At 42.6% G+C, this 144,179-nt stretch overlaps 2 protein-coding genes and 2 long non-coding RNA genes across 8 annotated transcripts in view; 2 read left to right on the forward strand and 2 right to left on the reverse strand.

Annotated features, from left to right (window-relative positions):
- Positions 1-3,443: 3,443 nt before the first annotated feature.
- On the forward strand, positions 3,444-66,054 carry RICTOR (RPTOR independent companion of MTOR complex 2). 2 transcript variants are annotated; one of them, XM_079994670.1, is made up of 39 exons: positions 3,444-3,566; positions 3,774-3,821; positions 13,851-13,948; positions 17,897-17,961; positions 20,236-20,367; positions 21,127-21,190; positions 24,329-24,455; positions 24,851-25,020; positions 25,782-25,849; positions 26,234-26,301; positions 28,198-28,280; positions 29,218-29,305; positions 31,968-32,058; positions 32,164-32,230; positions 32,344-32,424; positions 34,172-34,272; positions 37,305-37,467; positions 37,810-37,911; positions 38,003-38,049; positions 39,399-39,534; positions 40,944-40,991; positions 41,552-41,754; positions 42,794-42,920; positions 43,478-43,642; positions 44,120-44,196; positions 44,301-44,379; positions 45,826-45,935; positions 46,525-46,612; positions 48,506-48,598; positions 50,109-50,215; positions 50,892-51,121; positions 52,905-53,934; positions 55,333-55,513; positions 56,352-56,436; positions 56,667-56,906; positions 57,207-57,365; positions 57,923-58,046; positions 59,728-59,866; positions 59,964-66,054. In XM_079994670.1, the coding sequence occupies exons 1-39, from the start codon at positions 3,518-3,520 to the stop codon at positions 60,030-60,032; spliced, it is 5,202 nt and encodes a 1,733-aa protein (XP_079850796.1). In that variant the 5' UTR covers positions 3,444-3,517; the 3' UTR covers positions 60,033-66,054. The 2 variants fall into 2 exon arrangements, with proteins under 2 accessions (XP_079850796.1, XP_079850797.1); XM_079994671.1 differs by having other exon boundaries at positions 41,555-41,754.
- A 2,705-nt stretch (positions 66,055-68,759) lies between these two features.
- Positions 68,760-120,659, reverse strand: LOC307226204 (oncostatin-M-specific receptor subunit beta-like). 3 transcript variants are annotated; one of them, XM_079994770.1, is made up of 20 exons: positions 120,264-120,659; positions 115,396-115,513; positions 113,707-113,768; positions 105,765-105,843; positions 104,527-104,732; positions 100,905-101,064; positions 97,397-97,651; positions 96,419-96,551; positions 93,654-93,802; positions 88,335-88,474; positions 85,294-85,459; positions 84,169-84,245; positions 82,291-82,513; positions 80,919-81,104; positions 78,691-78,792; positions 76,711-76,872; positions 74,827-74,994; positions 73,772-73,856; positions 71,759-71,807; positions 68,760-70,402 (listed from the first exon to the last, which is right to left on the reverse strand). In XM_079994770.1, exons 4-20 carry the CDS (start codon positions 105,832-105,834, stop codon positions 69,968-69,970), a joined length of 2,766 nt encoding a protein of 921 aa, XP_079850896.1. In that variant the 5' UTR covers positions 105,835-105,843; positions 113,707-113,768; positions 115,396-115,513; positions 120,264-120,659; the 3' UTR covers positions 68,760-69,967. The 3 variants fall into 3 exon arrangements, with proteins under 3 accessions (XP_079850896.1, XP_079850895.1, XP_079850897.1); XM_079994769.1 differs by lacking the exon at positions 113,707-113,768 and having other exon boundaries at positions 120,264-120,658; XM_079994771.1 differs by lacking the exons at positions 113,707-113,768; positions 115,396-115,513.
- LOC307226448 lies at positions 101,078-104,482 on the reverse strand. 2 transcript variants are annotated; one of them, XR_013843431.1, is made up of 3 exons: positions 103,504-104,482; positions 102,368-103,274; positions 101,078-101,797 (listed from the first exon to the last, which is right to left on the reverse strand). It is a non-coding gene; the product is annotated as an uncharacterized lncRNA (long non-coding RNA). The 2 variants fall into 2 exon arrangements; XR_013843432.1 differs by having other exon boundaries at positions 102,368-103,269; positions 103,498-104,482.
- An 8,726-nt stretch (positions 120,660-129,385) lies between the features above and the next one.
- Positions 129,386-144,179, forward strand: part of LOC307226412 — a 31,668-nt gene continuing 16,874 nt past the window's right edge. Inside the window, exons 1-2 of the long non-coding RNA XR_013843387.1 lie at positions 129,386-129,611; positions 133,143-133,372. This is a non-coding gene — a long non-coding RNA (uncharacterized lncRNA). The remainder of the gene's footprint in view (positions 129,612-133,142; positions 133,373-144,179) is intronic.

Raw genomic sequence — 144,179 nt, forward strand, 5'->3', positions numbered from 1 at the left:
CAAGGAACAATTACTGCCCTACTAGGGTGGTTCATAGGGACATGAGTGGCACTGTGGTCTAAACCACAGAGCCTAGGACTTGCTGATCAGAAGGTCAGCGGTTCGAATTCCCATGACGGGGTGAGCTCCCATTCCTCGGTCCCTGCTCCTGCCAACCTAGCAGTTTGAAAGCATGTCAAAGTGCAAGTAGATAGATAGGTACCGCTCCGGCAGGAAGGTAAATGGCATGTCCGTGCGCTGCTCTGGTTTACCAGAAGCAGCTTAGTTATGCTGGCCACATGACCCGGAAGCTGTCTGCGGACAAATGCTGGCTCCCTCGGCCAATAAAGCGAGATGAGCGCCGCAACCCCCGAGTTCTCCACGACGACTTAACAGTCAGGGGTCCCTTTACCTTTAGGGTGATTCATAAAAAACTTTTTTTTGAAAATGCCTGCTCCAAAGGTCATATCTTACTGCACTAGGGATTATATAGCTACATATGAAATTTCATGCATATCAGTTAATATCTTGACCCTCCACAAAAATAGCTGTTTACTTGGCCGTTTTCCTATGTCGTGAAGGCTGAAATTTCAACAAAGCATGTGCCTTTGCTCGACTCTTTTCAGGCACCTGCTAAAAGCATTCTTCTTTATGCAAGCATACCTAGATGCTTAGGAAGTTGAAGTAATTTTAATCTTAATATTTTAGCTTTTGTATGTTTTAAAGTAGGATTGTTAATTTTTATTTTTACTGCTGTGGTGTGTTTTGGTAAACCACTTTGCAGGTTTTTAAAATAAATTTTATTAAATAAATAAACAATAAATATAAATAAAATAACACAAGCCAAAACACAATCATCCTGTAGATTTAAGTATCTGTCCATAGTCACCTATTTGTTATCAGAGGCTGAGAATCCACATTCCTTTATAAGAAAATATGAAATAATGTAAAAAAAAAATTCCAGGCCAAAAAAAAAATGTGGTGGGGGTGGGGTGACAAGAAATTTTCTGCACTGGCTACCACCTGACCTTCCTACACCTCTGTGTTTTTTTTTTAATTTCTCTTTATTAATTTTCATACACACGTATACACACATATGCACAGAAAATAAATTCTTCACGGAAGAAAAACAAAAATAAGAACAACATAACTTAATTATAAGAAAATGGAAGAAAACCAGAGACAAACATGTAAGTTATTGACTTCCCTCCACCTCAGTTTTGGGTTATGTAATACATTTTTCCCCACAGTTTATCTTTAAAACTTTTGTATGTCGAAGGGTTATATTAAGCCTACTGTGATCTTTGGGTTTTTTAAATCTACTTCAACATAGGTTATGAATTTATTCCATTCTTTAATAAACTTTGTTTCTTTCTGGTCTCTGATTTTTTGTGTTAATTTTGCCAACACCTTCCTGACTCACTTATCCTTTGGCTGAGAGAGGGTCATATGTATATCATTCCTGCATATATGTTGGACAGTGGCCATTTAGATCTTCAAGCCTGTTGTAGGAATCATCTCTTCAAATAAATAGCACAAAATACAGAGATGCAGCGAAGTATTATTCCCTCAACATGAAGTCACTGTCCGCAGCCAAACACCGTCTGTTTACAGCAGGGATGTGGAATCCATGGGCTAAATGTGGCCCTTGACATTTCTCTTTCTGGCCCTTGACATTTCTCTTTCTGGCCCTCAGAACTGTCCCCAGGCCATACCCCACACTGCCCTAAAGCAGGGAAGGCATTAGAGGCACCACACCCACTTAAATATTTTTTGTAAAGGCCTTTCACAGCAAAGAGCTGTTGTTTTCCTTTTATCATTTCTGCCATGGTGAAATTTATTTGCGTCATTCCTTAATTTGACATAGCCGCCCAGAAATATTCCCTGGGTGGCTTAGCAGAAGCAAAACAATGTTTAACAGAAGTATAGTATTAAATCCAACATTTTTGTTCCTGGATAAAAATGTGCGGCTCTGCCTGTTTTTTGATGCCAAGTGTACAGTGGGACCGTGGAAGAGCATTCTTTGTAGGGGATATGACATGCCCACAACCTGTACTTTCCTGAAACAACTGAAAGGCATTCTTCTCCCCTTTTGTCTTGATGAGCTTTCTCAAGTGGGTTTTAGGTGTTCATTTTTGTACCAAACAGCTCTGCCCTAGGGGTTCATTGTGTATCGCTTTTAAACCATTTTCCAGCACCGCTTATAAAGCTGATTTTAACGTACAGCCGCAAATAGCCTCAAGAAATTAATTTATTTATACCCCACCCTTTCCCCTGACAGGGACTCAAGGTGGCTTACAGTTAAAAACATAAAGTGCTGTTTAGACATGTTTAGAGGGCAGTTCATAAACAACTAACAAGAGCAGACATTTAATATGAGTTTTGTTGGGGGAGGTAGGCTGTATGTGAGAACCTTCTAACCCCTGGAACTAGTGAGTGTTAAAATAGAAGCCAGGCAAGCTTCCCATGTCAGGGTGATTGCCTGGGTCATTAAGCAAAATAAGAAACGGGGTTAGTAGTTAGAAGGGTAAGGTCATACCCAACAACATTTCTGAGTTGAAAATAGGGACATCCTACCATGCCCTCCAATATTTATCTGATGAAAATAGGGGCATCCTAAGGAAAAGTGGGATATTCCAGGATCAAATCAGAAACCAGGACAGCTTCCGTAAATGCAGGACTGTCCCTGGAGAAAATGGGGACACCTGGAGGGCCTGCAAAGCCAGAGTTCAAGGTTTTGTTGCAGTGATGTGACCTAGAAGGAAAGCAGCAAACTGTAGGAAAAGTCAGACCATCAATTTGGGAGCAATGTTTGATTTCTGTTTGAATCCAAGACTGCAGCTATTGGGGGGGGGGGGAGAGGCCACTTTTGGAAGGCGTTGATGCTGTGAACCCCTCCAGCGCAGCCTCGGGTTGTGTAAATCAGGGTTTCCCAAAGTTGGGTCTCCAGCTGTTTTTGGGACTACAACTCCCATCATCCCTAGCCGGCAGAACCAGTCGTCAGGAATGATGGGAATTGTAGTCCCACCCCCCCACCCAAAAAAAGCAGGCGCCCCCAACTTTGGGAAACCCTGGTGTAAATAAACCAGGCATCCAAAAGACACCAGAGTCTCCGCTGCGCCTCATTCCCCAAAGGAAACGGGGATCTGGGGGCGGGAAGCTCCAGGACCAACTGGAATCCCGCAGCAAATAGGTTTTCATAAGGAGTAAGTCGAGGGGTACACAGCCGCCTGCCCCGAGGAGAATACAAAGGCGGCGGCACCCCCTGGCTCCTCCTCGCGGCCCACCCCCCCCCGCCTCAACCACGGCCTCACGGGCTGCCTGGCACCGGGAGTGTGCCGCCCGCCCTTCCCTTCCCTTCCCACGGCGCCCGCTCCTCGAGCGAGAGCGCGCGGCTGCTGACTACTCGTGAGGGAGGGCGGACGGGCCCGGCCTCCCGCGCGCGGGCAGTAACTAGGCAAGCCGAGCAAGGCGGCTTCCTCCGCTCTCTCGCGAGATCGGGCGAGGTTTCCGGTGTTGTGACTGCGGGGCCGTAAACATGGCGGTGAGTCTCCGCGCCCGCTCGCTGAGGCACCTCCGCATTCGAGGTGAGGAGGAACCCCCGGGGGGTGGGGGGTGGGGGGCTCGGCCTGCGCTTCGGCGGGGCGGTGGGTGGGTCGGTGCCCGGCTCCTGCCTCCCCCTCCCCGGTCTCAGCATCCCGCTCCCTCCGGCCGCCGGGCTCAGCCTCTGCTCTCCTCCTCCCATCAATGACCGAATCTCGTTTTCTTTTCTCCCCCTCTCCCCCACCGCCCAGGCCGGAACGACAGCGGCGAGGAAAACGTCCCCCTCGATCTCAGCCGAGGTAATGGAGCGGGAGGGGGTGGGGGGAAGCGGGGGGGGGGTGGGCACCCTGGTGGCGAGCGCCTCCCACCATCCCGCCCCCCACAAACTCCACATTCTGGGGGGTGTTTTCAGAATGGGAGCGAATGGAGTCTGGGGCTCAGCGGGGAGAGGGGAGCCCTTTCCTGACATCAGGGTGGGGGGGGCCCTGAGCTAAGGGGGGGGGGATATGTCTTCCTCCCAACAGCCGGTCCCCAGCAGGAGGGAGCCGGGAGAATACTTGCTCCAGGATGCGAACATTCCTCCCATGGCCAAGGCAATGCACATTTATTTAGGGGATTAAGCCCCATGGAGCTCAGGTGGGGGGTGTTAGATTGGGAATGAAACCCCTTTCTGTTCTGTGGGTCTTCCTGGCAAGCATGGGCCGCAAGGGCTAAATTATTAGATCTTGTTTTCATTTAAGATCATAGTAATAAACAGGATGGTAGGCTGCTAGCTGAAGCATGGTTGTGGAGCATCTTATGCAAGGTTGGTCTTGAAGACTGTCAGGGTCCCTTCCATGATCCTCTGATTCTTCCTCCTTGAAATGGGACTTTCCTCTTTTTTAAAAATGTGTATTACAGGCTTAAGTGCTGCACTTCTCTTTCTAACTAGAGAGGGTGAGAGTGACTGTGAGAAAGCAGCTCCCGTTGTCTCACTGTGTTTCTCGCTTTCACCCTCGTTTTTTATCACTTTGGCCAGGAGGAGGAGAGGTGTTCTGTTTCTGTTAGCAGAAATAATTTGACTTTGTGTTCAAATCGTGAGAGTGGAAAAGAGAATTTGAGGAAATAGTGAAAAGCAAGTAGTTGGCTTTGGAAAACCACAGGGCCCACCGGGCAAGCACTGGAATCCCACCCTTCATGTGTTACGGGAAGAAGAGAAATCTTAAGTCACAAGGGGAGATGGCGAAGTCTCACTCTGGTGAGCTGTTTCCTGACACATGGGGGAAGGGGAGGGGGGGGCAGGAAAACAACAAGCAGCTGATGGATTATTGGCAGGTATGTTGCTCTCTCCACCCCCTAGACTTGTTTTGTACAGCTTGCTGTGCTGCAGGTTCATTATTTCCCGTCTGCTGGCTGCAGATGGGGCTGTTAGCAGCGTTTGAGCTTTTCAGAGCTTGGGCATTGATGTAGCCAGCAGTATGTAAATTCCAGTGGTCTTTCCAAATCCAGTTCTCTCCTACATTCTGCTTGCAAATTGATTCTGTGTTGTCAGTGATCTGCTTGGAAATAGTCCACCACTAGCCAGAGTTTGTAGATACTTAGGGTTGAACTCATGACTGCCTGTCCCTATAGGCAAGCTGACTTCTATTATACTTGGATATAGATCTTAAGACAAGGTGGCAGTTAGAATTCTTATCACAGTGAAATTTTTGAAAAACAATTTGGATGCTTTGTATATTTCCCATAGGTTTTTTTTTTTTTACTTCAATTACAGGCATATACAGAATAAAACTCTACAGAGGTGTAGCATAATATGCTGCGTATATTAACTGTTAGTGCACTGTGTAAAGAGAAAACAAATACCAACAAACTTTTCATTGCTGCATTTTAACAAAAATATGTTAAAATATTAAGTTTATGTTTTTGATGAAACAGTGAGTAGATATATTTGAAAGTATTAAGAGTGCTGCATGTTATGGATTCCAGATAATTTGTACTGCAAAATAGAAACTTTGTAGTAATGACACCATATATAAGTAGACTGGGTATGGTACTTATAGAAGTATGTAATTGGTGCTTTTCCACATGAAAATATGGTAGCATTGAAATAACTGACAAAATAGTGTGTGGTAAACATCAGGCCGAAAGCACATTTTGAAATCTATAGTGTTTCAGTGTCATATTCAAGGCCCACTGGAGGCCAGAAGTCCCCCAGTAGGAAGATACCACACTATTCATTTGGTTCATGTGTTTTCTCTATCTGAATGTAACTAGAATAACGTGAGACTGGAGTCCAGTACCGCCGTGGTAATATCTGAATTAGCACTAGAGTGAATTGGAAAATAGGTGTTGAAGAATTGTAAGAGTTAAAATTCAGTGTTGAAATTCAAAAGAATATTGTTTTTAAAAAGCTTGTTCTTACATTGCAGTTTGGTGTTTGCCCAATAAGCATATTTTTTTTTAAAAAAACAACACTGTTTTGTGCTATGCTGGTTACTATGTGCCCATTTTCTACATTACTGGGAAAATGCATATTTACATATTTATTTATGAAGGTCCTAAGATGCAAGTAGCATCTAGGGCAGTCTTTGAGCTTTCACTTCAATATTGTTTTTGTGTTACTTTGGTTTGTTGCATTAGGAAATTCAGCCCATGGCATCGGCATGTTGTAGTTGCCAGTTCCGGGGACACTAAGAATTCCTTTTTTATCAATGGCTTTTTGTTTTGCTTGTGCCCATGCAGGCCTGCTTCCTCCCATATTATGTTAGATCTCCTCTTGCCACAAACAGATAGGTACATCAGTTTAACTGTATGTGATATAGAACTGTAGAAATTCACATATTTCTGTTATCTTGTCTATTTCTTCAAACTCATTTGAGAAGATTAACCTGAATATGCATCCCCTGGGAAATAGATGAATTTATTAAGCATCCTGTGATGCCATACCATTTCTAAAGTCAACCTATGGCTAGTTAGCATTAATGTTGTCCCTTGATATTTGAAAGTGAACTCTGCTACTACCTGTGTTTATACAGTCAGCTCAGTGATCCTTGGATAACAGCCCCTAAACTCATTCCCAACCTCTGATCTGTTTTTACTTTCAAGAGGAGAATGAGAGGTTGAAGTAAGCTAAAAATGATTCAGTGGCACGTGGCAGGATGAAAAGCTTTCGGCTTGTCTCTTCTCCTTAATCTCTGGATAAGTAATCCATGTAAACAATAGCCGACTTGTAGCTCTCGTAGATGGATAGAACTGAGTTACGACACTCACGCTGTGGAAATGGTGGTAGCACACCCACAAGTGACCTGAGCCTTTTGCTATGCTTCTATGGTTTTGTTGCTCAAAAGGAGAAAAAACATCTTTATTCTGGAGTCATTTATTGACTTTATTCTGGGTGGGCTCCCCTTTCAGTAACTTCTTTAGATGAGACTCCAAAACAGGAAAGAGGATGCGAGTTACTTACACATTTTCTTTCTACTATTGCATGCCATGTGAAAAGTCATCTCCAATTTCCTGCATAACTTTGATGCGCATAGCTGAATGCAAGTTATGACCAATGCAGTGTGGTCTCCCAAGTCCCCAAGCAATCAGTGTTTATTGAGCCCCTGGTCAGCTGACATGCCTGACTGGTGGGCTACAATTGTCTTGGTGGATCAAACGTTTTCCAGCCCTGCTTCAAAGAAACACAATAACTTTTGAATGACTGAGAAATAGTCAAGGGCAGGCATAGGCAAACTCGGCCCTCCAACTGTTTTGGGTCTGCAACTCCCATCATCCCTAGCTAACAGGACCAGTGATCAGGGATGATGGGAATTGTAGTCCCAAAACAACTGGAGGGCCGAGTTTGCCTATGCCTGGTCAAGGGGAAAGGAGCTGAAAGTTTGGGATAACCACCTCTGAATACTGAATGTGTAAGCAAGCTCCAAACTGCCCATTTTTATTCAACATCCCAAAAGCTTAAACAGTTTTTAGAAGAATTGAGGATCCCTGCTCTTAAGCAAAAAACATCACAGTTTAAATGGATAATTGTATCAATGCTGAAATAACATGTTTTTTAATTAGACAAACATGCTGAACCAAAATACCTATTTGTATACAACAGATGATAAATAACATAGATGAACCTGGTAATATATATATAAAAAGATACCAAAGGTTTCAACACATTTCAACCTCAAAATGTCATTAGTGGGAAATTGTACAATTTAAAAATAAATCTCTACATGCAGGATATTATAGAACCCAAACATTTTGATTAGATATGGATACTTATTTCAAAAGTAGGAAATCTGTGGCCCATGAGATGTTGTTGGACTCCAACTCTCATCAGCTCCAGCCCGCATGGCCAGCTGTTAGGGATGGTTACAGATATGGAGTGCCACAGGTCCCCCACCATTAATTTAGTTTATTAAATCACATGTTATTGTATACTTTTTAATTTAACGTCTTGGATTGGTTTAGTTTGGTTTATGGTTAACACTAGATCATATTTTTGTTTTGTTGAATTTATCAAGCAACATCCTTGATGTGAATATGGATGATTGTTACTGAAATATGTAGGATTTCACAATTTGTGTATATAAATTTGATCACTTGGATATCTGTCACATCAGAACATTAGTAGGTACCTTGTCCAAATATAATCATGAATATATACAGTCTGGCATCATAGGTTAAAATCCTGTTAGTTGCAGTGTGGGCTGAATGCCTCTTAAGCCTCTCAAAGTTCAGAACTTTCATGATGGATTACATTAAGAGTATGCTATGTTGCAAATGAACTATTGTTTTATGTTGTGAAATATTCTGTTAGAAACAAAAATCCAAAGGAACTGTGGGAAAGATTCTACAAATGTGGTTGCCTTCAGAGTCTTGGAATCTCTTTCTGACAACAGACTGAAATATCTCTCTTCCTTCCAGTTCTTTGTGCCTCACAGAAAACTGGGGTGAATAGGGATGTGTATCTTACTTTATGTGGTCCGCTACATTGGAATCCTGTGTGCATGTTGGGAAACCTGGAGAATGTTCTCAGCAAGCCAGAATATGTGAACTGATGACTAGAGTGATATAATTTTGAATATCTGAGACTATTTCAAGTGTTATTGATCTCAGTTTCATATTTAGTAGCATTGGTTCTCAAATTCTTTATTAGAGAAGACATATGATGTGGAAGACTTCCCCTTTTCCATTCCTTTCTACTCCTTTCACCTGAAGCAAACAACATGTCAGCTTTGCTGGGTCTTTGGCCAGCATTTGAAAATAAGTGTTTTCCATTATACAGTTCACATTTTTTAACACTGATATGAAGATTACTCTTGTTGAGGGCAGAGAATTTAAATGCTACCAAAGAAAATAATCTTCATATTTGTAGACAGTCCTTCCTATGAAAAGCTCATTGGGGTAGTCTAATTTCATCTGTACAACAGTCCTCTGAGGTAAGCTAGGTGGGTAAAAGGTAATATTATGTCTGATTTGGTATTTGAACCAAAGTTCTATTCCAAGTTGACTACTCTGCTCAAAGAGTAATCTTTGAATATAATGTGTTACAATGGAATACATGCACACACACGAGTTGGATGTGGACCAGTAAATTGAAGCTGAATCCTGAGATGTGTTCTGAGTTATTGAGTCTAGGAAGTGGGAAGACTTCATGTTCTGGCTGTGTTTGCACTGGGAGGAAGGAGCAGGTCTGTAGCGTTAGGGTTTTCTTGGATCCAAAGCTGTCACTGGAGGCTCAAGGAGGCTTGGTACCTAGCAGTGTTTATTTCCAGCTTTGGCTGGTTCGCCAGCTGTGGCTTATTTTGAAGAGAGATGCCTTGGCCATTGTACTCCACATTCTGGTAACTTCCAGACTGGTCTATGACTACCCTTGAGGACTATTGGGAAACTTCAACTGGTCCAAAGTGCAGCAGCCAGATCACTGGCCAGGGTTCTATTTTGAATTCTTATGACCTCCATTTTAAAATACCTGCACTGGTTGCCAGCTTGTTTCTGGGCCCAGTTCATGATTCTCACATTAGTGTTTAAAGACCTAAGCTATTTAGGCCCAAGTATCTGAAAGACTTCCCAGAAGAGCTGAAAATGGTTCTCCACTTCTGGCTTAGAACTTTTGGCTCCATTGCATGCCATAAATATCTACGCCATTGGGTTACAACACTTAATAGCTAAGCTGGTAAGTGTGCAATTGCCTATTTTGTGAGGGAGTTGTCTGTTGGAAGAGGCAACACCAATTCTCTTCACATGCCCTCAGTATACACACCAGAGTAGTTTGAGAAGTTTGAAAGGAGTCTACACCCCCCTAGCAATTGATTAGCATCTCCAAGACCCGCCGCTCTTTCTCTTAGATGTTAGAAGCTTGAATTCCATACTTAACCAAATGAATGATGTAAAATAATAAATGGAATACAGTGGTACCTTGGGTTACATATGCTTCAGGTTACATACTCCGCAAACCCAGAAATAGTGCTTCAGGTTAAGAACTTTGCTTCAGGATAAGAACAGAAATTGGGCTCCGGCGGCGCAGCGGCAGCAGGAGGTCCCATTAGCTAAAGTGGTGCTTCAGGTTAAGAACGGACCTCCAGAATGAATTAAGTACTTAACCCGAGGTACCACTGTATAGACTTATTATTTATAAACATCCATTGTTAATTACTAGATACGTGCTACTTATAAATGTCCAAGTAATTTTGAATACCACCAGAAGGAGTTTGCAGATAAGTGCTACTCTGACTCCCTACTTGATTTTATAAAGCTTCACCTTTCTTTAAAATTTAGGCATATTTAACTTGAAAGCTTATTTAAAATTCAATGGTGGTTTCCCTAATTGATACAGTAGTGGTTTTGCTCCATACCAAATATTTTTCAAGCTCCTTTTCTCACCACTTCTCAACCTTTAATGCTTTCACACAGTATAAATGGCCTGTTCTGGTTTTCTTCTAAGTTGTGTAACTTTTGTGGCATAGCAGGACTAATAATGAGATTAAGCAGGCATACAAATATTTAATACTGTGTAACTCTTACTTTGGCTGTTATTGAAAGATTCTGGATTTTCAGACCTTGTGGAGAAAATTTTGAAAATATAACTGCATTCTTTTTTGTGTAACTTTTGAAATACAACCAGTGCGTGTTTCAGGATTCTTTGCAATCTGAAATATATTATATATTTTAAAAAGCAGGATGTGAATTACAAGGAAGAGTGAATAGCAGTTTACAGCTGTAGACCATGATTAATCACAGGAGTATTTGCTCACATAAGTGTGTTGAAGTGGCCAGTCCTGGCTCAGCACAGACTGAAACCAGGAATCCAGGTCCATTTCATAACAGGCTTTAAAAATCAAATATATGCATTCTTTCTCTTCTGTATACATCATCATATACATATTGATACATGTTACACACATGCACTGTACCACTGTCTGGAAGATGTTGGAATACAAGAGAGTAGCAACCTATAATTGGAATTTATTAATGAAAGAAGAAGAGGGCATTGTGGGATGGAAAAATAGCGATAGTGTTTGATAGGAATCTGGGGAGGTTGTACTACTGCAGCAAAATAAAAAAGTTTATTCTGCATGTGAAAGCTCTTTTATTAAATACAAATATATTTGTGTTTAATATCTTTAATAGTTCTAGTTTATGAGAAAATGGCTTCAAGAACCACAAGTTCTGCACTTGTTGCAAAATGTAACTGAAAAGCATGTATAGTGCCATGGTTATTTAAAAAAATGTGTATAGAGGATATCATTGGAACAGCCTTTCTTAGCCTTGAGTCCCCAGATGTTGTTGGACTACAACTCCCATCTTCCCTGACCTCAGGCTTAAGAGCTCCACTCTCCATCCTGCTGCAGTCATGAGGAGGAGATTAGTAGTTTTCACTTCCTTTTTCAACTAACTGCTCTTTAGGACATAAAACTGTGGTTAGTCTACTCTTCACTGTGGTTTAGGGCAGTGGTAGGGAACCTTCTGAGTTTTTTTGGACTCCAAGTCCCATCAGCTTCCTAAAGAAGTGATAAATAGCCATATTACCTGCCCATCAGCTCTCAGATGCCACAACAGTTCTCCTTGGCAAATGGTTCTCCAGGGTCTTCAGATAAAGTCTTTCCTTTTGCTTAACCCTTTTGACTGGAAATAACAGTCTTGGGGCCTTCTGCGTGGAAAGTATGTGCTCTGTCCTTTCTAGTTATGAGTCTTTGATAATGAAAGGGAGTAACGTACAAGCATTAACATTCTCGTACGAATTTGATTTGCCCCATCTCTTCAGGTTAGAATCGGAAAATAATGCTTTTCTTTTACATGCAAGCTGGAATTTGTTTTTCTCCAGGATGTGCTCATGGTGGGATATGAATTTGCTGGGATTGGTTTTTCTTTTTTTCTTTTTCTGCAAAAGCTGTGGGGGCAGACTTCATTACTGAGGTATGCCAGACCTCACCATAACATGCCACATACACTTTGAAAGGTTTTCCCCAGTGATTTTTGTGTCAAGAGTGTTTATTACTTACCCAGAGAAGGAGAACATCCTTAGTTTTTGCTTGACATTCTCATTTGACCAAGTTAGAATGTTTTTTCTTTTCTTTTCAGGAACCTTATTGAGGAAGTATCTTGTTTTTTTAATTCATGAAATCAAACATTCTAGAGAAATCTTTGAGACACTATGATTTGGTACTTGAGATGCAATACGAAATCACTTGTACAGCTCAAAGCTTTGAAAGCTAGGGTAGCTGTCACCAATATTATGCTGAAAGCGCAAAACAAAGGAATAGGAATCAGTCAAATTACATTTTCAGCGATGCTAAATTATAGGGAAGCAGTTTGTTCCCATCTATTATATACCCTTGAAATTAAAGGTTATAACAGACTGTTAGTGGTACTTATATGCCAACACTATTCTCTTTAATCTTGTGCTTGTGGTTTGTACTACTTGATCTTGAAACTGGATGAAATGTTCTCAAGAATGGTCCCCCCTGGTAATCCTGAGCTTCTCAAATGGGATATGTGACAATCTATTCCTTCTCCACAGTATGATTTCCTCCACCACCATATTCTGGTATGCTGTTGAAGAAATTTCAACTACAGTAGTGGCATTTGATGGCCTTTTGTGATGGGATGATGAGCTGCTTGTGCGTAAAAGCTTAGTCCCTCAGGGTTTGCTCAGCTTAGCAAAACTCTGTCTTTAGCGGAGCCCTTAAGCATGGCTCCCTCAGTCGCTGGCAGAATCCGACAGTGGGCGTTTGCGGAATCTCTTCCAACATAAAAGCTCCTTAACGGAAACGCGTCTTCTGGACTCTTGGCGTGACAGTTTCCGGCGAGGTGTGGGTGTCCCTATAGGAGGTCCTGAAACCTCCTCACTGTTATCGCTGGAAGTGTCCCAGAGCCCTTCTTCCGACTCCCTTTCCCTCGGAGCTCCTTCTCTCCCCCTGCTGGTTCCTTCCTCTGCTGTTAAGTCTCTCCTAACCTCCTTGAGCCCTTCCACCACCTGCTCTGATGGCAGTTCCCTGACACCTTTGCTACAACACTTCCTGAAGGTGATATCCAACTTTAGGCATATTCATAGCAGAACTACTAAAACCAGTTGACACAAGTCCGTTGATCTTAATGAGTCTGAGCTGAGTATGACAAAGGTTGGATATCACCCTGAATACTTCCACTAAAATACGTGCTGCTTCATAGTAATTGATTCCAGGGGTAGTTGAAAAGAAAAGAAAAGTAGCTAGTTAGAATTTAGTTTAGAATTTTAATTTGACCCCTTTGTGTAAAAACAGTGTAAACTCATAAAATAAAGAATAGCTCCCCTAAAGTTGGATAAACTCCCTAATCCAAAACTGGCGCCAAACATTCACAAAGGTGCATGTTGAGATATGTTAGAAAATAGACCCCAGCATTCTTCACTAAGTAGGTATAATCTTCAGCAGAACCTTAGTTAGGCTGCTTCATGAAATTTTCAACCAAATTGAAAAAAGCTTCATTTGACACTTTCAGTAGTGAAGCCTGTTTAACATATTGGGTAGTCCATGTTTGTTACTTACAATTACATTGCTAGTAAATGCCCAAATGGTGGGTCTTCCAGCTTTGGAGAGCTCTAGCTGGAATTCACCCTTTGGGTATGATCCAGACACTTTATGCAAATTAGGTTTGGGTACGTCCTCAGTTGGGCCAGGAAACAGAGACCTGTATTTTTTGAGAGAGAAATCTCAATTAGCCTTTGCTTCCCTCCTGGTCTTTAAACTATTAGCCTGCTGCTATCAAAATGTTTACAACTTCCTTAGAAGCAGAAATTGATTAAAGAAAGACAGGATAGGTAGTATAGTAGTTGCTTCTCTAATCTGCGCCTACCAATACTTTTTTCTCTCTTGTAGACCCTTCTGATAACCTGAGAGAGATTCTCCAAAATGTGGCCAAATTGCAAGGGGTTTCAAATATGAGAAAGCTAGGCCACTTGAATAACTTTACTAAGGTAAGAATTTTTATAATAGTTAAAGCATTTGTGTGTTTTTTTGTTTTTGTTTTTTTGCATCATGCCAAATCAATTGATTCAGTTGGAAAACTTGTGAGTGAATGATATAGCGATGGAATGATAAAAGTGATGAATGGAAAGTGATTAAAAATCACTGTATCCGTTCATTAATGTTTTGCTGAATATTACTTACTTGGTCATCACCAGCTTTGTGCTACAGGAACTTGCAGTGGGTGGTATTCAGCTACGTTTTACTCTGACAAGGTCCATTGAATTTCAGAGGGTCTGCTCTGATTACAATTTAGTTGAGTAGACTTCTATGCAGTGAAAGATATGGTTGAAGTATCTTTGACAGAAAAAGTATTCGTCATTTTGGATAAGGATGGAAATAGGGAAAGATGTAAGAAAAGCATATTGAAAAATATGTACAGTACATCAGAAGTACATGATCTTAGGAATACTATTTTGGATAGAGAGATTGTATAAATGAACTGCCATTGATATCTATTTTATTTCATTGGTTGTAAACTGCTTTGAGGTTTGTTTTGTTGTTTTACCTGTCAAAGTCCTTTCTTTTCCATCAAACCTTTTAAGTGGACATTTTAATTCTAGTCTGTACCTGCACTGAATTTGAGTTGCATATATATATGATCGTACCTTGGATCTCAAACACCTTGGCTCCCGAACGATCAAAACCCGGAAATCAGTGTTCCGGTTTGCGAACTATTTTTGGAAGCCGAATGTCCAACGGGGCTTCTGTGGCTTCTGATTGGCTGCAGGAGCTTCCTGCAGCCAATCAGAAGCCACGCTTTGGTTTCCGAATGTTTTGGAAGTCAAATGGACTTCCAGAACGGATTCCATTTGATTTCCAAGGTACGACTGTATTGTATATGCCTTGTTAATGCTTTGAGATGTTTCATGGGAAGAGATTCATAAATGGAATTAAATAAAGTAATGTGCACCACATTAAGACCAGAAATATTGGCACTCAAGTGTAATTGTGCTAGCTGCATTTTTGGAAATTACGTTTAAATAGTGGAAAGGGAAAAGTTTGAAGTTTTATCCTTTTAAACAGTAATCTCCTCAGACACTTTCACTGAATGCAGGCCACTAGCTTTTTAGAGTTTCTGCGTGATGCAGTGGTTTGACATATATCCCAATAACTAAATCTTCTATTTAGGGGAAAGACAGAGGGAACTAGTGATATGATCGCTAAACCATGTGAGTGTCACACACTTGTGTCTCTCACTTGTCATGATTTCACTGGATCAAGTAACAGGCATAGCTGACTGCTGACCAACAGAACTTAAATAATATTTGTAGAATTGCTTTAGCTCATTTTGACAACATACCTAGCAAGCAGTTGAATACCTAAAAATAAAATAAAAAAGTGTTTGGTCCCTTTCTCCCAAAATGATCACGGGATGGGGGGAAATGGACGTAATGGCAGAAAGCTGGAGGTCATTTCCATGCTATGAAGGGTCATGAGGAGATGGGGAGCTTCCCTAATTCTTCATGCAGTTTGGGGGAGTCATTTTGTGTACTTTTGTGCTGGTGGGGATACATTAATTCCTTATTGTTTATTGTATTCTAGTTATGGATGGCCAGGCAATTTACATTAAAAGCAGAGTTGTTTTCCCCAAAAAATGCCCGTTGTCAGAAAAAGGAAACCACAACAAGCCACCTTCATCAGGAAGGTTTTTTTCAGTTTCTTTGTGGCTGTGTTTTAGTTTTTTATTTGCAAAAAAATAATAATAATCTGTGCACATGCTGAGTCCTTCAAGAAACCTGTTACCTTGTCTGTGGGTGGCCCTGTTTTGCTATTCTGCTGTTTGGCAGGGGATCAGGAACTGTGCAGTTAGAAGGAATGATAACTTTTCTCCTTTTTCTTTTCACGGTGGCAGCAGCAGTAACGCCTGATAGTTCTAACTGTAAGCCACTGTTTATGTGATGACTCAGCCCTGTAGCTTGAACCATGGCTAGGTGCTATCATGGAAATTTTCACACTTGAAATATGTAGCTTCAATATTAGTGTGGCGAAATGGTAGAGTGTTGGACTAGCACTTGGGAGAGCAGGGTTCGGATCCCCACTCAGCCCTGAAGCTCACTGGGTGACCTTGGGCCAGTCACCATCTCTGAGCCTCATCTACCTCCTAGGGTTGTTGTGAGGATGAAATGGGGAGAGGGAGAACCATATGCACTACCTTGAGCTCACTGGAATATAAAGGTGGAATATAAATGTAATAAAATAGAAAAAAATATACAGTGGTACCTCAGGTTACATATGCTTCAGGTTACATACGCTTCAGGTTACACACTCCGCTAACCCAGAAATAGTGCTTCAGATTAAGAACTTTGCTTCAGGATAAGAACAGAAATCGTGCTCTGGCGGTGCAGCGGCAGCAGGAGGCCCCATTAACTAAAGTGGTGCTTCAGGTTAAGAACAGTTTCAGGTTAAGTACAGACCTCTGGAACGAATTAAGTACTTAACCCGAGGTACCACTGTATCTCTACACTAAAGCTAATATTTTTGGTATTTCCAACAACTACTCAGAATGCGTTGTACATGCTAAGTATTGTCAATAAGTAACAGTGAGTTCACCATATAGGTTTTTAAGATACCATACTGCCTTTTTGGTTATTTACTGGTTGTAAACTATAGAGATGGGGAACCTCATGCCTGGGGGTGGAAGGTGGCATTCCTGGCCTCTGTTTGACCCTTGGGATTCTCCTCAGTCTTATGCCCCCATCCCCTTGCCAGATGCCTCACCTTCAAGGAGTGCATTTCCCTGGCAGGAATGTGTCATTGAACTGTGATAATGCCTCTGGCTTGCCTTGATGGAGGGGTGTCTATAGAAACCTCTGACTTTTATGTGACAGGAATGTAGATTACCATAGAAAGGTAAGACTTAACATCTGTTATTCTGCCCATGTTTTTTCCTCTGACCTGCCCACCATTGGCACTACACTGGTACCTCTGGTTGCAAACAGGATCCGTTCTGGAGCCCCGTTCGCAACATGAGCAGAACGCAACCCGTGTCTGCGCGGGTCGCGATTCGCCACTTCTGTGCGTGCATTTTGTGCATCTGCACGAGCGATGAAACCCGGAAGTAACCCTTTCTGGTACTTCTGGGTCACCACAGGATGCAACCTGAAAAGACGTAACCTGAACCGAACGCAACAAGAGGTATTACTGTATAGAATTCAACCCTCAGGCTGAAGACACCCCCCCACCACCACCCACTGTTGTAAACCAACATCCCGCTTCCCCTTTTCCAAGTGTTTATAGTAGGATGACACATTCCGGCCCCCCATGAAAAAATGATTTTTTAAAAAGTGCTTGCAAGTTAAAGTTTGTTTAATGGTATATAACCCAACCCTTATTTTTGCAGAGCTGACAAAATGCTTTTCACTTGGATTTCACTTTTCTAGTTTCTATCCCTTTAAGACATTCTGCCTCTTACCTGGAAACCTTTCTGTTAGAAGGTGACCTGCTTATCTGTGTTTTTAACAGCTGAATCATATAAAGCAATCTTTATCCCCTTGCCAGCATATATTTATAGATGTATAAACTAACGTGGCAGCAGTGAATTTGCACTTTTGCAAATGTCGAGAGTAGCAGAGGTTGACTCCATGCACTTCAAAATGAATAGTGCCGCAGAATTAGATTGGACAAAGATGTGAAACTATTGTCATGAAACTAATTTCAGTCATTTGAATTACCAGTATATTTTATTTAAAGTACTTATTTGTTTTTTTAAAAATAAAGGTTTCCTAAAATGCAATAAGATCATAACACATCTTTCTCTTTCGGCAATACCTTGAAAAGAATTGCTTAGTTTGGTTATAACACCAGAAAGAGATTTGAGTAGCTGTGGATAAAAGTGTGTTTGACTTGTTACAGAACTCCTTACCCTGCCAGTTGACATACACATTTCTTACTTGCAGCTTCTTTGTAATGCTGGTCATACTGAAGAAAAGCTAGGTTTTACTTATGAAAACATCATCATATGGTAAGTCTCTCTCTTTTTATTTTGGAGCATTATTTGGACCATTCATGAATGATAAGCTAGTGTTTCTGTGACTGTTGTTTCAATTGTAAGCTAAACAGCATTTTGGGTGCCAATGTGTTGAGGTCATGATACAGATTGTTCTGAGTATGTGGCAGGTGCTCTATCCATTGCAGAGTTCTTGATTCTGATAATGCATTAGAAGCTGAAGACCAGAAACATCTCAGCCATGATCAGTTCTTGTGTTGGAGAAAGGAGGTACTAGTCTAGGCTCTGTGCCCCTTTTGTCATTTCTTGTCCCTTAACTTCTACCCAGTAGCATTTTTTCTACGCAGTCTTTGGTCATAGGGATGACCTGTAGAAATGCTTAGTGTGAGCCTGGTAGCTTGTCTCAGATGGCACAGGCTGCTGTTTGCCAGGTTTTCTATTGAGTCCAGCGCGTAGAAAATCTGTGAGCAATTTATCAACTGAAAAGTCTGATTTTACAAAGTTAGCTAAAGACCTGCAGGATTTCATAAAACTATTGCATTGAAATTGTGTTAAAGTAATATGCTTAATATTTTATAAGCACAAATATGAAAGGTGTTTTTTTGTAGTGGTAGGGGAAAATGTCTGTAAAAATCTCTTACCCAGTGAAGAATCTTGATATTCACAATACTATGTTGTTCTCTGTTAAGTTTGTGTATCAGAAAATATTATTTATTTTACTATTAGCATGGGCAGCAGTCCACATCTCATTTACTGCTAAATTCAGTAGAACTTGATCAGAATAACTCTGCTCCATTAAAATCAGTGAGAATTTAGCACTTGTTGTCTATAGCAGTTAAGTGGTATACAGTTGTACCTTGGTTCTCGAATGCCTTGTGACTCAAATGTTTTGGCTCCCGAACACTGCAAACCTGGAAGTAAGTGTTCTAGTTTGCGAACTTTTTTGGGAAGCCAAACATCCAACGCAGCTTCTGATTGAGTGCAGGAAGCTCCTGCAGCCAATTAGAAGCCACACCTTGGTTTTTGAACGTTTTTGGAAGTCAAATGGACTTCCGGAATGGATGCCATTCAAGAACCAAGGTATGACTGTATTGTAAACAAATATAGTGATGTATTACTTTCATGGGCAATGAAACCACCCAAAAGGTTATGGATCACTTCTGTGTGATCAACTTCCTGTTACCAATCACTACTTCAAATCTGAGTGCAGAATTTTTTTTTTTATTTTTTTTTGGGGGGGTTGTAGACTTGAAGTGTAATCTGATATTTAAAACAAGATGTGACATTGCAGCACCTTGTGATAATTCTTGCGATAATTCCTAATATTTTAGCAATTATTTAATTTCTACTTTAGGTAAGGAAGTGGCTAGTGGACTGGATCCAGATCCTACCCTACCTTTAATTATAATTTTTAAAAAGTGCAAATGAATCCAGACAAGAGAAACTAGACCTCCTATCTAATTATTGGTATTAAAGAATCATTACATAAACAGATTGCTAGAGCTATTATCTGTCTTTGAACTTCTCAACTAAAAATCCAGTTAATGTGTGCCAGCCGTAGAAAGAATGGATTCCACAGTCAAAGGGCCTAAGGCAGATAATTCCCTGAAATAGCTACAGAGGTAAGCAAAAACAGTCTGTCACTAAGCAGTGTGATCAGAATAGCTTCCCTAACCCTGAAAGTGGTGAACAATTGGCCTCTGTTTGTGCAAGCGGGACCATCCAGCTGAGCTTTTGAGACGCATAAGCTCTTTAGCACTGATTTTTTTTTAACCAAAGAACCAAAGCACTGATTTTTTTTTAACCAAAGAACAGGAAGTATTGGGCCACACACATTCCACACACCCTAGCCCAAATAATGACATCACAGGCTGAGATGGTAAGTATTGTTTAATATTCTCTCCACTGTTGGTTGGATTTTACAAATTGGCATTGGTGGGAGCGTCCGGCCAGCTTTGAAGTGGAAACCAAATTACTTATTACTAAGCTGTTGAAAACTTGGTGTTCACAATTGTGTAACTATTTAAAATGAGGACATGCTCTTCATGGAAACAGGCAGTCTTAACTTACTTTCATTATTAATATTGTTTTCAGCAAGGAGAAGAAAATGCGAAGCAGTGGAGAGTTTTGCTTACATCTTGGGTGTTAAAATGTCTAACATGAATAGCTGCGTACTTAAGCATGGATCTGTTCCTGTCTCGCAGAAAGGAAGAGGGAGTCTGTTTTTAGCAAAAGGGACACACTTAATTATTTAAAGCCTGAGTGATTTTCTTATCATTTGCATCATAGTTTGCGATTAGCTTTACTGAATGAAGCAAAAGAGGTGCGAGCGGCAGGGCTGCGAGCCCTTCGATACCTTATCCGAGACTCCAGTATTCTGCAGAAGGTGTTAAAATTAAAAGTGGATTACTTGATAGCCAGGTAATAATAAATTGATACTGTATTTGAAATCTTTTTCCTGATTTGGATAATGAATCACCGTTTATATGACTCTTTGAACCTTTTCGTTTGAGCAGATCGCAACCTGTTACATTTAATAGATGCCTGCTTTGAGTGACGTGAAACAATAAGAGTTGTATGCAGCAGCGTCATTCAGCTGATGGTCAGGCTTTCTTTGATGGAATGAGGAGAGAAGAAATATTTAGCAGTTCCCCGCCCACCCTGCAGCCTCCTGTGTCTCCCTGCATTGTTCTGGAGGGCTCCCCAGCTCTCTGGAACAGTTTTAGGAGGGGCAAGGGGCTTTAAGGTGAAGACGGAACCACTGAAAATTATTTTACTCCCTGTTCACTGATAGAGGCCTCACCACTACCTGAGTGACGCTGCTGGTTACAATCCCAAATGCACAACTTTTCAAAATAAACTTATTTTGAAATTGGAAATGGGAGAAACACGACTAATCTCTAAATATTGATTGCATAGCCTGGTTTTATTGAAAGGCTAAAAATATATTGTTACATTGGGTTTAGCTAGTTGCAAAGAATTGTAAATTGAAGGGCTTTGGTGCAAGTGACTGTCTGGACTGTTTTGCACCAGTCATCTGAAGAACTTGAACCTTGCCGCTATATGTTCTAAAGTAAAAAACAAATATATCTGGGGAATGCACGGCTGTTTTAAAATGCACTACATTCTGCCACCTTGAACCCTAATTAAAGTATTTCCTCCTCATTTTTATGCTTTTAGGTGCATTGACATACAGCAGAGCAATGAAGTAGAAAGGACACAAGCACTTCGTTTAGTCAGGAAGGTATGGTCGGTAACAATAGTATAGTGCAATTTTCCACTGAATAACCCAAAACCAAATTGTGTATGACTGTGGAAGAAGCAGTGTTGGAAACACCGTGTTGCTATAATGTGTGAAATGGCTGGAGTATTGCAACTGTGTTGCAAATAGAGTTGTAAAAGTAGAAACAGAGTGTACAAATGCAACAGCTAGTTAGTATCCATAAGTTCCATGAAGACTGCCTGTGAGTAGGGCAGTTTACTGTCTCTTCTTCCCACTGTTGTATAGCCCAGTATGCTTTCCCATACAGGTAAGCCCTCGCTCTATAAGACGCACCAGACCACAAGTTTTTGGAGGAGGAAAACAAGAAAAAATATATTCTGAATCTCAGAAGCCAGAACAGCAAGTGGGATCGCTGCACAGTTCAAGCAGCAATCCCTCTTGCTGTTCTGGTTTCTGGGATAGCTGCGCAGCCTGTGTTCGCTCCATAAGACGCACACATATTTCCCCTTTTTAGGAGGGAAAAAGTAGTCTTATAGAGCAAAAAATACGGTACATTCAAAACTACTTTTGTCAGTTCGATTTCCTTTTCACACTCAGTTACTGCAGTTATGTATTGAGCTACTAGCAGGTATTTTATCAGATAATAAGTTGTAAATTTGAACCTATAAGCCAAATCACTTAAAAATATTTCATAAGATGGAATTTTATTTCTACTATAGTTTTAGCATGCCAAATGATAAACTAATAAGCAATCTTCCTTTTTCAATTGTGTAATACAGACAAAATTTGTTAGTAAAAGAACCCAAGCTACGATAAAAAAGGCGGACATTCAGGAAAAAAAAGGCGGACATTCAGCCCTTGTATATCAAAGGGGAACGGGTGGAGAGGGTGGCGGAATTCAGGTTTTTGGGAGTGACTATCGATCAGGGCATGACTTGGAGCGCAAATACCACTGCTCTGGTGAAGAAGGCCCAGCAGAGAATTTATTTCCTCAGACTTTTAAAGAAGAACAATCTGAGTGAGAGACTGCTGGTGTCCTTCTACCGAGGCTCCATAGAGAGCATTCTCACATACTGTATTTGTGCCTGGTTCTCCAGTTGTACAGCTAGGAAGAGGAAGGTGCTCCAGAAGGTCATAACCACAGCCCAAAGGATTATTGGTCATCCTCTCCCATCTTTGGAAGAACTGTACGGTTCCCGTTGTCTTAGGAAAGCAAACAACATCCTGCAGGATGCATCTCACCCGGGATACAGTCTGTTTGCACTACTGCCTTCTGGCAGGAGATATAGAAACATCAAGTCAAGGACAAATAGACTGAAAAATAGTTTCTATCCAAGAGCTGTGGCCTTTTTAAATGCTGTAACTCGATAGTGTGACCTGGGAGTTTGATGGGTGTGGGTGTGGGTGTGGCTGGAATGTGGTTTGTTTGGTTGTTGTTGTTGTTTTGCTTTTGTTGTTTTTAAGGGATGGCATCCAATTTCGTTGCACTTGTGCAATGTTGCACTTGTGCAATGACAATAAAGAATCTATCTATCTATCTATCTATCTATAAGTGGTCACTTGTTTGTACTTTCCTGCCACCCATGACGAACATAAGTTTGTTCGCGCCTTCAATGCAAGAACATAAGTTCTTGTATTTGTGAAAGAGATTGCTACTCTATTTCTAGTGTAATGGTATAAAATACAAATTAATTAAATGAAAATTTATCTTGTTGGTGGGAGAAGGGTGTAACTTTTCCTTTGAAGTCTAGTCTGAAGGAGCTTCCTGTTACATGGTATCAGATGATGATTTACAAAGCAAGAGTTTCTCAAAAATATTGTAAATCTTTCATTGTTGAAAGACAACTTGCAAATAAAGCAGATTCCTCCCTCCCATCCTGTCTTAAATAGGAAAGGAAGAAATTTGATGAGTTCCTATAAGTAGACTATATAAAGGGCCACATAGTCCATTGCATCAGAGTAGCTGTTCCAACATTTTCCATAGTAACTGGAAATTTCTTTGCTAGAGCAAAGCCAATATACATGTCTTACAACAGGCATAGGCAAACTCAGCTCTCCAGGTGTTTTGAAACTACAATTCCCATCATCCCTGACCACTGGTCCTATTAGCTATGGATGATGGGAGTTGTAGTCCCAAAACATCTGGAGGGCTGAGTTTGCCTATGCCTGTCTTATAATAACTTTTCCCTAATTTAGAAAGGTGGGAAAACGGTGATTGGAGTATACAGTGCTCAGCCTCTTCCTCTTTTCAGACAGTTATTTTTGTAATGTATATTCTACTCCACCTTCCTCCAAAAGGTTCTTGTTTTTCTTTTGGGGAACTTCCCACATTACTTTTGAAAAGTATTGTAGGGTCCTGAGACCTATGCCGATGTTGTATTTGAGGGGGAGAAACACCGTGTGGTGGTGAATCATGCTTGCCCTGACTCGCATCTCGTACGCTTGCTGATGCACTTGAATGATTCATGCACTTGAATGGGGTTGTATAGGAGGCCACACATGTAGGTCTAATGGGTGCAATCTTGATATTCTGTTTTCGTAGTGTATAAATTACATGGATTAGGCTTTTGCACATTGTGCTGTATGTGTGGAGGCCCTGATGCAAACATGACATCCATTGTGCAGATGTCATGCGGAGGCAGTATGGATCTGCATGATCCCTCCCAAATACAATGGCTGCATAGGGGTATGGAGACCCTGGAATTATTTGCCTTTCTAAGAAAATGCATGAGCCCTGCACTGCTGTTTCGTTTCCAGCTTTGCCCCACAATTTATCTGCTGTGAACACAGAAGGGGCCATTCTTGGTGAACACCATTTAGCCTTGCATTAGAAACAGCTTCTTGAGTGCATATCTGCTACTCCCTAGTTAAATTGAACCAGAAGGCCCTGAAGAGAAATCTGCATGGTCGTGCAGTAGATCCTTTATCTTAGTATGGCTTCTAACCTTTCATAGTACATAGCCATCTTTATGTATTTGTCGAAGAAACTGTTTAAAAAGAATGTGGAAGCAAAAGAGTAGAATACTGAGCCCAAACGTGCAGGTGGGAGAAAGAGTTTGATACGAACATATAGCAGAACCATTAGTGTTGTTCTGTAATCCTACTGTAATGTTGCAGTGACAAACCCATCTCTCCATTTCTTTTTGCATTTCTTTGCAGATGATCACTGTGAATGCGTCATTATTTCCTAGTTCGGTTACCAATTCCTTGATAGCTGTTGGAAACGACGGCCTTCAGGAGAGGGACAGGATGGTTCGAGCATGTATTGCAATTATCTGTGAACTAGGTAAGAAAGTTGAAAAGTGTTATAGTTTTGTTGCATATTTTAATTGTGGACATTTATATTTCAGTGTTTTAATGGGTTTGTTTTATTGTGTGCTTTAAGTATGGTGTATTTTTAATTATTTTGAATTTTAATAATGTTGTACAATTGGTTTCTATCTTTTATAAATGGATTAGAAGCCTATTTTGGCATTAATTGGTAAATAAGTAATTAAGGATTCCCCCCCCCCCCCGAGTATCCAAGAAAATTAATTTACAATGTATTTTGACTTTAAACAAAAATGGTTTTAAGCTGAAATCTGAACATTTTCTTGATATGAAGCTTAACATTAACATAGAAATAAGATTAGATGAGAAATACAGTTAATTGGATCAGTTAGTATCTTTCTCTTCTTTCAGCAATTCAGAATCCAGAAGTAGTTGCACTTCGAGGTGGTCTAAGTACCATTTTGAAAAATGTGATTGACTGCCAGTTAAGCCGTATAAATGAAGCTCTTATAACGACCGTCTTACATCTTCTCAATCATCCAAAGACTCGACAGTATGTGCGTGCAGATGTAGAATTAGAGGTAGGAACTTCCTTTTCTTATACAGTCTTAGTGTATCAACACTTGGGTTGCATTCCAAACCCCACTTAACTGGGATTAAGCCCCACTGAATTCAGTAGGACTTACTGAACAGACATGCTGTGGGTTGTTGCCTCAATCCGGTGATCTGTATTATATCCATATTTTCTTTTTAAACACACCCTTAAGAATAAGCCCTCGATTGGCAGTACTTTCTGCCAGGTCTGTCGACAAGTACAGTGGTACCTCGGGTTACATATGCTTCAGGTTACATGTGCTTCAGGTTACAGACTCCGCTAACCCAGAAATAGTACCTCAGGTTAAGAACTTTGCTTCAGGATAAGAACAGAAATCATGCTCCAGCGGAACGGCAGCAGCAGGAGGCCCCATTAGTTAAAGTGGTGCTCCGGGTTAAGAACAGTTTCAGGTTAAGAACAGACCTGCAGAATGAATTAAGTACTTAACCCGAGGTACCACTGTAAAAGTTGCAAACATGCAAAAAGATGCTGCATATATTCTTTTTCAGAAGGTAAGAAATAATAGGTCGTTCTAATTGGATGTCTTCACTTTACTCTGCTTCATAGATAATTTTGCTGGCTGTATCTTTGTTAAGGTCAGAAGCGAATTCTATTTTCTATATCACTTAAGATAGAACTACTTATGTTGGAATAGATAGTATTTTTTCAACATTTAAACGGTGGATAATAATAAAGAATGTATGGTGATAATGGGAATGACTCCAAACTTTTGTTTCCTTACTGCAGCGGATATTAGCGCCCTACACAGACTTTCACTACAGGCACAATCCAGATACTGCAGAAGGACAGCAGAAGTAAGTACAGTCTCCATTAGCTGCTACTTGATAACACTGATATTCAAGTACTTGGAACTTTCTATCCTGGATGAGGGCTTTTGCAAGCCATTCTCTGACTTTTGAGGGCACACTTTCATGAGTGGCACTATTCCCTGCCCCTCCAGTACTGAGCACTCCATGTACCATTAAGCCATCTGTCCCATGCATGGCAATTTTCATTTTGACAATCCTCAGTAGAGAAAATGGGGGGGGGGACCCATAATTTTCATATTGTATTTTTACCATACCATATCGTATTCTTACCATACAATTGTCACAAATCAGAGATACCAATTTGAGTGTTTAATAAACATTACTCAGTTTAACATGGATATTTATTCTCAATATTGTTTTTTATGGCAGGGAGGACCGAGAAGCACGGCTGTCTGCTAGTAAAATGGGAATTGTTGCAGCATTTCGATCGTGGGCAGGTAAGAACTTGGTTTAACCTTTAGAATGATGGCATACTTGGAGTGTAGAAAAAAGGTATATGTTATTGGGTGTGTGGGTATGTATATGTGTGTGTGTGTGTGTGTGTGTGTACACACACACACACACACACACACACACAATGCATGCGCACACTCTTGTGTGCCTCACATGAAAATGGGTGGTTGACAATATTGGGAGACCTGCTTTTCGGGGACCACATTTGTGAAGAGTGGCCGCAATTGTTCTGAACAACCATTTCAAATAGATGCAACAAGAGGTGAAGTTTGAGAACTGATTGGCAAATTAAAAATGAATGAATTATCTGGTCAGAACGCACGTACCCAAGATTTCTTTTTAAAAATCAAATGTGGTAATTGGAGCTCTTTTAACTGTCAATGATTTAAAAATGTGCATCCTGCCTGAGCTCAATTAAGTTATCAGTGCAGCTTGCAGTGAAATAAACATATTTAGGTCAATTTTAAAATAAAACAGCTGCAATTGCAAAGTTGAATCAACCAATACTGAATTGGGAGAAAAAGTAACAAACACAGCCGATACAATAAAACCACTTCAGCTAACATTTAAAAGGCCTATGAAAATAGATATTCCGGGGGGGGGGGGGGGAGAGAGAGAGAGAGAGATTGAAAAGGCCATTTAGACACTAGACAAGCCTCCCCAAAGAGAACGTTTCATAGATAGGGCACCACGATGGAAAAGTCATCTGCATTGGTAAGCACATGACTAATCCCAGAAGGCTGTGGAGTTTGGAAAAGGGTTTTCATCTGTTTTAGTGCATGAGCCAGTATTTGGGGAAGCAGACAGTATATGCAACTTGCTGCTGAAATTGGCCTTCTTATCACTGGATTGAAAGACAGTCAGTGTATTGCGACTTTTAAAAAAGATTCAGGAGGAGCTAGCATTACTAAACATATACAGAAGAAAAAATACTGCTGAGGAAGAACAAGTATCGGAATCAGTGCTATCTTGTTGATCTTTTAGAACTAAAACATGACAAAGTAGCTGTTAAAATATGAGCAAAATAAATTGTAGCAAGGGCATTAACAGGAAGGTTTTCGCAGCAACACAAAGCCATCAGGGAGGGTTTGTGTGAGATGAATTCTAGGGAGAGAATTCCACAACCCAGAGGTAGCCTTAAAAAAGCCTCTCGTTCCTGACAAACACAACTCTGAAATTGTCTGGACACAGAAGATAACTTCTTTAGAAGTGCTGATGGGAGGCTAAAGCTTTGTCGTTGGCAAAAAGACAAAAACAAAGGGAGATGTGGTGGAGGTTTATAAAGTACTTCACCTCACGGCTGTGCAGTTCATTGCCATAAGATGTGGTTGTGACCATTATCTTAGGTGGCTTTGGAAAAGAGTTAGGTGCATTCATGGAAGTTCTAGGTCTATCAACAACTATTAGCCATGATATCCAAATGTTGTTTCTGTGTTCAGAGGCAGTGAACCCCTGAATACCAGGGGCTGGGAATTGAACATTGTCCTGCTTGGAAGCTATCATCTGGCTGCGCTCTTGAGAACAGGGTGTTTGAGTAGAGAAGCTCCTTATTTGAACCTGCAGGATTCTTAAGTTTCAATAATTATCTAGTATGATTCCCATTTTTTGGTAGCATCACTATGGGCAAGATATTATTTTATTTTATTTTATTTCGTTGCTTCCTGGCAAAGCGAATCTGTTGCTCTGTTTGAGCTATATTATGATGATGACTCCATGATAAAAGAAACACAATTTGTTCATGGTCCTAGAAATCCTGTGAAGTTTATGCTATGTTATTTTTAGACCAACTGTCCGTTGTTCAGCCTGTGGCAGAAGTTTCCCACTGGGTGTTTGCACATGAGTTTGCCATCATGTAATTATGCATTTTATTTTGTTTTTAGGCATTATTAGTTTATGCAAGCCTGGAAATTCCGGGATCCAGTCTCTCATTGGAGTGCTGTGTATACCTAATATGGAAATAAGGGTATGTGTTTGATTTCTACAAGATGGATTCCGAGGGCTTGTATGCTTGCTCTTTTTGTGTAGACAGATGTACAAATTCTGTTTTCTCAGAAATCGCTCTGTGTGTATATATCTGTATTATTGGAGGTTGTGCACACATTGGCCCTCTAACTCCATGGCATGGCTGGAAGTAACTGTGGCTGGAAGTATCACAAAGCTACTAATGTTCCAGTGCAGTCCTCAGAGGCTACAGAACCTCTCTCAAGAATGAGCAGAGTTGGGGAGCTGTAAGTTGAGGAAGACAGTCACTTGGAAATAAGGGCAGGAGAGTTGGGATTAATCCTTCTTGGCTGCCTGAAGCTACAGTGTTGGAGCAGAGAGGGTAGGGTCTCTGACACAAGGAGAGTGACAGATGACTATGGGTCAGATCTCTCTGAAGTGGCATCATCTGACCCAAATAATCATGAAATGAGAGCACGAGATAGGTTCTAGAGCAAGACAATTAACAAACAAAACCAGTTGAGGGTTTTTTATACTGTTGGGATAACAGCTGGAAGCGTAAAGAGTGAATCTATATATACCCCTTAGTCATCTCATATTATTTGTATTGTGTTCACTAGGCATCTGTGACTTGCAACAAGCCTTATTGCTCACTACAAGATATTAAATGCTAAAACTGTATGAATGAGCAATGTTATTTTATTATGGTCATGCTTCCAAAAGGCAGAAGCTTAGGATGTGTCTGTAATGTTAAATTATTTTTGACAAGCTGTTGAATGCAACTCATGCTATGGAAGACTATTTTGCTTATTCCTCCTGTGCCCTCTGTGCCACTATGGGAAGAGGAGTGGACAGCTGTAGGGGAAAATGGTATCAGCAAAAGTCACCCCTCACACCCCAGTGCAAATTCATTAAATTTCTACTGGTTTTTAAAATTCTGTTCCTTTTTATGTTTATAGCGAGGACTGCTTGAAGTTCTTTATGATATATTTCGCCTTCCTCTTCCTATCGTGACAGAAGAATTTATAGAAGCACTTCTCAGTGTAGGTTAGTATTGAACTTGAGTGTTACTCTTCATTCATTGGGAAAGCTTATCAAGTCCATTCCTGTAATGGCTTCTGCACACTAGAGTCCTGCAGCTCATTGCAGGACTTAGTCATGGGTACCTTACTTTAGAATTGCAGTAACCAGAAGCTTCTTCTTCGTCTAAACAGCAGAAATATGTTTGCCACTTAGCAACAAGGATTTTTGTCAAATCTCTGATGGAATACCCTTTCTCAGCACGGGTCTGGCAACACTAAATGCTTAACTTATAGTTGAAGCCTGAGTGGCTTCTGAAACACCCCCATGCTCTTCCAGATAAAAGGCAGTGCTAATCCAGATGATCTCAGTGATGGAGCTGGATTAAATGTGCTCAGGTAGTCCTTAAAAGTATCTGGGATCCAGGTTGTTCAGTCAACACAACCTTAAACAGTTGCACAGGCTGCCATATGCTACAAGTTTTAGCAGAGGTGCTACATGCTGTCAGAGAGCTGCCCCCATCAGCAGTCTAGCTGTTGCTTTCCTCACTTTCTGGAGCTTCTGCACCAGACCCACGAGCAGCCCCACATTGAGCACATTGCAGTAATCCAGCTTCAAGTTTGCCACTGCATTGGCCAGGCTATCCTAATCCATATACAGTGGTACCTCGGGTTACATACGCTTCAGGTTACATATGCTTCAGGTTACAGACTCCGCTAACCCAGAAATAGTGCTTCAGGTTAAGAACTTTGCTTCAGGATGAGAACAGAAATCATGCTCCGGCGGCATGGCAGCAGTAGGAGGCCCCATTAGCTAAAGTGATGCTTCAGGTTAAGAACAGTTTCAGGTTAAGTATGGACCTCCGGAACGAATTAAGTACTTAACCGAGGTAGCACTGTTCAGTTGTAGCTGGCATGCCAGATAAAGCTTATAAAAGACACTCGTAAGCACATATGTCTGATGTCTGATGTCTGATGATAATGGTGTATCCAGGAGTACCCCCAGGCTGGGTACCTGCTCCTTCAGAGGGAGTACCATTCAGAACAGGCAGTTGACCTATCTTATGGAGCAATCCTACTCACTGAGCCTCCATCTTCCCATGTCTCCCAGCCAGTTTATTGTTCCTCAGCCAGTCCACAATTGCATTCAGGCACTGGTTCTGGGCTTAAACAACTACTGCTGATGCAGGTGTTGTGGAGAAATAGAGCCGTGTGTCATCAGCATATTGATGACCTTGTGCTCCAGATCTTCTACTGACAGCTTCATGTAGATGTCATCCATAGCATATTGTGGACTCCCTCTATCGATGAAGATTCCACTTCCAGGTTTAGTTATCAGAAAATTTAAAGTTAAAGAGGGTTTAACTTCCTTGCAAGGTTCCTCATGATTTCTCCCTGCAAGTATGCTTTATCAGCCTGGCCATCTCCTCGACACCAACAGGCTTCTTTTACATTGTGACTGTTCTGTTGTTGCTTTTTGTGCATCTGCAGGTCATGTGTACACATGAACAATTCGGCGGTAGCTGGCAAACGAGGGAAAAAGGGATGCCATAAAGCCAAGCAGCAGCTTGAAGTGCTTGCTGATTAATTCATCTGCTGCTTGGCCTTCATGGCATCCCTTTCCCCCCTCTCCATTAATGATTCCTGCAGTGTGCCCTTGAACATATGAAGTGCAGATGGTGCAAACAGCAGAGAAAAATAAGAGCATAAACAATAGTATAATGAAGTTAAATAAGAGGTGGCAAGGGGCAGTGGTGCAGACAGATGCTAAGCTTTTGGTTTGCAACGAGGCTGAATGTGTCATGCCTCTGTCCCCACTTTTGCTCTGATATGCTCAGGCAGTTCCCACACTTCCCTGCACCACCTTTCCACTCTTATGAAGATGTACTGCTAAGATCTGGGCTTTTTCTGGGTATTTCACTAGACCCCCTTTATTCCTGCCGCCACCACAGATGCTATTTATCTGAATACTTACCCCTAATGTAGCCAAGAATGAGGCATGTGGTGTAATGAAACTAATTTGTTAAACATAAATAAAAAGGTTTCAACATGACTTGCGTACATAAACATACTGCTTCAGTTTTCTTGCATTTACAAGAATGGCTGTTATAAGGTGGTTCCTATACAGTAAGCCTGCAACATGTGTGCATTCAGCATTTCACGCGTGGTAAAATTAAAGGGGAAAAAATGGAAAGGGGGCAGGGCTAGAAGGGATGTAAGAAATCCACATCATTCCTCATATACATGGTCTCTCATCAGGGATGTTGCATTAACAGAGAACCTTTCAGGTTTCTTCCAACTCTCTGGTTCTGAAACCTGAAACATGTAAAGTTTTATTAAGGTGTGGGAAAAGTACATTTTACTTGCCTTTAGAATAGGTCCACCTTGTGTACTTTCATATGTCACTGACTTGTATGTCTTTCTGAGATAAATGTGAGACTATTAGTGCCTACTGTAATTTAAACCTGATACCATTTATTATGTGATTAACTAAATGGTAGCTTATGTGTATTTATGTAGCTATAAAGCACACACACTAGCATAGAAATCAAGAGGAACAAGCGGGAGACAAGGAGAGCAAAATAATAATACCAAATCAAAATGAAAGGTGACTAGGGATTATGGTACTGACATACTTCATTGCTCTTGTTAATTAAACTCAGAATTTTCACTCGATGGCTTTCTTGTAGATCCAAGCAGGTTTCAAGATAGTTGGAGACTTTCTGATGGTTTTGTAGCTGCAGAAGCTAAAGTTATATTACCTCACCGAGCCAGATCAAGGTATTTTGTTATCAAAAGCATTAATGCCATTTCTGCCTGCTTCACTTAGATAATATGAAAGAGAACATGAAGCTGATCTCTATTTTCTTTTGCACATTTATCTAGGCCTGACCTCATGGACAACTACTTGGCGCTGGTTCTCTCTGCTTTCATTAGAAATGGACTCTTAGAAGTACGTTCAGACTTTCATTTAAATGACAATTAATTAACTCTGTTGTAGTAGGTTCTGGGCAAAGCAGAACAGTGAGATGGTTACAATAGAGTTTCACTTCTTACTTACTCCAGGGTCTAGTTGAAGTAATCACAAGCAGCGATGACCATGTATCCGTCAGAGCAACAATCTTACTTGGGGAACTTTTGCATATGGTAAGGAAGACTTTGTTTCATGTACTGATGGTTAAATTCTTTACTTTGGGAATCTTCCAAGGATGGAAGAAAACAAAATAATTTTAAAAGGAATATTTTACTTAAGGAAGAAGGTATCGTTACCCAATACAAAGAATACTCTGGTTCCCTGAAAGTGTGTCCTTGCCCCAGTAAAAGATGCAGTAGGTTATAAAAAGGTCATAGGATCGTAGAATTGTAGAGTTGGAAGGTACCCCGAGGGTCATCTAGTCCAACCCCCTTAAATGCAGGAATATCAACTAGATCATACATGACAGATGGTCACCCAACCTTTGCTTAAAAACCTCCAATGAAGGAGAGTCCACCACTTATCATGGGAGTCTGTTCCACTGTCAACAAGTTCTTACTGTGAGAAAATTATTTCATCTCCTTTCTTTTAACTTGAATCCATTTGTTTGGGTCCTATCCTCCAGAGCAGGAGAAAACAAGCTTTCTCTGTCCTTTAGATATCTGAAGATGGCTATCATATCTCCCCTGAGTCTCCTCTTTAACAGACTAAACGTACCCAACTCCCTCCACTGTTCCTCATAAGGCTTGGTTTTCAGACCCTTGATCATCTTGGTTGCCCTCCTCTGCACACATTTCAGCTTGTCAATATCCTCCTTGTGTTGCCTAGAACTGGACACAGTACTCCAGCTGTGATCTGACCAAGGCAGAATAGAGTGGTTCTGTGACTTTTCTTGATTGGAACACTATACTTCTGTTGTTGCAGCCTAGAATAACATTAGCTTCTTTTGCTGCTGCATCACACCGTTGACCCGTGTGAAGCTTGTAGTCTACTAAAACCCCTAGATCCTTTTCACAAGTACTGCTAGCAATCCAGGTGTTCCCCATCTTAAATTTGTGCAGCTGGATCTTTCAGTTCCTTCCTGCTGCTACGATTCAAAACCCTTCTGCCTTGCTGAGAACTACCAGAAGGACTAGGGACTGTGTAAGCATGTCTCCTGCCCAGTCAAGTTTCCTGTAGACTTGTCTCAGCTATGGAAACTCGGCTAGTTCACTGATGGATCCTCGCTTTCTTCAGTGCATTACTGGCCATCTCTGGATGGCTATTTAATGCTAGCTCAAGAGAGCACAGTCAACTCTCATATTGGTTTACAAGCTCCATGTTCATCATTCATTATTTCTGCAGGTTGTTAATTTTGTACTTTTAGAATTAAGAGCCCCAGCTATAAAAGTCATTCTCCAGAAAAGCAGCTGAGTTAGTCTTTTGCTGCAAAAACAAGACTCTAAAGATTAATATTTTTTATAGCATAAGCTATAATAAATAGCTGACATTCAACTTCATTAGATGCATGAATCCACTGCTTGTTGGCTCCTTTAATGCGGTTTGCTAACTGATAATATCTCAAGGAAGTGGGTTTTCCAAGAGAATTGTTAGAAATCTTGTCTAAGCCTGCAACATAAACAAGCAGTTAGCAAATGCTTTTTCTACAGTTGTCAAATTCAGTTGTTTGGAACAAACTTAGTTGGTCTCTAAGGTGCTACTGGACAATCTTTTTAGTTTTTTAATTTATGTCAAGTTCAGTATTTACTTTAAAAAAATCTGTATTAGCTTAATTGTATCTGAAGTGGAAAGAGAAGGGGAAAGCGATTTCCTTTTGGCGGAGTTCTCTTTGTATACCATTGAAGTTAAATAGGTATTCATTGGGTGGGACCTGGGCTGTATCTGAAAATGAAAATCTGTGATGTTTCTTCTCTCTTTCAGGCAAACACCATTCTTCCTCATTGTCATAGCCATCACTTACACTGCTTACCAACTTTAATGAACATGGCAGCTTCTTTTGACATCGCAAAGGAGAAGAGACAGTAAGCATACATTTTAGTAACCTGCTGAAGTTACCCTAAATTGGCATATCCAATTCAGTATAGCTGCACTTCTTCTTCCGGTTTTCTAAATGGGTGGCTTTAGTGATTTTATATATTTGAAATTAAAAGCCATATTATCCAAAGAATACAGAGCAGTGGGCATGATAGTAAAAGCATTTATCAATGGGTACCATGTCTGAAAGGCTTTCAAGATAATAAAAAAAACCCCAGCAGAAACAGGACGAAGAGCAGGAAGAAACAAAAGCCATGAAAACAAGGACACAAGTTTCTCTTCTTCTTTTGGCTAATAAACTAAGCTATCTAATATGTACATCGTATGTACACAAAGTCCACCTTCCATACAGTGGAGAAATTAAGAATTTTTCTTCACCCTGTATTACAGATAATTAATCTCATTGACCTAGTTTACATGTAATGCAAAGCCAAGCCATTTAGGTTCCTGGAGTGAAGATTGCAGCCAATGACCTCCTCCCCCAGTTTGCTGCTGCTGTGCTACCCAGGGCTAAGCCATGGAACTAAGCCATGGTTTGGTGCTCCAGATGAACCACAAGCTATAATCAGGGGTAGTATTCAATTAATTCAAAGTAGGTGCATTGAAAGTAATGGCATGGTCAGTTTAGGTCCATTCATTTCAGTGGGTCTAAGTAAAAGTTAGTTGGGTACAACCCCAGGGTTTGTCCGTGGTTTACTGCTTGTGGTACAGGGGAGACAGTCCACAAGCCCACATTTGGATGTAATGCTTAGGTTGAGAGGAGCACTGCAGCCATATTCTACACTTTGGGATCCTGCACATTTGTTCATTTGCGCTAAGCCATGGTTTAGCTTTGCATGACGTGCTCTCTGGGCCAGTGATTTGTGCCCAGTGTTACATGCACAGACTTCTGTCGCGGAGCAGATTTGAGGGGACATATAGGTTGCTGAAAAGGAGAGGAAGGGGAAGTTTTGTTCCAAAAGAGCAAGTCCATTCCTTGTGTATGGGCAGTTTTGGATTTGACCCATGGTCTTCCTTACCAAGTGTGTTGACCTAGGCTTGGAAACAAACAAGCAAACTTCCCAGAAAAATCAACAGTTAGCAGGTATCTGAAGAATTCAGGAATTCAGGCTGCAATGCCTGTATCACTAGAGGAGCTCTACCATTGATTTCCAAATTAGGATTTTACCCAAAATTACAGTGGTGCCCCGCAAGATGAACGCCTCGCAAGACGGAAAACCCGCTAGACGAAAGGGTTTTCCGTTTTGGAGGCGCTTCGCAAAACGAATTTCCCTATGGGCTTGCTTCGCAAGACGAAAATGTCTTGCGAGTTCCTGCGGGGTTTTTTCCCTCCCCCCCCCTTTTCCTAAGCCGCTAAGCCGCTTAACAGCTGATCCGCTAAAAGCCGCTAAACCGCTAATCGCGCTAATCCGCTAAGCTGTCAATGGGCTTGCTTCGCAAGACGAAAAAACTGCTATACGAAGAGCCTCACGGAACGGATTAATTTCATCTTGCGAGGCACCACTGTACTAGCTGACAAATTTACTCAGGGATTTTGCTTCCTGTAAAACCTGAATATTTGTCTTGCCAAAACAGCTCTTGATTAAGACAGATTGTGCTTGTTTAAAATGAAAACAATAAGCACGGCTTTCTAGTTTTCTTGTTCTGAAGTTTTTATTTGTTTTCAAGTGTGTTAATATTTCTGTTTGGACTTTATGTGCAAGTCCTCAGAAACTCAGTACAGTTTATAATATGTTCTGTGAAGCAACGTCCTGTACCCGCCAAAATTACAAGCCATTCACAAATTTTATTGGACACCCTACACAAAAACCATTCATGCAATGAGTGATTATGCCAGCAGCACTGGTTCAGTAAATTCGTAAGCCCTTTGGTATCTTTATTTCCTTTTAAATATATATATATAGAGAGAGAGAGAGAGGAAGAATTGTGATTCATAGTGTAAGAGAGATTTTGATATATTCAAGACTATTTAATCTGGTGTTTTTTATCATCTTTACCACTCATTTACATCTTCATAAGTTTTTCCCATTTAAATATATGTACTGAGAAAATACCTATTAGGAATCTATTGCAGTGTTCATGTAATTGATTTAAATGTTTCCCCAGTTGACCCCATTTTTAAAAAAACATTTTCTTCATCAATACAAAAAAGAACTACTGCCACCTGACATGGTTACATAAAATCACCTTAAACCGTGGCCTAATCAATCTGTACCAAATTATAACTGATTTGGAACAATTGTAAAAAGAACAATTGAATGAATAGTTATTCTGACAAGTATCAGGTAACGTCTTGTAAAATACAAATTGCATGAGAAAGCTCATTTTATCATATACCTTGGGGTGTGGGGGTGGAATCCCAAATCTGTATGTAACAGAATGTTCAGAGTGTAATCACTATTTAATCCAGTTAATAATCTGATTTCAACTGTTTTTCCCCATTGAAATAAAGGTTGCATCTTGCTCAGATCAGTAGCAAACCTCTCAGTGGTTTTCATGGTTCTAAGTTATCTCTAGTCAGGTTCCAATTCTAAATTTTCCTCCTTCTTAAAGCCTGTGATCACGAACCAAGAAATGGAGTGATTACGCTTTAATGAATGAGTTGTGGTTTGTTCCAGAATGCCTGTGATAAACTTTTACAGTAACCGTTTAAGTAGTCAAATGGAATGTTTTCCTGTCCTAATTTAAAATTGGGAGTGCTCCTAAAAGGAACAAATTTAGGCTCAGTTTATATCTGCCTCAGATTAGTTTCTGTAAAAGGTCATCTCTGTCCAAGGTTGAGGCTTGGTCATGCAACCAGGAGCATACTGGCTCCTGGATGCCTTCCCACCATTCTTCCTGTAGCTGTGACAGGCAGATGCAAAGTGTGGGGCTGTGTTGTTCAGGCCATTGTTAGACTTTGAAGCCATCTTCTAGTCCCTGGGAAATGCAGTTTAACTATATTTCACATCCTTTCGGATCCTTATTAAAGGCAGTAATCTTATAGAAAATTTTGACTGTCAACTTTCCCCCTTGGTAGACGGGCCAGCGCTGCACTAAATTGTCTAAAACGCTTTCATGAAATGAAGAAACGAGGACCGAAACCTTATAGCCTTCATCTAGATCACATTGTTCAGAAAGCCATGTCAACACATCAGCGAAGGGATCAGTATCGTGTGCAGAAAGACATCTTTATTCTAAAGGTAGCTATTTTACTGCAATGTCTGTGATCCCCCCCTTTTTTTGTAAACAGCAAATAATCTTTATTGATTTAAGCTGAATTTTCACAATAAGAGTTGCTAGGAATTGCGAGTTTAAATGAAAACCTTTCATGGGGGGATAGGGTGGGGAAACTGTTGCACTAGAAATCTGACATGGCTTCTGAGTGCAGAGAGAGAGAAAACGTGGGCATACATTTTGGTGGTGGTCTGTCTACAGTTCAATATATTTGAATAATCTGCAAACTTGTATATTACTTTCTAATGTCGATGCAAGTGTTGCAGCAGTTTGAACTTTGATTTCTCTTCTTCCTTCTGCTATTCAAGGATACTGATGAAGCACTGTTAATTAATCTAAGAGACAGCCAAGTTCTTCATCACAAAGAGAATCTTGAGTGGAATTGGAATCTGATAGGGACCATACTAAAGGTAAGCTGTTAAATGGCTCCCTAATTAACGTCTGAGGATTAAATTGAAATGAAAGGAAGTGGTCTTACAAAACTCTCTATCTATTTTGCAGTGGCCAAATATCAGCGTAAAGTTCAACAAAGATGAACAGTGGAACAGGTATTGATATTTACTAATGGAGGGCAGTTGCATTCTGCCTTGGCAGCTTGCTTTTCCTCCTACAACTGCTTCTGGGTGTTCTTGACACTTGCAAATTGTGGGGCACATTGTCTGTACAGTCGTATCTTGGAAGTCGAACAGAATCCATTCTGGAAGTCTGTTCAGCTTCCGAAACGTTCGGAAACCAAAGCGTGGCTTCTGATTGGCTGCAGGAAGCCGCAGAACCCGTGTCGGATGTTTGGGTTCCAAAAGAAAGTTTGAAAACCGGAACACTCACTTCCGGGTTTCGATTGTTCGGGGGCCAATTTGTTCTGGAGCCAAGGCATTTGAGATCCAAGGTACGACTGTACTTAAGACTAGGACTCTCAGTCTCCTAGGTCTTAGTCCGACACTCTAACCACTACATCACACTGGCTTCTATTTGCTGTGTGTGCTTTTTCAAAGGTGAACTCATTCATTATTTGCTTTATGTTTTTTACCATCACTTGCTAAGAAGTGTGACACATTTCCTGAAAAGGTGCTTGCATTTCTGTCTTTTCCCCAGTTACAGTTTTGAATAACCTGGCCTTTTGTGTGTTATGAATTAGAAAAGGCAATTCACTGAATTGAATTAACTCTCTTGGGGAAAAAGGACAGGGATGCTGATCTTGAGTTTCCCCTGCCTAATTGAGTAAGAGGGATGGTTACAAAGAATATGACCTTTCTCCTGATGGCACCCTATTTATTGACTGTCTCAGCAAGAGTTGCTTCCCTGACACCAGTTTTTTTCTTTTAAGCACCAGGTCAAGACCCTTCTTGTTTTCATAGGTTTTTAAAAATTGTACTGGTGCATTACATCTTTGGACCAAGTTTCCCAGTTACTAGTTTTATATTGGTTTTAGCTTCTGTGCATGAGCTGATTTTAGATTTGGCTACTGGAATTTTTATAATTGTTTTTAAAGTTTTTTTGTGTAAAGTTTTGAATTGTAGCTATATATTTTTAATGTTTCCATATATTGCACATAGAACTTAGTTAAATGGTAGCGTGCAAATAGAATGAACAAATAAATTAATAAATGCATATTGCTTGGGGTTTTTTGTATTAGGAAACTAATCTGCTCTTCCATCAGTAAGCCAGTACAATCACAAGCAATACATAATCTAGCAGCAGGGAGCAGACAGGCTAGTATGGGAAGAGAATGTATTGACTTCACTATGACCCTATAATAGCATTTGCATTTAAGTACAGGTGCTAACATTTGAAAACATAAAGCCTCTTCGCCATCTCGTAGATGAAACAGTGTGGTATACACATTTGCCTGAAGCTTGCAACAAACTTTTCAGCACCTCATATGTCTGTTTAATGTTAGATTTATACGGCGACTGATGTATTTTTACAAGCCCAGCAGCAAATTGTATGCCAACCTGGATCTGGATTACGCAAAGGCCAAACAGCTCACAGTTGTAGGTTGCCAGTTAACTGAGTATCTCCTTGAATCTGAAGAGGTAAGATTCATTTTGTTTAGCTCTAAGTAACAACTAGCAGCTTCTTGTATTGTTGGCATTACCTTTTGGCAGGGATATTACCTTTATTGCATATTCTAAAAAATATTAGAAGATTCATTAGACCACGTTTGCCAGGTCTAAAGGAAGTGCAATTGGAACATTTAATTCAGGCTGGGAAATATGACTATTTGCTGGTCAAAATCTTAGAAGAAGAATGGAGTTTATAAAAATGTATGGCTTATCCCATTGATATATAAAGTTTGGGGGAATGTAACACATTAGTAAGAGCCCTAAACTGTAGCAGTTCATTAATAAAATAAAAATGGCTTGATATCCCTGGAGTCCTTCATAGTCTTTACCCTGCTCCTTAACCTTTCACCGCAGGGCATCACTAGCTAAGCTGTATTAAATGGGTGTCTAGTTACCCTCATCCTGAATGGCCAGTGAATCACTAACTTTAACCAACTCAGTTAACAGAGCAGTAGATCTCTCAGTTTAATGGGAGGAGAGATCTAGCTGGTTACCAAGTCACTTCTCAGCCAGCTCCCAAGCTCTGACTATCTTCGCTGCCTAAACTCTAGAGCAGGCATGTCGAACCGGTCGATCTCCAGTTGTCCCACCCCACCCCCCAAAAAAAAGCTCAACAACTTTCGTCAATCCAATAGGTAGATCACTGCCAGTTTTTTTATAGTGGGGGTAGATTGCAGTCTCTTGGGTGTTGGACATGCCTACTCTAGAGGATGAACAGGTGCCTTTGGTGCCTTAAGTTTATTATTCAGAACACACAAGTATATCCAACAGTGTCGTTCAGCTGATGGTCAGGCTTAACATTAGCAGAGTAGCAGGGGAAGCAATTTCCAACAATTCCTTTTCCACCTGCAGATCCCTGTGCCCCCTAAATCTGCTCTGAAGGGTCTCCCAGTTCTCTGGAGCAGATTTATGAGTGGTGCAAGTGTCTACAGGTTGGAGAGGTAATCGCCAAAAATTGCATCCCTCTTCATTTCACTGAAGGAAGCCTTATCAGCTGAACAACACCTCTGGAAACAAAGCATAGAGGATAAAATTGCAGCCCATTAAATAAACAAAGAACAATGGTGGTTATAGATCCTGAGACGTGCCCTAGCTGCAATAATAGACACCTGATTATGCACTGTAGCAGATCCATTATAAGAGGCAGTAGTGGATTCAGGAATCAAAGTCTCCTCCACATTCCTTTGTCTACAAACCAAAGCAGCATGGACTCTAGGAAACATAATTAGTTAATTGTAGATGAAGACTACTTAATGAAAAATCTAGCTTTCATATTTGTAGAGTTTTGCCTATGAAATTTACACACCAGCCTGATAGGCTTCAGGATATTGGGAGGGGATGATACAGAGGTCAAATCAACATGCCCTTTTGCCCCTCAGGAAGGAAGACAGGAAGGAAAGAAGGAAGGAAGGCAGGTGCAACAAAAGGTAGATACAGACTTAAAATTATCTCAACTTTCTGTAGCCTGATGCCTTGCATTCCTAATTCTCTGTGACACATAAGGGGTAACAACTTAAAGGTGTTCGTCCTAGTCTATTTTCTTCTTTTGTTTTTGTTTGACAAAATTCAGAAGCTGGTGGAAGAGGGAAAGGACCAGAAGGTGTTATGTTCACTTTTGTAAAAAACCTGTTCTTGAGCTGCTTCACTCGTCACCTGCCACTGTTAAGCGCTCACAAAACCTGGGACTGCCTGAGGCTCATTTACTCTTGTGACAGCTATAATCCCCACAGGAATTGACTTTTCAGCTTGTGACAAGATCATCTGAGGGCAGTATCACAGCAGATTCTCCCCACATTTTAAAGTTTACACATGTTGCAGCATTTTCACAATGAAGGGTTTTCTTTTGGTTTTAATTTATCAGGTGCTTTTCGGTTTGATGGTTGCTTTCTTTCTCTTGTGCCCAAAGAAATGTAAATGGGTGTCTTTTTTCAATGAGGCAGGGAAATGCTGCCAAAGGAACTGAAGTTTTTTTCCTTTTTCTTTGAAGCAGGATGGGCATGGTTACCTCGAAGAGTTAGTGAAAGATATTGTACACTGGCTCAATTCTTCTTCTGGACTGAAACCAGAACGCAGCCTCCAGAACAATGGGTTACTTAACACTCTTAGTCAGCACTACTTCTTGTTTTTTGGTACGCTCTCCTGTCAACCCCACGGAGTGAAAATGCTTGAAAAGTGTAACGTGTTTCAGTGGTAAGCATTATCTTCAGTTATAAGAATCTTTTGAACTACTCAGATCCTGGAAGTTTTAAAATGAATTCTTTCACTGTTCTTTAAATTTCTGTATAACTAGACGTGGTTAATTGACCCTAATTTTTACATTTTTTGTAAAAAGAAAAGAAAAAGATAGATTCCCAAAGGAACTAGGTTGCGTATACTGTTAAAAGTTGAATGAGCTCATCCACACCATCTATATTTCATCTACATTATTAAGAATAGTACTAGATTCAAAAGTGTGCAATTAGATTTTATGAAAGTGACAGTACATTTTAAAAAGATAATATGCAAAACATTTTCCCAAGTCTATATTTGTTTATAAAGTTTTTAACTAATCTATAGACCAAGCATGCTATCATTTTTCAGGAAAAAGAAAGCTTTCAATGCTGAAAGCTGGAGAAAACTCTCCAGCTTCCATTCAATAGAAATAATTTATATCCTATTTGACTACATGGGATTTTAGGGTAACTTAGCAGGGGGACGCGGGTGGTGCTGTGGTCTAAACCACAGAGCCTAGGACTGGCCGATCAGAAGGTCAGCGGTTCGAATCCCTGCTACGGGGTGAGCTCCCATTCCTCGGTCCCAGCTCCTGTCAACATAGCAGTTCGAAAGCATGACCAAAAAGTGCAAGTAGATAAATAGGTAACCCTCCAGCGGGAAGGTAAATGGCATTCCCGTGCACTCCTCTGGTTTTGGTGCTCCATTGCGCCAGAAGCGGCTTAGTCATGCTGGCCACATGACCCGGAAAAACTGTCTGCAGACAAATGCCGGCTCCCTCGGCCTGTAAAGCGAGATGAGCGCCACAACCCCAGAGTCATCTGCGACTGGACTTAACTGTCAAGGGTCCTTTACATTTACCTTTTTTAGCAGGGGGAAGAAATATTCCTGGCCTGAAGAACTTAGTTTAAAATTTGATAATCCAGAAAGGCAACCAAAGAAGGGAAAATGGAGGGACTTTTAAAGTTAGTCCAATTCTCATACAGATTTACAATTAAATGTTTCCATCTTTTTCCAGTCTTCTTAATCTTTGCTCCTTGAAGAACCAGGATCACTTACTCAAACTGACTGTTTCTAGTTTGGACTACAGCAGAGATGGATTAGCAAGAGTCATTCTTTCCAAAATCTTAACGGCATCTACAGATGTAAGTGACAACTCCTCTAAATGCCTACATTCTGAGGATTATATTTAAAAGGATGTTTTCACAGGGTGGTGTTACGGATAGAACGTTGGCCTAGGGAGACCTAGGTGTAAATACGTTTTTGATCTCAGCCCTGAGCTTGTGACTTTTGGATCAGTTGCTTTCTCTCAGCCTCAGTATAATCTCAAGGCAGTATATCATTTGCATTTAATTTTGATGGCTTGTTAAATGAATGGCTCTAGGTGTTCTGCATCAATATATGTGAGCTAAATGTAGGGAGAGGTATAGGTGCAGCCACACCACCTTGACCTTCTTGTGTTAAGTGGTAGGGTCTGAACATGCTTAAAAGCCTCCTTCAGACTTTGCCGCTATGAGAATATTTTAAGTGGAACCTGCACTCTCATTGATGTTGATGTGCTTGTGTGTATACCCCTGACCACTTCCCACATTGTGTATATTCAAGCTTGGAGAGAGCATGGATCTGGCTTTCTGTATGCAAAATCTACTTTTCTCTACTGTATTTCCCTTGCCGTTGATTTGCTTGTTTACTTGCTTCGTAGAGCTGTAGGCTATATGCCACAAAACACTTACGAGTACTGCTGAGAGCCAACGTAGAGTTCTTCAGCAACTGGGGAATCGAGTTACTGGTCACCCAGCTCCATGACAAGAATAAAGCCATTTCTTCTGAAGCACTTGATATCCTCGATGAGGCATGTGAAGACAAGGTGAGAATCCTGCCGTCCATTCTTAAAGTTACCGTGAATGAATACTGTTGTGTATCAGTTTATTGAGAAGCACGTCATACTTCTCATGCAGTGGTCTTAGGCCTGGGCGATATATCATCCAGGACCTGTCTGTGATGTCGGCTTCATTCAGCGGTATATCACTGGTGAAACTGCCACTGCTCCTGAGTCCCTCTGCTAGCGACTTCCTCCTGGGGGTATTGCTTGTTCCTCCCTCTGCATCTTTTAACTGCTCAGCTGAGGAGTGTGCGGTTGCTGCTCCCCTCCGAGCAGTTAAAGGATCCCCCAGCCCAGCACTGGCTCCCATCCAAGCAGGGAGAGCACCGGGGATGAGGAGGCCTCCCCATTATTGTATATATTGAAATTTCCTGCTAATTCCTTATTGATGTGAGTGCCAGTGTAACCAAACTGATTTCCTGAGACATAACTGCCCTCCCACTCCCTGGCTCTCTCTTTTAGGCAAATCTTCATGCTCTTATTCAGATGAAACCAGCGTTGTCTCATCTTGGAGACAAGGGCTTGCTTCTGCTCTTAAGGTAAACACTAAATATGTTACTTCATATGAGAACAAACCAAATTAACTTGCATTTTCGTAATCGGTGAACATGTTTATAAATGGTATATGATGGTGCTTTTTCAGGTTCCTGTCAATCCCAAAAGGGTTTTCCTATCTAAACGAACGGGGCTATGTGACAAAACAAATGGAAAAATGGCAGAAGGTACTTTTAAACAAATCCAGATCTCTCTGTGAAATTCATAACTTGTTATGCTGAGACTTTGCTTGGCTAAAGCCAACCCTTTAGACTTCCCTAGAATGAATGTGCTAGCTCCATCCAGTCATGGTCCAGTTGTGTTTCTTCATTCAGAAGGTGAGATAGAGCCACTTGCATTGCTCTCAGGTCTGTGGACCTGATGGGTTTTTAAGGGTTCCTGAATTTAGGCATAGTGCTCAGCTTCATTGCATCTGACAGTCCTGCTTTGGTTGGGCCCATTATGTATAAACTACTGGCATATGAGAACTGAAAAGTTAGGCTTACAGGCCTGATCCAGAACCGATTTTCCCACTGGAATTAGATTCTCTTTGGATAACTTTTGTTCAAACTGTACTTTATACAGCTCTGTATCTAGGAGGAAACAGCTCCCAGGGAGTTTAAGTTAAGAAGTTGCAGGAAGGAGGATTCCAGGTGTATATTTGAAGATAAGCACTTGCGATGCTTTAGAGGAAAAGGACACGGGACAGATTTACAGAGAAAAAGCAGCAGGGAGGAAAGGCTAATCTTTGCCCAGAAAAGAAATGCCCACACCAGTTTGCTCTTACCCAGAGCTCCCTTTGGTTAGAAAATGTGGCTGCTGGAAATGATTCAACATAACATTTAATTTCAGCTTTTTTGAAAAAGGCTATTTGGGCCAAAATTTGAAGAGGAGAATAAATCCTTTGGCAACATATGAAATGACACTTGAATGTATTCACTTACTAAATGGGGTAGCCATCTGCTCCATCATGGAAGAGAACTGTACAGAATTGCTATGGAGAGGAAATTCACAAGCTGGAAAAAAAAATCCCATTTATATCAGACAGGTTATTCTGTAAAAATGAGAGACAGAGAATGTTCTAGGGATAATAGGGTTTCAGCCATTTCCCAGTCTTGCCCATTATTCTAGAACAAAAGGCTTTGCATCATGAATTAATTAATTTATTGCAGTGTGTTTAGACAGCTAAACATCAGAATATCCAAGATCATGAAACAACAAAATATATAAAAGCATAGTAAAACTTCAAACATGTTCAAAATGCTATTAATGGACAAATTAACGATAATACAAAACTAGTAAAGATCAGGTGAAGAAAAATGTTTTTTTGTATATACCAAAAGCCCACAGTTGAAGGAGGAAGGGAATTCCAGAGAACTGGTGCCACAACACTAAAGGCCCTGTTCTATGTAGCCGAGCCACCAGGCATGTAAATAAATATTTTCATTCCAAAATAGCTTTCGCCTTTTAATCAAACGTTTGACTTCAAAAACCTGCAGTGGTTCCCTTGGAATTATGAAAATAAGGAGGTTTTTCTCATTTGGATCACAGTGTCGCATAGTACAGTATTATGAATACAAAAATCTGCTGGAGATTTCTCTCTCTCTCATGAGCTCTGTATCCCATCATCTTAGGAGTACAACTTAAAGTATGTTGATTTGATAGAAGAGCAACTCAATGAAGCACTTACCACATACCGCAAACCTGTTGATGGCGATAATTATGTTCGCCGGAGCAACCAAAGGTAAGATAAGTTGCAAATGATCTTGATTGGTTTGCTAAAGCAATTGCTACATATGAGATGACTGTGTGACTGGTTTTTGAAATAGCCATAAGGAGTAAAAATTGAAATACTTTATTGTCACTTGTACAACATGTATACAGTGAGATTACATGAGCACCCCCCACTCAGCTCTCTTAATCTTAATTCCCCTTGTTTACTGACGCACACCCACCAAACCCGAAAGTCAGTTGCCCTGTTGTTATCTTTTCATTCAGCAGCCTAACAGCCCATGGATAGAAGCTGTTCTTTCCCCTGTTGGTGCAACTAATCATGCTTCTATATCTTCTGCCCGAGGGCAGGAGATCAAGAAAGTGCCGGCCAGGGTGTGAATCATCCCTGAGAATTTTCCTCACTCTCCTGAGGCAACGTTCTTCCGCTATTTCATCCAGCGGATTCACGGGACCGCCCATAATATCTTGTGCTGTATTCATCACCCTCTGTAGGCACTTCCTATCGGTTGATGTCAAACCAGCGTACCACACCATGATACAGTATGAAAGGACACTTTCTATTGTTTACTATGCAAACAGACCATTTTTCTTTCTGGCAGATTACAGCGGCCACATGTCTATCTGCCGGTTCACCTCTATGGACAACTGGTACACCACAAAACAGGCTGCCATTTGTTGGAAGCTCAGGTGAGGAAATTTAATATACAGTGGTGCCCCGCAAAACGAATGCCTCGCAAGACGGAAAACCCGCTAGACGAAAGGGTTTTCCGTTTTGGAGGTGCTTCGCAAAACGAATTTCCTATGGGCTTGCTTCGCAAGACAAAAATGTCTTGCGAGTTCCTGCGGGGTTTTTTCCCTCCCCCCCCTTTTTCTAAGCCGCTAAGCCGCTTATCAGCTGATCCGCTAAGCCGCTTAACAGCTGATCCGCTAAGCCGCTTAACAGCTGATCCCCTAAGCCGCTTATCAGCTGATCCCCTAAGCCGCTTATCAGCTGATCCGCTAAGCCCCTAAGCCGCTAATAGCGCTAATCCGCTAAGCCGCTAATGGGCTTGCTTCGCAAGACGAAAAAACCGCAAGACGAAGAGACTCGCGGAACAGATTCTTTTCGTCTTGCGAGGCACCAATGTACCTGATTCAAAATCAAGGTAACATTAAATACATTGCAGCCTTCTTGGAATTGCACCCCCCCCCAATTTGTTTGGTTGTTACTGGTTTAGGGTTGTGTGGCATATACAACCTCATTGTGAAATTTGGCTTGGTTTTTTTTCTATTTAGACTACAGAAGAGGAATTCCCAGGTCATGCATACATCTATGTTCTATAAAATAAGCTTGCTTTGGCTAGGGATTAAATTTTCTCACTTAGCTGGAGCACATAGAAGACTCTTTTTCATGGATTGAAATAGTGAGTGAGATGTGTAGACTTTGCTTGCAGAACAGAAAGCAAGAGTTGTAGCCAAGGTAGCACTGAGTAAAATGTCCTGCTAGCACAAGGGTTTTCACTTGTGCTGCAGGAGTCCCCCTCCCTGCATACCCCCAAAATTTATGCTAGGGGTTCCCCCAAGGTCATGGCTTCAAGTCCTACATTGGGCAAAAGATTCCTGCATTGTAGGTGGTTGGACTAGATGAACCTCATGGTCCCTTCCAACTCTACAATTCTGTGATCTATGAACCTTCTAAAGCAGATTGGTGGAGGGCAAGGGGGGGGAGGTTTGTTGGGCAAGTGGACTTAGATGCTGCCCCAAGTACTTTTTTGGTAATCCCACGGGAATTGACCCACAGAATCATGAAAGGGACCCTTCTGCAGTGAAACTACTTTGGTCTGCCTGAGGATCCTATTGCCTTTTAGTCTTTCTACATTTTTATGCTATGAATATTGACTTATGGGGTAGGGTGTCAAACACTGGTAGGTGGTGGTATCTTCCTCTACCAACTGTCACCTAGCTGCAGCCATTCCATAAGGCTGCAGCAGAGAGAGAGAAGGGAGGCAGGGCCACAATATCAGCTGTGCTGAGAGATCAGAAACTTTTGGCACCTACTTTCCATGAAATGTTTCCAGCTGGAAGGGAATGCACTTTACAGCACACAACTTGTGCATGGATTTGCTTTTTTTTTCTTCCTTTCTTCATTCTGAGATACTATAGCTAAGGACTAGCTGGTTGGTTCTGAAATGTGCAAGATACTGCTGTTCTTAGCTTATGTGATCCAATTCTGAGTTGTGTCTTCTCAATTTTGAACTGAAAGAAGAAAAGAATACTGGCTTATTTTTATAGAATTTGAATTACATGTTTGCGTTTTTAAATATTTCTTCTTAAAATGAAAAAAAAGAGCCTTATTTAATGACCATAGCTGTTAGCGTTGTTCTGTATTTCTGCCTTTAGTTTTATCATTGGTGCTCTTGTTTAAATGGTTGGTGGTTTTTGAAACATTAGTTTTCAATTTTTTTTATATTTAAAAAATTACTAAACCTATTTGTATTTTGCTATTAGCATTTATGTAAGTTTGAAAAGCAATTCAGCAGATTTGAAAAATGTTAAGCTTCACATTGAAGCTACTTTGTGATTGATCTTTTTATTCTTTAGAGTATTGTTCCTGACCTGAGTTACACTGTTCGTTCCCCCATGCTGGATAAATGGGAAGGGATTAAGCAGCTGAAGGCAGCTCTCTGGGCTCTGGTTAGTAAAAAAATAAAAATCCACCATGGTGTTTTCTGCATTTCTGCAACCAAAATAACAATAATGGTTCCCCCAAATATCTGTTTTTGATTTTTGGATGTTGCAAATTACAGTGGTACCTCAGGTTACAGAAACTTCAGGTTACAGACTCCGCTAAACCAGAAATAGTACCTTGGGTTAAGAACAGAAATTGTGTGGCGGCAGCGGGAGGCCCCATTAGCTAAAGTGGTACCTCGGGTTAAGAACAGTTTCAGGTTAAGAACGGGCCTCAAGAACGAATTACTGTATTTTCTGGAGTATAAGACTACTTTTTAACCCAGGAAAATCTTCTCAAAAGTTGGGGGTCGTCTTATACGCCGGCTACAGCAGCAGCTCCTGCAGCAACTCCCCACCAAAGGGCAAAACAAAAGCAGATTAAATCAGAGGACACCAAGCTCTCTAGATGAAGCAGAAATACGCTTGAAAATTGGCCCCAGAAGCCCCCCCCCAATCACCAGCAACAGAAAGGACCCTAACTGCTCCCAGTAGTAGACCACGTGGTCCAAAATGGCGGCCTCACATTGCCTCAGCAACTAGACACGTGGCTGCTGCCTCAGCCCAAGCAGCCCCCGCAGTAAAAGAAAAGGAAAGGCTCACACCAATGGCAGGGAACCAACAACAGCATTAAGCGCAGCACAGCCGAAGGGGCAAGCGGAGGTAGAAAACGGCTGGGAGGGGGAGGGAAGCCGATTATCAAGCCGCGAGGGCAATGACAAAGGGAGCAGTTCGGACAGGGGAAGCTGAGAGGGGGAGGTGGCCGGGAACAGAGAAACCCGGAAGCTTTTTTGCTACGAGGGCGGCAATGTTGTAAAGTTCTTAACCCGAGGTAAGTTCTTAACCCGAGGTACCACTGTAAATGTCCACAGATACAGCAAATAATTACTAAGCACTTAATACACGTTATTTCCCTGAATAATATAGATTTGTCTTGACTACTAATAGTAGGGCATTCAGAATTTGATAATCAATTTTCAGTGTTTGAAGCCACTAGTCTTTTTCCTTTTAATCCAAAAGAGTTCTCAAATTGTAGAAGGTGAGGTACATGAGGGCATTGCATCTAAAGACAAAAGACTCTGCAATGTGGAAGGGAGCATATCAACCCAACCCTATATTTCTAGCCAAATTAACAATCATATTTGTGTGTGTGTGTGTGTGTGTGTGTGTGTGTGTGAGAGAGAGAGAGAGAGAGAGAGAGAGAGAGAGAAGAATAATATAAAAGATTTAAAGTCATTTCTGTGAAGTTGGGAAAGTAGGTAGACTGTAACAAGGTTCTATTAAATATTTTTTAAAAAAGGCTTGAATTGGAGTGAAAGAGACTCGGCTGTAGGTATAAAGAAATTTATAGCTTATACTGTATACAAAATATTTAAAGTTTGTTCATCAAGTTCTAACCAATACTCCTTTGTTATATGACATAGTATCAGCAATATCAGCCAATAGCAAATTTGATCACAAATTATTTACATTACAGGGTAATATTGGATCTTCAAACTGGGGTCTGAATTTGCTTCAAGAAGAAAATGTCATCCCTGATATATTGGCACTTGCCCAGCATTGTGAAGTCCTATCTATTAGAGGGTAGGTATAACATGGTTTGAAATTGACTTTTAAAGGGTTTATAGGATTTTTATTTTGCCCTGAAGTTTTTAAAATGATTCTATGCCATCTGCTGCTTCATTCTTTAGAAACGGTATATAATTTTAAGATGAAGAAAGGCACAACACCCTTTTTATTTAAAAAAAAATCAGGTGACTTACTATTAAAAGAGCAAGTTGCTACTTACTATTATGTTAATAGATTTTCTGTGTGACATTAGTTTTGCAGCCTTATTTGTGGGTGTGGGTGTTTTGTAGTCATGATTTGTGGAGCACACACAGAAGGTGGGAACAAAACTGATGTCTCCTACTGTATTGAGTGATAATTTTAAGTAATATAGGCATGTAGTGAATGAAATAACACTTATATCTGTTACATGCCTATCCCCTTAGAGAATAAGGCTGCAACCTTATCTAGGAATAAGCCTCCTTGAACTAAGTGAGACTTATTTCTGAGTAGACATGTACAAGATTACAAGATTACACCTCAGAGTTGTAGGCCAACTTACACAAAGGAATTGTATTTTTCATTTCACATGTATATTGACAGCACAAGTAACATTTCCTGAGGGGAGGGAAAAGAAGCTGGAGAATTGTTTTGGTGGCCTGAATGTAAAATACATATTTGTTTGAACTGGATTTCTGTTTTATAAACATAGGACGTGTGTCTATGTGCTTGGCCTGATAGCCAAAACAAAACAAGGTTGTGACATTCTAAAGCATCACAACTGGGATGCAGTGAGACACAGTCGTAGGCAGCCTTGGCCAGTTGTCCCGGATGACATGGAGCAACTCTGCAACGAACTCTCCTCTATTCCCAGCACACTCAGTTTGAACTCTGAATCTACCAGTTCAAGGCACAACAGTGAAAGTGAATCTGCACCGTCAAGTAAGTATGCACAGCAGTGCCAGCACAGCTAGTAAATTCCCTTTGGGGAAAAAAGCAGATCATGGGTCTGGCCAGTGAAATCAATAGAATCGTAGAGCTGGAAGGCACCTCAGGGGTCATCTAGTCCAACCACCTGCAGTGAAGGAATCTCAACTAAAGAATCCATGATAGATGGCCATCCAACCTCTGCTTAAAAAAGCTCCAAGGAAGGAGCGTCCTCAACCTTATGAGAGAGTCTGTTCCACTCTTGAATAGCTCTTGCTGTTAGAAAGTTCTTCCTGATGTTCAGTTGGAATCTCCTTTTGCCTATCCATTTTGAGAAGGCATTAACTTCCTAATCTGAAGGTATTCTGTATAGACATACCTCGGGTTACAGCCACTCCAGATTGCGTTTTTTTCGGGTTGCGGACCGCTGAAACCCGGAAGTACCAGAACGGGTTACTTCCGGGTTTCGGCAGTCGCACATGCGCAGAAGCGCTAAATCGCGCTTTGCACATGTGCAGAAGCACCGAATCCCAACCCACGCGTGTGCAGACGCGGGTTGCGAACATGCATCCCACACGGATCACGTTCGCAACCTGAGCGTCCACTGTGTGCTTAATGGATAAAGACGAGGTTTATAGAACGTGGCTGGGTATCCTTTGATAAATTCAGAAATGGTTGGGCTATATAGGGTGTCCAGAATGTCACTTTGCTGATCAGAGGCACTTTGATTCAGCTGAAAGCTTTCATCAGTGAAAGGAAGGAATTTCCACTTACCCCCCTCCCTGCTATACTGTACAGTCCCCCCAACCCTTTGGGGCAGATTGCAATTGCTGGGGGAAGGAGAATTGGCAAAAACCTCACCCTCTATGTCCTGCTGGCAGAAGCCTCTGCTGGGTCTAAGTGCCTTCTGTCAACAGAGAGACATCACTGGGTAAAGCCCCCTTGGAGATTCTATAAAATCTTTTTTTAGTTTCAGCTTCCAATCATTTTAGATCATGCTTTTATCTGGTGTAAATGAAAAAAATAAAACACTGATTTCCTTTGCATAGAATTAGATCCATTTCTTCTCTAGGGTGATAGTATAAAAGTGAAGATAAAGACTGGACATGAGAAAATTCTTCCTTGAAAGTTAGAAACTCTGATTTAAGATGGAAATGGGCAATGTCAAAATATCTATTAGGATGGTTTGAGTATCACATTATATTTAAAGAGCAGGCTTGGGATATATTGGAGCTAATCAGAAAAGTCAGGTGTGGAGAGTAAATACTATCACCAACTAGATAATGTCAAGTAATGTCTTGATATAAAAGAGGCACATTCATTTTAGAATTGATTTTAGCCTGCGGCTGTTGCTGGACCGCAACTCCCATCATTGTTGCTGATGTTGACTAGGACAGGTGGGAGTTGATGTGAACAAACACTGACCCCTCAACTACAGTATGAATTACATTTCCAAAGCATAGTTTGGCTCCTGAAGACCCCTAAATTCATGTTAAAAGGAGAAACTAAGAGCACTAACATGAAAATTTTGATTGCTCAAGAAGTGATTAAGTGTTGAGTACCATTGTTTTATTTCTTTTTTAAAAAAGGCCAGGTTCTGTTGATCTTACATATAACGTTTAGTGGCACATAAAGGGATACTAAGCACATTTCCCCCTACCTAAAATAGCCTTCAGCCATTACAATTCAGAAATGTACATGCAGTTGGCTTTCATAGACTTTTCAGAGCTAGTTTTAGTTACCAAATATTCATAGACCAAAAATATTTTAACAATGCAAGCTTTTATTTAAATTTCAGGTATGTTTATTTTGGAAGATGACAGGGTTGGCAGCACCTCTACCAGCACGTTTTTCCTAGATATATCTGAAGATGCAGAGCAGAATTTCTACGACCGATCAGGACCCTTGAAAGATAAGGATCGCAATCCCTTCCCTTTCTTCACTTCAAGCAGGCTTGTGAAGAACCGCATTTTAAATTCTCTAACCTTACCTAATAAAAAACATAGGAGTAGCAGCGATCCAAAAGGTGGCAAACTCTCTTCTTCAGAGAGCAAGATGGGTTTGAGGCGAAATCGAACAGTAACTGAGCCTTCCAGCAGCATGGATTTTGCACGAGGTGAGGACTTCACCCCTATGTTCCGGGTGCCTAAAATCCACACTCTGAAACTAGAGACGTCGTTTGTCGGGAGCAGACACAGCGAAGATGCAGATAGCACTCCAAGTATAGGCGAAAATGACCTCAAGCTTCCCAAAAGCCTCGGCCACGAAAACCACCGGGAAAACGCCAGCCGGGAAAGACTGATAGGAGAGGTTTCTACGCAGACTCACTTCAAAAGCCGCAGCTTGAGTTTCAATACGGATACCACCACGAGTGGCATAAGTTCAATGAGTTCGAGCCCTTCGCGGGAGACTGTGGGTGTGGACACTACAAATGTAGACACGGACAGTGGGAGTTTAAGTACTGTGGTGAGTACCAAGACTGTTAAGACAATCCAGTGCTCAACCCCACAGCCTAACCACCTCCCCCTCTCAAAATCAAATTCTGTCTCCCTGGTACCGCCAGGGTCCTCGCACACCCTTCCTCGGAGAGCACAGTCACTTAAAGCTCCTTCGCTCGCCACAATAAAAAGCCTGGCTGACTATAACTTCAGCTACACCAGTTCGCGAGATGCCTTTGGGTATGCAACACTCAAACGCTTGCAGCAGCAAAGGATGCACCCCTCTTTGTCCCATTCGGAAGCCCTGGCGTCTCCAGCAAAGGATGTGCTCTTCACAGACACAATTACTATGAAGTCTGGTAGTCTAGACTCTCGACTGACACCAAACAGGTAAGCACTTCTTCCTCCCTCAAGTTTTCTTCATGGCATAGCTAAGTAACGTTCTCACGATTCCAGCTGTTCAACAAGAGAAGAATTACTGTATTTTTTGCTCCATAAGGCGCACCGGACCATCAGGCGCACCTAGCTAGTTTTTAGAGGGGAAAAGCAAGGAAAAAAATATCCGCTTCTCCCAGAGCTTTTTGGGGCTGCTGGGGGAAGCCCGGGTCCCTCCCAGCCCCAAAGAGCAAAGAAGTCAAGACAGCGAGTGGGATGGATCCGGCCAGGAGAGGCTACGCGCTGCTATGGCAATTTCCCCACCTCCCACAAAAGCCCACAGGAGCCGCGCACCCTTTAAGGAGTGCACGGCTCCTGTAGGCTTTTCTACGAGGAGGGAGAAGGGACTGACTGGCCGCGTCAGTCCCTTCTCCCTTCTGGGGAAAAGCCCGCAAGAGCCGCACGGAGCTTGTGTGTGGCTCTTGGGGTTTTTTCCTGCCTGCCACCCCCCCTGTATTCGCTCCATAAGACGCACACACATTTCCCCTTACTTTTTAGGAGGGAAAAAGTACGTCTTATGGAGCAAAAAAATACAGTAGCCAGGAATTTGGGGTGTGACCCAAACAAGTTTAAATCTACGCAGAGGAGAGCTGCATTCACAGCCGAAGCTTCCTTTAATATGTTTTCCGTAGCTTCCACCGCCTAAGAGGCAAACGGCCGTTCAGTTTCAACTTCAGAGAAAGCTCCAGCAGCATGAGAATTCCATTTTTCAATCAATCATGGCTTTCCACTTCAGGCAAGGGCCTATACCAGTGAATTCCTAGGGCATTCCTAGCACTCTGATCAACTAGGCTTTAGGGAAAATAGCAAACTCAGGGCTGTTGGATCCTATCGTAAAAACTCAAACCCACCCCCCTGACATTAAGAGTCTCATGCTCTACCAACTGATTCACAGTCTCAATTCAGGAAGGGCTGCTGAATCCTATCATACAATCTCAGTTGCATTGAAAAACCAACCCTCCTGCTCAAAGCAATTCACTCTAAAATAATAATTTTAATAACCAGGTGGGGTTTTATATTGGTTCAGAGCAATGGAAAGATTAACTGAACTGTTTTCAAAGTTAGTCTGAATGAGAATGGAATACGAGAGTAGAAAATACAGATGATGCCAGTCTGGAACTGAACACAAATTTACCTCTTAGAAATAGTTTCTGCTGGGAAAGCCATTCATAACAGTATATGTGTTGCTCTCACAGTATGTCTTTCAATTATTAATAAACAGATAATATATAAGAAGGTAAACTGTATACTCACCCAAACTAGCCGTACTTTAAAAATGCTGTCTGTGTTATTACAGAGCAGAGTTGTGATTTTCAGGTTATACTGACTTTGGTTCCCTTGATGCTGTTACAGGTTCATGAGAGCTTTAAGTTATGCATCATCTTTAGATAAAGAGGATTTATTAAGCCCTATTAACCAAAACACACTGCAGCGTTCTTCTTCTGTTCGTTCCATGGTGTCTAATGCTACTTACGGAAGTTCAGATGATTACATTGGGCTTGCTCTCCCCGTTGATATCAATGAAATATTTCAGGTATGTACACTGTGTGTGTCTAAATTTTCATGCAGAACAACATCAGAATAATGAATCTGAGATGACAGATTCCCTCATATGAAATCACTTCATGTTCACGTGAGAGAATTTTTGCATCTTAGAATCATTGTTCTAAGGCAGGCATGTCCAACAGACATGGACATCTGTGGTAGATCACTGGTAGATCACTGGCTCCCCCCAAAGAAGTTCAACAACTTTGGCTCCCCTAAAGAAAGCTCTGCATCCCAAAAATGGGGCTTTTCTCCTCCCTAAAAAAGCTCAACAACTTTGACCTGAACTCCCCAAAAAGGGGGTAGCTCACTGCCAGTTTGTAACTCTGTGAGTAGATTGCAGTCTCTTGGGAGTTGGCCACCTCTGTTCTAATGAATATATCCTCTGGAAGCTACACTTACTCAGAGAAGGGATTAGCTTAACTTACTTGATCAACTCTAGCATGATTTTTTTATTTGAAGCCTAAATTCACATATTTACTGGTTATCCACTTATTTCCAAATCAAACCATTAGTCATCATCCTTAAAGCCCTATAAATGACTTAGGTCCAGGTAATTTTGGGACTGTTCTCTCCCAGATCACCAGATCAGCCTGCCCACTTAATAAGGAGACCTCCCTTTGTGAGGCAGATAATGTGTTTATGATTGGGTTTTACACGTTTCTATGTTTTATGAAAATGGGGAATTTTTTTTAATGTAGGCTGCTCTGAGTAGTGAATTAGCACTCAAATTAAATGTGTGAATGAATGGCTATTTACCAAAAATAGAGGTCTTGTTTACTTTTCTAAAAACTCATCCGTATAATTTTTCACTTCAAATATTTCAGGTAAAGGAAACTCCTTACTTCCAGAAGAAGACCATGCCTTCACTTGACGAACGAGGCGCTAAAGTCTTTCCCCAAGATGCTGGAGGTACCTTTTCCTTTCCACTCTCTTTTGTTCTACAGTGGAGTCTTCACATTTTTTTGAGCCTGTGGGGTACCTTTTGGAATTTTGCCAGTGCCAATTTATTTTTTTGCAGCGCTGACTAATTCTATAGAACGAAATATTTCCCCAAAAGTCAGACAAAGGGTTGAATGGCAAAAGCTGGTCTTCTGCCACACTTATCATTTATATTTCTTTTTCTGTCATTTAATTGGAAGCCTCTCCAGGTGTGCCGAGTGGTTCTTCCGAGGTGGTGAAGAGTCCCTTCCAGATGCTTCGCCAGCAGATCAGTCTTACAGAGATAATGAACACTAGCCGCTCGGATGCTTCTCAGTTCCTTGAAAGTATGGAAGACACGGGGCTCCAAGAGCACACGGAAGAGAATTGCCTTTATTGTGTCTGCACGCACATTTTGGGCTACCAGCAAAACAAAGTGAATTCTTCATATAGTCACACTGGTTAGTACAGCTGGGCCTCTTTCGGTCAGAAGTCTAGCCATTGCTCCTATTCACACACAAGGATATGGAGGCTTGGAGACCTGTTTTGGGCTTCTCATTCATCATGAAATAACTTTCCAGAATGTTTCATAGTCCTGAGACCCAGAAACCTACACTGAAATTTAATGTAGGGTGTCATATTCTGCAGGAGTTAACATGGCTATGGTTCGACAATTATAATTTATATTACATTAAATTATCTCAGCTGAAATGAAGCTATGTATTTTTCTTCTTTGTAAACCACTCCATATGTTTTTTCAGAGTTCTCAGACATTCCTTATTCTGACTGGTGTGGAAAGCCCATGCATAATCACTTGGATGTGGTCCCCCATTCCTCAAAGTTTTCTGGGATTTCGGGATGCAGCGATGCTGTATCTCATGGCTCAACCAGTAGCACCAAGAGTACGGATATTGTGATAGGTAAGTGGTTTTGTCATAAGCATAACAACATGTGACTGTTTTCCTACCTCTGGGAAGAAGTCAAATATTTTCTTTAAGGCACTTGCAGCCTGATTCTGAACATTTTGCATGTGGGTATTGCATGAACATGCTCTTCCTCTAACTCAACTTAGGACTGCAACCTTTATTAGGTTTTTCCTAACATTACAACTGCCAAGTAGTTGAAGGTGATGCGTGTTCTCTTAAGGGCCATTCAGCCAGCGTTTTTCCACCTTCCCCAACATGTGCTCACACCCTACACCTCTGTGCATGGTGTTTTGGGCTGACACAATTCCTTCATGTTGTCCTCTGTTTTCCCCTATCTCCTTTATTGCATGTAGAAATGAAGGTCCAGACCAGGAGGATCTGTGTTTGTTTCTTCTTGCCCCTAGACATTGACTCCATATGAGGCAAGGGAATAACATCTGAACGAGTCCTTGGCCTAATGGGGGCATTATAATGCATGTGTGGCGCTTCTCAGTGAATACGCATGCAACTGCCTGTGATTTTGATTCTGAAAAATGTCCTTCCCCCTCAAGGTGTAAAGTCAATCCCAGATGATACCCCTGTATGCCGCATACTACTGAGAAAGGAAGTCTTGCGATTAGTGATCAACTTGAGCAGTTCAGTAGGAACTAAAGGACATGAAACAGGTCTCTTGACGTAAGTAGCACTCTCTTCTTGCTACAGTTTTAGCTTTCTGCAAATAGTCTGTCAGCTGTGGATGAGGGAGGTAGAGGAAAGGGGGATAGATGTTGTCATGGAATTCTACTCAGTATTGATCCTGAGCCAATTCCAACAGCCTTTACCAAAGGTGTCATGGGCTTTGAAGACACTCAAACTCAGGATGCAAGGGAGAAACATGCTAAGAGGAAGGGGCACACTTGGCAAATTCACACCATGATCAACTCCCGCCCGGAAACCAATGTCCCCACTGTGGAAGGACATGTGGATCCAGAATTGGCCTCCACAGTCACTTACGGATTCATTGTTAAAACCGTGTTTATGGAAGACAATCTTACTCGGCTACGAGTGATCGCCAAAGAAGAAGAAGATAGTTAGCAGAGTAAAAATTTAAACATGTTGCAGGATTCCCAAAAAACAGACCAGAGGCAATTGTAGCTTTACTGCTACTGAAGGCAAATGAGCATAAATGGTCACAAATCCAATACCTTCAGGATTGGCACTATCCATAAGAAATCCAGTTCCAGCAGACTTAACTTAAACTTACAATAACTTATAATAAGTCTAAACCTTAACACTAAGCATACTATGTACAGAACACCACACCAGAAGGAAGAGAGATAGAGAAAGTGAAACCCAGACTCCTTCTGGCCTTACTATTATAGTCATCATGACCTTGAGTGAAAGAGATAACAGGGCCAGTTTAAGCCAGCTGTACTCAGCCTCTCTGAAGGAATAACCCAAACATCAGGAACCTTCTGCTTGTTTCTTTCACACAGAGAAGCTTCCAGAACCCTCTTGAATTAATTAGAACAGGAAAGATCTCTACACATCAGATCAATACTTTCTGCACTAAGAAATGCAAACTGACAGATGTAGCCTCCTCAGGCTCCTCAACTAATCCTTTGGAGTTGGGAAGAGTGGGGAGAAAGGATGTGGGTGAGCTCCTGGCATCATCAGCTCTTACCAAAGAGGACACAATGAGAATACGTTAGAAATCATTCATCCTGTTGGGTGGAGACTATCCCATTTGCCAGCCTAGAGTCGTAGATGGGTTTGTAGGCCTTGACAATTGTGGCAAAGCCTTCCTTTGAGAGATGGCATGGAAACCATTACCCATCAGCCAATCTCTTAGCAAAGCTGGTTGCTGAACTTGGTTCTAGAGTTAATAAAATTACTTACCCGTCATGCCTTCAGTAGCTGTATAGCCACCCAAGTGTGAGATATCAAGTTCATGCATTGTCTGTGGTAAGATTGTTGTGGGCGTGTTCAGTTCATATCAGATCTGCTTTTGACACAACAATGTCAGGTTAGCATTTGCAGCAGTTGAATCCAACATCTGGTAATGGGGATATGACTATCTTGGCAAAACTATTTCCCTGCATCCATCACATGCTGCAGTGATTGTGAGCATATGCCCTTTGAGGTTCGGATTAGACTCGTTTAAGCCTTTTCAGTTCCATATTTGCCTTTTCAGTCTGTATTTTTGTTCCTCTTTCACTTGAATTCAGATTGTTAGGTCCTGAGATTTGACTTCATCGATTTGCGTGGAATATCAGATAGCTGCCTCAGCTTCCTTCCCTAAAGGTTTATAGTATTAGGTCTTGATGGAACAGTCAAAACATGGTGCATGAATTAGTTTCTTTTTCTTTCTGATTAGAATTAAAGAGAAGTTTCCCCAAGCATTCGATGACATATGCCTTTACTCTGAAGTGTCCTACTTGCTCGCTCACTGCACATTTCGATTACCATCCCGAAGGTTCATACAAGAGCTCTTTCAAGATGTCCAGTTTTTACAAGTGAGTTGAAGTGAAATCTAGCTAATTCTTGATAGGCTTCTAAAACGACTTTTGTCTTTTATGCTAATTTACTAACATTCTATCTCGTTACTTCCAGATGCACGAAGAAGCAGAAGCCGTACTAGCAACAAATCAGCAAACAGCTAACCCATCGGCTGAATCCTGACCCCTTGCTTTTTGTGGTGTGGTTAAATATGAAGTCGTCGGTAGCCTCGGATAATAACGTCTAATTGACTGGGCGAAGAGAAGAGAAGCATTCTGGGTACAAGTAACAGAACCTCTCCTCCGTGAAACTTGCTTTCCCATCCATCCATCTGAGCCCTATGGGAATTGTTAAAACAATGAAAGTAGCAATTACCAAGATATGCAAGGAGAACGAAGCACTGAACACTTGCACAGGTTTTCATTTCACTTATTTTGAAACACAGCATCGTAATAATAGAGGACAGCGTGCAGGGACGTGTTGTACATGGTTGGTTTTTTTTACTTCCGTTCAGGACAGAGAGTGATGCCTTTTAAACCCTGGATCTCGGAGCATCTAAGGCTCTATCTCCATTGTCACCAATGGAGCTGCTCGGACTGTGGACGTCAGGGGATTAATGATGGCTTTCTGTGATATTTTTCCTAATCTTTGTGAAACACTACTTGGAGAATTTCTGATCTCTGAGAGAGGAAGAGAATCCTTAGTAACCTGGGGTAGTCTTAAGTTATTTTATTGTTACAACAGCAAAAATCCTTATTTGTGTTAGCAGTCGGTCTAGGTTTGTTGCAGTTACATGTGATAATGTGTTAACTGAACCAGTTAAGGAACTTCACTACATTTTGATTTTTTTAAAAAAAAGAACAAATCACTTCTCAGATCCCTGGGATCAGACTTTCCCTGTACATATAATAATGCATGTTGTTCGGTCGGGTTTTCTACATTAATGCTCATCTAGTATGTAAATTGTCTAAATGTAAACCTTTTAACAAGCATGACTTCCATCAAATAAGGCTGCATACTTTATCAAGAAAAACTAGGAAATATCTACCCATTGCTGCTTTTGATCAGGAAAGAGGCAAGAAAAAAAAAAATACCACATTCCATGTCTTTAATTTTTCTCCTTACCACTTAGCTTTGATTATTATACATGTGAAAGGTTAATTGCAAGATAATACCGGTGGTAATGGTAGTGAAAAGCCTTAAAGGTGCAATGCAGAAATGAACACTCCTTTGCTTTAATCCATTGTTCTTTCACAGATCCTTTGCACAGATGATATGATGGTGATAATATATAGGTCAGTTCTCCCCACACCCTTAGTGCGATTCCTAAATTTCTAGAAGTGCAGACTTGAAACGCGTGCATCTTGTCCCCAGACCGAAAGCCCCCCCCCCCCGAATCAAATAACTTGATATATGCAAACCTGTACATACAAATGCCCAACCACTTTCATTACAAAAGACTGTAGTGGATTGAGGTTACTCTGTAATTTCTTGTGTATGAAAATAGTACAGCGGGACTGTACTGGCAATCTGATTATGTCCATCCATCCCCCCCCCCCCATTAAACAAATTCAAAGATTTGCTTATCAAGGTGTAATTAGCTCAGTTTTGCATATTCCTTACTGCAGCTTAATCAGTGCACTAATTCTTTTTGTGGTAGGATTTTGTTCCACGTTATAGAACGTTAAGAATATTTGAATTTTTCATTACGCAATCCAATCTTGGTTAGGTTACCTCCACTGCCATTCCAGAAAAAATGGTTTTGCTCCACAACACAGGGAAGACTGCAAACGTTAAAAGGCCAAACCACCTCTAAGAGCTCTGCTTTCCTTAGTAGGAGACTGGCAAGTGCTTACAGCCAAAATCTTTTTGACAAGCTCCTTTTTGCAGTTCCTCGTGAGACCTTCTTTCACTTAGGCTCCTTGCCCTTCCTGTACAGGGCAGATGGAAGAACGAGCAGTTCTTGACCTCTGGAAGTTTTGGATACACAGCACCTGAATCCGCTTCTTTTTTCTTCTCCTCCCACATTCACCACGGTGGCTCCTCTGAGGCTTATTTTTGCCAAAGCCTCTTTCTCCTGGCTCGATGAGCTCAGTGTTCAACTCCAGCTTCCGTGTTTTCCTTGCATTGTCTACACTGCCATTCTAACTTGCCATTGGGGAACAAGTAATTTTAAGGAACAGGAGTTGTCTTGGTGGCATGCTCATTTTCACCTCTTCTGACTTGATGATGACTTTGGTTTCAAGGAATGCGACACTGGATGGGGTTGCGGGGCTTGTAGAGGTTTTGAGACCTTCTTTCACATACGATGATGGCAGTGGGGTGTAGGTTGGTGGTGGGAATAAGAATACGTTACCAGGTTTTTGAAGTTACTTTCCCCCCATTTGTTGCCTTTGGAACTTGTTAACTGGAAGGTGACAGGAAGGAGCAGAGGGCCTGTAGAGGCAGTTGTTACCTCCCCACCCTTTAACCAGACGTCTTATTTTCCTTGAGTTGTAGAGGAATGTTTGGTGTGGCAGTGGAGGTTCCTTCTAGGAGTTGGCCATTTCCCCCTTCCTATAGTATTACTTGTTAAAACTGCTTTCATCGGGTCATGTGGCCTTCACTATAATTTAATTGGTAGAACCCTTTTAGGCCTATGTAAATGGAGGGTTCCCAGCAAAATTAGTTCCCTCAGGTTTTTTTTTCCATTTCCATCAAAGCTCTTTGGAGTTTTGGGTGGGGGGCTTCAGCTGAATTAATGTCTACCTATTAACCGCATGGAATCCATTAATCTTATCCGCCAGTATTTACAGATATATCGTTTGGGCTTAAATACAACTCCTTTGCAAAACCAAAATGCTAGCTACAGTAGACCAAATAGTGGTGTAAACCCCAAAGGAGTGATGTAGTACTCACAGTTAAAACAGGACAAAAAAACCCCTGATCTAATACAGTAGTAGTGAACACTACCTCAGTTAGGATAGAGTAATTAAGACCTATAGATTGCTGACTCCAGCTGGAGTTAATTCATGAACTCTAGTTTACATTTCTGCTTCTAAGACAAAAGGTAGCTGAGGCTTTTTTAAAAAAAATAAAAAATAAATCTATATTTAACAAAATAAATTGTTCAGGTGGTTAGGCTTTCCAACCCAGGTCTTAAAGAAGGGACATGAAAAATGAATAGGGAAAATTAAACAGTAAACTTGGATTGCAGCATCTACACCCAGAAAATTCACCACTACCTTTAAGTTCAAAGAACTCTGACTTCCATCCTGACCATCACCAAGAAAACTGCAAAGTAACATCAAGTGAATTTTTCAAATAAATTTAAGGAAAGAAAACATATTTCCGTAAGTGTTGAGGATGTAATAATGTCAGTACTGAGTGTTTCATATATGATACCTTGCATTTACTTTAATTTGTCAATTAATTTGATGTGGCAGAATATATTCTGGAGTGTAACACAATGGGTTTTCATTGAAAAGCTGTGTTTTGAATTGAGTACTCCTTGGCCAGTCACAATAGCATCTCATTCGGTTGTGTACTTGGATGACCTTTAGTCCATCAAGCCAAATGCGAAAGCCCTGAATTGTGAACTGCCGGCTGTTTGACAACCTCATGAGTCTCAGAGGTACAGAAAAATCAGAGGGCGGCTGTATATACCTGGTCGGTTGCACTTGGCTTGGATGATCACGAATTCTACAGGGTAGCCTTAGGTGCTCCTGAACAGGAATTGGGCACCAAGCCAAACCATAGGAAACGTCCCCAGAAAAGGAAAATACGATGGCACTTGGGGAAACTCCCAGCATCACAGTTTGAATTATGTGGGTGGTGCGGACCATGCCCCCATACTATGTCCCACTGTTGCTTTTGCAGAGGGATGGGAACTGTGGGCTTGGCTCAGTGACTTCTGAGAGATCAGTGCATCTGATCCCTGTAGAAACCCTTGTGCTAAAGATCCCCCTTCTGACATTGCGAGGTATGTCACAAAGGAGATTCTAAGTGCTTCAGAATGGACCCTTACAGTGCATGGGGGACTTGTTTAGATGCATCTATCTCACTCTCATGCACACACACTGTCCTGCCCTACTTACTGCAGTAAAAGTTGGACAGAAGGGATTTTAAACAAGGATCCCAAAGTTCTCCAGGTCTTTTAGAAGGAAAGGGGAGCATGTAGTATTCCAAAAAGCTGCATTTGAGAGAACACTTTGAATTGACATCCTTTTTCTGCTTTTGTTCAGTTCATTCCAAATATAACTCTGTAGGAGTTCTGTTTTCCCCACGACAGATAAGTTAAGGATTAGATATTGGCTGTGACGCAGACTGTTAGATCTGAGTACCTCAAGTTCAGCACCTCCATTAATACATATGGCAGCAGCCTGATTGTATGATAGGCATAGAAAACCTTTAGCTGTTATTAATTCTCTATGTCTTTAAGAGGTCTGATCATCAGACAAAGAAGTGTTAGCCCCTTGCAATATAGGCTTGGATTCCGAGTTGGTCCTCTGCTCACATAAGCAGGGTGATTTCTGCCAGTTCCCTCTCCATTTGCCAGTGGCTCCCCCTTCTAGTCCCAAAGGCCCCTCCAACTCCCAGGAACATATTTTTTGAAGGGGCAGAGGGAAGCTGGAGGCAGGCAAGCTCAGATCTTTGAACTCAGTCCACAAAAGATCCAAGTCATATTGTCAGATGTGTGTCACAAGGCCCATACAGTCCTAAAAAGACCTTGTTCATTATAGGCTGCTGCTAATTAGGCACCATCGGTTTTCATTCCTCTAGAATATTTTCAGTATTCTAGAAAATGGGTCGACGCGTTCAGAAGTTTGCTTTCTCCGACACATTCTAGAATACTTGCCAGGCGACAGAGAATGTCCTTCAGTAACTCTTCGGACAACAGTATAAGGAAGAAATAAGATTCTGGAAGCGTTTTGGTGGCAGCTCGGCTGCTTGCGTTTCTGGCAGCACACTCTATATAAAGATTTTGCAAAGCTGATGCCCCAGTTGTGAAGTGAATGTAAGTTTCAAAGGGCATGGGGTCTGACCCAAAGAGAGGCACTTCTAAATTTAGGGCTTAACTCTGGCTGAATATTGCCTTAAACATATTGATCCTTTTTTTCCCCTTTTTCTTTTTTGCTTTTAATAGGAGAAAAAAACTCATATTTTGAGATTGCCTTCTGTAACAATCCTTGTTACCGTACCCTTCTGCTTGCCCTCCTGTGCAGAAAAATGTGACAGTGCAGATGGGCATGTGTTTTCCAGTTAAATGTACCTCACTATTAAATGCTGGCTAGTGGTGATGGGAACATGGTAGAATCCCTACTAGAAATTTCCCTTTTCTAGAAATGGCAATAGCCCTGTCTTTGTTTTTTGTTTTGTTTTTTTTAGACTTCTCAGCGCAAACATCCAGATTTGCTATGTAATTATCATTTTTTAATTCAGTCAAGAATGTGGTTTTCATTTGGATTTTTTCTTTTGTAAAATAGTTGGATAGCGACGCCACAGCATGCAGAAATTGCACTTTTTTTGCTTGACCTGCTTGTATAAAATAGACACTATTTAATTTGAAAAAATGTAATTTATGCCAAAAAAAGAGAAGAAGAGCGAGAGAACTTGCCATTCTGCCACTGCATAGGTTAGATTAGCACAAAACGCAAGAAGTTTTGAGGGGGAGGGGCAGTATTTTGTAGGTGTAATTTGGGGGCGGGGGGCGGGGAGATGTGCTTCAATAGTGGCTGCCAATAACCCAAACTATGTGTGATGTTAGAGATTATGTAAATTAATCATTCTGAGGAGTGTGAGAAGTGTGTATGAAAAACTTCAAAGCTCATTGTCTCCACCCCATGTGGTCATATTTCCTCTTATTTTTTTTTTAGTTGACAAGCTGCTACATATTTGGAAGTTATATTGTTTGTAGGTCACTGAATGGACATTGAAATCTGATTTATATTGTATACCTGTAACATAGAAAGAAAGAAAAAGTATTTATATATTTTCTGTATGAATATTTCATTGAGCTGTGTATAATTTTGAAGAGGCTTTGTCCCCAATTGGACCTGCCCATCTGGATTCTTGATCTCTTTTTTGTTTCTCTTTCCTTTTTTGGATTTTTGTTTTGTTTTGTTTTGTACAGTGTGTACAGTTCACATCTATGAACATTAAAAGCCTCCTGAAGCATTATCTTATCAAAGGGATGCATTGTTAATAAAATGGACTTTGAACTTGCTCTCTTAAAGTAAAACGCCTGATGTTTCAGCATCTTCGAACCCCTTTGCACCGTTTGGTGCTGCTGGGTACCAAGCCAATCGCCTTACTGCAAATTTAAGTAAATATCCCTTTTGTTTTTGCAACTCAGGTTTGCCACTGAATTGAGACATTAGCCCTATTCAGGTGTTTGTCTGCCAATGCGCGGAGGAAAGTGATGGCGGGTGGCAGGTCCTGTCTGTGTCCCTGCTCCCCTTGTAATTCTAATTTCATTGAACAACCAAGTAGAGTTGTTGATGTTTAGCATTTGTCTTGTCTTTTGACCTTTTATTTGCTGTGGCTTTCTCCCTTCACCCTTCATTTTTAATTTCGTTTTAAAGCTGACCTGGAGTTTTCCTTTTGCCCACTAGGTGGCATTGTAACCTAATACTACGCAACTGACTTACCTGGGAGTCAGACCCAGTGGTCCATCTAGTTCAGTGTTAATCACACTGGCAGGCAGCAGCCGCTCAGGATCTCAGGCAGGGGCCTCTCCCTATCTGGAGTTGCCAAGGGTTGAACATTGGTCCAGATGCTCTACTACCCCTGAGCCACGACCACTTCAGCTGTAGCTGGGATAATGAATCAGGAAACTAAAGATATTCACAGCTCCTGCTTTATAAGCACAATGCATTTCCAATGAATGGTTCATTAGGTGAGTGTTCATATTCTAATGCAGGATTTGGTTGATCTCTCCCCCTTCCCTCTCCATGGTTTCTTCCTGAACTCACTACAGCCAAAGGAAATAACAGGTTTGTCAGACCTCTTGTGCTCACTGATGGGTCCAACTTTTCCTTATGATTTGTCTGATCTTGGTCCCCACTCTCTCTCTTTCCCCTTGGTTTCTGTTCAAAAATGGCCGATGGTGACCCACAAAGCACACAAAAAAGCAAGGGAGTCGACTGTACAGATAAGTGAATCTGTGGAGTGTATAGCAAGGTTTGGGTTAACTGTGCCCTTGAAGGACCAGGTGCGCAGCCTGGGAGTCATTCTGGACTCACAGCTGTACATGGAGGCACAGGTCAAATCCGTGTCCAGGGCAGCTGTTTACCAGCTCCATCTGGTACGCAGGCTAAAACCCTACCTGCCTGCGGACTGTCTCGCCAGAGTGGTGCCTGCTCTGGTTATCTCCCGCTTGGACTACTGCAATGCGCTCTACGTGGGGCTACCTTTGAAGGTGACCCGCAAACTACAACTAATCCAGAACGAGGCAGCCAGACTGGTGACTGGGAGCGGCTGTCGAGACCATATAACACCGGTCTTGAAAGACCTACATTGGCTCCAAGTTGGTTTCCGAGCACAATTCAAAGTGTTGGTGCTTACCTTTAAAGCCCTAAACGGCCTCGGCCCAGTATATCTGAAGGAGCGTCTCCACCCCCATCATTCTACCCGGACACTGAGGTCCAGCACCGAGGGCCTTCTGGCGGTTCCCTCACTGCGAGAAGCCAAGTTACAGGGAACCAGGCAGAGGGCCTTCTTGGTACTGGCACCAGCCCTGTGGAACGCCCTCCCACCAGATGTCAAAGAGAACAACTACCAGACTTTTAGAAGACATCTGAAGGCAGCCCTGTTTAGGGAAGCTTTTAGTGTTTGATGTATTGCAGTATTTTAATGTTTTTTTGGAAGCTGCCCAGAGTGGCTGGGGCTGGGGAAACCCAACCAGATGGACGGGGTATAAATTATTATTATTATTATTATTATTATTATTATTATTGCAACTCCCATCATCCCACACCATTGGTCCCCAGGCTGGCTGGGGCTAATGAGAGCAGCATTCCAACAGCTGGAAGGGCAGGCATTTTTGTTCCTTTCAAAACGAAAAGCATCCTGAAGAGGCTATGACTTGGGCAAGACAAGTAGCTGGTGAGAGAGGCCAATTAGATGAGCATTTACTGTTCCCAACCCTAATCCTGCGGAAAGCCATCTAATTAGATTTTAATTTGACCCTGACTTGTTTTTTACGAGGCAATTTAATTATTGCTTGATTTTCTACCACAGTTATAGATTTGATGTCAGCCGCCCTGAGCCCAGTTTCAGCCAGGGAGGGAGGGATACAAATAAAACTTACTTACTTATGTGAGCCTAGGGACACGGGTGGTGCTGTGGGTTAAACCACAGAGCCTAGGACTTGCTGATCAGAAGGTCGGCGGTTTGAATCCCCGCGATGGGGTGAGCTCCCGTTGCTCGGTCCCTGCTCCTGCCAACCTAGCAGTTCGAAAGCACACCAAAGTGCAAGTAAATAAATAGGTACCACTCTGGTGGGAAGGTAAACGGTGTTTCCATGCGCTGCTCTGGTTCGCCAGAAGCGGCTTAGTCATGCTGGCCACATGACCCGGAAGCTGTACGCCAGCTCCCTCGGCCAATAAAGCGAGATGAGCGTCGCAACCCCAGAGTCGGCCACGACTGGACCTAATGGTCAGGGGTCCCTTTAACTTTACCTATTAGACTCCTCAGGAACCAAAAGATTGCCCACTCAGTGTCACTTCGCTCTTGAATTTTATGGGCATTTTCTTGCAACACATGGAAAAGTGCTTTAGAAACTATTGAGGAGTTCTCAAAGAGTTTCAAAAGCAACTCAAGCAACTCAAGTGGAAAGCATTTGAAGACCTGCAGGCTCCAATCTCAGTCAACATTTAAAGAAATCCCAAATGGTATTATTTAAATGCAAAGAAACCAGTAAGGCGCAACTTGGTTCTGGACTGAATTTAATTGGGAAACATACAGTATGACTGGACCAACCTTGTTGAAAAGTTGCAAGCATTTCCAGCTGAATTCCTTAGAAACGTGCATGCTTTTTGTGGAATTCAAGCTTGCACTATGTTGAATGTTCTGTCTGTGCAAGCATGTCAGTTTACCAGATGGAACAAGCCCCCTTCCCTCCTCCATTGCATGTTCTAGGGGGGTCTCACAACACCCCCCCATCCAATACAGGGGGAGCACAGGGGAAAGCCCTGTTGCGTAAGCGGAAGGCCTTGCCTTCTGCTGATGGGGTTCATTAGGCAAATCCTGACCTAAGAATGGTACACCTTTTAAAAATATTATTTTATTTTTACCCTGCTCTTCCACCCCCCAAAAGACTCCCAAACTGGCATACAAATATCAGTGCAAAGGGATTCTCTTCTCTCTGTGTAAAAGACACGACACAAAAGGAAAAGGGACTGGGAGAGAGGAGGGGATGAGCATACGATCCACCTTCCCTTAGTGGCTCCCCAGCTGGTTCCTCCCACTATTCCTCTGCCTTCAGCCAGTCCTTGACAGCAGCTTTAGAAAAAGCCACAATCTCAAGCCAGCTCCACGCGATGACTTGACACAGAGTGCCCTGGGATGAATAGGATCCAAAACTTCCCCATTCCCCTAACTGGATCAGCGCCGAAGCCATACCAGATTGAAAATTAAGCCATACCATGCTTAATTTCCCTGCCTTTGTGCTCAGTAGGAATTAAGGGTGGAATGGAAGAGAAAATGAAGAAAAAGTTGCTTCTTTCCACACTGACCAAAAGGAGCCGGCAGGGGCCTGGGTGCATCAGAGTAACCGCCACCAAATCTCTCTCTGCCGCACCGTAAGTTCGTGGCCTAAATGTGTGAACCAAGCCGAAAGCAGAAGAAAGAGCACTTTGCAAATTCTTCCAACGAGATGTGCTGTCCCCATTTGCACTATGAGGAGGAATGTTTGTAAGGATCACCACCTCTGTTTGTTTCCACAAAAGGTAAAGGACCCCCGGACGGTTAAGTCCAGTCAAAGGCGACTATGGGGTTGCGATGCTCCTCTCGCTTTCAGGCCAAGGGAGCCGGCGTTTGTCCACAGGCAGCTTTCCGGGTCATGTGGCCAGCAGGACTGAACCACATCCACCTTCAGTGACTAGGATATTGATCTAGAAACAGCTCCTGTACAGAGCTCAACAGTGCATAGCAGTTAAACACACCATTTCATCATTGGATCCAGGTGTGTTTGCTTTGGATCCTTGGGGCAGCTGGGGTTTGTAAATCAGTGGCTGGCTGGATTCAACAGAACCCACACTGAGAGGCACTTCTGTTTGAGAGAGAAAGTCTAAATCGCCTTGACTCATTCTTGGTGGGTGGCTGATGGTGCTGCTTCCAAAACCAAAGCGCTCGAGCGGCTGGTAAGATGTCAAAGGTAAGTTGGGTTTCTGGCTTGCTGCCTTTTGTGACGGTAGAGTCTCGCAACCTTGTAGTTTAAAATAGCTCCAATTTTCCACAAAAATTGGAAGTGGAGGCTGCTTGCTGACAGGACCTGGACACGTTCCTATCAGCTGTAATTTGCTGGGAGGGGTCTCGTTTATTTCCATGGCTCCGGACTTCACCTGTGGAATCTACAGAAAGCAAGAAAATTAAAACCAGACTCATAAAGTTGAAGATAAAGAGCACTTCCTAAAAAAGAATGGGCTGGATCCAGACTAACGTGTTCTCCAGCCACTCCTTCCATTTCTGTGGTAGATGAGTAAAACATTTTGTTTCCCCTACATTCTCATTACATTCCAACTCATGGAGGGCAACTTGCTCAGGCTGCTTCCTGAAGTCAAGAAGGTTCCTTGTGCATTTTAAGGTAAAGGGACCCCTGACCATTAGGTCCAGTCGTGACCGACTCTGGGGTTGCGGCGCTCATCTCACTTTATTGGCCAAGGGAGCCGGCGTACAGCTTCCGGGTCATGTGGCCAGCATGACTAAGCCGCTTCTGGCAAACCAGAGCAGCGCACGGAAACGCTGTTTACCTTCCTGCCGGAGCGGTACCTATTTATCTACTTGCACTTTGATGTGCTTTCAAACTGCTAGGTTGGCAGGAGCAGAGACCGAGCAACGGGAGCTCACCCCGTCGCGGGGATTCGAACCACCGACCTTCTGATCAGCAAGACCTAGGCTCTCTGGTTTAACCCACAGCACCACCCGCGTCCCTCTTGTGCATTTTAGAACCCTGGAAAATCAGAGTTCAGGGAAGTATGTAGGGCAAAAGGAACACTGGGCTAGCATATTTGTTTCTAGAGCCCCACACACTATTGTCCAACACACTCGGAACAGTTAGGCATGTTTGAGTCCAGCTGGATGTGATATCAGTGGGACTTAACATGACTTAACTCTCATTGGATTTCCATTAAGGAAGAATGGTTGATGAAAATCTTGGAATATGCAGAGATGGCAAAATTGATGGCACTGACAAAAGGTATGATTTTAGAATCTTTTAAAGAAGACTGAAAAACCTTTTCTAGTCTATCTAAAAAGTTATTTCCCGTACGTTAAAGACCACAGTGGAGTTTGAAGTGTTTCTTAAAATGGAATTGTAAGTAATTTGGGTTAGAAACCCAACATTGATGTTGGGTGAGGGGAAAGTCCCTAGTTTTGTTGAACTGGAATATAATTGTTGAGTAACAAATGTAACTTTCTGTATGGAAAAAAGAATAAAATATTATTATTGTTTTTAAAATTCAATTAAACAAAAGCATGACCAGCTTAGGGCTTGTAGCCAACTGAAGGGTAACACCAACACAATGACTTTTAGCTGTGCAATGTAACTCCCTGCTCTAATTCTGCTCTGGGGGTTTGGGGGGAAACCCCGGAACAGATTTAGGGGCATGATGGGCAGAGAGTCACATTGCACACCTAAAAGTAGTTGTGGCAGCCTCACTGTTTATAGAGTCCTCTACTATCAGATTTTGATAGTGATTTTATCTTACCTTTAAAAGAGCTGCATCAGGATGAGGGATTTTCAATGAATTCTTCACACTAGAAAAGCAAGGGAGGGGAAATAAGAAAAGAAAGGTTACTTACTTTGTTGCTTAAAACACAGCAGTGATAAAGTTATTTGTCGTGTCAAAGAACTAAATCCACAGTGGTCTTCTGAGAATCAGCTGAAACGGTCAAATACAATTGGCGTGTTTGGCCACAAAGTTAGAAATGTACCTGCCCAGGTACACTGTGCACTAGCCTCCTTGCTCTGCTCAGAGTAGGTAACTGAAGTTACCTGGCTTATCCGGGGCAGCCTAAGCAAGTTTGTTTTGTTATTGCCCCACCTTTCCTCCAAAGAGCTCAAGGTGGCGAATGTGGTTCTCCCTCTCCCCATTGCTGGCCCAGCATCACCCATGTGCCAGTCAGAAATTAACTGCTGCTGCACCACAACGGGCATCACGCCTTGAAGCAGCACTTAAAACTTACCCTGTTAGGGTTACAGGAACTGTTCATTCTTACACTCCTGGGCCATGACCGCTGTTCTGAACCATGCACATATATATGTTTACAGCCAATGATCATCTCATAACTTAATAAGACAAGATATGAAAAGCCTTTGTGCATGTACATAACCCCTTTGCTTCAGCCACAGTTTAATAATAATAATAATAATAATAATAATAATAATAATAATAAATTTTATTTATATCCCGCCCTCCCCAGCCGAAGCCAGGCTCAGTAACAACAGTAAAATAATACAGCATTCTAAAATCAATTCATTATAAAATCAGTTTAACCAGGTAGCCTCTAATTAACCATCATTTCTCATTTCATCTAAACCAGGAAATTATGGTTTGCAGCTGTCCAGGCTCTGTGCCATCTTCCCTTAGTGGCTCCCCAGCTGGTTCCTCCCCCACCCCCCATTCCTCTGCGTCCAACCAGTCTCTGACACCAGCTTTAAAAAAAACAGGAACTCAAGCCGGCTCCAACCTTGGCTTGTACACAAGCTGGCAATTAGTTTTCCAGTTTGGTTGAAACAAGAAACCGTGGTTAATCAGAAGCTTCTAGGTTTGTTTGTTTGTTTGTTTATTCACACCACAAAGGGAAGAGCAGAAGGGCTGCACAAGCAGGTAGAAGTCCCATTCACCACACATTAATTCAAGATACCCTCGCGAGATTGAATGTATTGCCCTCGTCTGAACTTGAGGGACGATTCCTGCAGATTCCACATGAAAAACACTTATGTCCCTGTGGAGATGGGCATGCACCACCGATTTGGTGCTGCCTTCTGGCTTGCACTCTGTATAAAGACTTGAGGAATGAGGTTATCACCCCTCTTTTATTGTTCATTCCGGGTGACCCAGCCACTGCCACAGTGTCCTTTCTCCTGGCAGATCAGGAGGAGATGACAGCAAAGATTGCAAGGTTATTAGCTGGGGCAATTGAAATAAGGTCCACTATTTGACTGATTCAGGACCCTAAAGTGTGTTTTATATAATCAACTTTATTTCTGTTCTTTGTATATTGCACTGCTGTTTTGTTGCTATGGCCGATGGCTGATGCAAATAAATATTCATTTCAAGATTCAACACCCCAAATGGGGTCAGTGGGAAACCCAGAAAAGAGAATGATGCATAAAGGGTGAAAGGATCACTTAAGAAAGCGAGGCAGTAGCGGTTTGATGTACATAAGCACCTGTGTTATGTTTTTAACTTCATTGTTATCCCACTTACTGATCCACTCACAACTGGGTCATTCTTATCTGAAGGGCACTGCACCAGCAGTATTATAATAATCTTTTAGAGAGATGGTATGATAGAAGGGAGAGCACATACACAACCAACCCCCTCTACACTTTGAATGAAAATGCAGAGGGGGCCATGGGGGCTACAGAGCCACAGGACCTTCACTGGAAAGAACTGTACATGTGGGGCACCCCTACACATGAGGAGAGACCCTGACTGGACCAGGGTCCCTCCTCACATATAAAATATTAATTTAATGAATTGTGCTAAACTCACCATTCCCTTTTCCAGATGCACACAGCAAGTAGGAGCACTGATGGTACAATCACAAGTGGCAGAAGATTCGGCAGCCACCCATTTCCTGTTGAAGAAAAAATAAACAGTATTAGGAACAGATGCCCAGATCACCCAATGTTATTTTAGATTGGTTTTCAGTACCAGGGGGGGAAATAAAAGGTAAAGGTAAAGGTACCCCTGCCCGTACGGGCCAGTCTTGACAGACTCTGGGGTTGTGCGCCCATCTCACTTAAGAGGCCAGGGGCCAGCGCTGTCCGGAGACACTTCCGGGTCACGTGGCCAGCGTGACATCGCTGCTCTGGCCAGAGCCAGAGCCAGAGCCAGAGCCGCACACGGAAACGCAGTTTACCTTCCCGCTAGTAAGCGGTCCCTATTTATCTACTTGCACCCAGGGGTGCTTTCGAACTGCTAGGTTGGCAGGCGCTGGGACCGAACGACGGGAGCGCACCCCGCCGCAGGGATTCGAACCGCCGACCTTTCGATCGGCAAGCCCTAGGCGCTGAGGCTTTTACCCACAGCGCCACCTGCGTCCCCTAGGGGGGAAAATAGGGCCAGATAAAATTCAAGGGAAATGGGAAGGGTGGTTGTGTAATATGCATGCCAGATGTGGAACTGACACGCAATAGACTTTAAGATGGCTGATTTCAAAAAGTTTAAGGAACTACTGGGAGAGATACCATAGTTAGAAACACTCAAAGAGAAGGGAGTCCAAGATGGAGGGAGTTTCTTAAAGGTGAAATATTGAGGGCACCAAATGCAGACAAATCAGTCTTCCATATCAAGGCAGGATTCATGACTAAGGAAACATCAAACTTGTCTCCCACTATGACTCAATAAAAGACAACTTCACATTGTCAAAACACAGCAGCTGATTAAAAATGACAGAATGCTCACAATTACCATACACATAAATGCCTTGTTAAAATATGCCAGTAACATTTAATCATCCAGGTAATGTGCCCAATGATCAGGGAACATCTGGAAGCCATTGCATTAGTTACCCCTGCTTTAATAAATTGACTATTAAGACTTACCATCATCAGAGAGTGTCAATACTTGTCTGAGGTTCTTAGGGAGAGCTTGTGAGCCAACACTGTAAGCTTTAACTCCAACCTCATAATGTGTGCTGGGCTCCAAGTTCCTCACTGTAAAAGTCTTAAGATTTGGATCTTCAATGGTATAGATGCAATGCACTGGATGGTCTGCATTCAAAAACAAAGGCAATGGCAGGTAAACAAGCTCCTTTCTTCATTCAAGCTCTTGTAGCCACCCAATATAGAGGAAATGAGGAGCCTGTGTATTTCGGACTCCAGTTCACATCAGCCCCAGTAAACCTGGCCAATGGTCTTGCAGGATGGGAGCTGGGTGGCTACAAGCTCATCATCTCCATAATATAGGGCCACACAAATGTAATTTGTGTGTGCATATGATAGAAATCCGAATGAAAATCACAATGCTTTTTGCTGATGTTGGGCCACCTGTTCAGCTACCAGTCACCTGGATCTGGCCTTGCAGCATCATTTATAACTGAGGTGGCCCTTTCACTGACACTGTATGAAACCATAAAAAGCACCTATAATACAGAGCTCAGTAGAAGAAAAATACATGCCAACTCAGGGCAAAATAGAAAGTAGATTGGCATCCAGAGATAGAACTCCAGATTGTTTGCAGTAAAGAAGTAAGTTTTTTGAACTCCCAATGGTTTAACAGCAGCAACAACTAAAAGACTTCCACCATCCTCAAATTAGGGAGGTGGATAAAATCAGGACTGTAAGACTGTGTGATCAGAGGTGTCCTGTTTGTTCTAAGCCCATGCACACCCCACCCCTGAACCAAGACACAATTTTGTACCTGGGGCAGGTGGTAGATCTCGTTTCTAGAAAAACAATAACACAACCACATTCCCCCCCTTCTACTAATTCCTAAATGACATTTGACGTCGTAATTGTGTGCTGCACCCTATTTGAGCATCATACTCATGTGTAAAAACAGTGTGTGAGTAGGACTGCACAGAGTACCCCCCTTATTCACCAAGTAAACCCTACCCTGGCAGCTGAGCATGTGGTGTAAACATTTGCAGAAGGGGGAGCATGGCAGTAGGGTAGCACTGTGAAACTGCTCCCACCTGACAGTAGTGTTTACCTGAATGGTGTGAGGTCAAAGAAATGCAGGATCAGGGCACAACATGGGCACACCAGGGGAGCTAATCTCACACTCCTGTCAGCGCATGTGTGCAGCCCCGGACTCACTGTGACCCTCCGCTGTCCAGAAAAGTGTTAGCAACACTGCTGTTATGGAGGGAGGTGTGCACAACTGTGCACACAAAGCAGTGTTAGAAACTGAGATATGAAAGCTAGGAGCTAAATGGCACCTTAAACCTAGGTTATGGGCGCAGCAACGGACTGTCTAGGTGTGCTTTTTTATAACAAGAATACGAAGCTGAAAATTAATGAACTGCAGCTAAAATATTATGTTCATTTTTCACATGGTCTAGTCCTTCCCCTGCCAACCCCCACTAATATTCTTAAGAGGCTCTCTTCTTCAGTCTTCAGAGAGTAGTTGGAAGTGGGGAGGCAGAAAAAGGTCCTCCTTTCCTTCCACTCTGCAGTTTAAATCTGAAATCTTTGGCGCAGTATTGCACCCAGAGCTCAGAATCTGCTTGTGCTAATGAAATTCCCTGTCACAAAATGTGCCTAGAACAACGAGAGTTTTGAACACTGACACAAAGCCTTCCATGTGATCTGGCACCCTGAGCAATCAGCTGGGATACATGAAGTCCTCTCAACGTGTTGGTCTTGTATGTGTGGACACAGAGGGAGGCCACACATGATGATGGGGAAGTGGCTACTTGGTACAGAGCGTTTTAAACATGGGTGTGTTGCCTGAATACAAGATGTTCTGGGTGTTGAACCAATTACCTGGAAGTAATGTGCAGTTTCCATGTTCCTTTTTCACGTAAACATAGTAACCTCTGATAAAACCTGGGTGGGTTTCATCGAGATGATCAAATTCCCAAGTTAGGGTAAATGAATGGGAAGTCACTGTGTGTGGTTTCAGATTATCAGGTTCATGAGCTGGGTCTGGAAGAAAGGAGGTTGATAAAATGGTTATGTGCTTCTTGGACTGCTAATCTTTGACCTTGGCTCCATGGTCAGATTTCCATTTCTGAGTTTGCATTTTGAGAACATCACCAATTTAAAAGGAAATAAGGATATTGAGCCAACTCTTTCTCAGAAGTCCTCACTATCTTTAGAACTGTGCAGAATAGTCATCTCACCCCTGTTTCCCAGGACATACACACTCTAAAAAAACAACCAAACTTAGGGTCAAATATCAGGATTTCACCTAGACCCTGTTTTTCAAGTTTCTTTCTGCTAAGGAGCTCTGTTGTTTTACAACATCAGCACCATACAGTTGTCTGAAGGCACACCATGCAGCAACCTGGCTGAAACTAAACAGGGGTTTTTGGGGGAGCGGGTAGCACATAGACTGGAAGCCACTTAATAGCCTCTTACATACTAACTTGAGTTCAATGGGGAAAATGCAGGGTATAAAGGCAATAAATAAAGGCAATCTAGACAGCATCCTAAAAAGCAGAGACATCACCTTGCCAACAAAGGTCCGTATAGTTAAAGCTATGGTTTTCCCAGTAGTGATGTATGGAAGTGAGAGCTGGACCATAAAGAAGTCTGATTGCCGAATAATTGATGTGTTTGAATTATGGTGCTGGAGGAGACTCTTGAGAGTCCCATGGACTGCAAGAAGATCAAACCTATCCATTCCTAAGGAATTCAGCCCTGAGTGCTCACTGGAAGGACAGATCGTGAAGCTGAGGCTCCAATACTTTGGCCACCTCAAGAGAAGAGAAGACTCCCTGGAAAAGACCCTGATGTTGGGAAAGATTGAGGGCACAAGGAGAAGGGGACGACAGAGGACGAGATGGTTGGACAGTGTTGTCGAAGCTACCAGCATGAGTTTGACCAAACTGCAGGAGGCAGTGGAGACAGGAGTGCCTGGTGTGCTCTGGTCCATGGAGTCATGAAGAGTTGGACACGACTAAATGACTAACAACAACAACAAAGGCAATAAATAAATGCACTGAATCATGCACTTGCATGGGCTACAACCAGCTACAGAAGATGCTTCCACAAACACTCTCAGAAAAACTGATTAGTATGTGATTCAGCACATGCTTAAGTGTTCTACTGAGTGACCCAACTCCTTTGGACTTTGCCTCCTCTTATAATAATTACAGAGACTGTGGCCTCCTACTTACTATGTGGCCATGGGCACACTTTGGACATAGCCGCAGCTATTCTGGTTATAACACCAGGGGCATTATAAAAGCAAGGGCACCTTCTCACCCCTTGCTTTTTCCTGTAAGACCTATTGCAGTCGTTAAGAGTCGTCAACAGGCTCATCACAGCTATCTGCCAATCACCCAATCCCACCACCCTTCTGAGTAATACCCCTCCCCACCTTCCCACTATTTAGAAGGGTCTGGTGACTTCTGTTTCAGTGTATCTGAAGAAGTGTGCATGCACACGAAAGCTCATACCTAGAACTAACTTAGTTGGTCTTTAAGGTGCTACTGGAATGAATTTTTTTATTTTGTTTTGACTATGGCAGACCAACACGGCTACCTATCTATAACCAGGGGCATTGTTTGCCAAATAGCAGGATTCTCCACACAAAAACCTGACAGATATGTGTATCTTCTGTCCAGCAAGCAGTGTTGATACAACTCACCATGCGCATTGGAACATGTCCATTGCTTGACTTCTGAAAACAACAGGGGGTCCACAGTATTTACTGGGAACCACTGCTCTAGAACTAGTTTTCAGAAGACTTGTTCAGCACATCATTTTCAATGTAGTCAAACATCACCACTGGCTTACCTGATTCGTTAAGATATTTAGTCTTCTTTTCCAGTAAATGGGCTCTATCATCTATAGTCCCATACACCCGGAAAGTGTATCTCACATGAGATTCAAAAGCATCTAGAACATAATACATTTCAGGTAAGTATCTCTAATTAGGGATTGAAGTCAAATTGCATTTACTGAACAGAGCAAGCTATCAACTGAAGGATGTGATATTTAATGAATGAATGAATAGGAATGAGTTGAAACTGAATGTGTTTTTGCACGTGAGGAATTTGTTTCCATTCTCCCTTCAGCTGTCTCTCACATTCCCCCATTCATATACATAAATATACATCCAGTCTCACTATTATTCAATAAATGTATGCACCGTGTCATAGCATCAAGCCATCAAAGTGCAGCGTGCAAGACAAAATCAAAACACACAAAAAAGAACTTCTGGAACCAATCAAATTATTTCAGCAAACCCTAAGAACAATTAAACCATATTTTGATACTCTTAAAAAAGAATAAAACAATTTATCCAGATATATGGATGAAACAACAGCTGCACCCATTCCTGGACAGGGATAGCTTCTCCCGTGGTGATCCAGGGATCAAAAACCTCACATTTAGTTTACTGTAATGCACTCTATATGGAGTTTCCCTTTCACTTAGTTCAGAAGCTACAGCTAGTGCAAAATATGAAACTGGAGTACTGAGTGGTTCATCAATGTACACATGCATTACTCTTAGTTTTTAAGGATCTACAAGCCACACAGGTCACTTGGGCCTCTAATAATGATTGATTTGCTCCCAAACCAGTGCTATTTCTCTAGGAAAAGAGGTGCCAAAACGCACCATGAACACCTCCCTTGTTCTCTTAGAATGGCAATGGCACCCACCTGAGAGGTGCTGGAACAGAGTTCTGGCAAGTTCTGGCTGAAAAAAAAGCCCTGTCCCAAACGATGTACAGTGGTGCCTCGCAAGACGAAATTAATCCGTTCCGCGAGTCTCTTCGTCTAGCGGTTTTTTCATCTTGCGAAGCACGGCTATTAGCGGCTTAGCAGCTTAGCGGCTTGAAGAAAAAGGAAAAAAACTCGCAAGAACTCACAAGACGTTTCGTCTTGCGAAGCAAGCCCGTAGGGAAATTCGTCTTGCGGAATGACTCAAAAGACGGAAAACTCTTTCGTCTAGCGAGTTTTTCATCTTGCGAGGCATTCATCTTGCGGGGCACCACTCTATCTGCTCCTCATCCAGCACAGACAGACATTTGAATTCTTGGACCTGGGAACCACCAACCCTTAAGATCTCTGTCTTCTCAGTGTTCAGTTAGCTAGCCCTCATCCAGCCTATTATTGCATCTAGGAAACAGTTCAGGACATGCTCCTGACTCAGATGTTACAGAAAAATACACTTTACTCCAGACCTTATGACCACTCCCATAAAGGTAAAGGTAAAGGTACCCCTGCCCGTACGGGCCAGTCTTGACAGACTCTGGGGTTGTGCGCCCATCTCACTTAAGAGGCCAGGGGCCAGCGCTGTCCGGAGACACTTCCGGGTCACGTGGCCAGCGTGACATCGCTGCTCTGGCGAGCCAGAGCCGCACACGGAAACGCCGTTTACCTTCCCACTGGTAAGCGGTCCCTATTTATCTACTTGCACCCGGAGGTGCTTTCGAACTGCTAGGTTGGCAGGCGCTGGGACCGAGCAGCGGGAGCGCACCCTGCCGCAGGGATTCGAACCGCCGACCTTTCAATCGGCAAGCCCTAGGCACTGAGGCTTTAACCCACAGCGCCACCTGCGTCATGACCACTCCCATAGCAGATGTTAAATAGCATTGGGGAGAATATGATGCCCTGAGACACCCTGTAGTTAAACTGCCAGAAGGCAAATGCTACTCTCTGGAACCATCCCTATCAAGCCATCTGCCCCCCACCTATGGGGAAAATCCAAGGGAATACTGCAGTCAATGGTTGGTGTATGTGTGTATACACACACATCACTGAGTTATTGATAAAAATTGGCAGCTTCATCACTGTACCCCCATCTTTCTCCTGGAGAAAGTCATCCATCTAACCAGGCAAGGCCAATTCTGTCCCCAAGTAAGATCAAGAATGAAATGGATCCAGATAATCACTTTCTTCCAAGAGCAGCTGTAGCTGAACTGCCGCTCTGCTCTTGAGCAGCAAAGTTTTATGAAGTTTCAATTCCTCTTCAACTCAAGAATTAATCATTCAATGACAATGGTATGCTGTTCCTACCATGTGTAATGAGAGCACTGGAGTCATTGGGGCCAAACTTCTTCCACTGAAAGTCACAAAGATGGGACTTTGGGTTGTTGCACCAGTCCACGACGTAGCCATCAAACCTGCTTTGAGACTGCCAAGCTATATAAATGCCATGTTCTGTGTTATTCTGTGTGTCTTCCATGCTGCAATTCATGTTTCCTGAAAAGCAGTATATTGTAGCATTAGTTAAGAGCTTTGAGTGCTATCTCATCCAAAGGACACTGAACTTTGTAGTGTTGTCCCTGGAAAACTCAAGGAAGCAAGGCGCATATCACAACATGGAGAACCAAAAGCTGCAATCGCAAGTATTTTGCTGCATCAGGTTAGACAAACTAATGAGATAATGACGACATCTGAATGTCAAACTTAGCATGTGAATGAGCTGCACTGAATCACGGGCTCATCCCTTTCTCCTACTCCTGTGTGGCCAGGAGCCAAATTTCTATAGCTTTCACTGCTGCTTCCTTTTAACCATGGTTTATCATGTTGTCCAGAGAAACCGTGGTTAACATTAGCAATGGTTAGGTCAAAACACAGGTGAACAATCTATGGCCCTAAGGCTTTGGCCCAATTCCTGCATTTGACTAGGAAGTGAAAAAATAAGAAGAAAGGAGTAGCAAAGAGAAGGAGGCAGCAGAAAGAAAGTAGGGGGGCAATTTTATTCACTTGTGATTACAGCACAGATTGCCCTCAAAGGAAATGTGGCCCCCATCAGAAAAATGTTGCTGACTCTTGGTTTAAAGCAAACCTACTTGATACTTTTTTTTCTGAAGATAGCTTCTTCAAATTTAACCACAATTGACATTGAGTGCAGTTTTGGTTCCAGACAACACAGCAGGTTGTGGATGTTATGTGCTTTGGAAACAAGACCTCTCAAACTCTTCCTCTCAACCACTCAGGACAAGAGATGAGAGGGAGTGAATGAGGTGAAGAGGAAGCTGGGTTCATTTAACATCTCTGTAAACCACAGCTTGGCTCACACATAACCAGTCACTAAATCTGTTACAACCCCATGTGTACGTGTAAGAGAAATAATACAAAATTGATTTTTTTAGCAAGGAAGTGTTACCCATCTCCTTGGGATGTGGTGGCAGGAGAAAAACCACACGATTTAGTATTTTAATGCACAGGATTAAGAACCCCACTTCTGAGTGAACTCCAAGACAGCCAGAAGCCCAATGTTTGTATTTGCACAGTCATAACAGTTCCCCAAAGGAAAATTAAAGAAGGTGGAGTTCTAGGTGTACAGGGGTTCTCGTACATTTCTCAGATCTGGTAGGCATAACATTATCTCATTGGGACAAAAGGAAGAAACACATACTGGAACAAGTTTAGCTGTACAAACCATCATCTTCAGCTGCCGAGATGACAATCGCAGCAGGATGAGATGTGTCCACAGAGTTCCTTGCTGAGACGCTGATTTTGTAAGATGAGTTACCAAGGGAAATGGTGCAATTATTCAATGTGGGGCTTATGTCACTGCGATGTGTTTCAGTAGGTTCCTCTAACTTTTCCCACAATATCTCATATTTTACAATTCTTCCGTGAGCATGGAAGTGTGGTGATGCCTGTTGGGAGGAAAACAAAACAACGTCCTTTTCTACAATGGGACCAAGTTACTTTTGTTGACTATGCTTTATACGAAATGTCAGTTTTTCTTTTGGTATTTTTGTCTTGAGAAATCAGAAGCTGTCAGTTGACAGCAGCATTCAGGGTGAAGCGACAAGACCAGTGAGTCAACTAGGCAGGCAGATTCTGGAACGACTCTCTTGCATAATGGCTTTTGAGTCTTTTTATTTTGGAAAGGGGAAAAAAACACCCATATAAAACCCCTGCCCATTATCAGGGGACATGGTTCCATCCTGTTCTTTGAAACCAACAGCTCAAGTTGGAGAAAATTCCAAGGCTGTGTACCCACACCTGTGTAACTTTGCACCCATTGTGTTCCCATTGCTGGTTTGGAACCAGAATCTGTATCGATCTTATTATAACGATCCTGCTGTTATTTTTATTATTATTTATTGAATTTATATACCGCCCTATACCTGGAGGTCTCAGGGCAGTTCACAGAATAAAATCAAAATATAAAACCACAAAATATATAATTAAAATAAAAACAGCAACCCAATAATTCTACCGCCCCCCCCCAAAAAAAACCCCACATTTTAAAAGGGCATAGGATTTTAAAGGGCATTGTTCCTAATGAATTACTGTGTTTTGATGTGCTTCCCTGCTAAACCAGATTCAATGCAAATTAAGAAAAGGAATGACATCGAAGCCTTGAAAGCTGGTCAAGTGTACACAGTCTGAGTCAACCTATTTATCCAACTAGCTCAGGACCAACATTGGTTTTCAAGGACTGAAGGCAGAGATTTTTCTCATTCCCTGCTACTGGATCCTTTTAGCTGGAAATGGCAGGGATTAAACCTGGGACCTTCCACATGCAAAGCATGGGCCCACCAAACTATTGTCTCTCCCCAATGAGATGGTACCCAAGCTCCCATTGTGGAATTCTGGATATATGGACAGCAGAGCACTTAGGGGGTAAGAAGATTTGCTTAGACTGGTGAACCCTCCTGGCCAAGCTTTTTTGTTAGGGAGCTTTTGTTAGGGAGCTACATTTTGTCAGGATCAAAGGTTCTTCTAACACTCCAGTTAACAAACTGCTTAAAAAATATACTAGTAATTTCCCAGGGAGCCTCACACAATCAAACAGTAATGGAACAATGATTTGTAATGCACAATGTATATGTGAAGTAAAGGTAAAAGTAAAGGGATCCCTGACCATTAAGTCCAGTTGCGGATGACTCTGGGGTTGCGGCGCTCATCTCGCTTTACTGGCCAAGGGAGCTGGCAGATAGCTTCTGGGTCATGTGGCCAGCATGACTAAGCCGCTTCTGGCGAACCAGAGCAGCGCATGGAAACACCGTTTGCCTTCCCACCAGAGTGGTACCTATTTATCTACTTGCACTTTGATATGCTTTCGAACTGCTATGTTGGCAGGAGCTGGGGCCAAACAACGGGAGCTCACCCCGTCGCGGGGATTCGAACCGCCAACCTTCTGATCGGCAAGCCCTAGGCTCTGTGGTTTAGACCACAGCGTCACCCACATCCTTTATCTAAAAAAAAAAAAAAATAGTCTAAGCCTTGCAGTTTTTAGTTATTAGCAGTGGAAGGGGTGAAATCTCTCATCATCACTGGCTGCATGACCAGAAAGACTTACCTTCCAAAATATCGTTATGCTACAGTTCTCCAAACATGAGTCAATGTCTCTCCAAATATCCAGTTGCCCTGATGGAGCTGTAAACCAAAGCACATAAAACAGGGTTATACACTGTGGAATGGAGCTCATATTATAAAACCCAGGTGGGGAAAATAGCTGAATGAGGCTTCTTTGTCACTAGCTCCAACAAAAGATCCTAAACCTCTTGGTAGTGTGTGCAGGAATAAACTTGAGTGCGGTTCAGACACACACCTTATAACAATGGACTTGGGACCTGGGAACTATTACAAGTATTCTAGATGTCCCAGTGGAGGAAGAGGGAGAGCAAAATCCTTGCTGCCACTGCTGCATTATGAGGTCCATGTGGAAGATTTGCAGTCAAATCTAACAATGTTAGTTAGTATGTGAAGGAGTTAAGGATCACAGAGTTCTAAATTGCTAGAGTAGGCTCAGTGATGTCACATCCCCTCTTCTCCTGGAAGGGAGGAAGTAAGGCTTGTTTCCTGTTCCTGTTCTCTCTCTCTCTCTCTCTCTCTCTCTCTCTCTCTCTCCACTACATATTTCTACCCAATAATGTTCATGCCTGCATTTGCTTATTGTTGCTGCTTAAGGCAATGCATGACTATAAGTATGTTTTAAACTTACTTCAGTGTGTGGTTTGTTTCACTGCAAAATAGCTTTATGCAGCTGAACACATTATTAAAAGAAGGTTAAATGACCTATTCCTATGATTCTTTAATCTGTCTAACGATAGGATTTAAGCTCTGCTACTACGGCTCTTTATGTGCAAGTCCCCATGGTTTTAAAACAGGTACTAGCCATTATTTTCCTTTGTTAGTTAACCCACACAATTGGGTCTGTAGAAGACTAAATACATTTACTGTATCTTCTTCCCAATGCCCATCATAGGAAGAAGGAGAGGGGGAGATTGGGGAGAGTGGGTCATCTACTCCATACGTTTTTTATTCTTTTGCCATTTTTCATTCTGCACATTCAAAAAGTGAAAAAGCTCCCTCTTGACCATTTCCCCACAATTTTTGGAAAATGTGGGCAAACAGCATCCTGCAGTAGAAGATTATAAACCTGGTCACCCCAAACTTCTTCCCCACAACATGAAATCCTTACCAGCTTCATTTGTTTGGATAGTTTTACTTTCGCTCCATTTGCTCCATTTCCAAAAATGTCTTGCTGCACCACAGCGTACTTTTAACGTGTAGTTTGTAGACGGCTGCAACCCATCTAGGATAATTTGGGGATGTGAATCTTTACTGTACTGCACTGTAACGTTTTTCTGCAAAACATGAACATTAAACATGTTTAGGGTCAAACTAAACCACAGAGCCTAGGACTTGCCGATCAGAAGGTCGGCGGTTTGAATCCCCGTGATGGGGTGAGCTCCCGTTGCTTGGTCCCTGCTCCTGCCAACATAACAGTTCAAAAGCACGTCAAAGTGCAAGTAGATAAATAGGTACCGGTCTGGCGGGAAGGTAAACGGCGTTTCAGTGTGCTGCTCTGGTTTGCCAGAAGCGGGTTAGTCATGCTGGCCACATGACCCGGAAGCTGTACGCCGGCTCCCTCGGCCAATAAAGTGAGATGAGTGCCGCAACCCCAGAGTCGGTCATGACTGGACCTAATGGTCAAGGGTCCCTTTACTCTTTACTTACAGCTTTCTATTGTTAAAAAACTTTTGTTGCATTTAAAATAATGTTCCAGTTACAGATAGGTAGCCGTGTTGGCCTGCCATAGTCAAAACAAAATAAAAAAATTCCTTCCAGTAGCACCTTAAAGACCAACTAAGTTAATTCTTGGTATGAGCTTTCGTGTGCATGCGTACTTCTTCAGATACACTGAAACAGAAGTCACCAGACCCTTCTATATAGTGAGAAGGTGGGGAAGGGCATTACTCAGAAGGGTGGTGGGATTGGGTGATCAGGCTCATCACAGCTATCTGCCAATCACCCAATCCCACCACCCTTCTGAGTAATACCCCTCCCCACCTTCTCACTATATAGAAGGGTCTGGTGACTTCTGTTTCAGTGTATCTGAAGAAGTGTGCATGCACACGAAAGCTCATACCAAGAACTAACTTAGTTGGTCTTTAAGGTGCTACTGGAAGGAATTTTTTTATTTTGTTTAAAATAATGTGTTATGCAATACATTCATCCACATTAGAAACTAATAAGATGCAGAGCTGGGCTATATCAAAAGGAATCAAGTTTCAACCAGGACTTTTGTGTTAGATCACACACTCCAACACTGGTCAGCAAGAGATCCTAAGATAGACCTGGCTAATGGTGGGATCTTTGTTTATAACATGGCTGTGATGTTGGTTTTCAATCTATATATTTCACAGGGTCTTTAAGGATAGAAGACTAGCTACGATTATGCGTGCTTATTTGCTTTGGTTTGAAAGCACCAACTTTTTGTGCTCACAGCTTTAACAATGAATGCTATAAACACATCCATGATTACATGGAAGCCAGCCCAGCTCAATATAGTAGTCTAATTCACACATCATAATCAGTGTTGGCTGGTCCACTGGGGCAAATGAGGCACTGCTCCACCAACCTCACTCTGTCCTCAGGCAGCCCATACCTGCCTGACTTCTTTTTTTGCACCCGGTCCTGGCTATCAGCTTCTTCTTCCTTAAGCTCAGTGTTGCCATTGCGGAACTAAGTTGGGAGGAGGATGGGAGCAGAACTAGAATTAGTTGGCTTTGCTTGACGTTGACTGTGGCTCCACCTATTTCTGTCTTACTGGTCACAATGGGCATCCGTCACACCACTGATCACAGTAAGCCACAGTTTACGGCTTACAATGAACAAGCAGATGACCCCCACTTCACTCCTTCCCTAACACAAGCACACACACACACACACACACACACACACACCCCGTGGCTTGTTGTGCGAATGCAGGACCACTGTGGCTAGTTCAGGAGAAACAAACAACCAGGAAGACAATAACATAGCTAGGCATCAGGTTGTGGTTTGTTTCAAGGGAAACAAGTCTCAATCGCACATTTGGAAGTGACAGCAAATCAAATTTCATGAGCTATCATGGGTGCTTTAGTTGAGATTCCTGCATTGATTAGATGACGCTTGGTGTTCCTTTCAACTCTACAATTCTGTGATTTCATTTTGTTTCTATACTGCTTTAAATTTTAAAGAAAAGAAGCGAAATCTCCCCTCTTGGTGTAGGGGAGAAGTGACACAAAAACTAATTTGCTGTAAGCCATAAACTTCCCCAAAACTTGAGAACAAGTGTTTTCCTTTGTAAGCATTCGCAGGAATGCACTATACGCCACAGTTCTATGGAATAAGATCTTGACACACAGGGATCCCTTCAGGAGCTGAAAGTTTTGTGCCACGTTAAAAAAAAATAAAAATACTTTGCTTTTGCAGACTAATCTGGCTATTCTTTTTTTTTAAAAAAAAACATTGCATTTATTGAATTTTCACACAGAATACAGCAAGAACCATAACACTGTTAATGTTAAATTTAAAGCATAACAAATATAAAGAAAGAAAACCAAAACAAATCTATAAAATGGATGGGAGTAGCACCTTGACCAATACATTGTTACAAATTCTTGCTTTCCCAACCACAGCTGCTTATGTGTAGACAGGGGACTTAAGTTATTTTCTTTTTTTACAACCATGTACAATAAAACAACACCACGCTTCATAAAACTTGTATGCCTCTGATCCTTTTTTAAAAAGTGTACATTTTGTAAGTACAGTGGTACCTCAGGTTAAGTACTTAATTCGTTCCGGAGGTCCGTACTTAACCTGAAACTGTTCTTAACCTGAAGCACCACTTTAGCTAATGGGGCCTCCTGCTGCCGCCGTGCCGCCAGACCACGATTTCTGTTCTCATCCTGAAGCAAAGTTCTTAACCTGAAGCACTATTTCTGGGTTAGTGGAGTCTGTAACCTGAAGCATATGTAACCTGAAGCGTATGTAACCCAAGATACCACTGTAAGCTTTTCCTTTAGCACTAGTTTCCATACTTCTTAAAACAATCATGCAAAAGATTGCCGTCTAGTGTTTTCTAAGCTCTCCGCCATCACTATAGGTTGAGCAATTAACAGGAAAGCCAGAAATGTTATGAATCTGAAAAAGATCACCACACATTTCTGTGTACTAATCATGTTTGCTTCTTACCTGTTCCCCTTCACGAGAAGCACCATGAATTTCACATGACAGCGACAGGGCTTCGCTTATTTCATTTATCTGCCATTGTAACTGGATGGTAGTAGCGTTTGTATAAGCTGCACGGAGTTTGTAGGGGGCTGCAGGATGAACTAGTTTGAAAGGGAGAAAGAAAAATGCACACTTCTGAAAGAGCAATTCAGTGAACTTGGACAGTAAAAAAATGTGCAATAATAACTCTGAATTATTTCAGGATAGTTTCATAGAGTACCATGATAAAAACTGGAGATGCCTCTGCTGCAGTTTGTAATCTGTCTTGGAACATAAATTCAGATAAGAGGAAGTGAGAGTGCTGCTGCTATTTATAAATACAGTGCCTTTTTCTAAAAAAAAATGTTTAGGGGTGCTCTCATTTTCCTACTCACATTGAAATACTGCCCCTCAATGAAGCCAAACTGAGATTCACAAAATGTTTAGGGGTATGTGTCCCCCGCAGGAAAAAAATCACCGTATAAATTAATATATGCTAGTAGATACTTGGTGGGTAGGTCTGCTTGTCTCAGTTGTATTTTGGTTCTGCTAGTAGCCATTATAGAATCATAGAATCATAGAATCATAGAATCATAGAGTTGGAAGAGACCACAAGGGCCATCGAGTCCAACCCCCTGCCAAGCAGGAAACACCATCAGAGCACTCCTGACATATGGTTGTCAAGCCTCTGCTTAAAGACCTCCAAAGAAGGAGACTCCACCACACTCCTTGGCAGCAAATTCCACTGTCGAACATCTCTTACTGTCAGGAAGTTCTTCCTAATGTTTAGGTGGAATCTTCTTTCTTGTAGTTTGGAACCATTGCTCCGTGTCCGCTTCTCTGGAGCAGCAGAAAACAACCTTTCTCCCTCCTCTATGTGACATCCTTTTATATATTTGAACATGGCTATCATATCACCCCTTAACCTCCTCTTCTCCAGGCTAAACATGCCCAGCTCCCTTAGCCATTCTTCATAAGGCATCGCTTCCAGGCCTTTGACCATTTTGGTTGCCCTTCTCTGGACACGTTCTAGTTTGTCAGTGTCCTTCTTGAACTGTGGTGCCCAGAACTGGACACAGTACTCCAGGTGAGGTCTGACCAGAGCAGAATACAGTGGCACTATTACTTCCCTTGATCTAGATGCAATACTCCTATTGATGCAGCCCAGAATTGCATTGGCTTTTTTAGCTGCCGCGTCACACTGTTGGCTCATGTCAAGTTTGTGGTCAACCAAGACTCCTAGATCCTTTTCACATGTACTGCTCTCAAGCCAGGTGTCACCCATCTTGTATTTGTGCCTCTCATTTTTTTTGCCCAAGTGCAATACTTTACATTTCTCCCTGTTAAAATTCATCCTTTTTGTTTTGGCCCAGTTCTCTAATCTGTCAAGGTCGTTTTGAAGTGTGATCCTGTCCTCTGGGGTGTTAGCCACCCCTCCCAGTTTGGTGTCATCTGCAAATTTGATCAGGATGCCCTTGAGTCCATCATCCAAGTCGTTGATAAAGATGTTGAATAAGACCGGGCCCAAGACAGAACCCTGTGGCACCCCACTAGTCACTCTTCTCCAGGTTGAAGAGGAACCATTGATGAGCACATTGATGGGTTCGGTCAATCAGCCAGTTACAAATCCACTGAGTGGTAGCATAGTCAAGTCCGCATTTTACCAGCTTCTTTACAAGAATATCATGGGGCACCTTGTCAAATGCCTTGCTGAAATCAAGGTAGGCTACATCCACTGCGTTCCCTTCATCTACCAGGCTTGTAATTCTGTCAAAAAACGAGATCAGGTTAGTCTGACATGACTTATTTTTCAGAAATCCATGCTGACTATTGGTGATCACAGTATTCCTTTCTAGGTTCTCACAGACTGTTTGCTTAATGATCTGCTCCAGAATCTTCCCTGGTATTGATGTCAGACTGACTGGGCGGTAATTATTTGGGTCCTCGCTTTTCCCCTTTTTGAAAATAGGGACAACATTTGCCCTCCTCCAGTCTGCCGGGACTTCGCCTGTTCTCCAGGAATTCTCAAAGATGACTGCCAGTGGTTCTGAGATCACATCTGCCAGTTCTTTTAATACTCTTGGATGCAGTTCATCTGGCCCTGGAGACTTGAATACATCTAAACTAGCCAAGTATTCTTGTACTATCTCCTTAGTTAATTCTGGGCTGTGTTTCCTCTGCTGAATCATTTGCTCCAAATTCTTCAGGTCGGGCATTGTTTTCTTTATCGGAGAAGACTGAGGCAAAGAAGGCATTGAGGAGTTCAGCCCTTTCTGTGTCCCCTGTTTGCATTTCACCATCTTCTCCTCTGAGTGACCCCACTGTTTCTTTGTTCTTCCTTTTGCTACGAACATACCCATAAAAGCCTTTTTTGTTGCTTTTAACCTCTCTAGCAAGCCTGAGTTCATTCTGTGCTTTAGCTTTTCTGACTTTGTGTCTACACGTGCTGGCTATTTGTTTGAAATCCTCTTTGGTGGTTTCCCCCCTTTTCCATTTTTTGTACACATCCTTTTTTAATGTTAACTCAGTTAAAAGTTCTTTAAATAGCCACCCTGGCTTCTTTAGGAACCTTCCATGTTTCCGTCGTATTGGTATTGCCTGAAGCTGTGCTTTTACTATCTCCCTCTTAACAAACTCCCAGCCATCATTAACTCCCTTTCCTTTTAGTATTACTGTCCATGGGATCTCACTCAGCACTTCCCTAAGTTTTATGAAGTCGGCTTTCTTAAAGTCAAGAAATTGAGTCCTAGTATGCTTGGCTGCTCCTTTCCGCTGTATAGTAAACTTCAGAAGAGCATGATCACTCGCGCCCTATATGGTCCCTATATGTTAATTGTTTTAGTTTTATGTTACTGTTTTCAGAAGGATAGCTTATCAAATTGTTCTGTGCTGTCACAATAGCTTTTTGTGTTATCTACTTGTGATATTTGTACAATGTTGTAAGCTGCTCCAATATTTCTTTGAAATATGGAGCAGTATACAGTGGTACCTCGGGTTAAGTACTTAATTCGTTCCGGAGGGCTGTACTTAACCTGAAACTGTTCTTAACCTGAAGCACCACTTTCGCTAATGGGGCCTCCTGCTGCTGTCACACCGCCAGAGCACAATTTCTGTTCTCATCCTGAAGCAAAGTTCTTAACCTGAAGCATTATTTCTGGGTTAGCGGAGTCTGTAACCTGAAGTGTATGTAACCTGAAGCGTATATAACCTTAACCTGAAGCATATGTAGCTTAAATCGTTGAAAGAAAAAAGGCCCAGTTATAAACTCTGGCAGCTCAAAATGCTTGCCCCAAATCCAAGCTGAACATTGCAACACACAAACATGCCACACACATACTTCTTCTCCAGCACAATAAAAAGTAAAAAGTCAACTAATTTCCCCTCTCTCCCAGCACCAACCTGCTTTTGCTAAAAAGGTGGGACAAGGGAAGAAAATAAGGTCTCCCTCGCTCATCTCAAATGCCAACAGGGCACTGAGCCAAGTTTCCCAGAAGTCCTGCTGTGTTCCCCAACATCCCCGGCATCGGGTTCACAGCTATAGCAGTACCAAAGAGGGAGAAGGGAGAAATGAGAGAGAGCAGGAGAACTAAGGTGAGGGAGCGAGCAGGAGATAGGTACATTGATCAGAGCATTTATTTGCTAATTTTGTCCATGAGTGTCAGTCTCAATCCAAATCAAGCCTGGGGGAAACTAGTGTTTTCAGTATCCATATCAACGGCTATTCTCCCTTGCATAATATTGGGTGGACTATCCCTTACAACAACAACAAAACCCCACCCCGCCCCACTGATAACCTGGTATAGATCCTTCTGAAGGTCATGTCAACTTTCATTGTTAATATAAGTGAACTTCAGTAATAGTTGCAAGGTAGATAAACAAAATTAGATATATTAAGAATAAGTTTAATTATAATAAAAGTGTGTATTGGCAATAAGTATTATGAAATTGAAATATGGAATAGACGGGGGGGTTGGGTCTTTAGTGTTAAGACCAATATACATTATAATGTTTGCTAAGAAAATTATGTGTCTATAGTTATTCCTGTGTGTAATTTGGTATTTGTTTTTTTTTCTTTTTTCTTGTTGTATCAATAAAAAATCTTAAAAATAATAATAATATAGATGATATGCCTTGACTATTATTTTATTCATTCAGCAGCTAAATGTAGTTCACCCTACAGGCAACTGGGGGGGGGGATTCCATATTGTTCTTGTTTTGCACCCTGTTTAAGTTCTGGAGGCAATTAAGTTGTGTATCAGGCCAATGGCACATCTAGTCCTGTTCTCATAGCAGCCAACCTGTAAGGAAAGAGCAGCAGAAAATTTGGAGCTGGATCTTTATCACATACTGAAACTGGGAAATACCAAGGGGGCAACGCAGTGCATTGCAAGCACCGCCATCTCATGGGTTAAAATTAACACAAGCATTTAGTTTGGCCTTATCTCACTGGTAGAGCACTTTGCATGCAGGAGATTCCAGCATCTCCAAGTAGCCCTTCTGAAACCCTGGGGAGCCAATACTCTTCAGGATAGACAATATTGAACTAGATGGACTTGGTGCTCAGCAGAAGGCAGCTTTCTGTGTTCCTACTTCTTCTGCTTCGTGTTCCTACTTCTTCTGCTTCCATTGGTAGCAGTAAGGAGTATCATCCTCTTATCACTTGGGAGCAAACAGAGCAGTGTAAAAGGGAGATATTTGTTGGGATACTGCCAGGGAGACAAAGGCCATCACTGCCTCCAGCCGGACTCTGGACGTCCATCGATCTCCCGTAGATACAGTATCAGCAATTAGCGACACGAAGCCTTAGAAAAATACCTTCCACATTCTTAGGCTGGTGCACACTCTATCAGCAGAATTCACACAGCGAAAGTTGCACAGCAGGAGAGCATATTTACAAGTTTATTCAGCGTTGGTCAGAACAAAGAAAAACATGACCGCCTGCTAGCGTGTTCAGGCACCGAGAGAGAAACGAAAGCAATAGCAAACATAAACATCCTGTGAACAGGAAATACGCAGACTCTGTGACACACAAAAGCCTGCTCCCTTTTAAGGTGGAACGGAAATATCCTAACAATATTTACTGAGATTTACCAATCTGGAATTTCAGCTTGCCCAGAATTCTCTTTGTGCAAAAGAACTGGATCACCTAAGAGTTTGTTTTACCCACTTGGGGATGTCAAAGTGTAGCTTAAATTTTTGTTTAATGTTTTGCCCCAGCTGCAATATGCAGGAGCCTATTCTTTATTTTCAGATGGTGGTAGTAGGTAAAGTGTAACACCGATAGAGAAAATAAACTCTTACCTCTGTGGGCTACATCAACAGTAAGACTGGTAAATTTCTCTCCAATGCAATTTCTGGATGTCAGTATTAAATTGTATATGGTTTGCTTGCCAATCTTGAATGAACAGGATGGGGAAGAGGTCGAGCTGCAATACGTTTCATTGGAAGAACTTTCGAGACATGGTGATTGACGTTTCGGAGGGGAAGAAAAGAGAGTTTATTGATCTTCCATCAGAAATGGAATATTAGAGAATATTTGGACCATAATAGAAGTGGAAATCAAGGTTTTAAAAAATGCATACATTTCTCCAACCCACCACCCACCCCACCCCTAGTAGGGCATGTTGAATTTTTCAACTTTCAAATTCCAAAAATGAGGGGAGTTAAAATGTTGTAACTTTACTTGAGATTTCAATATATATTTTAGTTGAATTAATATAATTTAGTTTTGCTTGGTAAGTAAAATGTGTGTAAAAATGCATAGAAATCATTTTAAATGATTGCCAAGTACTTGCAGTTATTATTATTATTATTATTATTATTATTATTATTATCCAGCATTACTTGACATTTTCAGAAGGTAAAATTAAAATTCTTTGGTTTTTCAAAAGCAGTTTATGTGTTTCTTCTTCAAACGTAGACTTACCAAGCTAAATGTTGTCCAATCACAAAAAGAATAGCAGAGTTGAATTCCTCACACTCAAAAACATAATTTTTTTTAAATAAATATTTATTGAGATTTTTTAGATACAAAATGCAGAAATAATAAACAATATGACATGTATCATAACATAATTTCAAAGCTTCTTTGGACTTCCTCACATCTCCTTTACCCTGCATTAGTTATATTAAAAATATCAGCAAATTATTACCTTGTTTCATACCTTATTTTGTACTTTCCAAATATTATACCTCTGAGTTTAAGATAATTTTTATCATTTACTCATACCTTAAATTTAAACATATTATTGCCTTAAATTTCGACCTTTTCTTACTTATAACTTAATTTTCTATTTTACAGAATCTATTTGCTGGAGCTGAGATTTTCTAAATCGTGCAAATACTTAACATTCATACAACTTATATTGTTTTTGTAAATAGTCCTTAAACTTCTTCCAGTTCTCTTCCGTTGTTTCTTCTCCCAAGTCTCGGATTCTGCCAGTCATTTCAGCCAACTCCATATAATCCATCAATTGCGTCTGCCACTCTTCCAGTGTGGGCAAGTCTTGTGTCTTCCAATACTTTGCAATAAGTATTCTTGCTGCTGTTGTCGCATACATAAAGAAATTTCTGTCCTTCTTTGACACTTTCTGGCCGACAATGCCCAAGAGGAAGGCCTCCGGTTTCTTAACAAAGGTATATTTGAATACCTTTTTTAGTTCATTATAGATCATTTCCCAGAAGACCCTCACTTTTGGGCATGTCCACCAGAGGTGAAAGAATGTCCCCTCAGCCTCTCTGCATTTCCAACATTTATTATCAGACAGGTGATATATTTTTGCAAGCTTGACTGGGGTCATGTACCACCTATATATCATTTTCATAATATTCTCCTTCAAGGCATTACATGCCGTGAATTTTATTCCGGTGGTCCATAACCTTTCCCAGTCCTCAAACATAATGTTATACCCAATATCCTGAGCCCATTTTATCATGGCTGATTTAACAGTCTCATCCTGTGTGTTCCATTTCAGCAGCAAGTTATACATTCTCGAAAGTACCTTAGTCTTTGGTTCCAACAGTTCTGTCTCTAATTTCGACTTCTCCACCTGGAATCCTATCTTTTTGTCCAATTTAAAAACCTCTTGGATTTGGGCGTAATGTAACCAATCTTGCACCTTATTCTTTAATTTCTCCAAGCTCTGCAACCTCCATTTGTCTCCAATTTTTTCTATTAATTCCCAATATTTCGGCCAGTCGGCCTCCATATTGAGTCTCTTCCGGGCCTTAGCCTCCATTGGTGATAACCATCTCGGGGTCTTACTTTCTAGTAAGTCTTTATATTTTGTCCAAACAATAAATATTGCTTTTCTGACAATATGGTTTTTGAACATTTTATGAATCTTTGCCTTGTCGTACCACAAGTATGCATGCCAACCAAAAGCATTGTTAAACCCTTCCAGATCTAGGACATCAGTGTTCTCAAAAACATATTTTAAAGTCCCCTCACTTAAGAAGTTTGCAAAAATTAAGTTTCACCCCCTAAAATGACACACCCTACCACCTCCACAACAAATTACTAGTTAGCACTAACTAGGTTTCCAGCGTGACCAATAGTCAGGGCTCTCAGGGATGATGGGAATGGTATCTTAACATCATCTGGAGGGCTATAGCACTTACTGATCGGCACTTACTGTTCCCAATCCTAACCCTGCTGAAAGCCATCTAATTAGACTTTACTTTGATTTTGACCTGTTTTTAAGAGGTAATTTAATTATTGTTTGATTTTATACTAATGTTATATATTTGATGTTAGCCACCCTGAGCCTGACTTCGGCCGGGGAGGGTGGGATATAAATAAAAGTTGTTATTATTATTATTATTATTGGCCCCTTCACCCCTAGGGCACAAAGGTAAAGTGTTTCCTCTACCTAAGTCCAAGTCCTGTGTGCAAATAATCCATTTGATCCAACCCTCTGGTCATCTTCCAGGACACTTTCTGTCCTTGTAATTCATTTCGTCAACAACTCATTTCCTCAAAAAAAAGGTATACTATGATGGCTGGCATAACTGTTGTCACTTCCTAAGGATCTCTCCTGTCAGGATTAGGGTTTCAGAACACTTACCCATCAGACAAGGTGAAGCTTGCTGGACATAGCAACTCAGCATCTGCATTTTTAGCACCAGGGAGCCAGGTACACTCTAAGTTAATCATGTCTTCTGTTTTGCAGGCTAAGTCTTTGGGTGCATCAGGTTGGTCTGTTGAAACAAGACTGGGTTATAATGTTTTCATCTTTCATTTCATTCTTTCAACCACCTTTGAAAACAATTACTCTTAGGGTCAGCTGTGAGCACACCATCAACTGACTACCAATTTTGCAGATCAAATCAATCTGATCTGATATTTTTGCCACCTTTGATAGAGCCGGTCATGGTGACTTTCAGGATATTCATTTACTAGGATAATTTATATCATATCTTTCTACTTTGCAAACTTTCACCCAAGGTGGCTGATAATGTCCAAAGAAAGAACACTCATCAGCAGTCTTTTTAAAGCTGAAAACTGCATGGCAAATTATTAAAACACCCAATTCAGGCCCAAAAAACACGGGGAATTAAAAAGCACATGTGAACAAAACTCATCACCAGATGTAGGAACTTAACAAGACATGGGGCACAAACTGAGGTGTGACCACATAAACAACTCTCTCATTCTTCCCAACTTAACCTAGCACCCATCCATATCTTGGGGTGTGTGCAGAACGGGAGGAGGCAGTCCTTTGGAAAGAGGGTGAGGAACGTCAAATGTCTCTCCCCCTGGTCTTCATCTAGCCCACAGGACTCTCCTCAAGCCAGGCACACCAGTGGTCCTCCTCAAGTTCTCTTATCAGATAGAATGTGCCCTTGAACTGTGATAAGGCCTCTTGCTCAGAGGATAAAGAGAAGCTCTGGTCAGGAGGAAAGAAGGTTCCTCACTCTTGCTTTAGGACATGAGCTCCTCTTCAGATATTCCTGTTACATGAACCTGGCCAGGAAGTACAAAAAGCTGCTCAGATGGACACAATCCCCTCCCTCAATGGAAACACCAAATATTTTCTGCTTACTGGTCACAAAGAGAGATGAACTTTCGGAATCACACCGGATAGTGTAGCCAAGTCTCTTGGAACGGGTAACATTTTTCAAAGTAACTAATACTCTTCGTTGCAGTCCAACGTTCATCTGCTTATCACCAAAATAAAATTTCGGTACACTCTTATTTTCCACCCCAATGCAGCAATACTTGACGTCAGAACCCATTTCAACGAACTTATTACCCTCTGGCCATAAGAAATGCCAGCGAATGTTTACGACATCCAGCCCTGAAGAAAGAAACGGGGGGGGGGGGGGGGAGAGAGAGATTTGCTTGTACATATAATTGTGACAATGAAACAGGACCCTTTGAGGCATTCCAGCCCCACTCCGTAAATTAAGAGTTTTAATTTAAAAATAAAAAAAAAATAGTTTCCAGGGCAACAATTCCTACCAGAGAATAAACACAACAAACACAATGAGGCTTACTTCTGAAGAAGTATTATAGGATTACGTTTCATTCATTGTAACTAGAACTCACTCTACATTTGTTTGAGGGACTTCATCACCACCTCAAAGGCTTCTTTCTATGAAAGCACACGCTGTTAAGGACATAGGACAGTCCTAAAAGTTCTACATGGCTCTGAGCTTTTTGTGGTAAGAAACCAAACAACAAACCATCTGGAAGTTGTTGTTTCATCTCAAAGTTGTCTCAGAAGTTTCCTTGATATCTTTTGGGGGGTTGGGGAGAAGAGATTGCTCCCATGTTGTTATTGGCATCCGTCTGTCTCATAGAATCATAGAGTTGGAAGAGACCACAAGGGCCATCGAGTCCAACCCCCTGCCAAGCAGGAAACACCATTAGAGCACTCATGACATATGGTTGTCAAGCCTCTGCTTAAAGACCTCCAAAGAAGGAGACTCCACCACACTCCTTGGAAGCAAATTGAACATGGCTATCATATCACCCCTTAACCTCCTCTTCTCCAGGCTAAACATGCCCAGCTCCCTTAGCCGTTCCTCATAAGGCATCGTTTCCAGGCCTTTGACCATTTTGGTTGCCCTCCTTTGGACACGTTCCAGTTTGTCAGTGTCCTTCTTGTACTGTGGTGCCCAGAACTGGACACAGTACTCCAGGTGAGGTCTGACCAGAGCAGAATACAGTGGCATTATTACTTCCCTTGATCTAGATGCTATACTCCTATTGATGCAGCCCAGAATTGCATTGGCTTTTTTAGCTGCCGCGTCACACTGTTGGCTCATGTCAAGTTTGTGGTCAACCAAGACTCCTAGATCCTTTTCACATGTACTGCTCTCAAGCCAGGTGTCACCCATCTTGTATTTGTGCCTCTCATTTTTTTTGCCCAAATGCAATACTTTACATTTCTCCCTGTTAAAATTCATCTTGTTTGTTTTGGCCCAGTTCTCTAATCTGTCAAGGTCGTTTTGAAGTGTGATCCTGTCCTCTGGGGTGTTAGCCACCCCTCCCAGTTTGGTGTCATCTGCAAATTTGATCAGGATGCCCTTGAGTCCATCATCCAAGTCGTTGATAAGGAGACAATGGAGTGCGCCTCTGGGGGTGAAGTAAAACCACTGGGGAATCACGGCGCCTGCTGTGGCTGCAGGGACAAGAAACTCATAACTGCTGCCTCCTGCATTGTTTTGCTTGCATTAGCAGCATCAAAGTGACCTCTCCTACACAAATTGGGAGTGGAGTCCCTAAGATGGTTGGATGGTGCCTTCTGGCAACTCCTGCAGCCAAGCTGGTGCCAAATGTATTGCTCTGCTTTCCTTTGGACCACCTCAGCGAGGCTGAGAGGGGCGTCATTATCTAGGCAACCCAGGACCTCTATGCTCACTGCCTAGGCTTGCACATGGGGAGGTCACGTTCAGTTTCATTTCACCTCAAGTTGTGCATTCCATTCTTTCTCTAGACAGACGGATGCCAACAACGTAATGGCTTTAATAGTTTTATATATAAAATTTCTGCAATGGTTGTTTTTGTTGTTGATGTTTTCATTCTTAGATTGCTTTGAGAAATCTTATGCAAAGCAACTCATAAATGGAAAAATAAATAAATATAAAGGCAATAAAGTGTTGCCATGTGCACTATAGTTATTTAACAAATGCCTTGGTACTCTACAGTACACAATAGGTTAAGTCTAAGCCTCAGGGGGGTTTCCCACTTTATCGTTAGCGTTGCGGAGGCAGTGGAGGGATGTGGAGGCAAACGAAAGCAGAGAAATAATATATATGCATTTTTGTTATACTAATTTAGGCATGCTGTTTTGGAATTAGGGAGTTGGGTCAAAGGCGTCATGGAAAATGAGGCTTTTGATGATGGATTTGAAAGAAGAGTGAAAGTTGGCATAAGTTGAGCTGACTGCAATTTCCTGTATTTCCTGCTACTTAATTATTTTTATAAGTATTTTGTGAAGAAACACCCACTGATCCCATGAATAGAAAGTGCATGTGGTAACGAAATCTTTGTTCAATTTAAAGGGGAACACAGAATGATGAGGCAGCATTTGTGAGCCATTATGGTTTTGCTGTTTCTATAAAAATAGAGTATTTTCATTCCAAAGCTACATTTTGAAATGACTCTAATTAGTCCTAGGGATGGAAGCAGTGTCAGAAGGAAAATGAATTGATATGGATTATATATATGTTTGTGTTTGTGTGTAACTTTGTACTAATGTAACATTTTTACATGCAACTGTATGTAATTTTTACATTTAAGCTGTCTGTTGTTGCTTCGGTTTTCTGTACACCACTTAGAGATATTTTCAGTATACTGAGCAGTATAGAAATTAAATCATCAAGCAAGCAAGGAAGGGAGCAAGCAGATAAGATAGGTTCTATTTGCTCTTAATGCAAATCGAACACATCAACACTTCCAAAAAGGACATGAAAAATGAAGCACAAAATTGTTTCAAAATTCTTCCAAAATCTTTCAAAATTCACGCTTCCTCGGATTCTGTAATGCTGTTCTCCAACAAAAAGGTAAAGGTAAAGGAACCCCTGACCATTAGGTCCAGTCGTGACTGACTCTGGGGTTGCGGCGCTCATCTCACTTTACTGGCCGAGGGAGCCGGCGTACAGCTTCCGGGTCATGTGGCCAGCATGACTAAGCTGCTTCTGGCGAACCAGAGCCGTGCATGGAAACACAGTTTACCTTCCCGCCAGAACGGTACCTATTTATCTACTTGCACTTTGACATGCTTTCGAACTGCTGGGTTGGCAGGAGCTGGGACTGAGCAACGGGAGCTCACCCCGTCGTGGGGATTCAAACCGCCGACCTTCTGATCAGCAAGTCCTAGGCTCAGGGGTTTCACCCACAGCGCCACCCGCATCCCTCTCCAACAAAACGTTTGTGTAAATGTGTAAATAAGCATGCCTTATATTTGGAGCAACTGCTTACAAAAATGTCCTTGCTATCTGCCAAGCTATAGGCTCTCTGTCCTTGCATTCAACAGTGATAATACAGTCCCCCCCAATGGGCATTTTGCTCTTTCATACTTAAAGGTGACAATGTTTGCTCACCATCTGCTATCTTCCATGGGCTCCAGTCGCTCCAAACTTCAGAAAACCTCACCATGCTCCTGATCCTTACTGCATGAGCCACACACTCCAAGGGTATTTCAGAGGTCCAGTTCCATTGCAGATGTCTATTTGATTTACTGACAGTGGTCGTATAATTCTCCTAAAAAGCAGGCAATTGAGAAGGAAAACAGTGAGGCAATATATATCTTAGTTGAATAATTAGGGACAACTCTATCAGTAGAGCATGAGACTGTTAATCTCATAGTTGTGGGTTCGAGCCCCATGTTGGGTGCAAGATTCTTGCATTGCAGGGGGTTGGAATAGATCAGGCCAGTCCAACCTTTCAGACCAAATGGGTCTGAAAAGAGTACTTGGACACAGAACCCACAGGCAGGACAATACATCATTGCACAACAGGGGAGGCAGCAAGGCCAATATTTAAAGCCCACTCCAGCCCCCAGCCCTTGCGCTGCCATACCAAAGAGATTGAGAAGGAGGTGCAAGGCTCTGGCATTGACCTAGAGTCCTCCCACCTCCTTCCCAAAGCTGGGAAAGCACTAACCAAGCACTAACTAAGACGGAGGAGCACTCTAGGGCTCTGCCAGAACCCTCACATCGCCTTCCCCAAACCCAGTGCCTCATCTACCTGTGGGGGAACATCAAATGTTGCCAAGAGCTGCCCAAAAGGACACTGAGGGCTGCGTGTGGCCCTTGGACCACGAGTTGGACCACCATGGACTAGATGATCCTCATGGTCCCTTCCAACTCTAGAATTCTATAGATTATACTCTTTAGCTTATGAAATGTGCAGGCATCTGTATATGTGGAGGAGTGACCGTTCTAAAAATAATAATCATAGGGCTGTCTCCAATGTTGCATGAGCAGAACTCAAGCTTAAACAACAGATCTTTCATTAGTCTGTATTCTTCCTCCTCGTCCTCTGCAGAAGCATAGCTGTCAACTTACAGATTTGAAAATAAAGGACCAGCAGCCTCGAAAATAAGGGATCAGCAGCCAAAATAAGGGATTTTCCGAACACAGGTATGTTCAACTTCTGAGCCCCTCTGAGCCAAAGGCAAAAAGCCCTGCCAGCAGCCAAGTGAAGCCTCAAGTGGTGGTTCCCACAGCGCAGCAACCCGGCAAAGGGGATGCAGCAAGGAAAACCACCGTCACCTCTCCGCTGGGAAGCACTGAGCAAAGGCAAGTCCCCAGGCAACACGGCCAATTTGATCGGCAAAAGGCATGCAAGCTCCACCCCCAGTCGTTCTTAGACTCCTTATTGGGTGAGCAACGCTGCCAAGCAACACAGTTGGAGCCTCCCTCCTCTCTGGCCGGCAGGAAGGGAGGGAGAGGAGCTGCTTCCTTTGAAACCCGGGAAATTTACGGGATATCATCAATCCGGGACAGCAGCCGGACACAGCGCTGGGATAAGGGAGTTTCCTGCCAAATAAGGGACGGTTGACAGCTATGTGCAGAAGCCACTGCGCCTCATCCCTCCAAGAGATCAGGGAGACCTACCACAACATTTTTGGCTGTGTTGCATGAGGTTGCAGTGCCGGGAGTGGGGGTGTCTACTGAACTTAAACATTGGCTTAAGATTCTTCCGCTCAATTCCAGGCAATTCCTCTCTCACTGAAGCCCCATGTGACACAGACCACACTATTCAACAGATCTCCCTACAACAATCCAGGAAGTCTTTCTAGTTTATTTATTTGTTTGTTGAATTTATATCCCACCTTTGGCCCCATGGAGCTCAGTGTGTCTTACATGGTTCTTCTCCCTCCTCATTTAATTCCCACAACAACCCTGTGAGGTAGATTAGGCTGAGAGGCAGTGACTGGCCTAAGGTCACTCAGTGAGCTTTCTTGGTTAGCCACTTTTGGTGAAAGATAACACTGGATCGCAAACTAAATGAATAAGCCTGAATCGTTTCCAGACTTCCAAGTGAATGCATGGTGACTGTCAACATACACCAGTGGTGCCTTTTCAGTTTTCTGACTTTTGCAAAATGTGCCTGGGATTTGGCAACGTTCACATACGAGTTGAGGCAGTCGCTAATTTTGGATATTCAATAAAACTTGCGTAAGACCAATACGTTGAAAGCTACCTCCACTAATATCAGCTCGGTTTAGCAACTCGGTCAAAGATCTAGTCACACACACACACACACACACACACACACACAGGACTTATCTCTTATGTTCCACTTGTTTTCAGTTAGATAGGTTAGGCAGATAATACTTTCTACTTTGTCAGATTAAATGATAGCTTGAAGTGTGTGTTAAGTGTATTCAATATATGGTACCTTAAATTTCTGTAACAAAATCCACTAGATTTGCTTGACACCTCAGCATTTCATTTATTGCTGGACTATTCGAAAGCACGTCAAAGTGCAAGTAGATAAATAGGTACCACTCCGGCGGGAAGGTAAACGGCATTTCCGTGTACTGCTCTGGTTCACCAGAAGCGGCTTAGTCATGCTGGCCACATGACCCGGAAGCTGTACGCCGGCGCCCTCGGCCAATAAAGTGAGATGAGCGCCGCAACCCCAGAGCCGGTAACGACTGGACCTAATGGTCAGGGGTCCCTTTACCTTTACCTATTGAACACTGGGTCTACTTTTAAAAGGGCTAGCCATTAGCTTAAATACTGAATTATTTTGATTATTTTAAACAACTTTATTCACAAAATTTACAGCCCATGCTTGATTATGTGCTAACAAAACCCAAGGATAAATTGACAATGCCCTACAGACCTGGGTTTTGTTTGTTTGTTTGTTTAAAAAAATGTACACAGCTGCTAGCAATTTTGCATGGGGGTTCTGTTCCTGACCCCTGTTTGTGGAAGTGCTCCCTGCCCCATGACACTCCTCCCCCCATTACACCCTTTTCATGCTGTGTTGATTGACATTTTTGGGTCACTTCTGGGTTCAGTGCAACGCGCATGTGGGTGATCGCACGTCTTTTGGACACGCATTAATCAGCCATTGCCTGAATGTGAAAGCTTTGTTGTTCCTCAAGAGCAAATGAGGAAGGCAATTCTTTCATAAATATGCCTTCATATCCCAGAAAATAAGACTAGAGAAAAGATACTACAGTGGTACCTCCGATTGCGAACAGGAACTGTTCCGGAGGTCCGGCCAGAACCTGAGGTTTTCGCAACCGGAGAAGAAGTGGTAGACCGCTTCTGCGCATGTGCGCGTGACAGTAAACCGCTTCTGAGCATGCACGTGTGGTGAAACACTTCTGGGTTTGCCGCTTTCGCAACCCGAAGTTTAGGTTACCCTAACGTAAGCCAAGGTGCTACTGTATTTAATTCTATGATTCAGCCCTTTTGCACTTACAATTCTGGGTATTTACAGCAGTTTAAGAAACTGGCTAAGTATTGTGGCAGCCATTAAGAATCCTGGGTTTCAACTCAACATAGAACAATAACTTTCCCCAGCCTGTATTCAAACGTTTTGCTTTTTCTAATGCAGCCTGGTAAGTGTATTTTGAATAACAGACATCGAAGAGAACACATATGTATGTGGCTTATCTGGTTTTCATAGGAACATAGGAAGTCATCTAAAACTGAGCCAGACCACTGATGGGCAAAAGTTCTAGGCCTTTCCCACCTATACCTGGAGAGGCCAGCGTCTGGGAATTTCACGAAAAGTTGGGAAGTCAATAATCTTCTCTTCGGTTCGATTGACTTGGATATTAAAAACAAATTCTGTTTCGGAGTAGTATGCTTCAGAATCATCACCAACATCCCATTTCACTGATAGCTGCTGAAGACGAATGTTCATGGAAATCTCAAGGTTTCTAGGTTGAAACAGATTATGATCTAAGGGAGAAAAGAAAAGACTCACTGACACTTCAGGCTCTGTTGAACAGTCATTAGAGTAACATTTACCCAATAACAGTTCCATCAACTGTGGCGTAGCATATACAGTGGTACCTCGGGTTACATACACTTCCGGTTACATACCCTTTAGGTTACAGACTCTGCTAACTCAGAAATAGTACCTTGGGTTAAGAACTTTGCTTCAGGATGAGAACAGAAATTTTGCTCCAGCGGCATAGCAGCAGCGGGAGGCCCCATTAGCTAAATTGGTGCTTCAGGTTAAGAACAGTTTCAGGTTAAGAACGGACCTCCGGAATGAATTAAGTACTTAACCTGAGGTAACAGTAGATGTGGGGAAAGCTCACAGTAAGGTGGGCCCATTGCTACCTGGGACCTAAACGATCCCCCAAAGCCATAAGGATCCCCCAAAGCCTTAAGGAGCAAACCCCTGAATTTGCCTTTCCAAAATCCACACCTCCCCCTCCCTGTAACCTGGTACTTCTGCTTTGTGTAAAATAACTAAAAATCCCTGCACTTAAGGACACAGACACCTAGAAAATGTACCTCATTTGGCCTGAAAATATGCTTTACAGTGCAATTATTTACTTGTCTACTCAGAAGTGTGCTTCATTGAATACAGTGGTACCTCAGTTTACAAACTTAATCCATTCCAGAAGTCTGTTCTTAAACTGAAACCATTCTTAAACTGAGGGGCACTTTCCCTAATGAGTCCTCCTGCCGCCAGTGCCCTTCCACCAATCGGCTTCCGTTCTTAGACCGAGGTAAAGTTCTCAAACCAGGACACTATTTCGGGTTTTGCAAAGTTTGTAAACTGAATCGTTCTTAAACTGGACTGTTCTTAAACTGAGGTACCACTGTACTATGTTACATACTCGTAAGTAAGTACTACCAGTTTTCTTTTTAAAAGCAGGAAATCACCAATCCCAGTTGGTACACACACTTAAACACACATTGTTGCCTTGCTATATATGTACTATTTCTTTTCAAGAAAACAAGCATTCATATACATACCTTGATTTTCAAACAGGCCAGAATGCAATACTACATAGAGAACTACCATCTGAAGCACCAAACGCTCCATTGGTTATACCTGAAAGAAACAAGCAAGACATTTCTTTTGGGTAAATCCTCTGTTTGGAATCACATTCAACAACCCCAAATTAATTTTCAAACAATGTAATAAAATAATAATAGTGAATCTGAATCACTGTCTGATCCTCTTGGACAGAAATAGGGTAGTCCCTGGGCTAATCTTGACCCTCCAGAGATCCAAACTGGCCTGGCCATTTTTACTTTAAGCCAGACGCACCCACCAATCAAGTGATGTCACCTGTCAATCATATGGTGCATTGCCACACCTTACCAGGGCAGCGCTGCAATTGATTTGCTCAGTCAAGCCTCCCTGAAAGGGACTTTCCCTTCAGACAGTTTTCAATTAGGAGCCAGAATATCTGCTGCTATGGAGTTGTTTAAGGAGTCTCTGGCTACTGTGAGCAGAGGAATCAACTGCTGGATCACGCCAGTGGCACAAAAGTAATTGAAAACTAATAAAAAATTATTACAGAGTGAAGCAGCCATGTTGAGAAACCTTAGTTCACTATCAACCATGCAGAATGTATAATATAACTCCAATGATGCCAACAAGCTGGACTTTCTATCTATAAAAGCCACTGAATAAAATTATCTGATATTACCTTTTTTAAAAAAAAAATATAATGTGGTATTTATCTAGTTGTGTATGCTTTTTAAATTGAGGTTAAAACCAACTTTTTCCTGCTTTACTGTATGTGGTAAACTGCTCCTTTATGCTAAGCTGCAACCCAACCTAATTCATGTGTCCTGCACTAACACAGAGATCAGAATGCAGCTCGATGTCTCTGGGTTTTCTCTGGGTTTAGTAACGCTGTTTTGGTTCAAAAAACAGGAACATAAAAATACATTTACAGGAATACCGTACAGCCCCCCATTTTAGGGAGAAATGAGTGCAAAGTGTATATTGACCAGTTAAATGGGGTTTGACAGCTCATTAGCACAGATGGGCTCGTTGTGCCCTTACTTCTGCCAAAAGACCAATATTGATTCACTGGGAAGATAATACTTTTGGCCCCCTTTGATCATTGGATAGAAGATATGACAACTCTTGCAGCCTATGAATGGAATGCTTTTAGACACAGATTGTGTATGGATAAATATGATGAGACTTGGAATGCATTTGTAAAAATTATAATGACTTGTAAATAAATGTATCAGGACGCGGGTGGTGCTGTGGGTTAAACCACAGAGCCTAGGACTTGCTAATCAGAAGGTCGGCGGTTTGAATCCTCGTGACAGGGTGAGCTCCCGTTGCTTGGTCCCTGCTCCTGCCAACCTAGCAGTTCAAAAGCACGTCAAAGTGCAAGTAGATAAATAGGTACCACTCTGACAGGAAGGTAAACGGCGTTTCCGTGCGCTGCTCTGGTTCACCAGAAGAGGCTTAGTCATGCTGGCCACATGACCCGGAAGCGGTACACCAGCTCCCTTGGCCAATAAAGCGAGATGAGCACTGCAACCCCAGAGTCAGCCATGACTGGACATAATGGTCAGGGGTCCCTTTACCTTTAAATAAATGTATACTTGCTGGAATAATAGCATTACAGTGGTACCTCTAGTTGCAAACAGGATCTGTTCCAGAGGTCTGGCCACATCCCGAGGAATTCGCAACCAGAGGACTGCTTCTGCACATGCGCACAGAGTGAAACCCAAAAAAATATTTCAGGTTTGCCACATTCGCATCCCAAAGTTTACATATTCAGAGGGATATGTAAGCAGAGGTACAACTGTGCTTATATACACATTATCGTATTGTGTCACAGTTTCAAGCACCTTTTTAAAAATTCTCCGTTTTAATTTCTTGTCCCCTGAAAAAAATCAGTAAAATATAAGTATTCATTTCACAGGTAGAACAAGAACAGTTTGCAGTCCTAAACTTGCATTTGGCAAATATTTCCCTGATACAGGTAACTTCACAGTAATGTAGCAGTGTTTTGTTTTTGCTGTGACTGTTCTTGTTTTTATGAATGTCTAATGAATGTCAAGGGACGCAGGTGGCGCTGTGGGTTAAAGCCTCAGCGCCTAGGGCTTGCCAGTTGAAAGGTCGGCGGTTCGAATCCCTGCGGCGGGGTGCGCTCCCGCTGCTCGGTCCCAGCGCCTGCCAACCTAGCAGTTCGAAAGCACCTCCGGGTGCAAGTAGATAAATAGGGACCGCTTACCAGCGGGAAGGTAAACGGTGTTTCCGTGTGCGGCTCTGGCTCTGGCTCTGGCTCTGGCCAGAGCAGCGATGTCACGCTGGCCACGTGACCCGGAAGTGTCTCCGGACAGCGCTGGCCCCTGGCCTCTTAAGTGAGATGGGCGCACAACCCCAGAGTCTGTCAAGACTGGCCCGTACGGGCAGGGGTACCTTTACCTTTTACCTTTAATGAATGTCAAGCGTTCTAAAAGCTAACCAAATACTGTTTCTAAAAATCAGTCATCATAGAGAATGTGGAGGAAGGAAGGTTCCTATCCAGAAACAAAGATGCTATGCCCATACAGAGCTTTTGTTCTGGAATGTTTTGTTTCCCTTCAGACAAAAGTAAACCACAGAACCCATATGCGTGCACTTAATGCATAGCAGATTATGTTGGAGCTCCACTAGATTTCAATGTTTAATGGGCTGCTGTGTGATAGATTCCAGTAAGGACAAGGAAGGAGCAGCCAAATCTATTTGTTATTTGTTTCAGTGCCAGATGTGTCAAATAGCACATGCATATAAATCATCCACTGGATGCAAATCAGAATGGTCAGCCAGCAAAGTAAGGTTCAACATTAAGATACAGCATCCCATCTTCTGAATTGGTCGTGCTGATGGAAGTTAATGAAATATCCGCCAACATCAGCCTTTACTGGAATTGATAAGACAGTACGGAATACCTGGCAAGCATCCCAGAAAAATTGGGACATCTCATTTTTTATCATGAAAGAACAGGGGCCATTTGGGTTGCTGTAATCTCACATGATTTTGCAGTGTGATCACACACACACACACACACACACACCATGGGAAAAGTGCTTTCTTGGGGTCTGTGATCTCACACGGTAACCCCAAAACATGTGTTTTGGGGCACCATGCCTGGAACTTTTTGGGGAGTGGGGGAACCACTGTGAGAGATCATGTAAGGTCATGGCAACTGAAATGGTCCCTGTGCTCTCACAATAAAAAACATGAAGATGGTATCCAGGATTATGGATTCAAAATGTTATGGTAGGGTATAGTATGGTAGAGTGGCTAGAGGATTGGTGGGGAACCTGTCACCCTCCAGTTGTAGTTGGACTCCCAAATAGCATGGTCAATGGTCAGGTATGATGCGAGTTGTAGTTCAGAAAGGTCAAGAGGGCCACAATTTTCCCACTCCTGAGCTAGACTTGAGAACCAGGACCAGGGAGACTTGGTTTCAAATTACTCCTCAGGTGAGATGTACAGTGGTACCTTGGGTTAAGTACTTGATTCGTTCCGGAGGTCCGTACTTAACCTGAAACTGTTCTTAACCTGAAGCACCACTTTAGTTAATGGGGGCTCCCGCTGCTGTTGTACCGCCGCCGCATGATTTCTGTTCTCATCCTAAAGCAAAGTTCTTAACCTGAGGTACTATTTCTGGGTTAGCGGAGTCTGTAACCTGAAGCGTATGTAACCTGAAGCGTATGTAACCTAGAGGTACCACTGTATTGTGCTCACTCTCTCTCAAGCCCACCCAACAGGTTTTTGAAACTAGGAGAAGCCAGCATGCAGCACCCTAAGCTCTTGGGAGCTAAGATGGAATGTGATAGTTGCAAACATAAAGGTAAAGGGACCCCCTGACCATTAGGTCCAGTCGTGACCGACTCTGGGGTTGCGGCTCTCATCTTGCTTTATTGGCCGAGGGAGCCAGTGTACAGCTTCTGGGTCATGTGGCCAGCATGACTAAGCCGCTTCTGGCGAACCAGAGCAGCCCACGGAAATGCCGTTTACCTTCCCACGAGAGCGGTACCTATTTATCTACTTGCACTTTGACATGCTTTTGAACTGCTAGGTTGGCAAACGTATTCACTATTTTTTCAGTGCATACCATAGCTCTCTATATTTACAGCACTTTGATGTTTCCACAGATGTTGCAACAGTTAAGCAGCTTCCTTTATTACTATGCCCCTGCACTGATTTGCAATAATGTGATAAATGTTGCAATAAATGTGGCAATAAACGAAACCATGCATTTTAAAGAAATGGGATGTAGCAGGGTTACAAAACCACACAGCTACATGTTTGATTAGTACAGTACACAGTCAGCCTCTGTCTATTTTACTGGTCAAGGGCATTATTAGGGCCAGTCCTCAGGTCTTTTATGCTGGACCCCAAGCCCCAATGCACTTTTCCATCCTCTTAAAAACTTTGCTTACAGCTGAGCACAATGAAAAGCACGATGCTGATGAAAGTCCAGCCAACCACCAGCTTAATTTGCCCAGAGACATCTATAAATATAGGTTAGCACATACAAATGTGTACCAGAGCCTGCGGTAGCCTTCTGTTGGGTAAAGCTGATTTGTAAGGGACGTGGGTGGTGCTGTGGGTTAAACCACAGAGCCTAGGACTTGCCGATCAGAAGGTTGGCGGTTCGAATCCCCATGATGGGGTGAGCTCCCGTTGCTCAGTCCCTGCTCCTGCCAACCTAGCAGTTTGAAAGCACGTCAAAGTGCAAGTAGATAAATAGGTACCGCTCCAGTGGGAAGGTAAACGGCGTTTCCACGCACTGCTTTGGTTTGCCAGAAGCGGCTTAGTCATGCTGGCCACATGACCCTGAAGCTATATGCCGGCTCCCTTGGCCAGTAAAGCAAGATGAGCGCCGCAACCCCAGAGTCGGCCACGACTGGACCTAATGGTCACGGGTCCCTTTACCTTTAAGCTGATTTGACCACAACCCCTGTGCCCTATGTAGATCTTCACTCACTCCCTTGTTCCCAATGTAGGTCTTTCTTTTCCTGCAGTATATTACCACTCACCCCTTCTTCCCTGGTGTATGCAGGGGCACCATTTTGTGGGTTTGCCTCAGGTGCCAAAATGTATTGGGCCGGCCCTAGTCATGGGTATGTATCACATGTCCCTTTGATTCCCTAGCAATGCCCGTTACCAATGCACAACCAGGGGTTGTGTGCATCAGAACATCTGGGTGGGAGTCTAAGTTAATGTGGTCATATGACCCACCCAGCCATTTTTGCCCAGATAATCATCCCATAACCAAAGATACTGCGGTGGGTTTCACCCATGGAGGTTATAGCAGTGAAAAAAAGGAACACAGAAATAGTATGGCCCACGTATCAACAACTACTAATGGAAGAAGAGGGTGAGATAAGATTAAAACCCTATGAGGAGATTAGCAGATACTGCAATAGCTGGTTGCAATACCACCAAGTAGTTCATAGATTTAATCAGGATAAAAAGAAAGGCTTTGAAGAAAAAGTGTTAAAATTGCAATGTGAATTAATACAACCTAAAAAGAAGACCATCTCTAAAATGTATAACTTGCTGTTAGAGTGGGATTTGGAGGATGAAATAACCAAAGAAGTAATAATAAAGTGGGCAAAGGATTTTGGTCATACAATCCTATTGGAAAATTGGGAAAGGTTGTGGAAGGTGGATATCAATTTCACAGCCTGTTATACGATAAAAGAGAATATGATGAAAATGTTTTAGCGCTGGTACCTCACTCCAGAAAAAATGGCTAAGATTTACAAAAAGCAGTCAAACTTATGCTGGAGATGTAAGAGGGAGGTGGGAACCTTTTATCGTACATGGTTGGGATGTAAAATTGTAAGGAAATTTTGGAAAGAGGTATATGAGGAGCTGAAAAAATTATTCAAGATTTTGTTTGCCAAAAAGCCAGAGGGTTTTTTTGTTAGGCCTAATATCAAATGACATTCCCAGAGATAAGAAAAATGTATTCCTTTATGCAACAGCAGTGGCCAGAATACTGATCACAAAGAACTAGAAGGGGGAGAAACTACCATCATTGTTAGAATGGCAAAGTAAACTCTGTGAGTTTGTGGTAATGGCAAAATTGATGGCAACTATTAGAGGCCATTCAAAATCAGAGAATAATTAAAGAGTGGGAGGGAGTGAAGGAATATATGAAAAAAAATTGGTTCTGGAACTGGAACATTAATAGATAACGTGTAAAACGTGCAGGGGCAAGCAAGGAAATAATAAAAGAATCAATTGAACAATGATTAAATTATAACAACACAACAAGACGGAAGTAGTAAAAAATAAATTGAGATCACACATGGGTATAGGGGAATTTGAAATATGATTTATAATATAAAAGCTTTAACATAAAAATTTTAACTTTGTTGTATTTGTATACAGCAAAGAGAAGTTTAGAGTAATATTTTTAACAATCATCATCATCATCCCATAACACACACACACACACACATTCATGCACACTCTTTCTAAGGCCACATTGCTTTCCATCCCCAAGTATGAGCACAATCAACACTGTTTCTTCTACTTATGCAAAATTAATTCTAAGCACCTGCCTTACCAGGATGTGGAATTCCATCAGACTGGCAGTCACCAAGTTGAAAGTGCAAACCAGTGGGTAAATTGAGTAAGCGTGTCTGGTGAAAGCTACGGCTGGACTGTGGGCAGCACAGTAGGATGAGCCAGGAACTGCAAGCAGTGAGACTCAGCAGGAATTGGGAGCAATAGACAATCAAAGAGTCAGGACGAAAGATGCAGGAGCACCCCAGAGCTCACAGAAGCCGTGCTGCTCAAATATGGCTGAGCCGAAACAAAGAACCTTTTATATCCCTGAATGCCCAGAGGGATTCAGGGCCAACCTAAGTGGGTGGAGTCAGCCCAGGGCCAGAAGGCTCTTTACTGAAGAACTACCTCTTACTGTTTACCAGTTAGGGGAACGGTACACAGATCCAGCAGATCTGGAGAAACCCACACCCAAGAGGAGCTGCAAATCGCAGTCTCAGGAAGCAGCAAACATCTGGCAAGCCTACCATCTCCACGCAGATCTGCCAGCTTCTTGCACCAAGCTGTGGCTGCAGGTTTACAACTTTTGCAACATCTGAATGATCATATGAAAGAAGTAAAACAAACAGAAGGTCCCAGGAAGTTTGCAAGATTTTTAGTAGATGTATTATCAAAGATGAGAAACCTCTTACCCTTTTCTCCTAGAATGCCAGAAGCTAGCAGAGTTGAATTTTCCAGGGATAAGAAGCAAGCAAGGCAGTTCTAAAACAGACCCTTGTTTTGACAGCTAAGGACAGGGGTGGGTCGTCCTTATTTTCAGCTCTTTTATTATTAAATATATCGATTATTTCATACATTAATAAGACAGGGTGGATCAGAAAAATCAAAGTTCTGGCCACTGTTGTCACATACATAAATAATTTCTTCTTGTCTTTTGGTAGATCTTGACCTAAAATACCTAATAAAAAAGCTTCTGGTCTTTTAACAAAAGTTATCCTGAACATTTTTTTCATTTCATTATAAATCATATCCCAGTAATTTCTAATTATTTCACAATTCCACCACATATGAAAAAGGTACCTTCCTCTTCTTTACAAATATGAGGGTAAAATGTTAAGAAAATGTTAATAAAGTATAAGTTTAATTTCAATGTACAAGTTAAATAGAATTATAGGCAGAAGAAATGAATGTGTGCTAAACCAGAAAGGGAAATTGGGGGAAGTCAAGGGGGGGGGATATAGAAAATATAAAATGTGGGGTTTTTTTTTATTTAGTATTGATTATATTAAAATATATTGGAAAATCTCAATAAAAATATTATATATATATATTTACACACCCACACACTGAAAAGAAAAGTCAGAGTGAGGATGGGTGGACACAAATCCATAGCCCATACAAATAGAACTAACTGAATTCTACTGGCAGCACTGCCCCAAACTATCCCAAGGATCAACACCCTCAGTTAGGTTTGTCTCTTCATCCTGCCTATGCAGAAGTTATTAAGACATCATTTCATTTAGGGAAGCACAATTTTTTCTCTTGTTCATCTCTAACAGAACTTCTTATTGACTCTACCAAATCAGGACCATAGGTGCACAGAGAAGGGGAAATAGGTTTCTAGACATATCACTGAGCATGCCTTATTTTTGCACACTGCCTAATATACAGAATCAATCAGTAGATTATATAAATATTGAAGCCAGCATTTTATCATAAATGATACAGAAAGATACCAATAAAATATCAGTAAAACAAAGCAGTGTGGTAAAACCCCATGAGTCATGAAACGCCTGCAGAAAAAAAGATAAGTCTTTAGGAGAGGCTAAAAGATAACCACCATTTCTGCCTCACGAACTTCACATGAGTGCTGTTTTACCTCATGATTATGTGGTTACAGCCTGGGTCAGGTCCGTTAGATCTCTGAGACCCAGTAAACTGTGTCCTTCCCCTTCCTCATGCTTGGGCCCTGAGCAGTTCCTTCCCCACCATCATTCCCTTGTTCAAACTGGCTGCTTAGGCTGCTCTTCAGTAAAAAGAAAAGAAAAGAGCAAATTGGGAGATGGTTCTGAACAGTTTATGAAGTTAGGGCATCAGTCCAAGTAGCCTGCAGATGTCTGCACTCGCAGTGGTTCTCCAGGGAAAGATATTTCCCAGCCATTCTTCAGAATGCACAGTGAAGAGAAGCCAGGGATCCTACCCAGCATGGGATTAGCATGTAAAATGGAACCTTTTCCTTCCTTCCTTCCTTCCTTCCTTCCTTCCTTCCTTCCTTCCCTTCCCTTCCCTTCCCTTCCCTTTCTTTCTTTCTTTCTTTCTTTCTTTCTTTCTTTCTTTCTTTCTCTGAGCTGTGACTGATAGAGCTGCAAATATTTTTTCCCTGGGCTTCCCACTGTCCATTTCGAAGAAGGGAAAACATTCGGGAATCAAACAGGTAAGGCTTCTACCTTCAATTTTATCCCCGTGCCGGGAAAAATGTATACTAATACTGCATTTCTGCACGTTATCAGGTTGCTGTTTAATAGAAAGCAGGTGCGTGGCAGAGGGAAAGCAAGGATGATTTAGTAGTCAATCAGATAAACGCAGGAATACAAAGGGACAGCTCAAGGTCCAATACAGATTTGAAGCAGGGGATCAGATCTCCCAAACTCCCCCCCCAAAAAAAACTGCGGGACTCCGTTTTGATCAGGGTGGTGCCCCTTCTCCCCAAACAGTTATTCTGATCCAAGTCTCCCTCCCCAAGCATGCTATTACCCCCACAGGGTAGGGAGTGGTAGAGAAAAAGACCACTGGGGACACAAGTATATTCCCCACCTTCCCCAGAGGGGCCATTTAGACCATGCTAGGATATCCCAAACTTAATTCAAGAGGGGAAGAGGAGTCATTTTTTTGCTGCTGGGAGGTAGAAATCCGACCCCCATGTAAAGTAAACAACTCAGAGACCTGCCAGGAGATTCAGATCTACTTTCTGCTCACCCCTGGCTTTAGGTCAAGGAAATGGGATGCAAAGATAGCTAACACACCCTCCTGCTGTGAGGGCCTTACTGCAAAAGTAAAACATTGCTTGAAACAATGAAAAGAAGCACATTAAAATCCAAAAAGGCAACATACCTCGTCCCCGTGGTTTTTTCTGTGCAGCAGTCTTGCGTAACTCTCTCAAATGATCTTTTTGTCTTATCTAGTCATAACGTGCTTTGAGCTTCCTGTTTTTCCATTCTTCTTTTCCTTCCTATTCAGGGTAAAAAGTATTGTTTTTTTTAAAAAAAAATCCTTCATGTTTTCTTGTTGTTCTTGCAAGTTATTGTCATCGTGAAGATTGTATGCACGGTGCCAAAGGAGTGAGTAAATGGGCCAGCGAGATGCCAGCAAAGGAAAGCAGTTGCTGAGGAAGATGTGACGTTTCACAAACAAAAGTGCCCATCGATTATTTGCATGTGTTTTTCCTTTTCACAGTACTTCCTTTGATCCGAGGGATGTAACATAGAGAGGTCCCTTATACTGAGTCAAACCACCACTCTTATCTACAGAGTGGTCACTATGGTGCTTTCAGACGTTCTTCTTGGCACCTGCCCAAAACTCCTCTGAATTTTATTTATTTATTTTAATAAGGATAGAGTGTTTTGGCTGGAAAGGGGTTACCTTGTTTTGGGTGGGGCTCCCTGCTTTTTCCTGTCTTAATTTGTTTTGTGTGTGGTGCATAGGTGTTTTCCTTTGTTGTTCAATTGGGGGAGAGATCTGAGCATCACCACTTGTGGCTTTGTGAAGTGGATATTTTGGGGTACCCCACAGCGGTTTCTTAGATTTCCAAATGTGTTTCCAGGCCTAGAAAGGCTGAGGCCTCCTAGCCTATGGTGGCTGGTAGTGAGTCTCTAGAGCTTCAGACACAGACTGGAATTTTCTGTTAATCCACTACCTGGAGATGTCTGAGATTGCATTTGCAACCTTTGGCATGTAAAGCATGTGCTCTATCACTGAGCTAATTTGACCCGGAGTACGAATATGTATAGCTTCAGAACATAACCGCTACATTAATGCCCAGGTGCATTTATAAACCTACCGTCGTGCACTACTACAATGAAACTAATCATTTGTTTTGCTCTAATCGGACAGTCGTGGACAAAGTTGTGAAATTTATTTATTACCGTATTTCCCGGTGTATAAGACGACTGGGCGTATAAGACGACCCCCAACTTTTCCAGTTAAAATATAGAGTTTGGGATATACTCGCCGTATAAGACTACCCCTCTTTCAACGCACACCAAATAAAACCGGGAGCGGTTTGGGTCGTTCTGTTGCTGGTGATTGGGGGGGGGGCTTCTGGGGCCAATTTTCAAGCGTATTTCTGCTTCATCTAGAGAGCCTGGTGTCCTCTGATTTAATTTGCTGTCGTTTTGTTCTTTGGTGGGGAGTTGCTGCAGGAGCTACTGCTGTAGCCGGCGTATAAGACGACCCCCGACTTTTGAGAAGATTTTCCTGGGTTAAAAAGTAGTCTTATATGCCAAAAAATACAGTACATCATTACACCTTCCTTTCTTCAAGGAGCCCATGGCCTTTCTCTACCCTCGTTTGATCCTCACAACAACCTTGTGAGGTAGGCAATCTGAGGAAGACCAAAATGGCTCCCGGTTATCCAGAGAGCATCATAACTGATATAACATGGAAAGATTTGGAGAAGGGAACAGGACCAAAAGGTTTCTTGAATGCAAGTTTTTAAATTTGGTGTCCCTAGTTCAGGATAGGAACCTGTGGCTCCTCATATTGTTGGAAGTTCATCTTCCATCAGTCAGTCAGCAGTCAGGGATGATCCACTATTTTTGGATGGCATTCAGTCATGCTGTTTGTGGAATTCTCTCAGTGAGGCTAGCCTGCCTGACACCTTCAAAACATATCTTTAGGCACCAGCAAAAACATTCACCCAGGCCCTGGGCTGATTAAGCAATCTATGTCCTTTTAAATGTGCCTTGGGGGAATATTGTTTTGTGTGTGCATCTCTTGTTATTATGTCATGCATTTTGTGTTTTTATACTGTGAAATGTCCTGTGATCTTTGGATAAAGGGTGGTGTATATAAAACAGCAGCAGCAGCAAATTCTGGTTGCATAATTAAAGTTGATTTGGTGCTCTTGCAACACAAACCCACTTCCCCTCAAAATCAGTCTTTTTGCAACAAGGAGAATGCCGAGAAAATGAACTGGAAAGCATGGGGTGCCAATTGCTTGACAAACATCATATAATCTCCTTGCAAAAAAGACCTCTTCCCCACTTGTGACTCCTTGCAACAGGCATTCAGAGGCGTACCGCCTCCAACAGCCAAGGTTGAAAAGGTCAACGGGTCTCCTCTCAGTAAAGCTTAGCTGGATCTAGTCCATTTTGTTGAGGGTTGTGGTCGGACGTTGAAATGCAGCGAATGCACACACGAAGAGGCAGGGACCATTCACAGAATCTTCTGTGGAACTAGTTACAGATAGGTAGCCGTGTTGGTCTGCCATAGTCAAAACAAAATAAAAGAATTCCTTCCAGTAGCACCTTAAAGACCAACTAAGTTAGTTCTTGGTATGAGCTTTCGTGTGCATGCACACTGAAAGAAAGTATGCAAGAAGTGTATCTGAAGAAGTGTGCATGCACACGAAAGCTCATACCAAGAACTAACTTAGTTGGTCTTTAAGGTGCTACTGGAAGGAATTTTTTTATTTTGGTTTTTTCTGTGGAACTGTTAGCTTTTGCATGACAGCAGAAAACCAAATCAACAGAGCATTATCGGCAAAGCCTCAGAGAAATCTCTTCTGAGAAATCGCAGTTCAGCTGTAGGTTACAAACGCCATCCAGCAGAATGGGAGTCCCCACTCTTCACGCAGAAGATCCCTGCTGAATCAGATCTATTTTGTGCAGTGGTGATTCTAGGCTTGGAAGCAGAGGCTTCTGGGAAATTTAAGTCATGCCATGTGGCATAGGAAGTACATGATCAGACCCTAGACCCCTGAATTTTAATAATAATAATAATAATAATAATAATAATAATAATAATAATAATAAAGCTGCTGTGCTGGGGCAAGGAAGCTTTGACTGGCAATGCAGGAGGAATGTGTAGCCAACTCCCACCAATTCCACTTGTTCTGTGAAGTGAGGCTCAGGACCACGAGAAGCCTACTGTGCTCTTCCAGTAAACATATGGCCACTGACACGCCATAGACCAACGGCCGGACTCAGTATAACACAACCTGCTGCAACAACGACAACTTTCTCTCAGCACAAGACATAGGAAGGCTCCCACCTGTTAATGGACTATGCAGAATTAGATAAACTAACAGGAAGGATTCGAAACCGGCGAGACCAGAAATTCATGGAAGACTGGAGTAAATTTACGGACTATTTGAAAAGTAATTGTGCAGAACAGACGACGTTTGTAGGGTTGCAAGAAGTTTTGTGAGGAGTATTATTAGAAGTATTGAAAAAAATGGATAAGGGGGAGGATGATTTGTTAAGAGATGTAAAGGCAATATAAAGTTAAGAAATGCATAAGAAGTGGTGAAAACGGTGGATCATCAGAGGTGCTGATGGTAGTCCAAAAAGATTGTATAAGTGATAAGCTTTGTGGTACATTTTATAATTTATATGTTAAAATTAATAAAAAATATTATAAAAAAGGAAGGCTCCCACCTGTTAGGTACCTGCCTTCAAGGCTTTAAATAGCAGAGGGCAAACCAAAATCGCCGCCTTCATCATAGAAGCTAACTCCTGGAGGCAGAGATCTCTTCAGCCCCCCAATAAAATATTTGAGGGGATGCCCTTAAGTTGAGGGGAATTCCCATTCAAATGGCATGTGTAAAGCAGGTCATGTGATTGCTTATGCAGGGTGGGGCTTACCTCCCCCCAAAAATATTGTATTCAAGTTGTCTTCTTCTTTTTGGGGTGATCACTCGTAGCCGAGTAAGATTGTCTTCCATAAACATGGTTTTAACAATGAGTCTGTAAGTTACTGTGGAGGCCAATTCTGGATCCACACGTCCTTCCATAGTGGGGACATTGGTTTCCAGGCAGGAGTTGATCACGGTGTGGATTTGCCAAGTGTGCCTTCCTCTTAGCATGTTCCTCCCTTGCCTCCTGAGTCCGAGTGTCTTTAAAGCCCATGACATCTTTGGTAAGGCTGTTCTCCAATTGGAGTGCTTACAGGCCAGTGTTTCCCAATTGTTGGTGTTTATGTCATGCTGGCCACATGACCCAGAAGCTGTCTGTGGACAAACGCTGGCTCCCTCGGCCTATAGAGTGAGATGAGCGCACAACCCCAGAGTCGGTCACGACTGGACCTAATGGTCAGGGGTACCTTTACCTTTATACTACTTTTAGATTTGCCTTGAGACACTCTTTAAACCTCTTTTGTTGACCACCAGCATTACGCTTTCCATTTTTAAGTTCAGAATAGATTAGTTGCTTTGGAAGACAATCATCAGACATCCACACAACATGACCAGTCCAACGAAGTTGATGTTGAAGAATCATTGCTTCAATACTGGTGATCTTTGTCTTCCCAAGTCATGTATAAAAAATTTCGGAGACACCACTGATGGAATCTTTTGAGGAGTTGGAGATGGTGTTTAGAAGTGGTCCATGTTTCACAAGCATACAGTAAGGTTGAAAGCGTACAGTAAGGTCATGACAACAGAACAGCCCTGCTGGGTGAAGCCAAAATCTAGTCCAAGCAACAGTTTGTCTAATCCTTTTCCCCCAAGCTGTCCATGTTGGTTGGTCGTCGCTATAACCTGCGCTGAGCTATAAACCTGAAGCTGTGTGACCATTCAGAACTACGACCCGATCGATTTTTGTCCCTCCGGGCTCACGAGCATCACCAGACAGGGAGAGAGAGAGAGAGAGGGAGGGAGGGAGGGAGAGAAGGAGAGAGACACGCTCTTGTTTTCAAGACTCCGGGTTAGGGGGAAAGAAACGAAGAGCGCGAAGCCCAGCAATGGAGGTGGGGATACTCACGTCGCCCGTGGGGCCCCCGCTAGAGGGTCGAGAAGAGATGGGGGAACCAGGAGATCTCGCTGCTGCCGCCAACGCGTGTCGCTCCCTTCCAATGCGCACGGGGGAACTTTGGAGGGCGCGGGGAGAAAAGGGTGTGGGAATCCCAACCGTGGTGAGTCAGCGCCCCACCCCCGTCCCCAACCTTTAACTGGGATGGGGGTTGGGGAGAATTCCCATCAGGAAAGTGGCACAGCGACCGGGACGGCGCGACCCGACCAAAGTTAGGGAGCAGCTGGTGTTTTTGGGATGCCGGCCGAGAGAGTTCGCTTTCGGGTACTTTGAAGGCAAAGAGCGGCATCGCGAGGGAAGTTGCGCCGAGTTCGCTTTCGCTCGGCGGCAGCAGCAGCCTGGCCCGACCTCCTCCGCCCTTCCCGGCGTGAATCCGTCATTCTCGAGTTGTGGGGAATGCGCGTCTTTTCCGCGGAAGCTGACTGGCGTCTGGCACTCTGCGCTCTTGCGAAAGCCTCGCTGGCCGCCGCTGCTGTGGGGTTTGGGGAGATTTTTTCTGTTCCCTCGTATACCGAAGACGGAGGAATGTGGCACCTTCAGCAACGAAGCCTGGGCGCCGCACTCCTGTTCTGCGCCCCAAGGCGTCCGCCGGCTTTTCCAACAAGAAATTGCACGGGACACCCAAGAACTACGTCTGGTTTGGGCACATTCACACGTGCAATATAAATAAACTTAACAGCAACAGCAACAGCAACAGCAACAGCAGCAGCAGCAGCAGCAACAGCAACAGCAACAGCAACAGCAACATTATTAATATTAATATTAATATTAATATTAATATTAATATTAATATTAATATTAATATTAATATTAATATTAATATTAATAATATTAATAACCCGCCCATCTGGCTGGGTTGCCCCAGCCACTCTGGGTGGCTTCCAGCATACCGGTATATAAAAACGTAATAAAACTTCCCATACAGGGCTCCCTTCAGATGTTTTCTAAAAGTTGGGCATATTTTTACTACCTTACATTCATATATCTATATACATATACCTATATACACACATACGTGTGTGTGGTTTATTTATTACAATTATGTACTACTTTTTAGCTTCCAAGGAGCTGAAAGTGGTGTACATGGCTCTCATCCTCCCCATTTCATCCTCATAACAACCTTGTAATTCTGGTTAGGCTAAGAGACGGTGACTGGCCCAAGGTCACCCAGTGAGGATACACACACATATGACATATTGTGCATGTGACCTTGGAGTGGACAGCAAGAGCATATGGGGTAAGGCATTCCCTTGTCTACAGCATCTTCTTTGTATGCTGCGTTTCCACAAAAAGGATCGTGCTCAAAAGTGGCTTACAGCGAAGAAAACAGGAATACATCACAAGATCAACCATCACAAGAATAATTTCATAACAATACAACAACACAATAGGGACCATAGCAACATACGGAAAATATTTAAGCACTATATCCTGAAGCTAACTCCTTTCTGCTTCTGGGAACAGTTTCTTCTCCTTAAAAAACAGATTGTGTTTCTGGCTCCAAATGAATGTTTAAGTGGATAAATGTATCAGGAGCACTTTAAACACTTACAGTGTGGACAGCTCTCCTCCTGACCCATTGAGGAGGGGCAGAACCAAACACTACGAGTAGAATATGGGCAGGAAAACACGTAACAGGATAATGTCATAAGACAGGGTATGTGTTCCTACATGTCCCTAGGAAGAGAGGGGGAAACTGACACAGTGATGTCATTTTTAAGAGTCTTGTTTCACCACCTGAGTTGACTCAGACATCCAGGGGAGGAAAAATTGTTGCTGTTATTAGATTCCCTCCCCCTCTTTCAAATGTTTTACAGACTGTCACTTCTCTACTGTGTATTAATGCAGGGGAGGGCAGAAAGTAGATTGTGATCTGCTGGGAAATCTTTGGATGATTTATGGTATGATCAGCTTGGGCAAGGATAGCCAATGCCGTGCCCTCCAGTTGTTATAATCCAACTACATCTGCAGGATGGGACACGGGTGGCACTGTGGGTTAAACCACTGAGCCTAGGGCTTGCTGATCAGAAGGTCGGCAGTTTGAATCCCCGCGACGGGGTGAGCTCCCGTTGCTCGGTCCCTGCTCCTGCCAACCTAGCAGTTTGAAAGCATGTCAAAGTACAAGTAGATAAATAGGTACCGCTCCGGTGGGAAGGTAAATGGTGTTTCCATGCACTGCTCTGGTTCACCAGAAGCAGCTTAGTCGTGCTGGCCACATGACCCGGAAGCTGTATGCTGGCTCCCTCGGCCAAGAAAGCGAGATGAGCGCCGCAACCCCAGAGTCGGTCATGACTGGACCTAATGGTCAGGGGTCCCTTTACCTTTTACACCTGCAGGACACCATGTTAGCTACCCTGTTTCTAGCATTTCTGGCTGCCAGTTGCTTAATAATCAAATGACTTTCCCCACCAAAATCATGCTGCTGAAATGGAGAAAGTTAACTAGGATTTTTGTGTAAAAGGATTCTGTTCAGTTTTGGAAATAAATCCATGGGCTCTGAATGTGCTCAGAGTGCACCCTGTTATGTCTCTCGCGGTGAGCTCAGGTTGGTAGAGTTTGGGGTTTTAGTAAACAACAACAACAACAACGATGATGATGATCCAACAAGGCTGAAGTCCAACCCCATATTACAGCATGGATATTAAGCAGATGTCGTGTTCTAGAGTAGCCGGTGACCCAGAGAACCTAACATGACTCCTGCTGGATGAAACCAAGGTGTCTTTGTTTGCTCCAGCATCCTCTACTCAACAGTGGCTAACTGGATACCTCCAGGAAGTCCAGAAACAGGGCTTAAAAAGAAGAGCCTCCACTCATTGTTTCTTCCCCTGAATTTGTTATTCTGAAGTACATGACCTCTGAGCATGGATGTCTCAGCTAAACATATCCAGTAAACCTTTCCTCCATGAATTTGTCCACTCTCATTGTAAAACAACGTAATCATGTAGCCATTGCCATATCTTGTGAGTTCAATTGTTTCAAGTTCAATGGGACTTAATCCTAGATTAGACCTCAGGCCCATCTAGTCCAGCATTCTATCGCCACCCCAATCCTCTAGGAAGCCTACAGAGCTGGACAGGAACACAATAGCATCTCCTGCTCACTCTCCCACTTGTGATCCCAGCAACTGGTATGCGTTAAAAAGGCACCAGAGAAATTCACAGGGAATGAGATTGTCAATACTACTAGCCATGATGGTTATGATACTCCCAGCATCTGAAGTGGTACAGACTTGGCTGAAAAAAGCTTTAGTTGAAAAAGAGGTGCTGGTGCTTGTGCATGCATGTTTTGCCGTATTTGTCCCCATCAAAAATAGATCTGCTTTGTATCTCTCAAGGAGAATCATTTTCATGCCTTTAGTCTTTAGTGCACTCACATACTCGTGCTGTGATGCTGCTGCCAAGACCACACAGATTTGTTCAGAGTTATCTGCTCAAGGGCCAGTGGAGGGGGAAAAGTCTGTTGAGTTCCCTGCTAGATGGCGCAGTAGGTCAATGCATTAAACCTTCCCAGTCACTGGTCCTGTTCGCGTTCCTGTAAATTTCCATAGACTCTTCCTATCCAGCAACATGATGGAGCAATTAAGGTTTTGTGATTCCCATGAAATGGGCATTCCACCAACATTCAACAATATTAAAAGTGCCGACCTTCACATGCATATTCCGTACCGTACTCCTGCAAACTGCAAGAGGTTAAAGTGTCTGTTGCAGTCCGAAGTCTTTAAGAACAAATTACATACGACCCCCAAAGCTTTCTGGATATTTTCAGAACACACAGAGATATTAATCCAGACAGGATTTTTAACAGGGGAGGGCGGGGAGAGAAGTTGGAATGAGAAATGTTTTGGACGAGAAGAAATTGTTTTTTTGTTTTAAATAAGAGTGCAGGGCTGGCAAACATGTAAACAACAAGAGCCCAAAACCAGATGTTCTTGATAGAGAGGAACTAGGATTTCAGTGGCGATTTCGGAGGAGGAATTCTGTGGGCAGAACGTATGCTTGGCATAGGACTGCTCCTTTATTATCCACTGCAACTATATACTATATACTAATCTCCACTTCTTTCCACATTCCCAGATTCCTTATGAAGTCTTTAGGTAAATAGTGCTGATCTCTCTGTGTCATTTTGTGCACTGAGCAAGCCTTTTTCTCCTTAGCAGTGTTCAAAGAATACAGTTTATGCACTGAGAGGGGGAACGAGGCTCTACCTGCTAGCCCCTGTGACCACACACCCTTGTATTTGGCAAGCGCGAGGAGGGACCCTATGTGTGCAGCAACATATTCACATAGATGGGCTGGGGCTGGGGCACATGGCTTACTAGCAGTACAAGTGAAAAGGATCTAGGGGTCTTGGTGGACCACAAGCTTAACATGAGTCAACAGTGTGATGCAGCAGCAAAAAAAGCTAATGCTATTCTAGGCTGCATCAACAGAAGTATAGTGTCCAGTTCAAGGGAAGTCATGGTACCACTCTATTCTGCCTTGGTCAGACCACACCCGGAGTACTGTGTCCAATTCCTGATGGCATCACCTGCGCAGCCAGTGGATTACTTCCAGGATTTTCCTCTTTCTCCCTGGGCCACGACCTTCAACAGGAAGAAGTGATGAAATGACCACCTGTGCCCCTAAGATTCTTCAGCTTCCAGCCCAGAGTCTCATGTTGTTGTTTAATCGTTTAGTCGTGTCCGACTCTTCGTGACCCCATGGACCAGAGCACGCCAGGCACTCCTGTCTTCCACTGCCTCCCGCAGTTTGGTCAAACGCATGCCGGTAGCTTCGAGAACACTGTCCAACCATCTCGTCCTCTGTCGTCCCCTTCTCCTTGTGCCCTCCATCTTTCCCAACATCAGGGTCTTTTCCAGGGAGTCTTCTCTTCTCATGAGGTGGCCAAAGTATTGGAGCCTCAACTTCAGGATCTGTCCGTCCAGTGAGCACTCAGGGCTGATTTCCTTAAGAATGGAGACGTTTGATCTTCTTGCAGGCCATGGGACTCTCAAGAGTCTCCTCCAACACCATAGTCCCTTGCTATATGTTGAAAGCTGAGCATGGCAATATTATTTGTATCCGCAGAAGGAAGGAGTAGTGGGCAGGGGGCAGCGGGCTTATCTGGAAATCATACGTAAGCTGTTCTGACCGTTTCAAATGAAGAATCTGTGATAACTCAGAAATTATATGGGCCTCCTTCAGAAGGCTCCTGATGAGAGCAAAAGGAACATTGAAAGCTTAGTCTCCATATACAAAGTGCTTTGCTGGATCTGACCAAGGCCTGTTTGGTCCAACTTAAATGGGCTTTCAGCAGCCGATACCTCTCCATTTCTTTCCCAATCCATTAATTCTCATGGTTGAAAAGCATTATCTGGTTCACTTTCCTTAAATGCTACAATCCCTTTTCAGGATCTAATTATTAAACGTAATAGCATAAGAAGAGTCTTGCTAGATCAAACCACAGCCCCACCTAGACTGTCCTTGCAGCAGCCAAGAAGACAGGTGCCTATGGGAAGCCTGTTAGCAGGGCATGAGTGCAAACAACATTGAAGCATATTGTCAGGGAACTGCCATCAGGGCCGGAGGGAGAGAGCGGGCTCTGAAGGGGTTCCAGAGAGCGTCCCGGGATGGGGAGAGGCAGCCCATCTTCTGGGGAAGAGAATCAGCATAGCACCAGTGGAGAAGGGGGGCAGATGGGGCAATCGGCGAGGCGGTCCCATGACTCCTTGCCAGGGACCAGCGGGGAGAGTAAGGGTCCTCCGCTGCCTACACCCTCCTTGCGCAGAAGGCTTCCGCGCAGGGAGAGTAGGAGGAGACTTGGTGTCAAAGAGCTTCTTTGCTGGAAGAAGTTCAAGAAACGCCCACTGACGGATTCTGCCAGCGATTGAGACAGCCACGGGTGAGTGGCTGTACGGACAGAAAAGGTTCACTCGGGCAACCCAGCCAGGCGTTGCACTGGTTTACGCACGAGCAACCCCTAGAACCATTACACGTATGCTATAAATTAGGGCTGACTCCCAGTGAAATAGCAAACTTGTTTCAGGACTATTACAAATTACGTATAACAAATCCTATTTTGGAACAAACTGTGAAGCTAAAGGGAACTTCCCTTCACCCTCAATATTTGAAGGCCTCTTACAGATACTTTAGAATATCAGTTTCATGCAACATGTACTAGTAGCTCCCATTCAGAGACAGTAAAAAAAGGGAGAGGGTCAACACCAAAAAAAGTGAAAAAGTAAGGTGAAGCTCAAGCAGATGCCAAAGAAGAAATTATTTATTCATTTAAAATACTTTTGGTTTTAACACATCACAAACAAGAATGAATGCATGCATTTGTTCATTCATTTAAAATATTTATATTTTTTCTGTTTTGCACACCCACCAACTCCACCAACAGCTAATATAATAATGTAAAAGAATTGTAAGATAATTATAAAACTACCAGGTGCCTGCCATCGCATCATCTTGTGACCAGCCTGGCCAGAACTAAACATGGTCAGGCTGGAAGTGATGAGTTATAGAAGCAGGTAGCATTTTGGTCTCCCCTGCAGCAACATAAAGAGCTGGGACAGCCAACAGGTGAGTTGAAGTTCTGTTAGAAAGGCTGGAACTTGGAAGCTCCTCCCACAATGAAGAGCAAAACAGGAAAGGAACTAGCCAAGCAAAGGCACTCTGAACTGTGAGTTGCCAGCGTCTAATTACCGGGTGGCAAGCCAGAAAGGCAGGAGGAACTAATTGGAGGAGTCCTGGGGTGGGAGGTTTTCAGGGAGTAGGGGAAAGTGCCGGGAAACAAGGTATGTGTTGATGAGGAAGAGGATTTGATATCCCGCTTTATCACTACCCTAGGAGTCTCAAAGTGGCTAACAATCTTCTTTCCCTTCCTCCCCCACAACAAACACTCTGTGAGGTGAGTGGGGCTGAGAGACTTCAGAGAAGTGTGACTGGCCCAAAGTCACCCAGCAGCTGCATGTAGAGGAGCGGAGACGCGAACCCGGTTCCCCAGATTACGAGACTACCGCTCTTAACCACTACACCACACTGAGCAGAATGCTCAGGCCTCTTGCTCAGGGATTAGGGACTCGCCATGTTTCCTCTGAAGTCAAGAGGTAGGTGTGGGGCTCTGGGGATACCTAACTCTGTTAGGAAACTCCCTCTCCTCTGGGCTGAGGAAAAAGGAAGAAAACCAAAAGCTGGAAACTGCATCTGGGGTTCCCAACCTTTTTGGGCTTGGGGCACATTAGGAAACTGTTGTTAGCACCACAAAGTACCCATTTTAAACCAATTAATGCAGCATGTATGTGATCTAGTCTTTCTCTCTCTCTAGTCTTTCTTTCCATGTGCTTCTGGAGTTTCTCAAAGAGCCTTCAATGGGCTCAGGTTAGGCTGGCAGCAATCTTGCTCCTGGAAGGATGGGAGTCCCCTCTTCCTCTTGTGGCACATCACATCAAGTTTCAAGCCATGGTGCACCCTGCTTGTGGGACTGGAGCTGCTTGCTGTACCATGAAGGAGTTTTTGGCTTCCAGTTGACTAAGCTGGAGACGCTAAGTGTGAATGTGCACAAGCTAAATGCGGATTGGCTAGTCTCCACGTATTTTGTCAGTCATGCTGGTTTCATCCTGCCTTGTTTGTTTTGCTTTTGTGAACAACCCTACAACCCTATGAATCATATCTGTTGAATCCGGACCTAACAAATGACTACAGTTTGCAGTCTAATTATAAGTTATTTAGAAAAGCAGCAGCTGGGTGTTTTTGCTTTTTTCCAGACTGGTTGACTGGAACCAGGAAATCAAGTCCCTTTCCTATCACCACAAGAAGAGCCTGTTGCTTATTCAGGATGAACTTGAAGGGGGCTTTTGGTTGGCTTCCACCACTGCCTGCTGCATGATTTAGTGCAAAACAGGGCAGGGATGGGGAACCTGTGGTGCTCTGTAGGTTGCTAGACTAAAACTTCCACCATCCCTGACCACAGGCTATGACGGCTGGGGTTGATGGGAACTGGAGTCCAACAGCATCTGAAGGACCACATGTTCCTACTGCTGCATTAGGAAGAGTGAGGCAGCCAGCTGAGGTGGCAGGTGCTTGGTGGGGGGATGAAGGAGGCAACAGAGGAGAAACCCTTTGCCCCAGTTGTTCTTAAGCTTCCCAGCCCATTCACCTCTGTTGAACTGTCCATGTCACATGACCTGTCCTGTGTCACCTAGATTTCAGAGTTGGTGGAACAAGCTGGCCTTTCTCAAGTGTTGGAATATAATTCAGCTGCCAGAGTGGTTAGTGCCTTTGCAAGCGGGAAACATCCTTTGCCTCAGGTAGCAAAATGTCTTGGACGGCAGCAAGAGCTGTAAAACTACTTGCCCAATAAAATTTTGTTTGGACAAACCGGGCTCGTTATGTGGTTCACACATCTCAGGTACCCTACATCAGCTTTCCTGCCACCCCAAACATCCTCCAAGTGGTGTTTCAGGAGTTACATGGCTATTTTCTGACATTATTTTCAATGTTAGGAAAAACAGTGCATTTTCCAGAATGCACAACCCAAGGCACATGTCAGAGACTTGCAGATTTGAAATAGAGGCCTCATGGGCAGAAGCTGCCAGCCTTAGGGAAAGGGTCATGGCTCAGCACTAGAGCATACAAAAGGTTCAATCCTCAGCATCTTCAAGTGCAGCTGGGAGAAATCTCTGAGTGAAACCTGCTGGTCAGTTTAGACAATGCTGAGCTAAATGGACGAATGGCCTGGGTCAATAGAAGGCAGGTCCCTATATTCCTAAGTGTGAATAAGATCAGTCTGAGTGACTTGACACAGTTGCACTCGCAACTCATGCCATCTTCTCATCCTTCCCCTTTAAGCCATCCATAACTTTGGCCGCACCCTGCCATGAGTACATGAATCGGAACGCCAGTTCCTGTGGCAGCCATCCACCCCATATGCTCACCACATGCTTGGTTGTCAATACCCTTCATATACAGGAGTCCCCCCCCCCCCAATTACACAGAGGCTATGTTCTGGGGCCCCACGGCCATAAGCACAAATTGCGCAAGTGAGGCGCACCCTCTAAAAAGTCTGTTTTTTCTTGTTCTCCAGCTCTCTGGGGACTGTTGGAGGAAGGAGGATGTGCAGAAAAGCTGCTGAATTTCATTTAAAGAAAAAAATGTGATAAACTTGGAGCTTTTTCTGCTCGGTCAAAATTTCCCTAGATTTTTGCAGATAAACTAAAGGAAGATCAAGAAGATTGGTGATGTTCTTCAGGAGAATGGGAAGGTTGCAGAACTTAAAACTGCCGTTGGATCCTGCTAATTTTGGAGTCCTATCATACAGGTAACATACCTTAGGAATTATTTTGGGGGGAAGCTTTTCATTTTGGCACGTCCTATTTTGGGAAAAGCTTGTATTCTTTGGAATTGTTTGCAGAGTTTCGCTCTGGCACCCAGATCACATGATTTCTCTTCAGCAGGACAAGGCAGAGCTCATTTGTGAGGAAATGAAACTTGAGATTTCTCAAAGCATTTTGGGAGGGGGGTAATCTAGCAGTGTTTTAAGAAGGTTTTTCTTTGCGTTGGCAATGCACCAACCTTACATATTTCTCCTGAATTCATTTCTATTAGCAAAGTCAACACAAGATCTTTCCCTAATGGATATTCTTGATCCAAGAATGTGCATGTTGGTGAATGATGTGCTTAATTGTTCACTTTAGAAGAAGGAGCTATGGAGAGTTGTCCATTTTGTGCTAAATTTCTTCTTGTGTTTTTTTTTAACAGACTAGTTTTACACCAATTAAACAAGAAGAACACAAAGAAATTTCACCCATCGTTCACTACAGCAAATAACACAATAAATATTAATTTCACTTCAGCATTATTAATAATAATAATATTTTGCAAATTGCAGTATAATAAAGAACAACAATAACAGAACAAACAGGTACAGATCTCTCATGTGTTGTGACAGTATATGATTGGAAAGAAGTGATAAGCACTGAGATCAGATAAAGAATAAGTAAAACAGCTGTTTGATGTGGCCCTCCAAAACCCACTGTGGGTAGTGGGAGGTCATGAACTCTCAAGAAAAGTATTTATGAAAGTCAGGAAAGGAAACCATATTGTGTCAAATTGATCGGGTGGGGGAATAGATAGAGGGGAATGTTACAATGCAAGAATAGCTGCTTTTTACTCAGATCATCAATCCTTCCAACCTGATACTATCTACCAAGAGTGGCAACAGTTCCCTGAGGTCTTAGACCATCCAAAGACATATTTCAGTCAAAGGCACTCAAGGAGGGTACAAAGCAGGACTGGAGACAGGGTGGTCTGAGTCCCTTGAGGGCTGCATTTGGTTCCTGAGTCTGATATTGTCTATCCATGCACTAACACCTCTGCCAAGCTAAGCAGTTGGCTCCTTACCTCTCTTGCCCTGACCTAGCCACTGTGATCCATGCAACAGTCACCTCCAGACTGGATTATTGTAACTGGCTGTACATGGGCTGCCCAGAAACTCCAGCGGGTGCAGAATGCCGCAGTGAGACTCCTTACGGGGTCTTCCCTGCGAGATCACATTCATCCGGTGCTATACCAGCTGCACTGGCTCCCGGTGGAGTACAGGATCAGGTTTAGGTGCTGGTTTTAACCTTTAAAGCCCTATATGGCCTAGGACCCTTGTACCTATGGGACTGCCTCTCCTGGTATGTTCCACGGAGGACCTTACGGTCTTCAAGCAAGAACATATTGGAGATCCCGGGCCACAGAGAGGTTAGGCTGGCCTCAATCAGAGCCAGGGCTTTTTCGGCTGTGGCTCTGATCTGGTGGAATGCTCTGTCACAAGAGACTAGGGCCCTGCGGGACTTGACATCTTTCCACAGGGCCTGCAAGACAGAGTTGTTCCACCAGGCCTTTGGCCAGGGCACAGCCTGACCCTCTCCTTTGGCAATGCTCACAGAACTCTAGCCCAATAGATGCCATTAATTTGATTTGAACTGATTTTATAATGAACTGATTTTAGAATGTTGTATCATTTTACTGTTGTTAGCCGCTCTGAGCCCAGCTTCGGCTGGGGAGGGCGGGATATAAATAAATTATTATTATTATTATTATTATTATTATTATTATTATTATTATTAACACAGCACTCCTAACAAACTACAATTCCCACAGGGAGTTCACCATTTTTGTGTTTGCTTCAGGCAGCAAAATGCCTTGGGTCAGCCCTGTCCATGTTGCATGCAAACCATCTGTTCTACTGCTGATCTGTTCTACTGTTGTTCTACTACTAATCGTACTGCCTTCTGTGCCAACTTTTAAATGCTGGAAACTTTTCTATTCTGCCAGGCCTATGCAGGCAATTAAGAGCTCGTTCTTCCAACAGTGGTTTATTGATGTTTGTGTTTAACTTTTCAGCTTTTGAATTGTTTTAAACTTTTGAACGCTTTCCTATTGTGTGGTTTTTAATCTTTCTAAATCTTGTAAACCACTTTGTTATATATTTTTATGATTTAGCAGTCATAGAAATATTTTTTAAAAAATAAATAAATAAGAAAATTTTATGAAATCGTTTCACAAAGGCATGTGGAATGTAATTATCAGTTTCAGCATTCTTCTCTCACCTGCCATATGTTGGAAGAATAAGAGCACTAGCTCTCCTGAAGAAATATGAAAAGAAGGGAAGAAATTCTTCATGTCACTTTGGATTCTTCAGAAAGAAAGAAATGATTATATGTTGCTTAATAGGTGTGTGTGTGTGTGTGTGTATGTGTGGTGTGTGGTGCTGTTGTTGTTTTACAAGTTCTCTTGAAAGGCACTGTCTTGAAGTTACACACATACAACTGTGTGATGTTAATGGAAATCTGGTTTGCCAAAGGCCAGTTTTAAAAGGGAAGTGACCGATAAAGAGGAAAAGATGAAAGAAGAGACAAAATGTACAACGTATAAACTCATTTTCTGTGTACTTAAAAAACACACACAGAGAGGACCCTAGAGGAACTCTCAGCTTCAAAGCCATAAGGAAAAAGGTAAAGCTGAGAAAACAACAAGGTCAAAAGGTATTGAACCATACTGTGTGCCCTGATTGAACTCAACAGATATCAAAATGTTTTAAAGGGGGATGTGTTTAAAAATAGAAAGAAGATGGCTGCCAAGAAAAGTATGAGGGGCAATAATAATAATAATATTTGATTATTACAAAGAGTCTAAAATGATGTTTGGGACTATATGGAGTCAACATTCAAGCTGTACACGAGTGGAAAACTGGTTCTCTAGCTATTAGCTTTGCTCTGCTCAAGCAAAAAGAAAGTTGATTAATCCTTACTGACATTTAAACTGTTCTGAGAATTGTAGCTCTATTAAGGGAAATAGGGTCTTCCTAGCAGGTCTCATCACCCTTAAGAAACTACTTCCCAGGGAGACACCATGGCTGTTTAAACTGCTTTGAAGCTGCTTTAAATGTATAGTGGCATATACCTTTCATAGACTAAAGCCTATTTCCTCAGATGTATGATATTATGAGGTCAGCTTATTATTTTTATATGGATAGCCTGTGCAGGGAACCAAAGGCTGAAATTCCGGTCATAGAATGACATGGTCGTAGCCTGAACCATTACCAATATCCAGGTGGAATGCAGACAACTCTGAAATGTTGTCTGATACACCTCTGTGGTATGGCTGTTGTTTGCAATTTTATCCCTAACCAGACCCAGACCTACTTAGCTTCAGCAAGGGGTTGACACCCAGTGTCTTCAGACTATACCCTTCTAGCTGTCATAGTCTTCAGAAGATGGTTTCTGCTGATCTGCTTGCCTTTTTTAATAAATAGAACTTGCCACGGTTCCTTCCTTTTTGTTCTCCTTTCATCCTGACTTAGAAAATCAGTATGTTGCCTACCCTTTAATCTTGTGGGTATTTGATACAGTTGTATACACAGCACTGCATTGTGGGGGACAGAAGATACCAGCCGCAAATCTACCTTTGCAAGTCCTGCTTGCGTTCCTCCCAGTCTGTCCACTGTCATAAATGCTGGACCACCCAGGAAGTCCCTGAGGAGGGGGCTTGTAAGCCCAATGGAGACCCTTTGCCCTGGAGCCAGCACTGAAGGTACTGTGTGAAAGCTAACACTGCATTATGCCTCACAGATATGTCCATAGATCAGGAGAGGGGCCTTCAGAACCAAAGGTACAATAAGTTTAATGCTACCTGAAACAAAGAATATTAAGGTGTAGATCTAGAAACAATAGCACATTTGCTAACAGCTGCAATGATCTTCATTGCCAGAAGCTGGAAAAAGAACAGCACTCCAGATTTGGCAGGCTTTGGACCACAGTAATAATGATCCAATTAACATATTAAAAAAGGGCCAGTGTCGGAAACTTGAATAAGTTTGTGGAAAAAATGTTCACTTTTATAATGCTCTGGAATGACAATTAGCAGGACAATATTCAACCTTATGGAGCATTTCTATGTTCGTTTTAATTTTTGTCTCCTTTTCTTTGTACAGAAAGCTTCTCTATTTTCATTGTGAAAATTGCAAGATGTTGAAATTGATTGTGGCGAATTAACTAACAGGGTGACTTTGAGTGTATGGTGAGCCCAGGGATTTGTTTTCACTCACACAAAAACACACTCCCTAATTCTCACTACCACCAGCAGCTGTGTTAATCTCAGTAGCCTAATTTAGAAAAAAGGGAGCCTTCTGATTGTTTTGTTTTTTAAAAGAAAAGACAAGAGTCAGAATCCTTGCTGATCACTCAGAGATGCTGCGCCAACCTTGTCTTAGAAGTTTACGGTTAAACATAACCTAAAAAGGAGGGCATGAACCCTAATGCAAATTAAATTATAACTCGAAATGGCAGGGTATAATCTTAAGTACAAAACAGTATAATCTTAAAAACAAGGGCACTGTCATTTCCTGTCATGGAGAACCTCAACTAAATACAGCCTAACCAGCAAAAGTGCTTGGGTAAGTTACTGAGTTGCCAAGAGAGGTTTAACGTGGGAGCAGGCCAGCTATTCAGTGTTTTCCCAGACAACCCGTTGGTAAGAACTTAAGAGAATTCTGCTAGATGAGGCCAGTAGCCCGTCTGGTCCAAAATCCTGTTCTCACACTGGCCAACCAGATGCCTGTGGGAAGCCTGTTAGCGGGACATAAGGGCAATAGCATCCTGTCTCCAACAGTAGATACAGAACATAGCCATTCATGGCTAGTAGCCATTTATAGCCTTGCCCTCCATCAATTTGTCTCATCCTCTTTTAAAACCATCCAAGTTGCTGGCCAACTGTGAGAGCAAGCTTCACAGTTAATGCACAGCATTAAAAGTACTTTCTTTTGTCTATCTTGAATCTTCCAATGTTCAACTTTGTTGGATTTCCATATGAGTTCTAGTGTAATGAAAGAGGAGGAGGCTGGAGCAGTATACAGTGGTACCTCGGGTTATATACACTTCAGATTACAGAAATAGTACCTTGGGTTAAGAACTGTGCTTCAGGATGAGAACAGAAATTATGTGGCGGCAGTGTGGCGGCAGCGGGAGGCCCCATTAGCTAAAGTGGTACCTCAGGTTAAGAACAGTTTCAGGTTAAGAACGGACCTCTGGAACAAATTAAGTTCTTAACCCACTGTAATCATGCACTTTGGACCGGCACAACCTCATAGGCCCCATCCACCACACTCCTCACAATTTATTGACAAGAGCTTCTTTGTGTATCTGTTATTAACTTAACCTAGTCTATGGCAGAGGGCTGTTGCAAAACTAAAAGGGGCAATGTAGATGGGGCCTAAATTCAGATATTTGGACGGGGATGTTGGTGACTTGTGGAAGCCGGTGTGATGTATCACCAGAGTAAGCAGAGCCCCAGCAGAGTTTTCAGAGGTTTCCTGCTCCCAGAAGACAGCTTCTCCCAGAGTCCCTGGTTAAGGGTAAAACTCTTCTCCCACACGGTTCCAAGTAACAAAGTTTTAATTGTCTCCAGACAAGAGAGAAAGCTAAACGCTATCTGCTATACATATGCACAGATCCACTAAGACTATCACCATGCTAGCTAATGCCGCTGAATGAAACCTACAGCCTCTTCCCCTGACTCTGACAAATTCAGAGTCAGATAGCATCAGGATTTGCAGCAGGACTTAATGAAAGAGATGTCCTAGAGAACATTGTGCCCATCTCTACATGGAAGGGTGAATGACTCAGCAAGTCATACACTCGATCTCGCTGGTGTTGCTATGGCAACACAGTGTACCTGGCACCTTTCTCTCAGAACATCCAGATGTGATGGTTGTGCTCCTCAAGGCATGAGACCAAGCACTGTGCAATTTAATCCATTATTCGCATTACACTATTCTGTGAGCCGCCCTGAGATCTTATGATGAAGGGTGGTAAATAAGTCTAATGAAATAAAAATACTAAAATATAATAAAAATACACCGCCAAAGCAATGTGAGACCTGTCACCTAGATATGGAATGACTTCACTGGCCTGCAGCAATGTAAGTCCACTCTATTGGCCAACCTGTGGCCCTGCAGGTACCACTGGACAACTCCCAACATCCCTGACCGTTGGCCAACCCAGCAACAAATGGAGGGCTGCGGGCCTAGCCACGTGTTTGTTCCCTTTCTTAGGCCTCTGTCCTGAATTCTCCACAATGTGATAAAAGAAAAAGAAAATGGCAGAGAGGGGAAACGCCTTCTGTATGCAGCTGAGGTGTTGCAAGGGACATTTTGAGTTCAAAGTCAGGATATAGTTACGTGTGTGGAGAAAGTGTGAGTGGACTGGTCAGAAGGAGCTGTACTGAAGTGGAATTACGTGGTGGTGGGGAAACTGCCTGGCGTGCTTCTCAAATAATATCAGTCTTAAGTCCAGCATTACCATTTATGGCCTCATGACAAATTATATCGTGTAAACATAATTGAGACTTGTTAATACTAAGGAAGAGGACCCATTTATCATACACAGGCTGTTGGCAGTGGAAGACTAAATTGCACATGATATATCAAAAGAAGGCATGTAAATAGTTGCTTCTTTCTTTTTGGTAATTGATGAATAATAAATTTACTTCAGCAATATGCCTGACTTCAGTTGGAGATGATGAATCATCTATTATATATCAGGCAGGGGAGGGGGGGATTTTGGAAAGGCAAATTCAAGGGTTTGCTCCTTATGGCTTTCCTTATGGCTTTTGGGGATCCTTAAGGCTTTGGGAAAACCATAGCTTTAACTATACGGACCTTTGTTGGCAAGGTGATGTCTCTACTTCTCAAGATGCTGTCTAGGCCTGTCATTGCCCTTCTCCCAAGAAGCAGGCGTCTTTTAATTTCGTGGCTGCTGTCACCATCTGCAGTGATCATGGAGCCCAAGAAAGTAAAATCTCTCACTGCCTCCATTTCTTCCCCTTCTATTTGCCAGGAGGTGATGGGACCAGTAGCCATGATCTTCGTTTTTTTGATGTTGAGCTTCAGACCATATTTTGCACTCTCCTCTTTCACCCTCAATAAAAGGTTCTTTAATTCCTCCTCACTTTCTGCCATCAAGGTTGTGTCATCTGCATATCTGAGGTTGTTGATATTTCTTCCGGCAATCTTAATTCCGGCTAGGGATTCATCCAGCCCAGCCTTTCGCATGATGAATTCTGCATATAAGTTAAATAAGCAGGGAGACAAAATGCAGCCTTGTCGTACTCCTTTCCCAATTTTGAACCAGTCAGTTGTTCCATATCCAGTTCTAACTGTAGCTTCTTGTCCCACATAGAGATTTCTCAGGAGACAGATGAGGTGATCAGGCACTCCCATTTCTTTAAGAACTTGCCATAGTTTGCCATGGTCGACACAGTCAAAGGCTTTTGCATAGTCAATGAAGCAGAAGTAAATGTCTTTCTGGAACTCTCTAGCTTTCTCCATAATCCAGCGCATGTTTGCAATTTGGTCTCTGGTTCCTCTGCCTCTTCTAAATCCAGCTTGCACTTCTGGGAGTTCTCGGTCCACATACTGCTTGAGCCTTCCTTGTAGAATTTTAAGCATAACCTTGCTAGCGTGAGAAATTAGTGCAATTGTGCGATAGTTGATGCTTTTGAATTATGGTGCTGGAGGAGACTCTTGAGAGTCCCATGGACTGCAAGAAGATCAAACCTCTCCATTCTGAAGGAAATCAGCCCTGAGTGCTCACTGGAAGGACAGATTGTGAAGCTGAGGCTCCAGTACTTTGGCCACCTCATGAGAAGAGAAGACTCCCTGGAGAAGACCCTGATGTTGGGAAAGATGGAGGGCACAAGGAGAAGGGGGCGACAGAGGACGAGATGGTTGGATAGTGTTTTCGAGGTTACCAGCATGAGTCTGACCAAGCTGCGGGGGGCAGTGGAGGACAGGAGTGCCTGGCGTTCTCTGGTCCATGGGGTCACGAAGAGTCGGATACGACTAAACGACTAAACAACAACAAAGGCTTTGGGGGATCGTTTAGGTCCCAGGTAGCAATGGGCCCACCTCACTGCGAGCTTTCCCCACATCTACTGTTCTGTACCCAAATAGTAGTGGAGATGATGAGGAAGAGGATTCCTGTTGAAGCTTCTCTTAGGCACTAGAAACTATTTCAACCATCCTGAGCTCCAGGAACCTTGGAAAAGGTAGCTTCCACTATTCTTGATATCCCTAGCAGACACACTAGAAATCATTTGATATTGGTTTTGGCAGCCCTTGCACATATAGATATTAGGAGCCATGAAACTATATCTTCCATGGAGATATATATCATCTCTTGGAGCCCAAGAGATGCCCTGTAATGTGAGCAGAAACTAAAGTGATTTAGAAATGGTTGTATGGAGGGAATCAGTTCTGGGTCAGACTAGCAAGGCAAGGAAACGAAGGAGATCTGACTAGTTTCAGTTTTGTATACAGTTGGTAGCTGCACAGTGCCAAGCAAAGGTTGTTCCTTCTAATCCGGTCTCTGTGAATCATTTGTAATCTTGCAAATCCTACACATGCCCTGCTGGGAGGTGTTGCTGGCAGCAGATAGGTAAAAGGCAGTGTTGTGGGAGGGTGTGGAAAGGCTTAGCTAGGAATGAGGCTGAGCTTAAAGGAGTCAACTGAGATCCTATCAGTTTGAGAAGTTGAGTGAGGCTCATTCCAAATCAAGCAGGGGATGCTCACCTTGTAAAGACAGTTACAGGTAGGTAGCCGTGTTGGTCTGCCATAGTCAAAACAAAATAAAAGAAAAAAAATTCCTTCCAGTAGCACCTTAAAGACCAACTAAGTTAGTTCTAGGTATGAGCTTTCGTGTGCATGCACACTTCTTCAGATAGCTCATACCTAGAACTAACTTAGTTGTTCTTTAAGGTGCTACTGGAAGGAATTTTTTTTCTTTTCTTTTGTCCTGTAAAGACAGTCGACTTGCAACTCGCATGCAATTAACTTGACGATCGCAACATTACGTGCAGCTACAACCACACACATTAAACACACACAAGGCGGAGAGCTTCAAAGCTCTTTGTGGTGAGAGCTTTCAAGCTCTCCATATTGCTTATTGGGTTTTGAGAGTCTCTAGGGCTCTTGGAAGCTCTTGCAAGACCTTGTGGAGCTCTCCAAGATTTCTCAAGATCCTCCCAAAGCCTGGTAAGCAAGGTGGAGAGCTTAAAAGCTGTCAGCCTTGCATTGGGGGCGGGGGGGGGGCAATTTGAATAAAATACAGTGGTGCCTCGCAAGACGAAAAGAATCCGTTCCGCGAGTCTCTTCGTCTAGCGGTTTTTTCGTCTTGCGAAGCAAGCCCATTGACGGCTTAGTGGATTAGCACTATTAGTGGTTTAGCGGCTTTTAGCGGCTTATCGGCTTATTGGATAAGTGGCTTAGCGGCTTAGAAAAAGGGGGGGAAGGGAAAAAACCCCGCAGGAACTCGCAAGACATTTTCGTCTTGCGAAGCAAGCCCATAGGAAATTCGTTTTGCGAAGCACCTCCAAAACGGAAAACCCTTTCGTCTAGCGGGTTTTCCGTCTTGCGAGGCATTCGTCTTGCGGGGCACCACTGTAGATTATGCTCTGCATAATCAGTCACAAGACATGGCGTGCACACACCATTTGAATGACAATGCCAATCCACTGGGGGGAGACCTAAAAAGGGGGGGGGTAAAAAGACCTCAGCCCCTAGGAGTTGGCTTCTATGATTGGGGGCAAGGTCTTGGTGTGCTGGCTTCGGAAATGTAGGGATGCTCATGCAGGGTGAATCCAGATTTGTTCTGACTACATGTGATGTCAGGTTTATGCACAATCCCCAGAATGTAACTCCCACAGAAGCTGCAAAATGATTGGAACTTGAAAATGAATTTGTTGTACGTAGAGAAGGTTGCAGAAAATCTTCATAACAAATGTGGGCTGCTTAAAGGCTTGCACATGAGATTCATACATCTAATGAAGTTGTTGTTTAGTCTTTTAGTCGTGTCTGACTCTTCGCGACCCCATGGACCAGAGCACGCCAGGCACTCCTGTCTTCCACTACCTCCCGCAGTTTGGTCAAACTCATGCTGGTAGCTTCGAGAACACTGTCCAACCATTTCGTCCTCGGTCGTCCCCTTCTCCTTGTGCCCTCCATCTTTCCCAACATCAGGGTCTTTTCCAGGGAGTCTTCTCTTCACATGAGGTGGCCAAAGTATTGGAGCCTCAGCTTCAGGATCTGTCCTTCCAGTCAGCACTCAGGGCTGATTTCCTTCAGAATGGATAGGTTTGATCTTCTTGCAGTCCATGGGACTCTCAAGAGTCTCCTCCAGCACCAGAATTCAAAAGCATCTATTCTTTGGCGATCAGCCTTCTTTATGGTCCAGCTCTCACTTCCATACATCACTACTGGGAAAACCATAGCTTTAACTATATGGACCTTTGTTGGCAAGGTGATGTCTCTGCTTTTTAGGATGCTGTCTAGATTTGTCATTGCTTTTCTCCCAAGAAGCAGGCATCTATTAATTTCATGACTGCTGCCACCATGTGCAGTGATCATGGAGACCAAGAAAGTAAAGTCACTCACTGCCTCCATTTCTTCCCCTTCCATTTGCCAGGAGGTGATGGACCCAGTGGCCATGATCTTCATTTTTTTGAAGTTGAGCTTCAAAACATATTTTGCGCTCTCCTCTTTCATCCTCATTAAAAGGTTCTTTAATTCCTCCTCACTTTCTAATGAAGTACATGCTTGCTTATCAAAGCTCTTTAACACAATACCAACGTGTTAGTCTTCAATGGTAGCCACCAGTGGGGATAATCCCAATAGCCTGGAATTGTGCTGTGTCTACTAGGGTTTGTGAGGAAAGAAAATGGTGATTGGGTCTCTGAGAAGGGAATGCTGCTTGCAGCAGCAGCAAAGACAAAGCCATTGCCATTGCCGTTTTTAAATGGTAACACACACACACACAAATAGCATGTGGTGAATTCATCCCAAAATGGCCTCCTGTTTTGAGTCCTGACTTTTTGCCCACACCCCACCATATGCTGGAATTCTAATTTCAGCCATTTATTTACCTCAGTTCTAGAATATATAGACCAGGAATAGCCAACATGGAACTAAACTACATCTCCCTCATTCCTGACCATTGGCTATGCTGGTTGGAGCTGATGATATTTCAATATCAGAAGGGCATGAGGTTAGCTACCCCTCATATAGACCAAATATGGCACATTTTGACATATGATATGTGAAGATTTAAGAACAACAGCCCAAGCAGAGGGAGTGCAAACACTGGAAGTTTTGTAAATGACACCAGGAAGACCACATTGGGACAGGGTGTACAACTGTGGTCAACCATTTTCAGGAAGGTGATGGCAAACTGGAACTGGCTCACAGAGAACCATTTAAAGTGTCCAGACGGAATAAAAAGAGGAGACTTAATATTGTTTAGTCTGGCAAAATGTAAGCCAAAGGTGGACACTCACAGTCTCTGTAAATAGAGCTATGGTAGGAACATCGAGTGGAGTGAGAAAAAAAACCTTCTTATATTAAAGGACAATTGTTGGCATGAGGGCAAATGCACATAAACAGGAAATGAGTAAATTTAGACTGGAAATTTAGAATTCCTTTACCTTTTAGGGGAATGGAAGCCTTGAATAGGTTGCCAGAAGGAGTGTCATGGTAACAAATCTCACTTATTTGGAGACGAAGCGTGATTATTTTATGGAAAGTGTAGTGCGATGTGATTGACAAAATTGTTAAGACATACTGTATACATATAATTTCTAGTCAGAGGTTACTCAGATTCACTGTCTACATTTATAACTACTTTATAAATAATTGATAGATAGTTGTTCAGGGCTTACACTAATGTACCTTGGGTTATGCCTAGTAGCAAATACACAGCCAGTGCTGCTTCTGAAGAATTTACGTTGCATGTTTCTACAGTGAGGCATCAGACAACAGTCTGGTGGCTACATTCTGCACAAGCTGCAGTACGGTAATGTAGTAGTCTAACAGGGCAGTTACTGTATTGGCCCGAATATAAGCTGCACCGGATATAAGGAGCACCCTTAAAATTGGAGGGGGGGAGAAAAAAAGAAAAAAATACCTGAATATAAGCCACTCCATTCCTCACAGCTCTGGGGGACTGTGCATGGGGCAGGGGCCACTTTGCCACTCTCCTGACGCTGTTTGCCCTGCGCTCCTGGCTGTAAGGTGGCAGATATAAGCCACACTTTTAACTTTTCACAGTAGGAATTTGGGGGGAAAGTGAGGCTTATATTCAGGCCAATACGGTACTAGAGTACTGATTACTGTGAACAGGAAGCATCACAGCTGGCTAATCAGCTGTGAAGGGGCCTCAAGTAACAACACTGGATCCATGAATACCCCCAAGTTTTCTATTTGTTCCTTTAGGGGGAGTACCGCCCCCCTCAGTTCCTGGACACGGCTCCATTTACCCTCAGCACCTCCATCTTCTCAATATCCAGTCTCAGTCTCTTCATCCAGGCCATTGCTACGTCCAGATGATGGTCCAACACCTGGAAAGGTGAATGACATCTGAATATTGAATGTGGGGAAAGCAGAGTCCTAGCATTTTGCAGTGTGTGTCTGTGCACATTCACATTCATATACCATTAAGCCAGTTTAATCTACAGCCCACATTTCACTTTTAAAGACTTAGGAGAAGCAACTGGGACATGGCAATTAGCATCTTCAGAACTCACGCTAACATATATTTTTTTTAAGCCATTGCTCAGATAGTGTGAAAGATCAAACAGGCAATTATTGATCGAGAATGGGTACAAGAAAATAGCAGCTGGTAAACAGAATGTCATGAGATTGCGAGATGGAGAATAGGGGGGCGAGAGAAAGCCCTTTGTGAACTCACTTCATTAAACAGGGACATGAAGCAAAGCCACATGTTTGATCTTCTGCCAATGCTGTCCTTTAGTCTAGACTATCGTTCCAAAGAGCTCTGTTTCAAGATATTTAGAGAGAGCAGTGACCCAGGAGCTATCTTCCCACTGCAGGTTCCTGTGTGAAACTTTCTCCAAGGCTTGTGGTTCCTGTGGGCTGGATCCGAGATGTCTTGTACCATGGCTTTAAGAAGGCTAGCATTTTCAACTGTCACACCCACATTTACTGAGGATGATGGATTGCTTACCAGTACCAAGATGCCGCAGTGCCAATTTCCCTCGAAAATTAAAGTCGTATGTCAGGGCGAGCGGGCCAGAGGTTAGAAGAAAATCTCCATTCCTATGAAGTCCCCTTGGGAGCGGTGAAATCTCAGCCTCTGCTAGCAAACTTTGCTTCAGCGTGCATAAACATCTTCCCTCTTGCATGGATAATTACTTAAGTATAATTCTACAAATATTTATATTACACAGAATAACAGGCTCCCCCATACACTGTGTGCAAATTTGGGTACTGGATGCACTCCCAATCATCCTCTTTAAAGGCCAATCTCAAGATGGCCTTTTGCACCGATAGGGACAACTCTTGGAATATGAATGTTGAGAAATGGCTTCCCAGAAGAGAGGAAAGTTGCGTCTTACTCACCAACCAACTTTCCACTATGAAAAGCCAGATGCCTCAGGAAAGTGAGCAAGAATGTCATGATGAAAATATGATTCTATGATTCTATGTGAGCAAGAATGTCATGATGAAAATCATTGTTATCTGTTGCTTATTGGGGAGAGATGACAGTTCAGTAGTAAAACACGTTTGCAAGAACAGTGAGGTTAGAGTTTGCAGGATAAACTTGTTTATAACAGTGTTTATTGATCATTTTAATTTCTTGTTTGGTGCGGTCAAGCAGCATATAAATTTTATGAAGTAAAATAAATAAATAAATAAAACGTTTAAGCCTCTTTCTCCCAGCTACCACTTGCAGGCTCCACCAATTTATAGAGAACTTCAGGGCTTTCAAAGACCAACCCTCTGGCATTTGGATGGGCACTCCATTCCATAACCTCCCTTCTAGTGTGCTCCATGTACTGCTGAACTGTGGTGTTCAGTGGGGGGCATTTGGTTCCTCAGGGGAAGGTGCCCATGGTCAGCATACATGCTGGCATCTAGAGGTGGGGCTTGCCCACATATTCTCAGTCGCCCCTTTCTTTATGCATGCCTGAACCAGACTATTATCTTTCTGCATTCTAATCTCCCTTTTGGTTATTCTGCACATGTTGCTTTGGTGCTAGGTAAAGGTAAAGGGACCCCTGACCATTAGGTCCAGTCATGACTGACTGGGGTTGTGGCGCTCATCTCGCTTTATTGGCCGAGGGAGCCGGTGTTCAGCTTCTGGGTCATGTGGCCAGCATGACTAAGCTGCTTCTGGCGAACCAGAGCAGTGCACAGAAATGCCGTTTACCTTCCCACCGGAGTGGTACCTATTTATCTACTTGCACTTTGATGTGCTTTCGAACTGCTAGGTTGGCAGGAGCAGGGACCGAGCAACGGGAGCTCACCCCGTCGTGGGGATTCGAACCGCCG

The sequence above is a fragment of the Podarcis cretensis genome (assembly GCF_951804945.1).
Source record: "Podarcis cretensis genome assembly, chromosome: 11".
NCBI classification, from domain to species: Eukaryota; Metazoa; Chordata; class Lepidosauria; order Squamata; family Lacertidae; genus Podarcis; species Podarcis cretensis.

Bases quoted from the DNA above. Each gene is read 5' to 3' on its own strand.
- RICTOR (XM_079994670.1), top strand. From the start codon at position 3,518: ATGGCGGTGAGTCTCCGCGCCCGCTCGCTGAGGCACCTCCGCATTCGA. The intron at 37,468-37,809 runs GTAGCTATTTTA...CTGCTATTCAAG, and splicing joins AAGACATCTTTATTCTAAAG to GATACTGATGAAGCACTGTT. The intron at 46,613-48,505 runs GTGAGGAAATTT...TTTATTCTTTAG, and splicing joins GCCATTTGTTGGAAGCTCAG to AGTATTGTTCCTGACCTGAG.
- LOC307226204 (XM_079994771.1), bottom strand. From the start codon at position 105,834: ATGGAGCGTTTGGTGCTTCAGATGGTAGTTCTCTATGTAGTATTGCAT. The intron at 101,065-104,526 runs GTATAGGTGGGA...CCTGCTTTTTAG, and splicing joins CCAGACGCTGGCCTCTCCAG to GAGAATTATACGACCACTGT. The intron at 71,808-73,771 runs GTGAGTTTAGCA...TTGCTTTTCTAG, and splicing joins TGCATCTGGAAAAGGGAATG to TGTGAAGAATTCATTGAAAA.